We start from the raw sequence: 144179 nt of genomic DNA, 5'->3' as shown, positions 1-144179 counted from the left end.
GCTGTTATCATTATTTTTCAAAAAACAGAAAAGTAGTACATGAGGTCAATGGCCATTTCCTAGAAATTGGGGGGAGTGGGAGGAGTAGAGAAAAAAGGAAACAAACTTCTACTTTTTCTCATTCCCATGTTTTATTTTGTTATTTTATAATATTTTCCAGCAATGTATATCTCATTCCAGTTTTTGTTTTGGCGGTTGTATAATGAACTCTGCTTTCTCCTATCTGACCAGCAGAGCCCTTAATTAGTGCTTAATTATAGTTTATGTGGCCACTTTGGTCAAAAAAGAAAAGAGTAGCTTTGTTACAGTCAATGAAGTATTTAAGGCTATGCCCAGGACAGGGCTGGGTTTATTAAACACTTGGGTAAGCAATAATAAGCTTACATTGATCAGGCAACTCGATAGATCTCTTTTATGTGCTGCTTACAACAACAAAATCAGGTAGAATTAAAAATAAATGGGGGCCCTTTATGTTACAGTGCCCACTTCCCTACAACGCCAACAGAATGGGAGAAACATAATCCCTTCCTCTGAGAAAAATTAACTCCAAAAATAAGAAATTGCTGCTTCCTGCAGACTTTGACAAAAGCGGAGGATGCCTCTTGTAAGCCACAGCACTAGTTATATGCCTTAAAAGTCAGCGGCGAGCTTAGCACCTCCTTTGCATGTGTGCTCAGTTGCCCAGTCATGTCCGACTCTTTGTGATGCCATGGACTGTAGCCCGCCAGACTCCTCTGTCCATGGGAATCTCCAGGCAAGAATACTGGAGTGCTATTTCCTTCTACAGGGGATCTTCCCAACCCAGGGATTGAACCCATGTCTCATGCATTGCAGGGGGATTCTTTACCACTGAACCATCAGGGAAGCCTCACTACCCTTGCATATAAAGGTTAAATAACTTAAATAAGAGCAAGAATTCAAATCAAGGGAGTTTTTTTCACAACATGAGCACTTAAATCCCCAATTTTTACCTTCTTCAACTTAAGCAAAGAAGGATGCTGCTTGTGTGGATGTTTGCCTTTTATGATTTTTAAATGAAAAAAAATTATTCTTGATTCACCTTCCTTCCAAAATTAAACCTGTTGGGAGACAGAATTCCTCTCTTACTATAGAGGCTAAAGAGACTGGCTACTCATTGTCCTGGCTTTTTCTGCAGCAAGCACACAGCCACATGTCCCAGGGCAGCTGGCAGCATCTGGAGACTTGAGTTGGGAGCCAGTGATGCTCAGAAGATTCAGAAAGTGGGGTGGGATTGGTGGGGGGAGCGGTTCTCAGGTGACTCAGTGGTAAAGAATCTGCTTGCCAATGCAGGTGATACAAGAGATGTGGGTTCAATTCCTGGGTCAGGAACAACCCCTGGAGGAGGAAATGGCAATCCATTCCAGTATTCTTGACTGGGAGATCCCATGGACAGAGGAACCTAGTGGGTTACAGTCCATGGGATCGCAAGGAGTCAGACATGATTTAGTGACTGAGCATGCACTCAGGTAGGCTGCTCAGAAGGTGAGTGGGGTGGGAGTCCGTTCATTTTGGCTGCAGTAGGTGTAACATCTTATTTTCCTGAATGGAGGGAATCATGTCAGCAGTGGTGTCTGGGGACAGGGGATGGAGCTATGTAGGGCCTGGCCATGTGTGCTCTTGAATCCATGCTCATCAGGGCAAGAGCTGTGCAGTGACCTCCCAGGTCCTGGCTGCTTCCTGGCTTCTTTCAGTTTCTTTTTTTCTGAGCCTGCTTCTGTGTTCTTCCCATTTCCCTGGTGGCTTCAAAAGTATGTTTCCTCTTTAAACTTGTAAAAGTTGGCTGCTGCTTGCACCTGAGATCTCTGCCAAACACTTGATTATAAATTGGTGTTTTCATTTACTCAAGCATTCAGCAAAATAATTGAGCTTGTTATATTTTGCAGCACTAGGTGAATTTCACATTATTTCTTTGGAGAGTGACACTTAACGTGTTATCATTTCCGGACTTTTCCTTGCTACTGTCCATCCAGCTCCCCATATGCATGGATAAAGGTTAGTATGCTAAGCCCACTATGTCACAGCCTGCACATCTTCTGTCAAGAGGGAGCAAGAGAGGCGTGCGTTGTCATCCTTGTTAGTTTTCCTCAGGGATCATTGCTCAAGGCAGGTAAAAACAAAAATGAAGATGGATAACAAAAAAACAAACTGCCCCTGTCTGCTTTCTTTCCCCCCTAAACTCTCACCTTTTTTCATATCAGTTCAGTCAGTCAGTTCAGTTCAGTCGCTCACTCGTGTCCAACTCTTTGCACCCCCATGTACTGCTGCACTCCAGACTTCCCTGTCCTTCACCAACTCCTGGAGCTTGCTCAAACTCATGTCCATTGAGTCGGTGATGCCATCCAACCATCTCATCCTCTGTCATCCCCTTCTCCTCCCACCTTCAATCTTCCCAGCATCAGGGTCTTTTCCAATGAGTCATTTTTCACATCAGGTGGCCAAAGTATTGGAGCTTCAACTTCAGGGTCAGTCCTTCCAATAAATATTCAGGGCTGATTTCCTTTAGGATTGACTGGTTTGACCTCCTTTCTGTCCAAGGGACTCTCAAGAGTCTTCTCCAAAACCACAGTTCAAAAGCATCAATCTTCAATGCTCAGCTTTCTTTCTTCTTTTGTTAGTAACACATTCAACAAAGGCTTTTTATTTTTGTTTTTTGTCTCACCAAGACGTGTACACTCTTTTTATCAAAAATTAATTAATTTATTTTAATTGGAGGATAATTACTTTACAATATTGTGGTGGTTTTTGCCAAACATAGACATGAATCAGCCACAGGTGCACATGTGTCCCCCATCCTGTACCCTCCCCCATCTCCCTCCCCACCCCATCCCTCTGGGTTGTCCCAGAGCACCGGCTTGAGTGCCCTGCTTCAAGCATCGGACTTGCATTGATCATCTGTTTTACATATGGTAATACACATATTTCAATGCTATTCTCTCATATCATCCCACCCTTGCTTTCCACATAGTCCAAAAGTCTGTTCTTTACATCTCTTTTTTGCTTCCTTGCATACAGGATCATTGTTACTGTCTTTCTACATCCATATATATGTGTTAATATACTGTATTGGTGTTTCTCTTTCTGACTTACTTCACTCTGTATAATAGGCTCCAGCTTCATCTACCTCATTAGAACTGACTCAAATGCACTCTTTTTTTTTTTTCCATTCTTTTTTATAGCTGGTGCTTAGCTTTCTTTATGGTCCAACTCTCACATCCATACATGACTACTTGAAAAACCATAGCTTGGACTATATGGACCTTTGTTGGTAAAGTAATGTCTCTGCTTTTTAATATGCTATCTAGGTTTGTCATAGCTTTTCTTCCAAGGAAGATGTCTTTTAATTTAATTAATCAGCGGTGTTGTCTTTTAATATTTTTAATATAAAAATAATTAGCACCACTACCTCTACAATAATCACTCTTGCATTCTTTCATTAACTCATTCATTGCCTTGGATGAACCATGACCTCACCCCAGGACAGTTACATAGCCAAGGTGTTAGCAGATAGTCATCAAGTAATGACAGAAATTCATAATTTGTAAAGGTGACAGTTGCTTTGAAGGAAGGGTCCTGCCTGGGTAGTTTGAAAACATCAAGTGAGAGACAGGATCTGCCCTGATAAGAAATAGCACAAGAGGATTTCCTGAAGAAATGACATAAGAACATAGGGATTGGTTAGGTAAGGAGGTGGGACAGGGGGAAGTGTGTGCTAGTTGCTGTTGAACAAATTACTACAAAGTTTGTGACTTAACGCACAGTTCTTACATTCTGGAGGTCAGAAGTCTGAAGTTAATTTCACTGGGCTAAAATTCAAGAAGTTGGCAGAGCTGGTGGTATCTTCTTGAGACTCGTGGAGGTCATCTGCTTCCTTGGCTTTTCCACCTTCTTTTTGAGATCACTCAAACTCCTCGGTGCATGGCTCCATCCTGCAGTAGAGCATCATGTTTCTGACTTCTGCCTCTGTTCTTACTTCTTCTGCCTTTCACTCTGATCCTCCTGCTTCCCTCCCATAAGGACTCAACATTATGTTGGGTACACTTAACAATCCAGGATGATCTCCTTACTTATCGCGGAACTCTTAATCACACCAGCAAAGTGCCTTTTACCTTGTGACATATTCGCAAGTTCCAAAGATCAGGGTGTGGATGGGGGACTCTGGGTAGAGGGAATAGTCTGTACAAAGGTACCAAGGCAGTCTGGAGCATGGTGCATCTGGGGAACTGAGGGACAGCAAATGGACAAAACTGGGAAGAGTGGCATGGAAGAGGCTAAAGAGAAACAAAAAGAGCTGATTGCACAGGGAAAGACTGGAAGGTCATGTCAAGGACTTTGCTAGCACAGTGAGAGTCAAGGTTCAATTTGCAACTTATTGTGTCTTTTTTTTTTTTTTAAACATAGTTCAGTTGAATCATAGACCACTATATTTCTGGTTACTTGACTTGCATTTAAAGATGGTTGTGACTCCTGAGTGAAGAACTGATGGCCATATAGCATGAGAAGAAGAAAGAAGGGAAAGTATGCACAGTATATACCAAGAGGAATACAGGGCATAAGATCCCAGGATACATTTTAAAAATCAAAATGGGAGATGGAGTCTGATTGCTCAAAGCAAAGTGTCTCCTTCACACTCTATCCTGCCTCAAGCCTGTTAGACAACAAGCCACTCCAATTGGGGTGAGGAGCCTCTGAACAGAAATAAGTTTTTAAAAATCATGGTTAGCAACGCAGGGACATATATAACCTAGGGGACTGAAATAAAGCATTAAAATAGCATTAACAAAATATTTTAAAGCAAAGTCAGTTCTTGAAGAAATGCTAAAATAAGAATCAGCAGTGTTAAGTCTAAAAAGAAAAAAACAACACAATTCTTGCCCTGGTAGGTTATCCTTCATCTCAGTCACTCTGTCACTGATTCTCCCAAGAGTTTTAATTATGCAGACTCATCTCTTAAAGTATCTAAGCTCCTTTTTACTGACATGAAAGTTAAAGTCTTTTACAGTTGCCTCCTGTCTTATTTTATTTATATATGTCTCTGAAGAAAGAAAGAAAAAAAAAAAGACTTATTTTTCTATCCCAAATGTTAAGTTACCCTTGTTCTCAAAATATAGATAAAATTACTGAAAAACTTATTACACTTTCTTTGGAAAGCCTGCCATCTTCTACAAGACTGTTACATCCATATACTCTCTCACTAGGACGACTGTCTTTGGTTTCTTTATATGTGACATGCTTCCTTCTTCCCCAGGACCTTGGCACATGATACCCTCATCACTTGATTAATTCCTAATCCAAACCTCAGCTCTAGAATCATATCTTTATGACATTGTTGTCTTAATTAGTTCCCTTCATTATATGTATTCTTTGCTTCACCTAAGTTACTATGAAATGTTTTACTCATTTAAGAGATCATGTATTTAATATGTCTTCTCCAGCAGGCTGTAATTTACATGAGTAAATTACATAGTAAATTTACATAGAGTTCTAAAAATAGAACTCTATTTTGCTCATTCTTACACCCAGCATCTTGCATTGAATTGGACACATAATGATAAATATGTGAAAAGGAAAGTTGCTCAGTCATGTTCAACTCTGTGACCCCATGGCCTGTAGCCCTCCATGGAATTCTCCAGGCAAGAATACTGGAATGGGTAGCTGTTCCCTTCTCCATTAGATCTTCCCAATGCGGGGATCAAACCCAGGTCTCCCACATTGCAGGCGGATTCTTTATTGTCTGAGCTACCAGGGAAGCCCATGATAAATATGAACACATTTATTGAATGAATGAATAAATTTGTGCCCCAGAAAATCATAATAACTTGTAAATTTGGTCAAGAGTCAACAAACTTTTTCTATAAAGGGCAGATAATAAGTACTTTAGGCTTTGCAATCCTGTGGTCTCTGTGGCAACAAAGTATTCTACCATTGTAGTATCAAAGCATCCATGGGCATGGCTGTGTCACAATAAAATTTTATCAACAAAAACAGTTTCAGGCTGGTTTTGGCCCAGTGGTTTACTTTGCTGACCCCTGATAGGGACGCCAAGTTTTAAAGGGCCAAGTATCTTTCTTTTTGACCACTTTTCATCCTTGACAAAGGTCAATGATTTCTCCAATTCACATTACTAAATAGTACATTTAACATGCCCATCTTTGTAACATGCCCATCTTTATAACAATTGTACACCAGTTTCAGAGAATCTCACAATTTCCTCCTAGAACAAAGACTATATGTTTGCCTTTACTCACCTCACTAAATGGCCATATTTGATTTCCTAAAATAAAGGAAGTCAACATTGAGTCAACATTGAGCAAATTTTACTTTGAGGAACCTAAACTAACAGCTACTCCCAACTGACAGCTTCTCAATTATACTGAACTGATTGAAAATACTTTTTCAGTGATAGAACGGTTAATGAATGCCCACTCTGTCTCACTTCAGTGGTTGAGAATCATATTTCATGACTCCACAGCCAAATGACTTGCTTTAGCCAGTGAAATGGGTTTGAAGTGCTGGATGTCAATTCCAAGCAGAAATTTTAAGAGTCAGAGTGTGTTTCTTTCCTCAGACTCAATGGTGCCTAATGTTCTAGAAAGAAACTGGTCCACAAGCCCGAACTCAAAGACATAACTTCCCATAGCACAGTTGCAGGCTCAAAGAGCACATAATGGAAGTACATCTTTTGTTATTTTAAGCTATTGAAATCATGAGGTCAATTGTCAGTGCATCATATCCTAGGTTATCATGACAAATAAACTGGACACCTCTCACCCAAACATAGAACAGCATTGCTGGAATGTGTGTGTGCTCAGTCACATCTGACTCTGTGAGATCCTATGAATGGTAGCCCGCCAGGTTCTTCTATTCATGGGATTTTCCAAGTAAGAATACTGGAGTGGATATTCAGTTCTTCCTGCAGGGTACCTTCCCAATCCAGCCATCAAACTCGCACCTGCCTCTCCTGCATTCCATGTGGATTTTTTTTTTAACCTCTGAGTTATCGGGGAGGCCCTCATTGTTGGAAAAGCCATTGTTAATGAGGAATAAGTATATTCTACAGCAATGTGAAAAGGATCCTAATTGTACTCAGCAATAGTTCAATGAAGTTAAACTGAATTGACAGACAAGCTACAAAATAAAGGGCAAAAACACATTCTGTGAAAATGCATTTAAAAAATTCAATCAACATAAAGTTATTTTACAATTCCTCATAAGATATTTTTATGCCAGCTTTCTAAAATCTCGAAAGATCTGAGATGATTTGGACATAGCCGCGATGAACTGGAGCCGACTTCAGACTGCCCTCTCTAAACATGGTACCCTCTCTCCATTTTGCTACAAACTTTTCATCTCATGTAACAAGCACAAATGCCCTTCACCAGCTTCCTTGACCCTGACCTTTGTATCCACCATTCCAGGCTTTGTACCTGCCTGACACCCTGTCTATCCCCTTAGTCAATGAGATTCTTGAGACCAGTGACTGTGCTCCCTCATCTTTGCATTCGTGGCTCTGAGCACAGTGCTTGAGATAGAGAATGTACTCAGTATATGTGGTTGGAGAAGGAAATGGCAACCCACTCCAATATTCTTGCCTGGAGAATCCCATGGACAGAGGAGCCTGGAGGGCTAAAGTTCATGGGGTTGCAAAGAGTTGGGCACAACTGAGTGACTCAGCACACACTGGACCTGTTGGCTGAACACACAGCTGCAGCTGATTTTCTGTACTAGAAGTTTCTTCAGAGTTAAAAACTTAACGATCAGCTAGGCTTCAGATTTGCTTTAAAGCTATGAGTGTATCAATCCATCTCAATATTTATTAAATTCAAGCAAGTATTAAGGAAAGTCTGTATGCAAAGTAGGAGAAAAAGTACAGAGGCTGGAGAGGTCAAAGGAGTACATGACATTGGTAAGTTCTGAAGCCTCCAGGATGTAGTCCAAAATTCAGTTGAACTCCTAATGCTTTCTAAAAAGCAGAAAATATAACGACATGTTTGTCCCTGGTATTTAGTATCACTTAATATGAGACTCTTTCTCCAAGCCAGGTTTGGTAAAGTCCATTCACACCTCAAGAAGAGAGAGTAAAATTTGATGTCTGTGAGCCCAGAACTTTAATATTAATCACAAAGGCTATATCCTTTTCCCAAACCTGCTGTATTTCACTTCTCTGTCCTTCCCTCTTCCCACCCTCTTCCTTGCTCCATTACACTTTATTCTCTTCTTGGGGGGCGGGTGGCAGGGGGAGAGGTAATTCATGCCGCATCTTCAGACTCTGTGCAGAATGTCGTCTCCCTTCAAGGTGAACGGCAGTAAGTCAAGCTCTTCATTTAAAAGGTGAGCATGGGATCCACAGTCAGCAAAAGAACTGCACACACAGATCGGCACAATCACAGTCCATACGGATAAAGTACGAAGAATCACTTGGCTATAGCATTTAGTTACTTCTTGATATACTTAAGAGCTGACTTTCAGATGTGCACAAGATTCTGGACTTGAAGGCTCCAGTAATGAGTTTTTCATTCACAATTTTAAGTCTTCACAATGGTAAAGAAGTGATGCAGTTGCACTGATTTATTTCAATGAAAAAAATACATATAAAAGCTGTCATTTTAATTATATTTTACTTTCATGACATACTTGATTTAATTAATTTAGCACTATTAACACTTACAGCATCTTCCCTGGTGGCTCTGGTGGTAAGGAGACTGCCTGCAATGCAGGAGATATGGGTTCAATCCCTGAGTCAGAAAGATCGGCGAGAGAAGGAAACGGCAACCCAGTCCAGTATTTTTGCCTGGGAAAATCCCACAGACAGAGGATCCTGGCAGGCTATAGTCCATGGGGTGTCTTATGGGAGAGCATTTTTATAGAGAATTGCTCTAAAGAGAACTCTGCATTCAACTTTACCCTGTCTAGTGGCCTTATCATTTATCTGTATTATGCACAGTTTTGAAGCAAGAGAATCACAGTATCTTGCAAAAAAAAATAATAAACTCAGGGAAAGGAACTTGCTCACAGTGTCTGTACTTTATTCATAGGTGAATTTCTATTGTCCATTATCATTTATATCTAATATGAACCATTCTGCACTGCTTGCCTCTAATCCCCACGCTTGTTAAGAAGCTTAAGAGAAGAATCACTTGATTTCAGGGCCTTTTGGAGTTCAAGGGCAAAGTGATTATTTCCTTAAAGGAATAAAAAAAAAAGATCACGGACTCATCAGTTTCCAAAGTTCAACTCTTTTTTGCTTCACTAATTAGAAGCCAGACCACACGCATATCTGGAGGCTTTTATACAGGCGATCGGCCCTTTGCCCTGGGACCAATTACAGAATAGTGTCTTTTACACATTACTCTCTGTGAATATCTAGTGTTCACATAAGTTGTCATGTTTCACCATGAGTCATGCTAAGGCCATATAATCACATAGTTGGAGAGCTAATGATATGTTTGCTCTTCTCAGTTTAACTTGCAAATGTAACTGCACTTAAATGCCTACAGCTTATCTGCAACTTAAACATAAATGCATAAACATACATGTATACGTACATGTCAAAAACAGAGAACACTAATCGGTAAAGAAGATCACGCTCTCTGAAAACAATGTTTCTATGTCTAATTCCATCCATAACAGTATTTTGTCCTTGAAAAATAACAGCAATAGTTAAGTGCTTATTGAGAGCTTGATTTGGATGCCAACCTGAAATAGGTAGTCTTTTTTGATGTGTTTCAGAGAACTATTGACACAATGGGGTTATGTGTAGATCTATTGTTTAAAATGGTTTCACTCTTTCAACTTTATTCATCTGATAGAGAGAGAGAGAAAGGAAGAGATTGGTCCTTCCTGCCTGGTTGAGGAATTGGCTTATGAAATTATGAAGGTTAACAATTCCAAGATTTACAATTGGCAAGTTGGAGACCCAGGAGAAACAATGGTATAGCTCCAGTCCAAAGGTCATTAGGCTAAAAACCCAGGAAAATTCAATGTTTTAGGTCAAGTCAGAAGGCAGGGAGGAAAAGATGAAAGCAAAGCAATGTCCAGCTTGAAGACCATCAGGCAGGGAGAGTTCTTTCTTACCTGTAGGAGAGTCAGATTTTTATTTCATTCGTGCTTTCAACTGATTGTATGAGACCCACCCACCTTAGAGAGCACAATCTACTTTACTCAGTCTGCTGATTTAAATGTTAACTTCAACCAAAAACATCCTCACAAAGACACCTAGAATAATGTTTGACCCAAAGTCTCAACATCCCGTGGCCCAGTCAGGTTAACATGTACAACTATTCATCACACCAACCAACATTACTGGGCTTCCCTGATGGTTCAGATGGCAAAGAATCTATCTGAATTACAAGAGACCAGGGTTCGATCCCTGGGTCAGAAAGATTCCCCTGGAGAAGGAAATGGCAACCCACTCCAGTATCCTTGCCTGGGAAGTTCCATGAACACAGAAGCCTGGCAGGCTGCAGTCCATGGGGTCACAAAAAGTCAGACATGACTAAGCGTGTAAACACAGCAGTCTAAAAGGGCTGAGTTCTTGTCAGAGCTTTGAAAATTTGAAATGAGAAAGCAAGAAAGACTTACCCCTAAGAGCTAGGCAATGGTATCATCTTTTTACGGTGTAAAGTCTATGGGATGAACAGAAGAGGTCTTTTAGAGAGATAACACTTAGAAACCTCTGAAGGATTTATATTCAATATCATGTGTGTTTATAAACTACTCCACTTTCTAGAAAGGGCCACCTAGTTGTTACATTATGAGTGACTTATGTCATGGAGTGTTATTAGTGGTTGAATGGTGAGAAACAACACTCACAACACCGCTTTCTGTGTCTTCCACTGGAGAGACTACTTGATTATTGTTGATAGAAGCAATGTTTCCACTGCTTCTTCTACTAAACGCCAAGGTTGAAAAGCTAAGTTAACCTTTATTTTATTGAATATTGTACTTAAATCCAAAAAGAACTTAAAAGGTATGTTGATTTCCTATTTTTTTTTTTTTTTACCATGAGAGAAAGAGACTTAAACACAGAATTTGAAGAGTGAGGAAAGGGTCATCTTGTCAATAATTATATAACAATGTTGGGATGGTTAGTGGGGGCTTAAAGAGGATGAAAGTGAAAGTATTAGTTGCACAGTTATGTTCAACTCTTTGCAACCCCACGGACTGTAGCCTGCCAGGCTCTTTTGTCCATGAAATTCTCCAGGCAAGAATACTGGAGTGGATAGCCATTCCCTTCTCCAGGGAATTCTCAACTCAGGAATTCCCGTCTCCTGCATTGCAGGTGGATTCTTTACTGTCTGAGAACCAGGGAAGCCCTTAAAGTAGGATATCTATTCTGAAAACAGGTACTTGAAAATATTTATAAATGGATTGTGTGCGTGCATGCTTAGTCATGTCAGTCATGTCTGACTCTTTGCCACCCTATGCGCTGTATCCTGCCAGGCTCCTCTGTCCATGGGATTTCCCAGGCAAGAATCCTGGAGTGGGTGGCCATACCCTCCTCCAGGGGATCTTCCCAACCGAGGGATTGAACCTGAGTCCCCTGTGTCTCTGCATTGGCAGGTGACTTCTATACCACTAGCACCACCTGAGAAACCCATAAATGGCTTAATTTTGTGTAAATATTATATATGTGAAGGCCTCCTAGGCTCAGGGTTAGACTGACTCCCAAGGTTGATGGTGGATTTTCTTTAGCTGATAAATAAGATACCTTCTATTATTCACATCCCACCCTATATCTTGTATTGAATGTCCTTCTCAATGAGAGGGAAAAAAATAATTCTTTAGTCAGTGGCACACAAGAAAATTCATCCATTCCTAGAAGTGGCAAAAAAAGAACTCCAAGTTTATTTACTGGATAATAGTATCCTATATATCTATCACATAAATTTTAAGGCATCCACCCTAGAAAAGGCTGGCCAGTGTTGCTAAAATTTTTCTTATGACTGTACTACTATGTCCACTTTTGTAAAATTAAATATTCTGGCTTTCTTTTTAGATTGTTGTTTCTTAGTCATTAAGTCGTGTCTGACCCTTTGTGACCCCATGGGCAGTCTTCCCTGTCCTCTACTATCTCCTGGATGCTCAAATTCATATCCATTGAGTTGGTGATCCTATCCAACTATCTCATTCTCTGGGTCCCTCTTCTCCTTTTTCCTTCAATTTTTTCCAGCATCAGGGGCTTTTCCAATGAGTTGGCTCTTCTGATTTTAGATGGACAGATGAAAATTTGGATTCTGCCATAATTTCAAATAATATACTTCCTAATTTATTAGGTCATAGTTTACGGTACCTAGTGCTGGAGAAAGAAATGGCAACCCACTCCAGTGTCTTGCAGGGACAACGGAGCCTGGTGGGCTGCCGTCTATGGGGTCGCACAGAGTCGGACACGACTAAAGCGACTTAGCCACAGCAGCAACAGAACAGCAGTGCTAGGGAATGAGCTTAGATGGAAGACAGTTCCTTTACCCCTTTAAAGCATACACTCTAGGCTTTACATAGGACTCACATGCATTGAAAAACAAAAGACACCCTGTTACATTTAGTATCAAGACATTCACCTGAGTCAGAAGCTTCCTAAATCCAAGTTTTCAAGTACTGAACTTAGAATGAAATCATTTGAAGTCCAGAGAAGTGTCTAGTATAAGAAGACAGAACTTGATAAGCTGGCACAGTCAGCTCAGGAATTACAAAGTTGCCCAACATGGAAAAAATGTTTCTCACTCCAGGACTTCCTTCAAATAACCCAGCTTCCTTCAAATAAACTCAACTTTCAAAGAAACTAAATATATAAAATTGAACATAGAATCTGGTAAGGAATATCAAATCTGTAAGTTTTTTCCTGTCATTGAAATTATGACAGTCTCTGGGTTACATACAGGTGTGGAAATAAGAAATAGATTCAGGAATCAATTAATGAAGATGTTAATAAATGTTTGGATGGTGTTCTGTCAAGGACAGAAAAATATAAGCGAACAACAAACATTGTATAAAAGCTTAATTTGTTAATAATGAGAAACAATAAAAACTAAAAGATTCTAGTAGGATAATCTAATTCAATCTATTCATATTATAACCAAATATTTCTTTACTTATTCATTTGCTGCCTAAATGTAAATTAGCTTATGAACTGATTTATAACCCAAGATAAAGGCACAGATTGCCTTAATATATACAGAGCAGATACTCTGAATATCCCTATATGCAGATTCCATTTATATGTGGCAGTGTCTGAGTTGTGAATACCCAATTAAGAATACCTATTAATAATTTAGGGATAAATTCCACTTGAGACTTGTAACTCAGTATCTGTGAAATACATGAGAAGGTGGTCAACATTAGACATTGTGAAGGAGCTGCCAAGATTTAATGAAAGTGTTAACTCCTCATGATGCCATTTTTGCCAAGTTTCCGACAAGGAATAATCCTGGGAGAAGTTAATACAGAAGCCATCCCTTAAGCTGGTAAACTGGTTGTGTTTTTCCCCCCAACATAGACTTCAATGAACCACAGCAATGTCACTATGGAGGGACCATGTCCTCCAAAAATCACCACCACTGGACCTTAAAAATCGCTGCTGTGACCACCCTATGCTGCCAAATGTGTACCTTGGCTGGCCCCAAGCTACGTCTCAGGTTCCCTAGAGCTTTTCCTATGCTGATAAATGAAAAGTAGTTAAAAGCACAACTCCTCATTTCAAATGGAGTCATCAGGATAGTCAAGCTGCTGTGCAGAGGAGAGAGTAAAGTGGGGGAAAATGTTCTTTCTTTAAGAGAATCTGTAAAGATGAATGAAGTGAAACACAGTTGGACACTAGTTGTGTTGCTGCGGTTGTTGTGCTAAGACATTTCAGTCACGTTGAATTCTCTGTGACCCTATGGACTATAGTTCACAGGCTCCTCTGTCCATGGGATTCTCCAGGTAAGAATACTGGAGTGGGTTCCATGCCCTCCCCCAGGAGATCTTCCTGACCCAGAGATCAAACCCACGTCTCATGTCTCTTGTATTGGCAGGCGAGTTCTTTACCACTAGTGCCACCTGGGCACTGAGCAGCCTTGAAATGAATGTAGCTTAGATGAATCCACTGAATAGAATGGAGATGTTGGTAGTTTTGAATACAGGGTCCAGGAGAGGAAGCTTTGATTGTAAAACAGGAGTCAAATACAGATTAGTGGGTGCCTTAGGCAGACAAAAGAAAGAAGAATCATGGAATAAAAATATAAAAGCATAGTTTTGGGAAGTAATTCAAGACAAAGTTGATTTCTTCAAAAATACTGTTATTAGAAAAAATTGTAGAATCGGCAATAGTGACAGGGAAAATACATGTATGAATTTAGATCTCACATTTCATTATCTCAACTTTTATTTACCCCAAGGACCAGGTCCTTGTGTAGAATATCATCATGGCACTCTGGCCATAGATCATTGAGGAATGGATGACCAACAGGCTGTATCTAAATGAATAGAATTTTTCTCTTAGAATTATGGAAATAATATAGAGAAGAGAAACATGAATAATTTTCCATTACAGGTTGAAATGGGAAATGATGTAATATAGACATGTGGTGGTGGTACTGATTACTCATTTGTTTACCTAAACTGAGGGAGTTATTCTGCAAAGGAGAAAAAAAAATTACAAAGCAACGATAAAATTTGAGAGTCTACAGAAAGCTTGTCTTTGTTCCTGCCTATCCATCTTTGTTCCAATATGGAAATAAAATATGGTTTCATATCTAATGTTTGATTCTATGAGCTCTTCTAATAAATTGCCTTTTTCTATTGTTTGACTAGTTTTTGTTCCTTATAATCAAACAATTCTCAAAATATAAAATGAATGTTTTCAAAATTTTGGTTTACGTGTATTCTTTATATAATATTTCAGTGTATAACAAATGTGCAGTATACAGTATTTCAAATTTGTTTTGGAGTTAAAAAGGGTTTTTTTGTTTTTGGTTTTTCTGTAGTCATGTACAGATGTGCAATTTGGACCATAAGAAAGACTGAGCACTAGAAAATTGATGCTTTCAAATTTTGGTGCTCAAGAGACTCTTCAGAATCCCTTGGACAGCAAGGAGATCAAATCAGTCAATCCTAAAGGAAATCAACCCTGAATATTCATTGGAGGGACTGATACTGAAGCTTCAGCACTTTGCCACCTGATGTGAAGAGCTGACTCATTGGAAAAAGCACTGAGGCTAGGAAAGATTAAAGGCAAAAGGAGAAGAAGGTAGCAGAGAATGAGATGCTTAGATAACATCACCGACTCAATGGACGTGAACTTGAGCAAACTCTGAGAGATAGTGTAGGACATAGAAGCCTGGCATGCTACAGTCCATGGGGTCACAAAGAGTTAGATATAGAGACAATTCATGAAGACTGTTGAAAGCCATTCTTTAGAATACTTTAAAATAATTTCTAAAAGAGGATTAAACAAAATATTTCTTTTCTCTCTTTGGCATAAATATTTTCCTGACAATTAATTGAGTATATTTTCCAAACAGATTTAAAGATAGGGATAATCCCAAATGCACCTAATTTCCTGTTTACAAAAAAAAAAAAAAATCTAATATATTCACTCTTCAAAAAAAGAAAATCACTGACTTCCCTAAAGGGTAGCTCATATCTATAGGGAAAAATAAGATTCTTTTAACTGACAGCTGTTACATTGGAAATAATTCATGTTTGACTGAATTGAATGGGATAAAAATTGTTAAAGCAGTTAATTAAACTCTATCACACTACAGAGGGTTTAAGTAAGCATAAATTACTAACTTGAGTAAAGACAGTAAGTTTCCTCTTTTCAAAGAGAAGGACTTTATTTTTGTGTATGGTGTTAAAGAATGTCCAGAGGAATCGGGTGGAGAGGGAGGTGGGAGGGGGGATCGGGATTGGGAATACATGTAAATCCATGGCTGATTCATATCAATGTATGACAAAACCCACTGGAAAAAAATAAATAAATAAAAATAAAAAAATTTAAAAAAAAAAGAATGTTCTTGTGTGTATGTGTGTCTATGATGAGAAATTTTATTTTACTATATTTTATTTTATTTATTGCTACAGTAGGCCCTCGTTGGTTATCTGTTTTAAAAATAGTAGTGTATACATGTCATCCCAAACTCCCAATCTACCCCCACTCCCCCAGCCATAAGTTCATTTTGTAAATCTGTGAGTCTTTTTTCTATTTTGTAAGTAAGTTCATTTGTATCATTTATTTTGAGATTCTGCACATAAGCAATATCATCTGCCTTTCTCTAACTTATTTCACTTATTATGATAATCTCCAGGCCCGTCCGTGTTGCTGCAAGTGACATTATTTAATTCACCGTTTCCACCACACACAAAAATAAACTCCAAATAGATTAAAGACCTAAATGTAAGACCAAATACTATAAAACTCAAGAGAAAAACATGTGCAAACCACTTTTTGATGTAAATTGCAGCAATATCTTTTTCAATCCATTTCCAAGAGTAATGGAAACAAACAAAAATAAAAAAACAGAAATAAACAAATGGACCCAATTAAACTCAGAAGCTGTTGCACAGCAAAGGAAACCATAAACAAAATGAAAAGACAACTCCCAGAATAGAAGAAAAGATTTGTAAATGATGCAACTGACAAGGGGTTTGTCTCTAAAATTTGCAAATAGCTCATGCAACTCAATATTCAACAGAGCAAAAAAAAAAAAAAAAAACCAACAAAAAGTGGACAAAAGACCTAAATAGACATTTCTTCAATGAAGACATACAGATGGCCAAGAGGCATATGAAAAGACACTCAGTATGGCTAATTATTAGAAAAATACATATCAAAACTTCCATGATGTAGTACCTCACACCAGTCAGAATGGCCGTCAGCAAAAAATCTACAAACAATCAGTGCTGGAGACAGTGTGGGGGAAAAGGGACCCTCTTGCACTATTGATGGGAATGTAAACTGATACAGCCATTATGGCAAACAATATGGAGGTTCTTAAAAAGCTAAAAATAGAGCTACCATATGATCCTATAATCCTACTCCAGACGTATATCTGGATAAAGACATGTTGTGAAAGGATGCATGCACCCCAGTGTTCATTACAGCACTGTTTACAGTAGCCAAGACATGGAAGCAACCTGAATGTCCACCAGCAGATGAATGAACAAAGATATGGTACATATATATGATGAAACACTACTCAGTCATTAAAAAAAATGAAATACAGGCTTTTGCTGCAGTATGGATTGACCTGAGATTATCATACTAAGTGAAGAAAATCAGAAAGAGAAAGACAAATATCATGTAATGTCATTTAAATGTGGATTCTGAAAGAAAAATGATACAATTGCACTTACTTACAAAACAGAAATAGGCTCACAGACTTAGAAAATGAACTTACCAGGGGGGAATGTAGCAGGGAGGGATAGACTGAGAGTTTGGGATTGACGTGTACACACTGCTATATTTAAAATAAAATGCCCTTCCATGAAAAGCAAAACAAAAACAAAGAGAAGGACTAAGGGCAATAGAGTTAACTCACAATCATTAGGTAATAATATGGGAGAAATATTGTTGCCTAGACTTCTGGGTACAGTGGATTAGTTAATTGTGTTAAAATTCCATGCTGAGAATTACTAGAAAAGCTAGGTAAAATATAAAAATCTATCTATTTGAAGATTCTGCAAATCAACTTCAAATCATCTCAATTATAAGAGTATCATTAAAATTATTCCAGAGTGTAAGAAAGCCTTTACCTGTCAAAGAAAAATGTGAAATATTTTAGAGGAAGATAAAATCATGCATGCCTCAAAGTATTATTACAAATAACTTTCAAATAAAATATCAGGCAAGAAACATGACCAGTGCTATGAATAATTCAAGACTGTGTGAACAAACCCAGGAGAAATACCTTAATAGGGGTTTTAGAATTTGGATAATCAAAAATAGATTTTAAAACAGCTTTGTTCCAAAAAACAAACATTAAATATATTTGAAAATCTTGAAAGATATGTATAAAACAACAATGAAAAAATAGAAGAAAAAGGAGATGAGAGATAAAAGAAAAAAAGAATCAAGTTGAAAAGATAGAGTTGGACAAAAAATAAATAAAATTAAACACTTATTGGATGATATTAATGCCAGAAAAAGACAAAACGGAAGAGATAACTAGTGAATTGAAAAATGCGTTAGATGAAACCTTTTGAATGATGTCAAACAAAGAAAAAAATTAAAATAGAACAGAACAATAAAAGTTAATCTGTGTAAAGTTAGATTTGAAGAAGTAACACGGAGCAAGGGGAGAAAGAAGTGGAGAACAGAGCAGAGAGAATGACTGAGGAGATAACGGCTGAAAAATCAGAAAATTGGTGAATGATCTCAAATTCAAGAAACACTATAATTATAATTAGAATAAATAATACTAAATCTGCACCTAGAAATATTATATTACAATTGGCAAAAACAAGATATTAAAGAGAAAATCTTAAAAAAAATTTCAATGTGAGAAAAAGCAGATTTCCCAACTTCTCAATAGAAAAAATAGGAGGAAAATAGTAATGGAAATTTTTTCTTAAAAAATAAAATTAAGTGTTAAAGTAAAATAACATCCACCTGAAAATTTTATATCCAGCAAAAATTATTCTTTCAAGTTAAAAGAGAATTATAGCAATTTTTAGACAAAAATTGAGTTTAAGAGATTTAGTAACAGCATTCCTATACAAAAGAAGTGTTAAAAGAGATTTGCAGAGAGCAGAAACTATCACCAGATGGAAGATCAGAGATCCAGAAAGAAATAAAAGCATAAATAGATGAAAACTAATATCAACTGTAGAAAAATAATGTCTTGTGTTTATATATTTAGAATTAAATCTTAGCAGTAGCATATAAATAAGCAGAGGGAGACAAAGTGCCCTGAATGTCTTGCATTGTCTGAAAATAAGTGTCAATCAGTATGACTTTGACAATCTGAGAAATGCATATCTTTCTCTAAGGTAGAGAAAGATAAAATAACAAAAGAATATATGACTGTCAAGCAACTGGAAAGAAAATGATGCTATTTAAAAATATATATATATTTTAAAGCATTTCAAATATATTAAAAAAATAAACTTAGATCATCATAAAAAATAGAAATAATTGAATAAAATGATATATGAAACAAATATATCATAAGTATATACATATAAATGTAGTAAGTGCTCTAAGTAAAAGAAAAAAATCTGAATGTATTAAAAATCCAACTACATACCATAAGTGATATTCAAAATATAATAAAAATATAATAAATTTGTAAACATTAAAAATAAAGGATGGAGAAGGATATGACATACAAATATTGATCAAAAAGAGAAAAAAAAGTGTGTTTAGCTCTATTAATAGAAGACACAGCAAACTTGAAGGCAAGAAAAGTTCAAGTGTAATAAAAATAATTCCAATAATTTCAAATTAGAATGCAAATAAGAACATAGCCTCAAAATATATAGAAAAATGTGGACACAATTAAAAATAGAGACAGACCTCTAATTCTGGTGGGATATTTTGAAATATAACTCTCAGTAGTCAACAAAAATCAAAAAACATAAAAGAAGCAAATTGAAAAGTTAGTAAGGATATTAAAATATTCAATAACAACACTCACAAAATTGTCCTTGTAAAGATATGTAAGGTGTGGCACCCCATTGTTGCAGAATACAGTTTTTAATGCGTATATGCAATATTTTTAAAAATTGGCTTCATAATGAGCCATAAAGACAATCATCACAAATTTCAAAGGATCAAAATGATACAGAGTATGTTCTGATTGCAATACAGTTATTTTTTTTTAATTAGTAACAAAAAGCTAGAAAAATATTCTTGTGTGTAAAAGTAATCTCTTGTAACTAACCCAGATGTCAAAGAAAAGTTAGCAATAGAAAGTTAAAAATATTTTCAACTAAAAGAAAATGAAATACTGCATATCCAAACACGCAAGGAAAGCTTTTGCCCAGTGGGATAAGTTCAGTCACATATATTAGAGAATAAAGAAGGTAGAAGTCAGTCATCTAACCATTTATCTAAAAATTTGAGGAAAAGAAAAATGGTAAAGTAAGCTCAAAGAAAGAAAATGATGGAAATTATATATAAAATTATTAAATAAGGTAAAGCTAATTTAAAATGGGCCTTCCCTGGTGGCTCAGCAGTAAAGAATCTGCAGGAGACTAGGGTTCAATCCCTGAGTGAGGAAGATGCCCTGGATAAAGGAATGACTACTCATTCCATATTCTTACCTGGACAACTCCATGAACAGAGGAAGCTGTTGGGCTATAGTCCATGGGGTTGCTTAAAATGAGGAACACAGTAGTCTGTTATCTGGGTACACTTAAAAAAAAAACAAAATTAAAAGACCTGTAGTAAGACTGATTAAAATGAGAAAGACTGCAAAAATAATTAATGTTTAAAAGGAAAATATAAACATCACTGCAGAGACTACTCACATTAAACAGAACACAAAAAGTGTTATAAACATGTTTAGCAATTTAAAAATTTAATTAAAACAAAAAATTCCTTAAAATAGAAAAACTGACATAAGAAACAGAAAAATATAAATCCATAATTAAATGTCATTGCACACACACACACACAAAAAAAAAAGAAGAAGAAAGGGAAAGAGAAATTAAAAAAAGAAGGAAGGGAGGGAGGGAGCAGAAAAGGAAGTACAAAAAGCAGTCAAAGGTCCAAATGGCCTCATGGTTGAATTCCACCAGAATTTCAAGGGAAGAAATGCCAATTCTGTAACAGAAGAGTAAAAGAGAAATTTACTCTTTAAATCTTTTCTTGAGGACAGCAGAAATTCATTACCAAGATCTGATTACAATAAAGTAAAATTATTGTATCTAAATGCTAAAATTTTAACAAATGAAATACAGCAAAATGAAAACATAATAGACCATGATAACTATTTGTATTGGTTCAAAGTAGGTTTAATATTTAAAGGAATCATTGGATTTACAGCATTAATCAAATGAAAGAAAAATTTTTTGAACATTCCAGTGGAGGCATCCAGAGCATCTGGACACCATTTAAATATGTATCAACAGTAAGAACATTGTGGTTTATAAATATTAATATGTGCATGCATGCTATGTCGCTTCAGTGGTGTCTCTTTGCAACCCTACGGATTGTAGCCCACCAGGCTCCTCTGTCCATGGGTTCTCCAGGTAAGAAAGGTAGAATGAGTTGCCATGTCCCACTCCAGGGGATCACCTAGACCCAGGGATGGAACCTGCGTCTCTTGCAACTCCTGCATTGCAGGCAGATTCTTTATGCTGAACCACTTAGAAAGCCCAAATATTAATGCAATAAAATACAATTCAGCAGTAAGAATGAACAAGCTAGAAATATATACACAGAACAAGTTGCACAAAGATAATGCTGATCAAAAAAGCCAGCACGGACGAACAGATGTTGTCTGATTTCATTCATATAAAGTGAAAAACCAAAAATTAAACCAGCTTAGGTGGTACAAAGAAAGGAAAAGGTGGTTATATAAGTGCCAGAGTAATGAGCACTTTTAGAAAGAGCTACTATTGTTGTTGTTTAGTTGCTAAGTCATGTCCAAATCTTTTGTGACCCCATGCACTGTAGTCCTCCAGGTTCCTCTATCCATGCGATTTTCCAGGCAAGAATACTGGAGTGAGTTACAATTTCCTTCTCCAGAGGATCTTCTAGACCTAGGGATCAAACCCGTGTCTCCTGCATGGCAGGCAGATTCTTTACCACTGAGCCACCAGGGAAGATGGCAGAAAAAGCTATAGGAGGTGTAATTGAGAGGGAGCAGCTTCTAGGATGTTCTATTTTCTGACCTGGGTGGGATTATATGGGTATTTATTTTGTGATAAACCATTGAGCGACTTATCTTTGTTTTGTACAGTTTTTTCTTTTGCATAATTTGTGGCTGTATTTCATAAAACATCTTTATCAGCCATATACCACTCACAAGGAGAGCTGTAGATTACAGTATCAAAGGCTATATCGCAAATGTAAAAAACTGATATCTCAAGAATTAGTATTCTAGTGACTCAAGTTAGCAAATGCAAAACATCCCCTTTTCTTTTGCCTTCCTTCTTACTTATACCTCATGTAAGGACTAAATCAGCATAGAGACATACAAAATGTAAAAGCTCTACCCCATATAAAGGGTAATTCTTATTTAATATCATTTTGAAATTCTGAATACTTCATGATTAAGAGAACAGTGACCTTAGCCACAGAAAATACACCAAAAGATTTTGCTCATGCTGTCATTTTGAGAATTGTGCTTGAAACATGAAGCATAAACATAAAACCACAGCAGATAATTCACAAATTGCAAAGTGAATAAATGAGTTTACCTGTGTAGTTTTAAAAACAACATGAAAATTGCACTGAATGCATATTTTTTTAATCTGCTTTGATGTGCAAATACTTTAGGAAACACTCCATTCACTAGTTAGATTTTCACTTTAGATCTATCAAAACCAAGATGCTCCTCATGGAAAGAACCTAGGCATTATTTTCCCTTTATTACTTCTAAAAGCACCCATCAATAAGTTCTTATTAATGGTTTCTTTTAATTTTGAGCAAATCAAATCTGAGGCAAAATCTGAGATAAGAAAGCATATTTGGAGAAGAAGGACGTGAGTTAGGAAAGTTGCAGTTGAAATGGGCAGTTTAGAAGGAAAGTCTCATCCTAAAAAAACTCTAAATTTGAAAGAAAAAAGAAATGGTAGCTTTTTTTTGACATTGACATTGACCATTGACAATGGTAGTGTCAATATAGAATTCCACCAGAACTCAAACATTTCAGAAATATGGAAGTCATACTTTACCATATAATTGTTGTTGTGCATTCATTAAGTCATGTACGACTCTTTGCCACCCCATGGACTGTACGCGCCAGGCTCCCTGTTCTTCATTGTCTCCCAGAGTTTGCTCAGATTCATGTTCATTGAGTGCATGATGCTCTTTAACCTTTCCATCTTCTGCCACCCTCTTCTCCTTTTGACTTCAATCCTTCCCAACATCAGGGTCTTTTCCAGTGAGTCAGCTCTTCGCATGAGGTGACCAAAGTATTGGAGCTTCAGTTTCAGCATCAGTCCTTCCAATGAATATTCAGGATTGATTTCCTTTAGTATTAATCGGTTTGATTTCCTTGCTGTCCTAGGGACTCTCAAGGGTCTTCTCCAGCACCACAATTTGAAAGCATCAATTCTTTGGCATTCAGCATTCTTTATGGTCCAACTCTCAGATGGGTACGTGACTACTCTACGGTATAAATTCCAAAAAGGTCAAGGTGGGTGAGATTTGAAAGAAGACGAGAAAGTAAAACAGGAAAGGAGCAGAAAAGGAAAAAATTGGAGAAGTTCTGGAAAGGGACACAGTTTTTATGAGATTCTGAGCAGAGGGCTAGATACATAGAGGACTAGATACTGAGATAGAAAATTATTGTGCCCAAAGTCAAACACACTCATCCCACATACATACACAGTGATTTTAACATTTGGTGGTTTTTTCCTACTCTTTTTTAGGTTCTTTTCCCAAAGAGGTCAGTACAGAGTATTGAGAAGAATTCCCTGCACTACACAGTAGATCCTTAAAGTTAGCTCTTTAGTATATAATAGTGTGTACATGTCAACCCCACTCTCTCAATTTATCCTAGATGCTCTCCCCTGCTATAACCAGAAGATTGTTTTCTACATCTAAGACCCTATTTCTGTTTTGTAAATACATGCATTTGTACCATTTTTTTAGACTCCATGGGTAAGCCATAACTGTGTGTGTGTTACTTGCTCAGTTGTGTCTGACTCTTTGCAACCCCATGGACTGTAGCCCACCAGGCTCCTCTGTCCATGTAATTTTCCACACAAGAACACTGGAGTGGACAGCCATTCCCTTCTCCAGGGGATCTTCCTGACCCCAGGATCAAACCCGAGTCTCCTGCATTACAGGCAGTTCTTCACCATCTGATCCACCAATTTTTTTCAGAATCATAAAGATGCAGATCTGACTAACTTCTATCAGTCAAGAGAAATCCCTTCTGCTGTGATTAAGGGGAAGATGGTTTAAAATGGCTCCTGGCAGAGAAATATAAAATTATTAAAAATAGAATCCTGATGGGAACCATTTAGCAGTTCAGGTCAAGTCCTGCAAAGGGCCAGCCTCCAAGCACTCTGTTCCTCCAGCAGAGAGATTAGGGAAGCTCTTGGTCCAGGGGCAGCAGAGGGCACTCCAGGCCACATCAGGTTAAGTTGTGGTCACTTTATCTCTTGTTGTTGACGCAAAGTCCCGAGGCCAGGGCCCAGGGTTTTCCTGCAGAAATGTGTTTACAAGCAGGTCAAGGACTTGTAGACAGATAACCATTAGCAAAACAGCTTTTCTATTGACAACAGAGCAAAGAAAGGTGTGTTTGCAGATGAATTATCACTTGCTTCTTAAAGGGGAAAAAAAAAGCTCAACCAAATCACTAAATCCCAGCTTTCTTACCCCAGGACTTAATTTTTCTGAGTAAAAAGAACTGCTTCTTGTTTTTCTCACTGTTACTTTCACACCTTACCAATGCAGAGAAATCTGCAGTGACACTTTTTAGCCTTCAGCAATGTCAATAAATTATCCATATGTGTCTTATTGAGATGAAGAAATGATTTTATGCTGGAGTTAGAAAAAAATGAAATAGCAAGAAAGTATTTAAATCTCTTGAGTAAGCCTTGGGAGTACTTTATTGCCAGGGAAAGGGGATTCTCAAAAAACAGCTGAGACTTTCTGGTTTGAACTTGTGCCATGATCTTAGGGCTGCTTATATTTGGGGTGAAATTCTAAATACATAAGGACTGAAGACAGAAGAAAGGAAAGATCCCAGGAAATAGAGGCAAGTGGAGGAAAAGCAAAAGAAAACCGATCAACAAACAAACAAAACCACTTCAAACAATAAAACTGCAGGTGATCAGAACCCACAGGAATGGAAAGCTTAGCTGTTGAACATGTTTAAAGCTTTGAAGACTGTAGCTTATTTCAGCTCAGAGTGTGATGTAACTGGTGCATAGAAACTGGGGAGAAACAAGCCTATCCTGACATGGCTACTTTTATGCTAAAGAAGGGAACTGGCATTTTCACTAAAGGAGAAAAATCTGAACTTGGAAATCTGTGCATGGGTAAATATGAGCTGTCTCATTAGAAAGATACTTCTCAATTAGTTTTCTTTTCATCCCTCTTGCTTTTGGCTTTTCAGCTCTCTTATGCACAACCCCCTCACCCACCCCCCCAACACAGAGTTCTGCACTAGCCAAGGGTCAGAAAGGTTCCTGCCGATTTCTCTCCATAGAAGTCCTGACAATGTGGCATGTGCAGCATCCACAATGACATGCCACTCAAAATCCCTCCCTTCCGATTGTCCCTCCCTTTAAAGGAGACAGCCAACGTGAATGAAACACTTTTTTCCCCAGGGACGTCTGACTTGCTTTTATTAACCCAGATACAAAGTGCCACTCAGAGGCTTCGGACAGTCGAATTCTTTATTTCCTTAACTGGCAATTCGTTTGACCCTCAAGAATAGTATTAAAGCTCCACCGTGTTTCATATTATTTATTTTATGCTCCCACTGCTCCACAAAGCATGCTTCTAAAAACATTGTCATGTGCCGTAAAGTCTTATTGCAAGGACGTTTGAAACGGTTTCATCTTAACATGCTTCTGTCACTCAAATTGGAAAACTTTATGCTAGTTCCTTTCCAAGCTGTTAAAGATTAGCTTGATGTAGATAAGACTATTCCCCAAACTCATTATCTGTCTTCCAAATGCACCTTAAGGACTCCTTAATAAAGTCAAGGTTACGCGAAGAGTATCTTACTGAAAACCAGTGAATGACTATTAATAAATCTGCATTAGAGAGGAGTTATTTCGTCTCTGCCTCTCATCTTTACAATGAATGGTCCTTCTCTTTTATTAGGTTTTTCAAACAATAAGGCTATTTCTTAATTTTCCCTGGTGGTTCAGATGGTAAAGAATCCACCCGCAATGCAGAAGACCTGGGTTTGATGCCTGGGTCGGGAAGATCCCCTGGAGAAGGAAATGGCAATCCACTCCAGTATTCTTGCCTGGAGAATTCCATGGACAGAGGAGCCTGGTGGACTACAGTCCTGGGGTTGCAAAGAGTCAGACACGACTGAACGGCTTTCACTTTACTTCACTTTATATTACCAACAAATCAGTAGCAACCGATTGGAAGAAGCTAGAAAATATCTCCACGAGTTTATAAACAGATGTAGGCCACTATTCTACTGTATATGCTACACAAATATCTTTGACCTCTACGTCCCCCAAAATTAAAACTCCACCCCACTCCACATCTTTCTTACTAGCTTATAAAACACACACACACACACACATACACACACATACACACACACCTTCTTCCTAAATAAAAATAAGAATAGTTCCCATCTGACCATTATGCTTTTATTTCTGTTAGAAGAAAATTCCAGTCCATATAATTAATGTAATAGGTATCGCTCCAGTTTGTACAGATCTAAAAATACCATGGACTTGCAAACTCAGTAACTCTACTGTCACCTGTATCTCTAAGTAACTGGAATTCCACCCAGTGTTGTTCCTACTATTTCAGTTCAGTTCAGTTCAGTCGCTCAGTCATGTCTGACTCTTTGCGACCCCATGAACCGCAGCATGCCAGGCCTCCCTGTCCATCACCAACTCCTGCAGTCCACCCAAACCCATGTCCATTGAGCCGGTGATGCCATCCAAACATCTCATCCTCTGTCGTCCCCTTCTCCTCCTGCCCTCACTCTTTCCCAGCATCAGGGTCTTTTCAAATGAGTCAGCTCTTCGCATCAGGTGGCCAAAGTATTGGAGTTTCAGCTTCAACATCAGTCCTTCCAGTGAACACCCAGGACTGATCTCCTTTAGGATGGACTGGTTGGATCTCCTTGCAGTCCAAGGGAGTCTCAAGAGTCTTCTCCAAAATCACAGTTCAAAAGCATCAATTATTTGGCGCGCAGCTTTCTTCACAGTCCAACTCTCACATCCATACAGGACCCACTGGAAAAACCATAGCCTTGACTAGATGGACCTTTGTTGGCAAAGTAATGTCTCTGCTTTTCAATATGCTGTCTAGGTTGGTCATAACTTTCCTTCGAAGGAGTAAGCGTCTTTTAATTTTATGGCTGCAATCACCATCTGTGGAGATTTTGGAGCCCAGAAAAATAAAGTCAGTCACTGTTTCCACTGTTTCCCCATCTATTTGCCATGAAGTGATGGGACCGGATGCCATGATCTTAGTTTTCTGAATATTGAGCTTTAAGCCAACTTTTTCACTCTCCTCTTCTACTTTCATCAAGGGGCTATTTAGTTCCTCTTCACTTTCTGCCATAAGGGTGGTGTCCTCTGCATACCTGAGGTTATTGATATTTCGCCCGGCAATCTTGATTCCAGCTTGTGCTTCTTCCAGCCCAGTGTTTCTTTTTTTTTTTTTAATTTTTTTATTAGTTGGAGGCTAATTACTTCACAACATTTCAGTGGGTTTTGTCATACATTGATATGAATCAGCCATAGATTTACACTTATTCCCCATCCCAATCCCCCCTCCCATCTCCCTCTCCACCCGATTCCTCTGGGTCTTCCCAGTATACCAGGCCCGAGCACTTGTCTCATGCATCCCACCTGGGCTGGGGATCTGTTTCACCATAGATAGTATACATGCTGTTCTTTTGAAACGTCCCACCCTCACCTTCTCCCACAGAGTTCAAAAGTCTGTTCTGTATTTCTGTGTCTCTTTTTCTGTTTTGCATATAGGGTTATCGTTATCATCTTTCTAAATTCCATATATATGTGTTAGTATGCTGTAATGTTCTTTATCTTTCTGGCTTACTTCACTCTGTATAAGGGGCTCCAGTTTCATCCATCTCATTAGGACTGGTTCAAATGAATTCTTTTTGACGGCTGAGTAAAATTCCATGGTGTATATGTACCACAGCTTCCTTATCCATTCATCTGCTGATGGGCATCTAGGTTGCTTCCATGTCCTGGCTATTATAAACAGTGCTGCGATGAACATTGGGGTGCATGTGTCTCTTTCAGATCTGGTTTCCTCAGTGTGTATGCCCAGAAGTGGTATTGCTGGGTCATATGGCAGTTCTATTTCCAGTTTTTTAAGGAATCTCCACACTGTTTTCCATAGTGGCTGTACTAGTTTGCATTCCCACCAACAGTGTAAGAGGGTTCCCTTTTCTCCACACCCTCTCCAGCATTTATTGCTTGTAGACTTTTGGATAGCAGCCATCCTGACTGGCGTGTAATGGTACCTCATTGTGGTTTTGATTTGCATTTCTCTGATAATGAGTGATGTTGAGCATCTTTTCATGTGTTTGTTAGCCATCTGTATGTCTTCTTTGGAGAAATGTCTGTTTAGTTCTTTGGCCCATTTTTTGATTGGGTCATTTATTTTTCTGGAATTGAGCTTCAAGAGTTGCTTGTATATTTTTGAGATTAATCCTTTGTCTGTTGCTTCATTTGCTATTATTTTCTCCCAATCTGACGGCTGTCTTTTCACCTCACTTATAGTTTCTTTTGTAGTGCAAAAGCTTTTAAGTTTCATTAGGTCCCATTTGTTTATTTTTGCTTTTATTTCCAATATTCTGGTAGGTGGGTCATAGAGGATCTTGCTGTGATTTATGTCGGGGAGTGTTTTGCCTATGTTCTCCTCTAGGAGTTTTATAGTTTCTGGTCTTACATTTAGATCTTTAATCCATTTTGAGTTTATTTTTGTGTATGGTGTTAGAAAGTGTTCTAGTTTCATTCTTTTGCAAGTGGTTGACCAGTTTTCACAGCACCACTTGTTAAAGAGGTTGTCTTTTTTCCATTGTATATCCTTGCCTTCTTTGTCAAAGATAAGGTGTCCATAGGTTCGTGGATTTATCTCTGGGCTTTCTATTCTGTTCCATTGGTCTATATTTCTGTCTTTGTGCCAGTACCACACTGTCTTGATGACTGTGGCTTTGTAGTAGAGTCTGAAGTCAGGCAGGTTGATTCCTCCAGTTCCATTCTTCTTTTTCAAGATTACTTTGGCTATTCGAGGTTTTTTGTATTTCCATACAAATTGTGAAATTCTTTGGTCTAGTTCTGTGAAAAATACCGTTGGTAGCTTGATAGGGATTGCATTGAATCTATAGATTGCTTTGGGTAGAATAGCCATTTTGACAATATTGATTCTTCCAATCCATGAACACGGTATGTTTCTCCATCTGTTTGTGTCCTCTTTGATTTCTTTCATCAGTGTTTTATAGTTTTCTATGTATAGGTCTTTTGTTTCTTTAGGTAGATATACTCCTAAGTATTTTATTCTTTTTGTTGCAATGGTGAATGGTATTGTTTCCTTAATTTCTCTTTCTGTTTTTTCATTGTTAGTATATAGGAATGCAAGGGATTTCTGTGTGTTAATTTTATATCCTGCAACTTTACTATATTCATTGATTAGTTCTAGTAATTTTCTGGTAGAGTCTTTAGGGTTTTCTATGTAGAGGATCATGTCATCTGCAAACAGTGAGAGTTTCACTTCTTCTTTTCCTATCTGGATTCCTTTTACTTCTTTTTCTGCTCTGATTGCTGTGGCCAAAATTTCCAACACTATGTTGAACAGTAGTGGTGAGAGTGGGCACCCTTGTCTTGTTCCTGATTTCAGGGGAAATGCTTTCAATTTTTCACCATTGAGGGTGATGCTTGCTGTGGGTTTGTCATATATAGCTTTTATTATGTTGAGGTATGTTCCTTCTATTCCTGCTTTTTGGAGAGTTTTAATCATAAATGAGTGTTGAATTTTGTCAAAGGCTTTCTCTGCATCTATTGAGATAATCATATGGTTTTTATCTTTCAATTTGTTAATGTGGTGTATTACATTGATTGATTTGCGGATATTGAAGAATCCTTGCATTCCTGGGATAAAGCCCACTTGGTCGTGGTGTATGATTTTTTTAATATGTTGTTGGATTCTGTTTGCTAGAATTTTGTTAAGGATTTTTGCATCTATGTTCATCGGTGATATTGGCCTGTAGTTTTCTTTTTTTGTGGCATCTTTGTCAGGTTTTGGAATTAGGGTGATGGTGGCCTCATAGAATGAGTTTGGAAGTTTACCTTCTTCTGCAATTTTCTGGAAGAGTTTGAGTAAGGTAGGTGTTAGCTCTTCTCTAAATTTTTGGTAGAATTCAGCTGTGAAGCCATCTGGTCCTGGGCTTTTGTTTGCTGGAAGATTTTTGATTACGGTTTCGATTTCCTTGCCTGTGATGGGTCTGTTAAGATCTTCTATTTCTTCCTGGTTCAGTTTTGGAAAGTTATACTTTTCTAAGAATTTGTCCATTTCATCCAAGTTGTCCATTTTATTGGCATAGAGCTGCTGGTAGTAGTCTCTTATGATCCTTTGTATTTCAGTGTTGTCTGTTGTGATCTCTCCATTTTCATTTCTAATTTTGTTAATTTGGTTCTTCTCTCTTTGTTTCTTAATGAGTCTTGCTAATGGTTTGTCAATTTTGTTTATTTTTTCAAAAAACCAGCTTTTAGCTTTGTTGATTTTTGCTATGGTCTCTTTAGTTTCTATTGCATTTATTTCTGCCTTAATTTTTAAGATTTCTTTCCTTCTGCTAACCCTGGGGTTCTTCATTTCTTCCTTCTCTAATTGCTTTAGGTGTAGAGTTAGGTTATTTATTTGGCTTTTTTCTTGTTTCTTGATGTAAGCCTGTAATGCTATGAACCTTCCCCTTAGCACTGCTTTTACAGTGTCCCATAGGTTTTGGGTTGTTGTGTTTTCATTTTCATTCATTTCTATACATATTTTGATTTCTTTTTTGATTTCTTCTATGATTTGTTGGTTATTCAGAAGCGTGTTATTTAGCCTCCAGGTGTTTGAATTTTTAACAATTTTTTTCCTGTAATTGAGATCTAATCTTACTGCACTGTGGTCAGAAAAGATGACTGGAATGATTTCAATTTTTTTGAATTTTCCAGTGTTTCTTATGATGTACTCTGCATATAAGTTAAACAAGCAGGGTGATAATATACAGGCTTGACGTACTCCTTTTCCTGTTTGGAACTAGTCTGTTGTTCCATGTCCAGTTCTAACTATTGCTTCCTGACCTGCATACAGGTTTCTCAAGAAGCAGGTCAGGTCATCTGGTATTCCCATCTCTTTAAGAATTTTCCACAGTTTATTGTGATCCACACAGTCAAAGGCTTTGGCATAGTACTATTTAGTTATTCACTAAATATGCTCCTTGCCTACTACATACAGTTAATATCACATGCTGCTTATGTAAGAATCACCTCTGTAATGCTGGAGTCAGGCTTTCTAACCTTCCCACAATTCTCCTGCTTTCTACACCAGACTGAGAATCCCAGAGTTATTTGGAATGTGGCTTTATAGTGTATCCTAAGTCATCAAGTGTTTAGTCACTCAGTTGTGTCTGACTCTCTGTGACCCATGGACTGTAGCCCACCAGGCTCCTCTGTCCATGGGATTCTCCAGGCAAGATTACTGGAGTGGGTTGCTATTCCCTTCTCCAGGGGATCTTCCCAACCCCTGGATTGAACCCGCATCTCCGGCACTGCAGGCAAATTCTTTACCATCTGAGCCACCAGGGAAGCCTCCTTATGAGAATCATCGGAGGTTCTCTCATAAGGTGAGATTGTTTCATAGTGGAATTTTTACATATCTGCTTTTACCACATACACCAAAGTGTACGCACATCTTTAAAGACTTCTGCATGACAAAGAAATGTTTTTCTCAGCGGTTCCTTTCTGAAAAATGTTAGCCAGGCTCAAATCTTTCAGTTGAAAGCTTTTTACCAGGGTTCTTTCAAGCACTGGCTTTCTAAGAGTGATTTTCTCACCTTTCTGATGTAAGTCTAAAATCCAGTGTATGTGAATCATCTGTATTTATTGATCATGTCAGGGCAAGCCAAAAGCACCATCCGCAGACATATAATCATATTAATGGTAATAGTGCTGCAGCAGGGCAATGATACATGGACCCTACAAAGGCTGCTCCAACTCGACTCCTGGGAACGAGTCTGGACTCATAATAATGTTGCTTAAACTGCACCTTCACACACTTGAATATGAGTAAATGGAATCTTTGTTCCCTGGTTACGTCTTCTCAATCGAGAGACTTACCCACTGTTTAAGGCCTTCCTGGGAGCCTGAGTTCCACACCTCAGTTTAGAGCCGACAGTCAGCAGCTTTCCCAGTGGGAAAGGACAAATCTGGCTGAAATAAAGATTCCTCAATGTGTCTTCCATTTTGTTCTCTGAAAGACATTCTGGGCTGTTTTGGTTCTGCGGTTTTCCCAAAGGAAGCCAGCCTTGCCTTCTGTCTGCCTTCTCCCCACGTTTACCTCCCGTGTGATGAACGAGAGATGGAGAGGAAGGGCAAGTGCCAAGCAGGCCTATGGGGCGAGCAGTGGGGCAGCGGTGTCCCGGCACCTGCTGACGGCAGCCCCCTGCAGCAGGGGGTTTTCAAGGGTGGGGATAAGTACGGTCACTCCAGATGGTCCCCCCACGGCTAATCCCAGCGACCCCCGGGGGATCCGTCCTGACGCAGAAATGAATAACTCACAGGAAAAAAAGAGATTTAAGAGACAGAGGTTGCAAATGAGCCTATAACTGAAAGCCTTTAAAATATTTTTATGTCCTGTAAGAGAGAATCGTAAAAGCAGCACATGAGATAAAGAAAATATCAATGACATTTTATACATTTTAAATTAGTGATAATGAGTACTGTATATTTTAACTTCCATTTGCCATCTTTTGCATGCTGTAAATTTTCAGGATCTTCCTCTGGCTTCTGTTTCACTGAGACACTTGGAGATTGAAAAAAGAAAAAAAAAGTGTATCAAAATATACTTAAAAACAAATTAAATATCATGTATTTTTTCAATGCCTTCAGGAATTTATGATTCACTGGGGTCCTGAGACCAACTCTTAAATACAAGCTTTTCTTTGGCTTCAGTTCCAGCCTTGTTGATCCACTTCTGAACCATCTAACCAGAGACAGAAAAGTATAGTGGTCAAGTAACACATTTACATTTAGACCTGAATTAAAACCCCACATTCATCATTTGCTAGCCATTTAAATTTCTATAAAAGTGAATAATAAAATTAGTAATTAACTTCCCAGGTGGTATAGAATTGTATAGAATTGGTATATGAATATAATAGGTATATGAATATGAATAGAATAGGTATATGAATATGAATAGGCAATGGTATAGAATCTGCCTGCCAATGCAGTAGAGGCAAGAGACATGGGTTCAATCCCTGGGTCGATAAGATCCCCTGGAGGAGGAAATGGCAACCCGCTCCAGTTTTATTGCCTGGAGAATCCCATGGACAGAGGAGTCTGACAAGCTACAGTCCACGGGGTTGCAAAGAGTCAGACACGACTGGACTACTGAACACACCCACAGTAATTGAAATTAAGGAAAAATGACATGATATATTTTACACAGCTATTTAACAATGTACAGCTTTGTTTTCTGATCTGTAAAATTGGACAATATTACTAACTTCAAAAGCTTATTGGGATAATTAAATTATTTAAGAAACATTTGTCTTGTTTCGCCGATCATAGCCAATAACTAGTGACTGTTCTTGCCCATACACACATGCAAACATACACACATACATAGCATACATGGCTAGCTATATGTGTGTTTATAGTTAGACCAAATTCTTGATATTGCATAAATATATCACTGATTACTGTCTCACTTACTGGATCTGATGCATGATGGTACGGGGCTCCTGTGGCTTCAAGTATTGATACCTCCTAAGTACCTGGCAGTGGAAAGCTTAATTTAATCTATCAGCCAGAATTGCAGAAGGCATAGCTCATGGTAACATTCCTAATAAGGTATTTGGTATCTCTCTACTCTGGTGGCTCAGATGTAAAGAATCTGTCTGCAATGCAAGAGACCTGGGTTCCATCCCTGGGTGGAAGATTCCCCTGGAGAAGGGATGTCTATCTACTTCAGTATTCCTGGAGAATTCCATGGACTGAGAAGCCTGGCCAACTATAGTCCATGGGGTCACAAAGAGTCAGACACGACTGAGCAACTATTTTCTTTCTCTTTTTTTGATTCAGACATAGTCATTTCTCTCTGTAAATAAATTAAAATGTATATATGCTTTATATATATATTTAATACATATATATATAATTTCAAAAGATTTTACTTTTAGTCATTCTAGTGAGTATGATTGTGTGTTAAACTTCTGTTTTCCTGATGATTATACTGAGCACTTTCTCTTGTGTTTACTATTCATTTTCATATTTTCATATCTTTTTTGATGAAGTGTTTGTTAAAATTCTTTGCCTACCTAACTGGGTTCTTTGTCTTTTTACAGTCGATTTGTAGGAGTTCTGTAAAAGTTCTGGATATAATTTTTGTCAAGTATGAGATATGTCATATATTTCCAGTCTATAATGGAACCTTCTGAGGAACCAACATGATTTTGAAAAATTCCACATTTGTTAATTTCATGGTTACTGCTTTATGTGTCTGTGTGAGAAATTGACTTTCACTCCAAGGTTGTGAAAATACATCCCTTTATTTTCTTCTAGAAGCTCTGTGGTCCGGAGTTCACATTCTGGCCTTAACGCAAGTGGGTTTTGTATGTGGAATAAGATAAGGATTGAAGTTAACTTTTTTTAATGTGTATTAAGATGCTCTAGGAATATTTGTTTAAAATGTTTTCCCATCCCTCATTGAAACTGATTGAAAATCAATTGTCTGTATATATCTAAATCCAACTGGGTGTAGCTTATTCAGTTTGTTATCTACATGTCCATTTTTAAGATGAAACTACAATACCTTGATTAGTATAGTTTTATAAATCTTAAAATCAGATAGTATATTCCTCAAGCTTTATCTTCTTTTACAAAACTGTTTTGACTACCTAAGTTCTTTGAACGCACATATACACTTCTAAGTTAGCTTGTGTGTGTGTGTTTACACTAAGTCACTTCCATCGCATCTGGCTCTTTGTGACCCTATGGCTGTAGCCTGCCAGGCTCCTCTGCCCATCGGATTTTCCAGCCAAGAATACTGGAGTGGGTTGCTATTTCCTACTCTAGGAGGTGTTCCTGACTCAGAGATAGAACCCGCCCTGAGTCTCTTACATCTCCTGTTTTGGCATGTGGGTTCTTTACTACTAGGGCCACCTGGGAAGCCCAAATTAGCTTGTAAATGTGTACAAATTAGCTTTCTGGGACTTTGACTGCGATCATGTCGTACCTATAGATTAGTTTGGGGATAGCTGATACCAACTTTATTAATCTCAAAAAACTAGCATATGACCTTACTGATGTTCTATATTGAACATCAATATCATTGATGTTCTATATCACTGATTTCTGATCTTATTTTCTGATCTTATTTTGATTATTTTTTCTTTTACTTATTTTTGGTTTAATTTGCTTTTGTTTTTTCATTATCTTAATGTGGAAGTTCAAATTATTGATTTTACCTCTTTTTTAATTTGATCTACAAACTTTTAAACTGTTAGCATTACTTCCACTGCATTCAACAAATCTAATATATTCCCTGGTAGCTCAGACGGTAAAGCATCTGCCTACAATGTGGGAGACCTGGGTCCGATCCCTGGGTCGGGAAGATCCCCTGGAGAAGGAAATGGCAACCCACTCTAGTATTCCTGCCTGGAGAATCCCACTGACTGAGGATCCTGGTAGGCTACAGTCCATGGGGTCGCAAAGAGTCAGACATGACTGAGCGACTTTACTATACTATTTAACCCAAAATATTTTCTAATTTTTGCTTGTGATTTACTTTTGGATCGATATTTTATGTAGAGGTTTGCTGATGAATTTTCAAATACTTAGATAATTTTAAGAAATATCTAATAGTGATATCTTATATCTCATCCCTATTAATTTCTAAGAACTAATGGTCAGATAATATAAACTGAATGATTTCATGTTTTCAGTATGTATTAAACATGTTTTAGTATCCATCCTATATTCTGTTTTAATAAATGCTCCTTGTATATTTGTTAAATAGTGAAAAGAAGTGTTAGTCTATCAGTTGTGTCCAACTCTTTGTGACCCCAGGGACTGTAGCCCACCAGGCTCCTCTATCCATGGAGTTCTCTAGGCAATATTTGTTAGATAATATTCAATAAATGTTAACTAGATCACATTGGATAATAACACTTTTGATATCATCTGTATTTTTATTGTTTGTTTGGGTTTGGTTTTTTTTTTGGTTTGCCTGTTTTATCAGATATTGAGAAAGTTTGTTAAAATCTCAAACTATGCTTTGTGTTTAGTTTCCTCTTTATTTTTGCCAAATTTTCTCTCATATATATATAAGTTTTTTTTTTTTTAATTTTTATTTTTTTTTTATTAGTTGGAGGCTAATTACTTCACAACATTGCAGTGGGTTTTGTCATACGTTGATATGAATCATCCATAGAGTTACACGTATTCCCCATCCCGATCCCCCCTCCCACCTCCCTTTCCACCCGAGTCCTCTGGGTCTTCCCAGTGCACCAGGCCCGAGCACTTGTCTCATGCATAAAAGTTTTAAAAGGGCATACACAATCAACATTGTTATAGATCTTAATGAACCTGATCCTTTCAACATTATAAAAAAGCAAATTAGTGCTGTTTATCAAAGCCTACATCGTTTAATATTAGTATAGGCACACCATAGTACATGCTTTTTCCACACACTAAATTCAAAATAATGTTTGCTTATATTTTTTAAAAACATATGTTTCAACTTTTTTTTCTTTAATTTAGTCTAGAAATGTATGTCTTTTACTAGATTGTCTAATCGATTGACAACATAATTAATAATATGATTAAATTAAGCTCTTCTGTCTTGAATTTTTTTTATGTTTACTCCATTTCTTTCCTGCTTTTTTGTTGTCTTTTGTATTAAGCATTTAGCTATATTTCTGCACTCTATTTGATGAATCTTCCAGTGAGTGCATTATTTATCTTTAAATAATCATTGTCTACCTTCAAATAATATACAATTTTTAAAACAATATAAGAATTCTAAAACTCAGTGCAATTCAATCTATCTTCCTCTCACCCTTGTTCTTTTTTTCTTATATTTTGTTGTTATATATGCTATATATCATGCAATATAGTATTATCATTTTTGCTTTAAAAAGACATGAGTCTTTTAAAACTTTGTGTCTATATGAAATGAAAGTTCTACAAAAATAAACCTTTTATGTTTACCAAGATACCCTTTCTGGTACTCCTTAATTTTTCCTGAAGAAGATCCTCAGTTCCATCTGCTGTTATAATTTTCCTTTTGCTAAAAAAAATTCTCATTTTAGCATACATTATAGTGTTAAATTTTATATTTCAATTGCTCGAGATTTAATTCCAGCTGAAAAATATTTTTAAAATGTTTGGAGAAAACCTCTGAGTTTGAAGTACAGGAAGATAATGTGAATTTCTATTTTCTCCCCACCCTCCCATATGAACACTCAGGAATAAGAGTTCCATTTCACCATCACTCCAAACAATGAATATTAATCAATGATATTTCAGGCACCAGGAAAATATCCACCTGCCTGGCACGCAAGAGTCCCTCTGGCATTTGAGCATCTTATTTTGGGGTGACAAATAGCAAAATGCCTCCGAGGTCTCTGTTAGAAGATACGTCAAGGATGTGTCAGAGGATGTCAGGCCAGCTATTGGTCTGTGCCCAGCAGGACACATCTACAGAGGAAATTAAAGGCTTCCTGGGTAATAATTTACCTGGAAGAAAGAAGAAAGTAAGTACAAACACCACCAGCCACTAAGAGAGTCCATTCCCTCAGTCTCTCCAGGAGAAAGGATAATGACTCTGAGTCATGAATTTTCTTCACAAGAATATAAGGAAAATCTCTATGGATACATGTAAGAAATTTAGGGATATGTGCTCATAAGAATATTACTCTGAGTGTGACAGTTGTATGTGGTAGGCCAAAAGTTCATTTGGGCTTCCCATAAGTTGCTATCAGTTCAGTTTCGTTGCTGTCATGCCCGACTCTTTGAGGCCCCATGGACTGCAGCATGCCAGACTTTCCTGTCCTTTACCAACTCCCGAAGCTTACTCAAACTCATGTCCATTGAGTTGGTGATGCCATCCAACCATTTCATCCTCTGTCATCCTTTACTCCTTCGGCCTCCAATCTTTCCACGAATCAGGGTCTTCTCCAATGAGTCAGTTCTCATCAGGTGACCAAAGTATTGGAGTTTCAGCTTCAGCATCAGTCCTTCCAATGAACATTCAGGATTGATTTCCTTTAGGATTGACTGGTTTGATCTATAAGCTGTTATAGAAAAACCGAAATGAACATTTTGGCCAGCCCAATATTTATATGCACATAAGACTACAGATACTTGAATTATGTAATGATAATGACAGAAACACTGAGAAAAAGATTGTTGGATTTGACTGAACACAGATGTAAACGTCTAAGTTCTAATTAAAACTTGGAAGTTAACTAAAGCAAATGGTTAACTCAGGAAAAATCAAAACTAAAAAAAAATAATAATAATTATTACATTTAAAAAGTTTTTAGAATAGGATATCTCTTTTAGAAACAAGTGAAAGCAACTAAAAAAAAATCCTTAACAAAAGAAAAGAACATAGAAAATAAACATATCAAGGGTATTTAAAAATGCCTAGTAGTCAAAAAATGCAAAGGAATATAATAATAAGATGTTTTAATTATAAAATGGTAAAGCTGTTTTAATGATATATCCAACATTATAAAAGTCCATTCATAAAGAATTAAGAAGCTTTAAGAAATTATGTTTTTATCTATTCATGGGAATCTATACAGCCATTCAAAACTGTTTAAAAAAAAATGACAGCATAGAAGAAAACCTATATTCTAATGTCAAAGAAAAAGCAAGTTACAGAGCACAATGATCTCACTTAAAAAAGTGGTACTATATAAATCAACAAGACTGTAAGGATATATGCATGTAGCTCTTATCAATATGGAAGTTAAATTTCCGGGACTGTAATGAATGAGAAAACTGCAATTATATTAAGAGTTAATGGGAAATAACAGGCTTTACTGGAAAAACAATAAAATGCATTACACTTAAAGTAACCTGTTACAAAGTGAAAGAGATATGTAGAGATAAAAAAATATCTGCTTTTGTAATTAATCATACTACTGATTTGCCATCTTCAATCTTCAGGTGAAATGTTATTTTTAACACCATTTATGGGCAAAGACAATCTATTCCACTAATTGCATTTCACCTACACATTATTTGGATTTGAAATTTTTTAACATTTATTAGTGTTTTATTTTTGAACCTGTGTTTCCATTTTGTATTTTTTTTAACAGATATCAGAAATTTAAATACTCCCTTGGCTTTTGTACACAGTCACATTTTTCATGTCTCTTCTGAAATTTTTATATATGAAAGGGATGGAATTTAAAGAGGTCTCATCATGCTACACTTATTCAAGGAAATTGAACTGAATGCTATATATGTAAATGGGTTGTAGATTTTAAATTTTGTCATGGTAAATACAAAACAATATCAACTCAGACCTTTGGTTGGCAAAGCTGAAATTGGCAAAGGATTATGATATCTCAAAATATAAATCATGATTTTCTGAGTAGAATTATAAAGATTTTTTTCCCACTGTATTTTTATATAATTTTCCAAATTTCTAAGACAGCATGTCATAATCAGAAAAAAATAATGAATGCTATATATCTCTTTCTATATATATAGATATAGGTTTGTGGTTATTTGCGGGGAAATAGCTCTAGAAATTATTCTGGAGGTGCACTAGCTGGTAATAAGCGAGTCGGGTTCCCCTCCCCCCACCAACCAGAAGACACAGCATCTTATAGCGTCATTTGGGGGTAATGGGAAGAGATAAATTTGTGTCTTCTAGCCCTGAAAATATCTTATTTGTCTGGCCTCAAGAAGAAACGTGTAATAAAATAATTTGAGAAGTCAATAGCAATTGCCCACATAGGTATGCCCAATTTCATGATGCATTTAAAGCTTAAAAAAATTATTTAACCTGATGCTAGTGCAAATGAAGTTTGATGTATGAGTATGCCAATTCCCATTGAGATTGCCATTTTAAGAAATAGTAATAAAAATCCAAAGGAGAAAAAAAAAAGAAAAGAAAAAGAAAACATCCTTTCCTTGGAAACAAAATTGGATTTTCAGCACTTTGCAGTTTTGAATTTCACATGAAGATGACCTTAAAAGCATGACCATTAAAACAGTTGTTAGAAAAGTGTATTATTTACACGGCATGCACTTTTGAAATAGAGGTTACAGGAAGACATAATCGGACCGTACAGTGTAACCTACTTTGAAAGGTGTAGGCAGCATAGCAAAAAATGTCCTTACATCACACTTGTCAAGAAACAGAAGTTTTATTACCAAGGAATTTCACTTTTGCTGCTTATTCTTAACAGTAGCCCAGGGACTGAGCGGATTTGTTGATCTAATATAGATAGCGATGTCTTGGGTTTGTTCAGATTTATATGGACAGCATCTGGGGATCAGGAATTACATTTAAAATGTAATAAAATGTCTCCGTGCACTTTAACTTACAAATACTATACTTAAAAAAGTAAACATCAAATAATATCAGGTATCTTTCAAGAAAATGTTGACATAGCTCAAAGAGCTCATACAGATATCTTTGAATCATTTCTAAGTAAACTTAATAAACTCATTTTCGTATTCTATAGCTGTACATTAAACGATCATACCTGAGAGAAAAAGAGATACCAAAGCATATAGTCTCATTTGCTCATACTACATGCTTTCTAGTTAAAATAAAAAAGATGTTTTTCTAACACTATCAGAAAGATCCATTCAAACTAAAAGTAAGCACATATAAAGGGCAATCTATTACCAAGAGACTACAACAAAATTATCAGTAATCACACATTAAAGAGCAAGAACACTCACAGTATTCTTGAATCATTCTCCTGAAGCATTCATATCATAGTCAGAGTTACTATTAGACTCTGGTGTTCCAGAATAAGGGCACTTTCATTTAGTTTTTTAAAAAATCTTTGGACCAAGAAACCCCCTCCTTATATTTCCTTAATGGCAAAACTAGGAAATTCACTTAAACTGGATTAAAATACAACTGAACTAAAAAAAGAAAGAACAAAAAATAGTCTCCATTTTTCAAATTGCAAGCTTGACTTTTGTTTCTATGTCTAAGCTACTATTAACAAGAACCTTCCCCCCACTACTCAAATCCCAATCCACTCATCCTCCCACTGTGTTTGATTCACAGCCAGACCACTGAGGACTCACAATTCTGTTGTTTGGTTGCTAAGTCAGGTCTGACTCTTTCGCGGCTCCCCTGTCCATGGGATTTTCCAGGCAAGAACACTGGAGTGGGTTACCATTTCTTTCTCCAAGGGATCTTCCCAATCCAGGGATCGAACCCACGTTTCCTGCATTGCAGGTGGATTTTTTACCATCTGAAGTATGGGGAAGCCCATACTTCAGTTAGGAAGGTAATTAAGTGGGCTGGGAAGAAGGCTGCAGTTTTAAAGGCTTGCAGAGTTGAAAACAAGTTTCTATTGGAATAGCTAAATGTAAACAACTTTAACAAACTATACTTTGAGGAATGATATTTTTAGTCAGGATTTTTAACCTATGGAACCTCACAGCACAGTGAGTAAGTGCAAAAGCAAACAAAACCTGCTTTATAGTATTTGAAGATTTTGTTCTAAATATTTATTTTCATTTTAAGTAACATTAATAGAAGTTTGTTTACATTTAATAAACTGCTTGTGGCACAGAAAGTTACCTTCTAACACCAAGATATGGACCACCATCATCATATTTCACCCAATTCCATTTTGACTAAAATATTTTTTTTGACTAAAATATTTTTAAAAAGCCTGCCTATGAAAATTATAGATCTATATTATATATACTAAAACTTATAAGATTACTGATTTATATAATTTCCATCTTAGATTATGGATATAGAAGGAGTTTGACAAGGTTTATATATCCTTTTTGATAAGGTTTATATACCCTTAGTTCAATTTACTTTTAATGGAAGAGGGGGAAAAGCTTTTTTTTTTTTTTTTTGGTCATTTAGAGTCAGTGTTCTTTCTGAAAAGACATTGAATGGTGTGAATCTTTGTGTGTAAGTGTGTACTGGTATGTGAGAGAGAGTGAACGCAAAAATGGGAGGAAGAGAGAGAAAGAAAGAGACAAGAAGTTTTCTTAGATTTTCTTCAAAGCCAAACCTTTTGCAAAGCATTCCACAAAATGATTTTTCATTTTGCTGCATAAATTGGGAAGCCATGCATATGGTATATGCGTGAACTTTATGTGACTTAGAACACAAAAACACTTAGGGAGCATATTTTAAAAGTAGAGCCTATCACCTCTGAACTGAGGACATTTCTTCCAATATTTGGAACCAAACACAGAGTTCCTGGCAGTTAAACTATTTCTCTTTAGAATTCATCAAAATGAAATAGCTTCTGTCTCTATATTGCAAGCTTCAAGGCGTCCATCTCCTATGGGTACAATTTGCACTCAGTATCCAAGGGCTCATGCCTCCTTGGATTCAACCAACTGCATCTCTATTAGTTTATTGGATGTAACAATTCCATCTGCAGTTAGTTGCATCTATGGATGTGGAACATGGATACTGTCTATCTGCGCTGTGCCATTTTATGTAAGGACATCGAGCATCTGCGGATTTGGGTATCCATGGGGTGCTGAAACCAATTCTTGTGGATGCCCAAGGATGTCTCCACTCTAATGACATCAAAGAAACATTATTTCTGAGCACCTTTTGAAAAATTAAATGAACATAAATAGCTTTAATATGATTATTTATTTGGAAAACATGTCTTCCAAAGCCTCCTTAGGCAAGTTGCCACTCTGGGAGTGAAAAGAAACAATGAGGCCAAAGTTACCTTGTCTAGGACACTGATTTCTGCTGGGCAGAAATGAGTGTCAATGCCTTTCTTTTATTCATCTAATTCAACTAGACGACAGGCACAACGTTAGGTTCTTTTCAATATCTGACAGGAGAAGTCTGAAGAATCCACTTGAAGTTCAAGACTTCTAACAGTTTTACTTTATATGGGATAGTTATTTTGTTGATGGAAACAATGCACTGGTATTATTAACTCATAAGGTCAGAAAAATGATACTTGAGTTTATGATAAATATCAAAAGTTAAGATGAAAAACTATTCTAGAGATAGAAGATGGAAAATAAGAAACCCAACACCAATGTTTTGAAAATTTCAAGAATTTTGAGCTATCAACAAAAAATTAAACAAAAATGCAGATAATTAAGATTAGTGTTTTTGCTCAGTAAGTCCTGTCCTACTCTTCACCACCCCATGGACTGCAGCACACCAGGCCTCCCTGCCCCTCACCTTCTCCCAGAGTTTGCCCAAGTTCATGTCCATTGAATCGATGATGCCATCCAACCAGCTCATCCTCTGTCGCTCTCTTCTCCTTCCGCCTTCACTCTTTTCCAGCATCAGGGTTTTTTCCAATGAGTTGGCTTGTTTGCATCAGATAGCCAAAGTATTGGAGCTTCAGCTTCAGCGTCAGTCCTTCCAATGAGTATTCAGGGTTGACTTCATTTAAGATTGACTGGTTTCATCTCCTTTTTGTCCAAGGGTCTCTCAAGAATCTTCTGCAGCAGCACAATTTGAAAGCATCAATTCTTCAGTGCTCTGCTTTCTTTATGGTCCAGATTAACCAGGTAAGAATCCCTTTATCTATGTATCCATGTATCTCTCTATCCATCTATGTATCATCTATTTATCTATCTTACCCATCTATCTGTTCAAAGGAGCATAAAGGAAGTCAGCTTTATAAAACACAATAAAATTTTATTTTATATTCAAAATTCATGGGAATTTCATTAAATCATGATCAATGATGGGTTTGTGATATTCTCTTGTGAGCCAAGACAAGAGCAAGTACTTATTAGTCCCTGCATTAGCCACATTTAAGGAAAACATCAACTGATAGGAAACATGGTCTCTATCAAGGGAGAAATTACAAAGTCCCAACACTCTCATTTAATGAGATTCTATTACTCTTGGGTCATGTGCAGGATTTAATAGTGTGTGAGTTACAAATATCTAGAGGTGCCTCACAGCAGAACAATTCTATATTCTGTGTTTTTCTATTAGTATGTCACCATGAAAATTCCAGTCTTACTTTTTGGTCATTACCTTTTCATCTGTGAAATTAGGGTATTAGACAAAATGGTGTATAAAGGCACTGCTAGACCTAAAATTCTGAGCATACTTTTTCTATTTTCAATCTAGTTTTAAATTTTTGACTTTTTATTGTCATTCTAGGTTAAGGGATCAGGCAAGACATTCCAGAGTACAAATTATATCAATGTTTCACCCTCTATTCATTATAAGCATGAACAGCAAAAAGTAGATGATCTCTGTAAGATTTATAAAATGCATTAAAGTAGAATAGATCTGTATGAACTTTAAGTTTTTTCCTAATCTTAAACATTATTACATTATTAGGTGGTCTAAGTTTTCCTTCTTATTCTCCAGATAGTTCTTATAAAACTGTGTTTCAGCTATCACACAAAGAGTGCTGCTAAAATCAGGAAAATTAAAACTGAAAAAATGCAGAAAAGTTATGCTGCTCTAAGAAAAAATTTCCTCTTGCATGTTCTTTTTCTGTGCTTGCCCATTTGTATGCAGGCATACATTTGCATTTGTAATCATTTTATAGATAAAATTTTTGTGTTCGTTTTTTACAATTTAACTTTCATAAGAATCATTTTCTTACATTGTTCTGCATCTTTGCTTTTCTCTTTAGGGCAACTCCTACTACTTAGAACTACTTTCTGGAACTGGAAATATCCTCTCAGGTAGCAGTTAAATTTTTATTTTCCCCTTGCCCTTACCAACATTTTTGATACCTTGCCTTATGGAAATAGAGATAGTTATTCCAATAATAGATCAACAGGTATTTTAGACCTATTCTAATTTTGATAGTACTGAATCTAATTAGCAGACACATACTTTAAAAGAAATAGAAAAACATTAAAGTTGGTACAGATGGAAACAATAACAATGATTAAAGGACAGGAAAATGGGACCCCTGAGGAAAGATAAAAGGAGATGAAATTATTTGTTCTTCAGAGAAGAAAAGCAAAAACTGAGGGGTAGTTTTATAATGTTCTTTAAAGAATGTGCAGAATTATCATAAGAATGAATGTTTCTAGTTGTTTCTTCCATTTTGTAATAGCACATGGATGAATGGGTTTAAATTGTGATTAAGGTGGTCATGAAGATCCTGTGATGGCTGACATACCTCTGAGATGGGGCTCCGAGAAATGGTCGACCAGGAAATAGTTGAGTGGTAGGCAGCACTCAGGTGTTTCCCACCTTGCTAAAGGGGATGTTTCCCACCTTGCTAAATCACCATATGTTGATTATAAGTTGTTCCATTATCTCTTCCTTCAGAGCACTGCTTATTTTCCAGAGGGACCAGTATCTATTCTCAGTAATTATAGCCTCTGATTAATGTATCAGTGTTGCAGACACCTAACCGTTGCTATGAGGTATATCACAGTGGGTACCAGGCTGTGAGTGTGTGTCCTCAGTCGCTCAGTCCTGTCTGCCTTTATGCAACCCCATGGACTATAGCCTGCCAGGCTGCTCTGTCTGTGGATTTCCCAGGCAAGAATACTGGAGCAAGTTGCCATTTCCTCCTCTAGGGAATATTCCAGACCCAGGGATCAAACCTGTATCTCTTGTGTCTCCTGCATTGGCAGGCAGATTCTTTACCACAGCACCCCCTGGGGAGCCAAACTAGTTCCCAAGTGGATACCAAACTAGTTCCCAAGTGGATACCAAATTAGCTCCCAAGTGGATACCAAACTAGTTCCCACGTGGATACCAAACTAGTTCCCCACAGGAGATTTGGCCTTCAGTCCCTACTCCTTTTACATGGGTGATTGAATGCTGTTGAATACCAAGATCCCAAAACAAAGAATTTTACTTAATATTATTCTGTTTCTCCCACCATCTCTCTTCTGCTTTAGTAGTCTAATCAGCATATTCAGCCAGCTGCTCAGATGTGTATTCCACTAATGAAAAATTTTGGAGACCTTATGATAGGAAAAAATACATATCAACTAGGTATTAATTTTTCATATGTTATAATTTTTTCAGTTCAGTTCAGTCGCCCAGTCATGTCCAACTCTGCAACCCATGGACTGCAGCACACCAGGCTTCCCTGTCCTTCACCAACTCCCGGAGCTTGCTCAAACTCATGTCCATCGAGTCAGTGATGCCATTCAACCATCTCATCCTCTGTCATCCCTTTCTCCTCCCACCTTCAATCTTTCCCAGCATCAGGGTCTTTTCTAGTGAGTCAGTTCTTCACACCAGGTGACCAGCATATTGGAGTTTCAGCTTCTTCATCAGTCCTTCCAAAGAATATTCAGGGCTGATTTCCTTTAGGATAGACAGGTTGGATCTATCTATAATTTTTTTAAGTAATTATAAAATATCCTTTTAAGAAAATTACTCTCTTGGAACCATTTCTTGTTTGCCTTAATTTTTAATCCTTAGAATTATATGAAGTCTCTAATATTATCCACAGCTCCCATACCACAAGAACAGAGACCTATGACTTCTCTTCTTTAGTGGGTTAAAAATTGTTCTATTTCTGCACTATGATTCTTTAAATTCTTAAAAGCAGTAATTACCCCACCATTTCAGAAAGGCTCCATTTTATAACTATGTACCATGCAGACTCTGGGCTTCCCAGATGGCGCTAGTGGTAAAGAACCTGCCTGCCAATGCAGGAAGATGTAAGAGACCTGGCTTTGATCCCTGGGTCGGGAAGATCCCCTGGAGGAGGGCATGGCAACCCACTCCAGTAATCTTGCCCTAGAGAATCCCATGGACAGAGAAGCCTGTGGCTACAGTCCACAGGATAGCACTGTGCTCCAAGCTCAATGGTCAGGACTGCCTTTCCACTGGGAAGCAACATTGATGGTTTTCCTGTGAATGATTGTATTATCTACCTTGTAATGCTCTGGTCCTGCCATCTCCATGCCACAGCATTGCACTGGGTTTAGGGCAGCCGAGAGTGGAGTTCGAGACTTATGTGATACTGTATGATATCACTTACACGCAATTTAAGAGCAATACAAGTGAATGCACATGCAAAACTGAAACAAACTCACAGATATAGGGGCTTCACTGGTGGCTCACTGATGAAGAACACGCCTGCCGATGCAGGAGACGCAGGTTTGATCCCTGGGTCAGGAAGATCCCCTAGAGGAGGAAATGGCTACCCACTCCAGTATTCTTGCCTGGAGAATCCCATAGACAGAGGAGCCTGGCGGGTCCATGGGGTCACAAAGAGTTGAGTGACTTAGCAACTAAACAGCAACAGCTACCCCATTATAAAACTTTCTTTTCAGTGTCCACTATTAAAACAAACAAAAACAAAAAACTATATTCATGTGTTTAATAGACTATGGTGATTTATGATCAGGATATCCCTCCCATATTGTACAAGTTTTCAGATGTACTTCGTTTATTCTCGCTTCTTCCTCTCATCACTATCAACTACATCATCTGCCCTCTGATATCAAGAAGTCCTATTTCATTAAGACGTTAGCCAGGACTTCCCCGATGGCTCAGTGGTGAAGACTCCATGCCAATGTGGGAAACATCAGTTCGATCCCTGGTCCGGGAAGATTCCACATACCTTGGGGCAACTAAGCCTGTGCACCACAAGTACTGATCCTGATCTCTGGAGCTCTTGAGCCATAACTACCAAAACCTGGGCACCCTGGAGCCTGTGCTCAATAAGAATAGCCATTGCAATGAGCAACTCTCCACAAGAGTAGCCCCTACTCTACACAACTAGAGAAAGCCTGCACGCTGCAACAAAGAACCAGCACAGCCAAAAATAAATTAAAAGAAAAAAAAGACTTTAGCCAAACATAAACATTACTACTGGAGAAGGAAATGGCAATCCACTCCAGGATTCTTGTCTGGGAAATCTCATGGACAGAGGAACTTGGCGGTCTACAGTCCATGGGGTTGCAAAGAGTCAAACATGACTTAGCAACTAAACAACAATAAATCATTCCTACATTTCTCTCCCTGGGAAAATTTCAGTGTCAGATATTAAAATAATAATAAAAGCTATCTCTATCTCATCACTCTAGATTTGAGCCCTGGCTCAGCCACTCTGGTTTTGTGACTCTGGTCACGTCACTTCTTCACAGACCTTAGACATTAGTATCTTGACCTAGAAAGCAAGAATTATAAAACACAAGATTTTAAATGGGTTAATACATTTAAAGTGTCCAGCAGAATATCTGGCAATTGCAGAGCTAAAATAAAGTTTTAGCTGTCGTATCCCTGAATTCACTGAGTTAACATAATAGGAACTTGGGACTAACATACAGACATTGCTATATATAAAACAGATAACAACAAGGACCTACTATAAAGCACAGGGACCTCTACTTAATATTCTGTAAAAACCTATATGGGAAAAGAATCTGAAAAAATGAAGATAAGTATAACCAACTCACTATGCTCTATAGCTGAAACTAATTGTTGTTGTTCAGTCGCTAAGTCATGTTTGACTCTTTGGGACCCCATGGACTACAGCATGCCATGCCTCCCTGTCCTCCACTATCTTCCAGAATTTGCTCAAGTTCATGTCCATTCAGTCAGTAATGCTGTCTAACCATCTCCCTCTGCCACCCTCTTCCCCTTTTGACTTCAATCTTTCCCATCATCAGGGTCTTTTCTAATAAGTGGGCTCTTCACATTGGGTGGCCAAAGTATTGGAGATTCAGCTTTAGCATCAGTCCTTCCAATGAATATTCAGGGTTGATTTCCTTTAGGATTGACTGGCTTGATCTCCTTGATTAGCTGAAACTAATACAACATTGTAAATCTACTATATTCTAATAACATTTTAAAATAAAAATAATCATCAAATTAAATTAAATACAGAGATAATTTTATCAGCTACAAAGCTCTGATTGTTACCAATAATATCTTAACCACTGTTGGCATTTCTCTTCTTTCCTGTTTGCATCTCTGATTCTATACACTTAATGCAAGGATTTTTGTGAACTTTGTGTCAATCTTCATGCTTCAAACAGATTTGCCAAGAAGAATTTGGGACACTTCTGTTTTGCAATCTCTGGCCAGCCCTTGAAAAAGGAGCCTTGGCATACCTGCTGTTGGGATCTCTCTCAGTTTTAGATAGAGGATAAACTAGGAAATTCAAACAGACTGGAACTACCTCACAAAGTGCAAAACACACCTTCTTATTTTCTTTGTAAGTTAATTAATAACTCAGTAAATGTAACTAACCTAACTTGGACTTCTGAAAGTACAAGACTTCTATCCCTAAACTGCAAATTAGAAATGAGTTTAATAGGGTACAGGAACCAGTGAAGGGGGCCCACTGTGTTCTACTATGATATTAAAGATCAAATATTTAGGAGATGGTGAGCTATGTCCACAGGACTTAGAGGTAAATTTTAATGGTGTTACACTGGATATACAAAGTATGTTGCTAAATCTCTTTGAGAAACAAGGGGAAGAAAAATGTTGCTTGATATAGATTTATTTTAAATAAGATTGATTTTAGTTGTGATTGAGAAGAGGAAAAAATGCACTGGCAAGTGAAAAACAAACTTTGGAAGCTGTATTTTCAAAGAAAATTTCCTCTTTAAAGGCATATTTATAGTATCAGATTGAATTAACATATTTACAATGAGGTAAAAGGTTTTGTTAATGGTTTCTGGTGTAAACTTAAGAAGAAATATGTGGAATAGAAATAATTATCCTCACGTTAGAGATTAAAGACTGAAGCCCTGGTAAGGAAATCAATTAAATAAAACAAACAACAATAACAAAGTCCCATTATTCTGATATTCAGTCCAACACCATTTAACCAACCTGTCTCCTCCTCAGTTACAGTGTGTCCTTGACTGTGATTGTCAGAAGCCTGAAGAAACGATCCTACAGTAAGATCCAACAGTATGGAGCTAACTGTTCTACTCTATGACTGAGTTCTTTGTAGATACACTTCCTAATTTTTTACAGGCATCTCATTGAAATGAACTTATACCTTGAAGTATATAAGGAATTCACGTATTGCTGAAGCCTAGCTTGGAGAATTTTGAGCATTACTTTGCTAGAGTGTGAGATGAGTGCAATTGTGTGGTAGTTTGAACATTCTTTGACAGTGCCTTTCTTTGGGGTTGGAATGAAAACCGACTTGGAGAAGTGAATGTTTACCCACTCCAGTATTCTTGCCTGGAGGCCTGGAGAATCCCATGGACTGAGGAGCCTGGGATCACACAGAGTCAGACATAACTATAACTGTCAGTTTTTAATTATATTTTACATGTATGTCTTTTTAAACACTAAACTAGTTTGTACTATACTTCTCTTTTAAATGAGCTATTTTCATTTACTACATCATAAACATTTGTCCATGTCATTAAATGATTTTCTATGGGCTGATTGTTAATATCAGCAAGTTATGGTAGGCTTTCATCATAGAGGCTAATATTATAGGCTTTCCTTTTTTATTAACTGTTTTCTAATTATAAAGCATTATTATAGCTGGGAGATTTTCATTTTAAAAACTTATTCATTATCAAAGATTTTAAACTTTTGTAAAGTAACCAAATTAACAGCAGAGTTAGTATCTAGTGTGTGTGTACATGCTGAATTTGGCATCATCAGAATTATGTACATTCTGAAATAAACTGTGAATTTTTCCATCTTTTTACCTAGTTTCTTTACTTTCTTACAGACCATGATTTTCTCATTTCTCTTGATAAGTTTGAAGCAAGCTACCCTTCAAACTATCCTGACTAAGTGTACTTTTTTAGTCACTGTTACATTGTTCTAAAGTTATTGATATATTAATGTTTATAAATTTAATTTTGGTAATTTTTGCTTTCTTATAAAAATCTCTGTTACATTGAGGTTTTCAAATTTATTAATATTGATTAATAAAATTTAAAATATGTATCTTTTCTTTTCAAAAGTTTTCCCACTATATATTTATAGACCCTTTTCCATATATAATTTTGCATGTTATCACCTTTCATTTTTTAAATTATGATTTCTAGAGAGCCTTTTACAGAGAAACTCCCAAAAGCTTTGACCTCTGATGTTTCTTCATTTTAGAATTTTGAGGTATTTTATCGCCAATATTATATATATATATATTTTGGTAAGTTTTCCAAAGAACCTGATAAAAAATGGTACTCTTTGGTTTTGGGAAATAATTCTCAATATACTTTAAAAAATTAACATTAGTTTGCTAATTCTTCTGCTAGAATTGTACTTTTGTTTCATATTTATTGGAGATACTTTTTCCTAGATTTCCATGCTTTGTCATTTGGCTCTGTGATTTTTTAGTACTATAAAATTATCTGTTTAATATTGTGTCCTGAGTTCTTTTTTCCATTCTTGCTTTTCTGTGTGTGGTTCATCTTGATTTGTGTAACGTAATCTGGGGCTTCTTTTACTTTTCCTTTATGTATTTTAGTAATATCCCTTTATAATAGCGTAAAATTCAATATTGTTCTGTGACTCAAAATTTAAAGTGAATGAAAGCCACTCAATCATGTCCAACTCTTTGTGACCCAATGGACTATACAGTCCATGGAATTCTCCAGACCAGTATAATGGAGTGAAGCCTTTCTCTTCTCCAGGGTATCTCCCCAGCCCAGGGATCAAACCCAGGTCTCCCGCATTGGAGGTGGATTCTTTACCAGCTGAGCCACAAATGTATTTGTCATTTAATAGAAAAGTTTAAGGCAGTCATATTTGTCAACTTACATTTGTTCTTATCATAGTCTACTAAACTTTCTGAATTTTCTGTTTCCTTTCTCTCTACTTTTTCTTTTTTTAATGTCCCCATGATTAGCTGGTTCAGAGAATTGTCACTGTATAGTTGCCTTTATGATTACTCCAAATCTACTAGAATCTAATTTTTTTCTAATTAAGCATGTCAGGGGCTTCCCCGGTGGCTCAGATGGTTAAGAATCTGCCTGCAAAGAGAGAGATCTGAATTTCATCCCCTGGTCTTTAAGAACCCCTGGTGAAGGGAATGGCTACCCATTCCAGAATTCTTTGCCTGGGGGATTCCACGGACAGAGGAGCCTGGCAGGCTACAGTCCAGGGGGTCCCAAAGAGTTGGACATGACTGACTTTCACTTCACTTCAAGCATGTCAAGATTCATATTTAGGAATTCAGCATGCTTTTGCATCTTTTTCCCATTCCTCTCTCCAATTATTGGTTTTTATTTGCACAATATGGAATTTTTCCATACTATAATTAAGAAACCATTGCTTTTCCATGATTTATGCTGATTTTTTTCCAAATGTTTTCTAATGCATTTGTTCATTCAAGTCATTGACTATCTCAGACCTTCCATTGCAACAGTCTTTGTTTTGATTCACCTCTGAATCAGCTGAGCTACATCTCAAGTTTGCCTTCTTCTCCTCTAAATTTACTGTCTGCTGAATCCATCAAGTCAATGTCCTGCTTCCACTTTCATTATCTTTTTATAGAGGGATTTTTCTTTAGTTCACATTTCCTCTGTCACTCAGATGTCTGTTTCTCATTTCCCTCTGCCTTATAAACTCTATTCACCTGTCTGGATCAAGGAATCTTGTTTGTTTCCTTGCTTCCCACAGTGTCTTGGGTGTCCTGCTTTCTCATGGGAGAATTGTGACTCGCATGTATCATTTGCCCTTCATTTACAGAAATTCTTCAAAAGCCGTTTATGTAGCTAGCACATCCCTAATTTTGAGTATTTCTTGTTTCTTACTATATATCTTATTTATTATTTCCATGTCGGATTACTGATAAAACACAGGACACCAAGTTAATCTTTATTTCAGAGAAACAGCAAACAAATTTTTCAAATAAGTATGTCCCATGATTGTTTACTGTTGTCGTTTTGCTAAATCCAGCAATGTGATTTCCAGTGGAAATCTGAGTAGGAGATAAGGAGTTAGAAACTGTGCCATCTACCCAGAAATATACCTTTTCCCCTACCTCCCCCCTCCCCTTTGATTTATCCCCTAATTTATGTAGTGCATCTAGTACTTAATATTTAACTTATGAGAAATAACGACAGCAACCTGCCTGGATAGGCTCCTAAGAAGTCCACTGGCCCAGTCTTAAATTAAGGCTCAAACTCTACTCAGCCCAACTGAAAAGAGTTCTGTGCTAGATGTGACAGAACAGCAAACTCGATCGAACAGCATCCAGAATTGCCCATCGGTCACACAGCCCCTTCATTTTATTATAGCATGCACGGACAACCTTGCTTTGCAAGGATCTGATGTCACTGAGGAGCGTGTAGTTGAGCCTGTGAGCTGCCGCAAGCTAGGAGAATACACACTGCTCCTGCCGACTAAAAAGATGCACAGATGTGAGAGCTGCAAGTTCAGTTTTAAAATCTGGGGCAAAATGAGGACAGCAGCTCAGGAGACAGCACCTCAGGCAGCAGTTGAGCAACTGCTCCAAAGAAACAATGAGGGAAGGTCAATAGATAAGATCTTGGTGAAGGAGTTCAGCGCAATGAACCCTTACTTTAGAGAAGTCTTCCCACTAGTCATAGGAGCTGATGTCACCATGAAGAGATTTAGTGACTTTCTAGATTTGAAGAGATGCAAGGATTGGAATCATGAAATCAGTTCCTGAAAATATCTAACCATCTAAAGACCTGTTCTACCGGTTTCCCCAGAGCACGGAAGTGCCTCACTCTCCACCCTGAATTCCCCCCAGGGGGGTGTTGAAGGTCAGCAGCTTCAACAGCACAGGGTTCCATCTCTCAGAGGCAGATGGCAAAGGCCCTTGTCGTTTAGTTGCTGGCAAATGTTCTCAGCAAGTGCCAGTTTGTAGTTGACACTCCACAGATCTCATTGTGGTTTCCTCCAAATTTTTAAATTTGTGATTTGATTTTGTGCTTGTGATCTGTCTGTAGTGCATGGACATATCTTATGCATGATTTGGGAATCATCTCATTCCTAACATGATCAGACATTAATTTTTTTGCCAAACTGATGGATGTCAAAAGGTATAACATTATTTAATTTACATTTCCCAAATTATTAAGGATATTTAATATCTTTTCAAGTGTTTCTTGGTCAACCTAATTTCCTCTTTAGTTGAATTACCTATTAATTCTTTTTGTACATTTTTGGGAAGTTTATCTTATTTTTGTTATATGCATGTGTGCTCAATCATATCCGATTCCTTGGTACCTTATGGTCTGTAGCCCACCGGGCTCTTCTGTCCATGGGATTTTCCAGGTGAGAATACTTGAGTGGATTACCATTTCCTCCTCCAAGGGATCTTCCTGACCTAGGGATTGAACCTATGTCTCCTGTATTGCAGGCAGCTTCTTTCCTGCTTGAGCCATCAGGGAAGCTATTTTTGTTATGAGTTCTTTATATATTTTACGAACTAATCCCTGTGCATTATATAGAAATATATTCTCTCAGTCAAGTCCTTCTCTTTAACTTAGTTTATTGAATCTTTGGTTACTAAGACTATCAAGTAGAACTCAGACTAAAGTAGAATTTAAAATGTGAGGATTCAATAGACTTATCTACTTCTCATTTTATGGAAGAGAAAACTGATAGTGATAAAATATGTATTGGGTTGACCAAAACAGTTTGTTCTAGAATTACCCTATCAGTTAGTGGTTGGGGAAAAAAAAAAGAAAGAAAGAAATTAGATCTCTTGATTTCTGGGTTAATATATTGGAGCTATGCCAACATATTCTTCACTGGACTCTGGTTAAAGTTGTATTCTTAGAGGGAAAAAAAAAAACATATATATATATACACACACACACACACACACACACACACACACCAAAACCCACACTCACATCCACTACTAATTCATTGTGTCTTGAATTATTCATATACTAATTTTTTTTCAACAATGGCTACACTCAAGTGTAAAGTACCTTTTGAGAGGTTTCCTTTTCTTCCTCTGTCTTTCCTTCTGCTAGGCCTCATTTGATAGCCATGAACTGTGGATAAAGAATAAATATGGCTTTTCTGTACCCTAGGACTCTCCTCTGCCTTATTTATGTCTGACCTGGTACAGCACTGCTGACCTTGGAAAGTTTAATTGAGGCTGGAGTTATATGGCTCAGCTTGAGGCCACCTGAATTTAGAGGGTGTGACATACACAAAGACACACACACGTTGAGGATAGAACAGTCTGATGCGCTGATGTGTGCGTGTGTGTCTTTAGCTCTGCTGAAAATGACAGCAATGAAAAAACCATTTGTGATTGGTATTGGGCAGAATTCTTATGAAACAATACAATATGCCTACATACTTCTATAATTAAAGCAGAGTTTATTGGCTAAAGAAATGCAGAATTACTTAAATATGGAAGCTATCAAGATGAAATAAAAAGCATAGACAGTTGTAACTAATTCAAGGAACTCTGTGAAATATTTCTGAACCATTTTATTAAAAGTTCAAGTGACTAATAAATGTTGACATTTCCACTATGTTGTTAAGATAATTTAATAATATTAAAAAAAAAGTTTCACTAATTTATTTATTTTAGATAAGCATTTAAATTTTTTAAAGCTATCCTGTGATCAATTATGAAAAAAAAATGTTCTATTGTGTTTAATAAGATTATAACCAAGATTTTAGATCTGATTTGCACATGAAACTAGAGACATTGCTACTGAAAAGAAAATATTAAGTTAATGTTTTATTAATTTACTTGATTTGTAATCAGTTACACTCCTAGTCATTTATTCCCTAATTATCATTTTACTACATCGTTGGTTTTGAACTATTTTAGTACAGATGCCACTGCAGGTAAATCTGAAAATTAAAGCAGGTAATGTTATTCACAGTACTTTTATCTAATTAATTAAATAACTACCCTATTTTTCAGGGATATTATTATATATCCTCTGTAATTAGTTAAGAACATACCAACACCCAAAAATACATAGCAAAATATTTCCAAACTAAAGAAGAACAAGGTCAAATTTTTATTTCATCCAGCATAATTAAAAGTAGTTCTGAAAGTTATCTTAAAATAACAACAGAATAAAGTTAAACAGATTAATAGATGATATTTGCAAACACATAATTTATATATATTACATATAGCATAGCACACACACATACATATATGAAAAAATCTCTAGAGAACATACTTTTTAATAACTAAATAGCTAAAAAAGATTTATTCTTTTGCTTTCATATATATAAATATATTACACATATTTTTTTTTCCCTACAGATAATGTCATAAGTATGAACAGTGCTCTGAATTTGTGAAACACAAAGGAAGAAGTTTGGCCACGGGTCATTCTAAATTCACACACATAGAAACTGGACACAGAGAAGCAGATAATTACACCCATATGCACCCATATAAACTCTTCCACAAACAAGGTTTATAACTGTAAGTGAAACTCAAGATGTCACCAAATCACAGCATAGATTCATTAATCAAAACATTAAGTAAAACTATTTTAAAATTTGTTCTCAAAGGGTCAAGACCTCTTTTGGTTAGCAATTATTTCTCATATAATATAAACAATGAATATACAAACATCTCAATAATTTTTAAAATTTAAAATCAATTATCACACCAATTTATGTAAGAGAAAATTAAGAACTTATGTCCACCTTCTTGCCATGAGTTCCAGGATCTGTAGATTTCGTTTTGCTAAGAGTTTCAGATAAATTACATTCCCCTAATAATGATTATGTTCTAATTAAGAAATCTGGATTGATAAATAAGAATAATGGTAAGTATGGTTATCAGCCCTTGCCCAGCATTATGTGCCAGATACTATTCTAAACACCTTGCACATAGTAATTCATTGATTGTAGTTACTCATTAATCAAACGTTCTTGCTTGCCCTAGAAAGGAATTTTACTTGACTATACCGAGATAATATAGAAGCAGATTTTTTGCATAAATAGTAAGACACATGGAGAATAAGGTGTTCAGCCTTTATCTAGCCTCACACTGATTTCTTATTCTGGGTCAGATCCCAGAAGCCACCACAATGTATGAGAATTCTGTTTTAAAATGAATAGAAATATTTTTTGATACCACATCTTAAATTTTTTTAGTAAGAAAACTAAACAGTTTGAGAGGCAAAAGAAAAAATAAAGTGGACAGCCTTAAATGTTCTAGCCATAATGACTCGGCATCTTAATAATTAATTTGGAGAGATTTGACTTTCATTTTCCATGTTCCACATATGCCTGGATTTCTCAATACCTTCTGATTACCAACAACATCCTAGGTCCATAAAATTTTTTATCTGATAATGTTAAATAGCAGGATACTCAAAATTTGAAATTTTCTTTAAAAATAGGTATTAGGTTATTACATTGTAACTGTCACAATTGTCTATATGACCTATTCCTGATGGATTTCTCGTTTTGTTTGTGATGGCTAAATTCACTAATGATTTGATACCCAGAGCTATATGTGTAATTTGTAATATGTGACCCATTTATTGCACTGAATTTACTATGCTTAGGAAGGATCATTGCCACAATCAATAGAAACTGTTACTGAAATTTGATAATACCGGTTCCCCCCTCAGTGTGGCAGGAACTGCAGTTATAAAGAATTATGTAAGGTTTGCTCTATTTCTCAATATTGAGTTATATACATACACATATTTTTCTACCCAAATTGGTTTCTTTATTAATAGTAAAGACTTTTCACACATATTGCTTGCAAAACACAAAATTATAAAAATAAACTAGCAGATATTTAAGGGCAAATGCCAAGATTCACATTAGATCATTAAAGATTTTGTATACCTTTATATACTGTAAGTTATCATTAAATAAGGTAGAAATCAGCAAGTTTCATATGCCACCATTTGTGTTTTTAAAATGAGAAATATAGACAAATACCCTCTCCTATCATCTGTAAATAAATGCTTTAAAACAGAAATTTAACTAGATAAATGTTTATATATATACACATACATATATATAAGCATATCATATAAGAACAAAAGATAAAATCAAATAAAATGGCTTGAATATCTACTATCCAAATAGGGTGCACTTTCCCTTCCATGAGCCATCCCAAGACAGATATAAACTGAGTGTGTGGGACGCTGACAGACGTGCTGCATTATGCAGGGAGACATTTTATGACTGAAGGCTATTGCCCTCTAGAGATGCAGCAGACACCATGGACCACTTCACCTGAGACCACAGATCACACTCAAGTTGCTGGCCCCAGAGGCCCACCATGGACCACTTCACCTGAGACCACAGATCACACTCAAGTTGCCGGCCCCAGAGGCCTTATCATCCCAGGGAACCACTAAAGTCCGTTTTTGTCAAGATCTCAATTCTTTTCCTTTCCTTGAGGTCAATAAAGTCAAAGGCACTGAGGTGGCCCACCCAGACCTATGCACATTCACTTTTGGGGGGATTCACCTTAGTAAAACCTATCTACCTTAGGTCAATTTAAATTCCACCATGAACATGAAATATCAATAAGTATCCATTACTTACAGAACCTTTGAATCCTTAGAGAATTCTATACCTTTAAAATAATAATAAAAATGATTAAAAAAAAAATGATAAGATAAAAACACTGTGAATTTTCCCTAAAGAGCATCTTAAGCAGAGTTCCTGCCACTGCTTTTTTTTTTTTTTTAAATCTGTGTTTTGATTCCTGGTGATTTCTATTCAGTCACTCCTGCTTTTATCACTAGGCTTCCATGCGGGTTTATGGGATTACTTTCTTAAGTGTGTAAATAAGGTCTATTTATTCAAATGACAAACTTTACTGAAAGATCCACAAGGCTTCAATCTGAAGCTGTCACATCTTTAACATGGCTCCAGCAAAGTTTATTTTTGCAACTGTGAATAGAATTCCAGCACTGATGAAGATCCTATACATTTATGATGAGTAATATAGGAACAAAAGTACTGGGCCTGGAAAGAAATATTTTTGGATTTCTTATTTATTACATTTTTAATAGAAACTCAGGGAAAGCCTTATCAGCTGTCATTTGGTTTAAATTCCACAGCACTTTTTGTATTTGACCAAATTCCCTTATCTCTTATTTCCTTGTATTCTGCTGTGCCAGCCTCCTAGCAGTTGATATACTTATCTGTGGTTTTATAATAAAGTTTTAGCTTCTACTGAGGGAAAAAAGGAAAAAAAATAGAAAAGGAAAAGCTGCTCCTCAGATACTAAATATACAGGCAGCTTGCGTCCATTATATGGCTTTGAAATGGTTGCCTGTTCTTGGGTTTATTTCTGAAGCTTTGGGGGTTAGTACCATGCATCTAATTAAGAGGAGGTCACTGTGCCCAGTGTCATAGTCTCTGCTTTATTTATAGAACAAGAGATGATCCAGTGTACAAGGTGTAAAAAGGGGAGGAAAAATATGTACACACACATACAAACACATATCAAATGGCAAAACAGAAATAAAAAGAGAGGACAGAAAGAATGGAGATATATATATAACTGATTCTATATATGTGTGTGTGTGTGTATATATATATAAAACTGATTCACTTTGCTGTACTCCTGAAATTAATGCAATGTTATAAGTCAACTACACCCCAATAAAATTTTTGAAACAAAACAGATTAAAGTTGAAAAAAAGGAGTTGGGGGTGGTCAGTCCAAAACAAACTATTATCTCTGTTTCAGAACTGAAGGGAAACTGGATAATTTTTGGCACACCAACCTGCTTTGATATTAAGTACTGTTTTTTAATCCCCATTTAAAAGGTAAAATTTAAAATAAACAATTTACAATTGCTTTTTTACAATCTCATTTACAAATATGAAAAAGTTAGATAGCTTTGGGAATCCAAACTATCTAACACTGTGATAGGGTATGGATTCCAAAAGTCTCATAGTCCTCATGCAAGGAGATGAGATATAAACTCATGAACAAATGAACACACTACTCGAAGTAATTGTAGACAGTGATATTCTTTCTCAGACGGTTTGGAAAGGTGAGTCTTCATGCTGCTGACTGGTCTAGAGAGATCCAGTCCAACAAGCAGTTTGCTAAGTATTTACAATGTGCTAGACTCTCTCCTCGGAGAAGGCAATGGCAACTCACTCCAGTACTCTTGCCTAGAAAATCCCATAGACGGAGGAGCCTGGTAGGCTGCAGTCCATGGGGTCGCTAAGAGTCGGACACAACTGAGTGGCTTCGCTTTCATTTTTCACTTGCATGCATTGGAAAAGGAAATGGCAACCCACTCCAGTGTTCTTGCCTGGAGAATCCCAGGGACGGGGAGCCTGGTGGGCTGCTGTCTATGGGGTCGCACAGAGTCGGACACGACTGAAGTGACTTAGCAGCAGACTCTCTCTTGAGGACTACTGGCTCTTGCTTAGATTAGCAAGGTATAATTCTGACCTACAATTTAGAACTGTTGTGCCATACATATATATGCACACATCTCTATACATATGGGCTTCCCCAGTGGCTCAGCAGTAAAGAATTTGCCTTCAATGCAGGAGACATGGGCTTGATCCCTGGGTTGGGGAGATCTCCTGGAGGAGTGTATGGTAACCCACTCTAGTATTCTTGCCTACAAAATCACAGGGACAGAGGAGCCCAGGAGGGCATAGTCCATAGGGCAGAAAAGACAAGACTGAAGCGACTACATATTTATACATACATATAAACTCATATGACCTACGAACCTCACTTAATTCACCTGTAAAATGGAGACCCTACCACCTGCTTGAAGAAAGTAAGCAGAATTCATTTGGAGTCCTTGCTGAAATGCATATGATTGAATGATTTTACTGGCTCTGTAGATGCATATAATCTTCTAAGAAAAATGGACTCCCATTGAATTTCCTTGAGAAAACAGCTCTGCTTTCCAAAAAGCAAACTTGGATTCCATGATTGTTCTGAATTATGAGGACTCAAAATACTCAAAATGGAAATTTTTAAGTGCCCTCTAAAACATCCCTTCTGAGTTCACTTGGCCCAGTTTGCCATGAAGGTGCAGTTGCACAGTGCAGAAAACACATACTTTGCTCCCAGTCAGGAACTATTGGGTGCTGCCCCGGAGCCTGTGATCTTGGAAACAGACAAGCTGCCACTTTTCACTGGCAGTAAATTCACCAAACCTTTTCTATGAATGTGCACAAGAAAGATGGAGGGTCTCCTCCTCCTTGTCTTCCCCAACAGATGTTTTGCCTCCGTGACACAGTACAATAAAACTGCAAAATAAGAAAGGCGGGACTCGCACTGAAACCTCTGGATGCTTCTGCAGGGAACAAACCGATTAGATTATTTCCACGATCTTCTGCTGTGTCAGAATGTGACAACTATACCTTTTCATTTCCCAGCCAGCCTTCAGGAGATGGAAGATTTAGTATCCTTTCGCACACTTTAAGTCTGAGAAACTTCTCCTTATGGCTTCTGATGAGTCCTGGAGGCTGGGAAAGAAATCAAGTTGCTTGAGATTGGCAGCAAAGATTCATATTAAGCTGCTCCCATTTGCAGCAGAGACGCTGGTGGCACTTTGCAAATATTGTCACCATTGACCCGCAGAGGTGGTACATCTCCACCTCTGAGCACCGCTTTCATGTCAGCAAATGAGCTGTTTTCAATCCCTGTTCCACATTTTTTTTTCCTGCTATTTTGTCAGGTTCCAAGCTGAGACTGTCAACATTACTATAACTTGTGATCTCGCACAGCCATCAGTTGAAAACGATTTCCATGCACATTTATTCAGGCCAAGCCACAAGCAGGAGGTCCCAAGGTGGCAGGTTCTTGCATTACTCTAATCCAGTTACCACTGAGTTAAAATGCTTTCATTACAGTTTCAAACCCCCGGGAGAAAGTAGGTATGACAAGCTGGGCTCTGCTTATTATGTTTTAAACCAAGATTGACTCCAGGAAAATAGTAGCAAGACTGAGCTAGTATATTTTTACCTACTTCCCTTCTTCTGTCTTTCTTGGTTCGTGTTTTGAATGCTTCTTAATTTGAACTCTCTTCAAGATCATTGGGCCCACCTTGCTGGAGATTTGGAGAGCAGAAATACAAGCAATAATTATAAATACATTACTTATTTCTGAAAAGTCCTTTGGAAACCATAGATGTCTTGGGGAAGCTTTAACCTGCCCCTCGGCCCCTCTGCTCAACTCAAATATTTTGAAACTGTCTAAACTTATTCACCGAAGCAGTGGTGAATTATTAAAAATTAACTACTTTCTTAACTACTTCCTTAATCATTACAGATGAACACTCTAAATCAAATATTTAAGGTATAATTTGATGTAAAGCAACTTATTTATTCAATTAATATTTATGAAACAGCTACTTAAATGTAAGTACTGTGCTAAATCTGCTACCTCAAAGGAGGAGATGTGACCGTCATGCCAAACTTTTCTGGGCTTACAATCTTCATGGGCAAACTGGGCAAATAAGCATTTAATACTTATAATTTAAGATATGTGCTATAACAGGAGAAGGAAAGAAGCTGGGAAGTAAAATCTCAAGGTGCCTTTAGAGACCCATCTCAGAGAAAAGCTATGAAAGCTTCCTGCAGGAAATAACGCCTACGATATCCCTAAAGGGATACAATATGTTTTAGAGGAAGAACAGACCACTTTGATGTGGCAGGATCAGCAATGCTTAATAGAGAAAGACTAGGAAGGATTTTGAAAGAGAAAACAAGCTAAAGTAAACTTCAGCTTATCAAATGCACATTCCTGCAACTTCATATGCATCAGCTACTAATGACGTCCATTTCCAAGTATCTGAAGCTTATGTCTTTTAAGGGTCCAAACTTTACTACTCTATTTTTGCTTCAGCCAAAGACCTCTCTCTTAAAGGCATCACCTCATTCTTTGCCTTTCCAATCAGGAAAGCCCCAATAACTTCTGCACTTGTCTAGTGAAAGAAATGAGAAATTATTATGAAAGTGACTTCTCTTCCCATCCAGTTTTTAAGCTCTTTGAAATTCTGGATCTTATTTTTTATGTTTTCTGTACTCTTAGGTCATATTATGTACTGAATTTTTATTTTTAGGATGAGTAAGCTTGAAGGAATGCACATGTGCATATGTGAGTTTATGTCATGAGTTGGAGGGACAGAAAGGAGACCGCATGGCTAAGTTGGAATTAGTGCAAGACAGGGGAAGAGGGAATGATATCAGTTAGAGAGTTGGGTGTAGACAGAAGAGGTGAATTCTGCAGAGCTGTTGGAGAGACTCAGTTTTCTATTATGAGGGAGATGGGTGGGCCCTCAATTCCAGGGTGGTAAGTGATATGATCTGACTGCCTTTTGATAATTGTCTATCAGTGTACAAGAGTGACAGGTGGAGTTGGAGGGGGGCGGGTGTTAGGGAGGAGGGATATTGCAACAACCTAGTGAGAACTGGAGGTGGGGGAGCAGAGTGCCAACAGTCGAGGTGATGAGAGGTGGTGAGATTCTGGACAGACTTTGAAAGATGACGAGGCTTGCTGATGGACCAGAATTTGGAAATCAACAGAAGAAAAGACACAAAGAAAACACGGGGATTTTCATTTCAGCAAACTATCAAAAGACTTCATTTTTCTTGGGGGAAAAAATGAGGCATAAGAAACCAAACCCAATGAAAACAAAACTTCTGTTTTCTCATCTTGGAGAGTAAGGGAGAAAATAGATTTCTTTACAGAAGAACAATGAAATGGAACTTCTGGGTTTCAGAGTTGAGAATAGACTTTCCACAGACTCATGGCCTGCGTAATCATGGAAGAGTCACTGAACTGTGTTTAATGTTCTTATGCATAAAAAAGAAGTGATAATAGCACGTACTTCACAGAAGAGTTGTGAGTCCAAAATAAGAAAATCTGTGTAAAATGACATCAGAGTGACTGACATAGTCATCGCTCAACACTTATCAGAAAAACAAACTGCTTTTGTGAAATGAGAGAAAAACTAACCATTTCAAAGGTGATGAAATTTCCCATAAACCATGAGAAATTGTCCTCATATTAGCAGGTAGATAATTTCCTTTTTTGCAAAACAGATTCTTAGAAACATTAAGTTGGGCACCTAAAATTGAGAGGTGTTGATAGAATATAAACAGTGTGGTCCCCATTTTTCAAAGAACATATAGCTTAGTGGAGGGGACAGATGTGTGTACAATATTATGTGATAGTCAATGAAAATTGAATGAGAATAGTGATTTTTTTCTACCGAGAGTGGAATTAGCTTGATTACAGTTTCTAAATGGGAATAAAAGCTTTAGACTATAGTGATGGTACTTGCTAAACAAAAAATCAATACATGTGACCTGAGAAACAGTCATGGGGAAGAACAGAGTCAAACATTTGAAATCTGGGCTATCCTACAAAGTTCAACATTGATAACAATTTTAATGTGCATCACATCATAACAATGATTACACAAAGTACTATAAAATATGTCGGCTTTCCAACATTCAAATAGCTAAGCTCCCCTGTCGGAATAGGCCACCTTTTCCCTAAGAGAAACCCAGAGATACAGTAAGCCAAGTTCTGAATCTGGAGTGCTTATCTGAACTAAAATCAAAACCTTCAAGTTTGTTGCCTTGCCATTATTAATGGATGCTTAACACCCTGCTAAGCTGGGCTAGCACTCAGCTGTTTTCTTAAAGTTGGTTGAATAACTGGTATTCTTCCTGCTCACAAAGTCTTTGTTAATGTGCATATTGCAAAATCATCCTGAGTAAACAGTCTGTGTCATCTGTATTGAAGGGAAGTAATGTATGGATTAGTGCATAATAGCCTGGGTTAGGGAGAAAAGTGAGTCACTAAAGTAACTGGTCCAAAAGAATAAATAACTAAATCATTATCTTGATGCCTGACTTAAAACGCTTTAGCTCTCAAAAGCATAATGTCTAAAATATAAAGGCCATTGTGTAAAGCCCCATTATGGACTGCAGTTTGGTAGTTTATGATGGAAAACTATGGGCTAAGCATACACTTAAAACACAGGATTTAGAAGAAAAAAATGGAAAGGAACTATTATGATTTTCAGCTAAATTTCTTTTTCCCTAATGGTGAAAATTAGAAGCCATTGCCATGAAAGAGATATGGTATGTAGAAATAAATTGCTTTTCATTCAGATATTGATCTATCTGGAAGCATCTTCTTCAAAAGGATTTTAATGCATTTATTGTATCTATTCTCTGTTTCTGGTACATGGGACCCATAGAAATTTTACATGCCTGTCATCAAGGACATCATAATTAAAGCAGGTATGGCAAATAGATTTCAGGGATGTATCAGTGACAGTGGTCAGTAAAAGCTGCCTCTGGCACTGTTTTGAGTGGAATGCTGATTCAGCAGGAGAGATTGTGATCCACTAGTCAGATCTGGCAGGGATATTGTAACAGAAGTGAAGACTCAAACATTAAATGTTTGACAACAGTGATCTAGTGGAAGGAGTAGACAAAGATGTGCAATAAAATGCTAAAGGAAGTGCTCTGGGGGGATACAAGAAGTGAGGTGGTCAAGGAAGATACTTTAAAGGGGAGATTACATTTGGTTTGAGTCTTAAAGGATGATCAAGTATATAACAGCGTTATAGACTAAATGTGTGTGTTCCCCCAAAATTTGTATTTTGGAACCCTAATCTTTAATATTTTGGTAGGAGGAGATGGGGCTTTGGGGATAAAATTAGTTATAGGTGAGGTCAAGATTGTGGAGCTGCCATAGTGAGATTGGGACATTAGAAGAGGAGGCCTGAGGGCCCGCTTCCTCTCTCTCTTAGCCATGTAAGAAAGGAGCAAGAAACCAACTATCTGCAATGAGAAGGAGAATCCTCACTTCATACTGAATACGCCAGCTCCTTGGTCTTGGACTCCCATCCTCCAGTACCGTGAGAAATAAATATTTGTTTAAGTCACCTGATGTACAGCGATTTCTTATGGCAGCCCAATCTAGGATAAGTCGGTAGATGATGTTGCGAAGTGCACTCCTGAGGAAGCCAGGACTATTAAGCACACTTAAAGATAAGAAGGGGCATGGATTGTTCAAGTAGTTACAAGAAGTTTGATATTTCTACAGGACAGAATATAAGCTGAACTTGCCATGCCCAATCTTCCCCAAGTTCTCTTGATTGTAAGTCCTATTATTTCTCAAACCTATTTCACTCTCCTAATGTCAGCCATCACTCTAGTCTCAAACATTATCAGTTTTTACCTAAGCCATCACAATGACAACTGGTTTTGCATATCCACAATTTATTCATTCATTCAACAACTTTATTGAGGCATCATTGACATACCATGAAACTCATTTGTTTTGAGTGCACAATTCAGTGATTTTTAGCAAATTCAAAATGTTGCATAACCATCATCACATTCTAATTTTAAGGCATTTTCATCACCCCAAAGATCTTTTGTGACTATTTGCAATCACTTCCTACTCCCCTCTGCCACTTCATGCATGCTCAGTTACAAAGTAGTGTCTGACTCTTTGTGACCCCGTGGACTGTAGCCCACCAAGCCCCTCTGTCCATAGAATTTCCTAGGCAAGAATACTGGAGTGGGTTACCATTTCCTCCCCCAGAGGATATTCCTGACCCAGGGAGTAAACCTAACCCTAACACCATCTCTAACCCTAACTCCCCCCACTGAATCCCCAGTCAGATACTAATCCACTTCTGTCTCCACAGATTTGTTTTTCTGAGGAATTTCATGTATATGACATCATTCTATAGGTAATAGTTTGTGTCTGGTTTCTTTCACCTAGCATAGTGTTTTTTAATCTCATCCATGTTGGGGCATATATAAGTACTTTGGTTTTTTTTTTGTGTGTGTGTGTGTGTGTTTTATTGCAGAATAGTATTCCATTGTATGGATATGTCATATTTTATTTACCCCTTCACCAGTTGATAGACATTTGGACTGTTCCTACTTTTGGTTATTGTGAATAATGGTACCATGGACATACACGTACATATTTTGGTGTGGACATATGTTTTCATTTCTCTTGTTTAGATAACTAGAAATGGAATTTCTGGGTCATATGGTAAATTTAAGACACTGCCAAGCTCTTCAACAGTGACTGTACTATTTTATATTCCCATCAGCAATGGGAAAAAAATATTCCCATCTCCAGTTTTCTTCTCCATACTGCTATCAGAGGTTCTTCTCAAAATTTTTATGCCATGAAATTTTACAACTGTGTGTGAAGAATTTCAGTGGCTTCTAGCTGTTCTCAGAGTAAAGAACCAAATTCTTAACAGAGCCTATGAGGTCAAGGAAGAGGTCTGGTCCTTGGTCACCACTTTAGGTCACCTCTTCATTTCTTCACATCCCCTTCCTCTCTACTCCAGCCATAGTAGCCTCCTTTCAGTCCTTTAAACATAGTGAATTCCCACAAGAGAGTCTTTGAAAATGCGATGTCCAAGGCTTGACTGTTTCCCCCATATTTGCTGGTTCTTTGTTTTCTTAACAATGTCTACCCATCAGTTGTGTATCAGATCAGGTACCATTTGCTCAGCAAAATCTTCCTTAACTCCCCAGGCTAGATCAGATTTCTACATGCTATATTTTGCATTTTATTGATCTCAGTTTATAATTGTGCATTCATTTATTTAATGGCCTTTCTCCACCAATAGAATCTAAGCTTCCTGGAGGAGGGATCATGTTAGCCTGCTCACAATACTATATAGGAAGCATCAGTAAATATTTATTGAATGAATGAAGAATGAAGAAAATGGAAAGAGGGGATTGGAGAGGTAGAGATGGATCAGATCACAAAAAGACCTTGGACATCTTTTGTGGGGATGTGTACTTTATCCAACAAGTTGGAGAGCAGTTAGTACTTTCAAATGGATAGAAACAGATTGATATTTGAATTAGCTCACTTCAGTTTCTTTATGAAGAAAGTATTTAAAGAAGTAAAAGAAACAAAGCCTACGTTAGAGGTGGACACTGAGAAATGGTTTCGATTCAAGAAAAACTAAGATGTCTTCAGTTTTCTAGCTTGATAAGACAGATATAAGCTACTTATCAATACAAGAAAATGATTATTGTACAATTGAGCATTTGAGTCTGTGAGTCTGGACTGGGTAAAGAAATAGCTAGCACAAGTAGCCTATAGATTATCATAAAAGTCTTAAAAGAGAGTATAGGTGAATAGACCAAAGATGACAAAACCCTGGGTAATCCCAATATGTAACATACCAAGAGTTGAAAGAAAGAAGAAATCAGCAAGCCAAGAGGAGTCTAAGAAGAACCATGAGAGAGTAACATAGGAGAAAAGTGCTATGACATAAATCTAGGCAATGATTTTTTGGATATGATACCAAAAGTATAAGCAAAAAAAATTTTAAAAATAATCAAATAGGACTACATCAACTAAGAAGCTTCTGCACAGTGAAAGAAACAGTCAACAAAATGAAAAGGCAAGCAACAGAATGAGAGGAAATATTTGCAAGTCACACATCCAGTAAGCTTTTAAAATCCAAAATATGTGAAGAACTCATACATCAATAGCAAAAAAAAAAAAAAATGAACAGTACAATTAAAAAGAAGGCAAAGGACCTAAATAGACATGTTTCCAAACAAGATATCAAGTGACCAAAAGGTAAATGAAAAGGTGCTCAACATCACGAATCATTAGAGAAATGCAAATTAAAGTGCCATGAAATGTCACCTCGAACCTTCTATAATAGCTATCATCAAAAAGACAAGAGTAACAAACTAAATGTCCATCAACAAATGAATGGATAAAGAAGATGTGGTATGTATAAAAAATGGAATATTACTCAGCCATAAAAGAGTGAAATACTGTCATTTGCAGCAACATGGTGGGACCTAGAAATTATCATATTAAGTGAGGTAAATCAGAGAAAGACAAATATCATATGACAATCACTCACAAATGTAGTATAAAAAATGGTACAAATTAACTTACAAACCGAAATAGAGCCACAGATGTAGAAAACACACTTATGGTTACCAAAGGGGATAGTGGGGATGGGAAGATAAATTAAGAATTTGGGATTAACATATACACAGTGTTATAGATATGGAATAGATAAACCATGAGGCCCTACTGTATAGCACAGGGAGCTATGCTCAATACCTTGCAATAAACCATAATGGAAAAGAATATGAAAAAGTATATATGCATATGAATAACTGAATCACTTTGTTGTACCCCTGAAACTAACACAACATTGTAAGTCAGCTGCAATTCAATTTTTAAAAAAAGACACAAGATAATGAGTGTCAGTGAGGATGTGGGGAACAGGTGTGCACTGTTGGTGAGAAGGCTAATTGGCATAGCCACTGTGGAAGACAATTTGGATGTTCTAGAAGAACTTTAAAATAGAACTACCATTTTATCCAACAATCTCGCTTTTGGGTATACATCGTAAAGAAATGAAATCTCTACCCTCAAGAGATATTTGCACCCTTATAGTTATTGCAGCATTATTTATAATAGTCAAGACGTAGAAACAACCTGTGTCTATCAATAAATAAATAAATAAAATGCATAAAGGGAACTTCCCTGGTGGATTGTGGCTAAGACTCTGCAACCCGAATGCATTGGTCCTGGGTTCGTTCCATGCCTGGTTGGTGAATAGGATCCCACATGCCGCAAGTAAAAATCCCCACCATGACAAAGATCAAAAGTTCTGCATGGCACAACTAAGACCCACCACAGCCAAACAAATATTTTTAAATACACACTTTTAAATATATGCATACATATGCTTACTCTTTATATATATATGTATATGTATATTCACTGTATATATACATACTTACTATATATATATATTTACTGCATATATACATACTTACTGAATATATATATATTTAGTAAAATATCAGTACTATTCAGCCATAAAAATAAGGAAATTCTGCCACTTGTGAGAGAATGGCTGAAGCTTGAGGGGTTATGCACAGTGAAATAAGTTAGGTAGAGAAAGACAAATACTGCATAATCTCAGAAGCAGAATCTGAAACAACAAAAGTCATCAAAACAAAGATCAAATTTGTGGTTGGCAGAGGCAGAGGTAATAGCTGGGGGAACTGGATGAAGGCGGTCAAACTCCGAGTTAGAAGGTAAATTAAGTCCTGCAGGCATAATTAATAGCATGGTGATCATGTACATCAATTGTTGCTTAGTCACCAAGTCATGTCCGACTCTTTTGTGACCCCATGGACTGTAGCCTACCAGGCTCTTCTGTCCATGGGATTTCCCATGTAAAAATACTGGAGCAGTTTGTCATTTCCTTCTCCAGGGGATCTTCTCAACCTAGGAGTCTAGCTCACACCTCCTGCACTGCAGGTGGATTCTTTACCATTGAGCCACCATTGTTTTGTATATTTGAAAGTTGCTAAGAGAGTATATATTAAAAGTTCTCATCACAAGGAAAAAACATTTTGTAACTATATTGGGTATTGGATGTTAACTAAATTTATTGTGGTAGCCATTTCATAATTATACAAATATGAAATTACTGTTATACATCTGAAACTTGTACTATGTTATATGTCAATTATAGCTTCATAAAACTGGGAGAAAACAAAACAAACCCAAGAAGAGTCTAAGGAGGACCAGGAAGGAGTAACATGCTGAGAATCATTACAAGAGAGCTTCAGTAAGGAGGGATAAAGAGGTCACCATTGCCATGCACAATTAGTTCTCTCTCAAATAAGGGCTATGAAGGTCCATGGTTTTACCTGGGGGGAGAGTTGATCAATAGAATTTTATCTGCCACATTGTTGTATCTAGCAGTGCAGAATGCTTTCTGATAAATTTTCTGTGGTTTAGTAAATGCTTTATTTTGGGTTCACATAAGAGTTTGTTTAGGAGATAATTTAGAATTAAAAAAAAGAAAAAAAGAAACTTGAAATGGAAAAGCAAGACTTCTTAACTCTGCCCAAGTTTCTGTCTTGCTTTCTTCCTTCCCAATCTGTTTTGACATCAAGACTACCTTGTTTTGTCAACTGTGCTGGAGACGGATAAGGATGGCAGGTATGCAGCTTAGGAATCATTAAGTCTCAAGTTGTCTTGACATCTGCCAGTAGCTAAAACATTTTGTTTTTAAGTCTGAATTATCTGCTCATTCACGTTTCTTGCTATTCAAGTTTAGTGACACAGTCAAAAAATACCATCATCACCCATAAGAAAACTACTGTAGCAAACAGATGCATTTTAAAAAGTCCAACTACCTTCTATTTTTAAAAAAAAAATTTTTGTAAAAAAAAACTTATTAGTCTAAGTCAATCAAATTCACATTTAAGGCTATTCTCTTATGAACTGTCAAAAATTAAAAATCTTATACTCAAAAAAAGCAATCATAAATTTAGAGTGGTACTCCATAGACATTTTCATAACTCAATTTGAAAGTTTAGCAATTGGTTATGTGGTAAATCTATGTACCAAAAATATCCTCATAATTTGGACAATCTCTTTAAAATAAAAAAAAACCACATTTAATATTTAAGTAGAAAGGCTATTTTAAAATAGTAGCACTAATAATTCCATAGATGTGTTATGAAATTGCAAAACTAATACCTACTTATTTTCCAGCTTAATAGAGTATTTAAGTTAATCATCAGGTACACTATAAATCAGACAATTATTTCTAAAAATAGATTATTTTTCAAACATTTAAGAAATTCTCCTTGCTAATATTTCTCACTTTGGGAATTAGATTTTTGAAAGAAATAGTTTTAAAGTGTTCCTTTGGGGCAAAATTTAAAAATTATCAGTAGACCTCAAAAATTAGAATAGCTATATATCAACTTGGTTGGATATGAAATGAAATTAAAGCTTAGATTTTTTAACTGAGGTCCAAAGGAAAATATAGAACTCCCATATAAGAGAAGAGGAATGCCCATATACCAAGTCAAAGATTTCTTTAACTTTAGGTGAAGAATTTGTGTTCAAAAACTGAACAACTTGAATGTGAATCACCTCTCCTCACTCATATGGTAAAGAACACTGGGAAAGTTACTCTACCTATCTTTTCCTGTGCAATGCATCTTATAATTCTATTATAGTGTTTAAATGATATAAGGTTGAATTGAATGTGTAAAGTACTTAGAAAACTGTTGATGCATACTTAATATTAATACTTACTGCTCATTAATATTATCACTGGAAGTAAAATTTCCCAGAATTTTGTTGAAGTGTCCTATAACAAGGGATATAACATCTGAACATTATTACCTTTCAGAGTCATGATCTACAAATTTAAAATAGAAATTAAGTTTAAATATTAGAGTGCCAACAAATCATGTAATATAATTTCTGAGTGTACTACATTATCATATCCTATCTGTTCATTTATTTTAGATAAAACCAAGTTTTTATTTTAAAATTGTCAATGAAAATATGGTATCAATGGTGTTGATTAGAAAGATCCAGAATATGCTCCTGGATATAAGGAAAAATGGTATAGCAGGCTAACTCTTGGTGAAAACAATTCAAAAATCTGGAAGATGTATAGATATAGATATAGATACACACATGGCATCATATATAAATATGTGTAACAATTATATGAACCACAGACACACACATATCACACATCCAATCTAAGTATCCAAGTGCTACTTAAGCAACAAAGATAAGGAAGCCAAGATTCCAGAGATAAGGGAAGCACAGAGAAATTAACCTCTCATTTGACATCATTTTTCTCCTTGAAGCAATTTTTTATTCCCAAGACCAATTGATATGCACTGCAGAAAGTGCCCACGGACAGACTGAGGATCTGAGAGACCTAGCAGCACTTCCGGCGGTCCTTCATAGCCAGTTTGACAGTACTGGAGTTCAGAGCCCAGAAAGTCTAGGGGCTCTCCTAAACAGCCAGGGTTCTGAATTGGGAACTCAGAATACACAATTTCTAGTGTTAAAGAGAAAGTGGAAATAAACTAGTTCTGAAAAAGGCCTAAGCTCAGCATTCAGTTCAGTTCAGTTCAGTCGCTCAGTCATGTCCAATTCTTTGCGACCCCATTAATCGCAGCATGCCAGGCCTGCCTGTCCATCACAAACTCCCAGAGTTTACCCAAATTCATGTCCATCGAGTCGGTGATGCCATCCAGCCATCTCATCCTCTGTCGTCCCCTTCTCCTCCTGCCCCCAATCCCTCCCAGCATCAGGGTCTTTTCCAATGAGTCAACTCTTCGCATGAGGTGGCCAAAGTATTGGAGTTTCAGCTTCAGTGTCAGTCCTTCCAATGAACACCCAGGACTGAACTCCTTTAGGATGGACTGGTTGGATCTCCTTGCAGTCCAAGGGAGTCTCAAGAGTCTTCTCCAACACCATAGTTCAAAAACATCAATTGTTCAGCACCCAGCTTTCTTCACAGTCCAACTCTCACATCCATACATGACCACTGGAAAAACCATAGCCTTGACTAGTCGGACCTTTGTTGGCAAAGTAATGTCTCTGCTTTTTAATATGCTATCTGGGTTGGTCATAACTTTCCTTCCAAGGAGCAAGTGTCTTTTAATTTCATTGCTGCAATCACCATCTGCAGTGATTTTGGAGCCCAAAAAATAAAGTCTGACACTGCCTCCACTGTTTCCCCATCTACTTCCCATGAAGTGATGGGACCAGATGCCATGATCTTAGTTTTCCGAATGTTGAGCTTTAAGCCAACTTTTTCACTCCCCTCTTTCACTTTCATCAAGAGGCTCTTTAGTTCTTCTTCACTTTCTGCCATAAGGGTGGTGTCATCTGCATATCTGAGGTTATTGATATTTCTCCTGGCAATCTTGACTCCAGCTTGTGCCCAGTGTTTCTCATGATGTACTCTGCATATAACTTAAATAAGCAGGGTGACAATATACAGTCTTGATGTACTGCTTTTCCTATTTGGAACCAGTCTTTTGTCCCATGTCCAGTTCTAACTGTTGCTTCCTGACCTACATACAGGTTTCTCAAGAGGCAGGTCAGATGGTCTGGTATTCCCATCTCTTTCAGAATTTTCCAGAGTTTATTGTGATCCACAGAGTCAAAGGCTTTGGAAGAGTCAATAAAGCAGAAATAGATGTTTTTCTGGAACTCTCTGCTTTTTCGATGATCCAGCAGATGTTGGCAATTTGATCTCTGGTTCCTCTGCCTTTTCTAAAACCAGCTTGAACATCTGGAATTTCACGGTTCACATATTGCTGAAGCCGGGCTTGGAGAATTTTGAGCATTACTTTACTAGCGTGTGAGATGAGTGCAATTGTGCAGTAGTTTGAGCATTCTTTAGGATTGCCTTTCTTAGGGATTGGAATGAAAACTGACCTTTTCTAGTCCTGTGGCCAATGCTGAGTTTTCCAAATTTGCTGGCATATTTAGTGTAGTACTTTCACAGCATCATCTTTCAGGATTTGAAATAGCTCAAATGGAATTCCATCCCCTCCACTAGCTTTGCCCATAGAGATGCTTTCTAAGGCCCACTTAACTTCACATTCCAGGATGTCTGGCTCTAGGTGAATGATCACACCATCGTGATTATCTGGGTTGTGAGATCTTTTTTGTACAGTTCTTCTGTGTATTCTTGCCACCTCTTCTTAATATCTTCTGCTTCTCTTAGGTCCATACCATTTCTGTCCTTTATCGAACCCATCTTTGCATGAAATGTTCCCTTGGTATCTCTAATTTTCTTGAAGAGATCTCTTGTCTTTCCCATTCTGTTGTTTTCCTCTATTTCTTTGCATTGATTGCTGAAGAAGGCTTTCTTATCTCTCCTTGCTATTCTTTGGAACTCTGCATTCAAATGGGAATATCCTTCCTTTTCCCCTTTGCTTTTCACTTCTCTTCTTTTCACAGCTATTTGTAAGTCCTCCTCAGACAACCATTTTGCCTTTTTGCATTTCTTTTCCATGGGGATGGTCTTGATCCCTGTTTCCTGTACAATGTCATGAACCTCCATCCATAGTTCATCAGGCACTCTGTCTATCAGATCTAGTCCCTTAAATCTATTTGTCACTTCCACTGTATAGTCATAAGGGATTTGATTTAGGTCATACCTGAAAGGTCTAGTGGTTTTCCCTACTTTCTTCAGTGTAAGTCTGAATTTGGCAATAAGGAGTTCATGATCTGAGCCACAGTCAGCTCCTGATCCTGTTTTTGCTGACTGTATAGAGCTTCTCCATCTTTGGATGCAAAGAATATAATCAACCTGATTTCGGTGTTGACCATCTGGTGATGTCCATATGTCGAGTCTTCTCTTGTGTTGTTGGAAGAGGGTGTTTGCTATGACCAGTGTGTTCTCTTGGCAAAACTCTATTAGCCTTTGCCCTGCTTCATTCCATACTCCAAGGCCAAATTTGCCTGTTACTCCAGGTGTTTCTTGACTTCCTACTTTTGCATTCCAGTCCCCTATAATGAAAAGGACATCTTTTTTGGGTGTTAGTTCTAAAAGGTCTTGTAGGTCTTCATAGAATAATTCAACTTCAGCTTCTTCAGCATTACTGTTTGGGACATAGGCTTGGATTAGTGTGATATTGAATGGTTTGCCTTGGAAACGAACAGAGATCAGTCTGTCCTTTTTGAGATTGCATCCAAGTACTGCATTTCGGACTCTTTTGTTGACTGTGATGGCTACTCCATTTCTTCTAAGGGATTCCTGCCCACAGTAGTAGATATAATGGTCATCTGAGTTAAATTCACCCATTCCAGTCCATTTTAGTTTGCTGATTCCTAGAATGTCAACATTCACTTTTGCCATCTCCTGTTTGACCACTTCTAATTTGCCTTGATTCATGGACCTAACGTTCCAGGTTCGTATGCAATATTGCTGTTTACAGCATCGGACCTTGCTTCTAGCACCAGTCACATCCACAACTGGGTATTGTTTTTGCTTTGGCTCCATCCCTTCATTCATTCTGGAGTCATTTCTCCACTGATCTCCAGTACATGTTGGGCACCTACCGACCTGGGGAGTTCCTCTTTCAGTATCCTATCATTTTGCCTTTTCATACTGTTCGTGGGGTTCTCAAGGCAAGAATACTGAAGTGGTTTGCCATTCCCTTCTCCAGTGGACCACATTCTGTCAGACCTCTCCACCATGACCGGTCAGTCTGTGATGGCCCCACAGGGCATGGCTTAGTTTCACTGAGTTAGACAAGGCTGTGGTCCTGTGATCAGATTGGCTAGTTGTCTGTGATTGTGGTTTCAGTCTGTCTGCCCTCTGATGCCCTCTCGCAACACCTACCGTCTTACTTGGGTTTCTCTTACCTTGGACGTGGATTATCTCTTCATGGCTGCTCCAGCAAAGCACAGCCGCTGCTCCTTACCTTGGATGAGGGGTATCTTCTCACGGCCGCCCCTGCTGACCTTGAACGAGGAGTAGCTCCTCTCGCCCTCCTCCGCCCGCGCAGCCGCCGCTCCTCGGACGTGGGGTAGTTCCTCTCGGCTGCCGCCCCTGACCTCAGGCGAGGGGTAGCTCCTCACCGCCAGGCTTCTGCGCGCCTGGTCCGTCGCAGCCGGCGCTTAAATCAACTTAATTGATGATTGGATTAAAAGAAAGTAATTTACTACTACTCAGACAGTTAGCTAAAGCAAAAGTAAATTCTCACTGAAAGAAAATGGCATCTTCCAAAGCCTCAAAGTGTTTCTAAATTTTTATTTTTTCATATATAAGATCAAGAACTCAGTAAAAGAATTTATTAGATTTACAAGAAAACCAACTTACCAAAAGTCAACAGAAAAAATACACAACGAAAATAAACCATAGGAGTTCCAGATATTGGAATTATCAGTCCTGAATTTTAAACTAATAGTATGTAGCAACCAAGAGGATAATATCCAAAATTACAAGCAGTTAGTAGAATTTAATATTGAAAAACTGTTACTGAGTCCCAGCACGTACTTCTCACCACATAACAGGCCAAAAAATTTGAGAGCTGAGTTGTTGGGGCAAGAAATAGTGATTTTACTCAAAAACTGAGAAAGTGGTGGACTTGTGCTCTTAAGAACCATCTTGCCTGAATTAGAATTCAGGCTTCTTTTATAGTAAAATGGGAGGGAGTCAAGTCAAACATTTCATGGAGTATGAGATTAACAGATGCAAACTGCTACATATAGAGTAGATAAGCAACAAGGATTTACTGTACAGCACCGGGAATTACATCCAATATCTTATAATAAACAATAATGGAATATAATCAGAAAAAGAAAACTGAATCCCCATGCTGTATGCCTGAAATCAACACAATACTGTAAATCAACTATAATTAAAAAAAAAATAGTTATGTTCAAGGTTAATATGTACAAAATTTTGAAATTAAATGAAATTGAGATGAAGAAAGAATAATTAGAAATTCTTTAAGAGTAAGATAACTGAAATTAAGAACCCAAATGATGCACTTATCAACAAATTAAACAACTTAAAAGAAGATTAGTGACTCAGAAGGTAGTTTAGAAGAAAATATCCAAACTGGATAACCCAAAGAGGGAGAAACATGGGTAGTACAAAAGCAAAAAATAGTGTAAGAAAGCTATGGAGTATAATAAAAAATCTAACACATTTATACTTGAAACCCAGAATTTGAGAAGAGAGAATGGGACAAAAACATAAATGAAGAGTTTAGCTTAAGAGCTTTTCAAATATGTTTACTAGATCAATCCCCAAACAAAATAAATACAAAGAATGTGATATTTGTGTTTATCAGATCAAAATTTCTGAAAATCAAGAACAAATAAATCATCTTAAAAGAATCTAGACAAAGGATATACATCTTTAAAAAGTGAAAATAAACTTGAGAATAAGCTTCTCAACAGAAACACATGTCCAGAAAAAAGTGGACTATGATCCTTAGAGTGCTGCAACAAAATTTCTAGCACCAACATAGAATGTTATACCCAGTGAACATGTACTTCAAGATTGAAAAAAAATATAGAAACTCTCAGATGAAAACAAAAAATTTATTGCCGGCAGTTCTGCATTAAGAAACATAAAAGAGTGCTCTTCAGACAGAAGACAGATGATTACAGATGGAAGCATCAAGAACCAGAAAGGAAAGGAGTGAAAAAAGGATAATATGTAGGTAAACAGATACAATTATAAATAAATAATTAAAATAATATATTTTTGGATTTTAAATATAGATTTAAGTAAAATACATGTCACTTATAACACAAATAACATGTACAAGTTGAAAAATCCTGAGGTTCTTGAGTGGTCCAAATATTGTTAAAAATACTACTTTTAATAAGAATATGTGTTGGTAGGTCTAGGTAGTAATAAAATAATATAAAGGAAATAAACTAAAAGAAGAACAGGGAATTCTTTGTAGTGGGGAGCGGGGATGGGAAACATAGAGAAGGGCCAAAAATAAAAATAGAGACAAAGGAGAGTGAAACTAGATTAATAGAAAGCAAATAATAAAATGAAAAATGAAAGCCATTGAATATTAACAGCTAAGTAATTGTAAGTACAATAAATGTTCTAATTAAAAGATGATTTTCTCAAACTGTATAAAGTTTATATGCTGTTTATCAAAATACATTAGACATAAGAAAACAAGAAACCAAAAAAACAGTGCAAATTATGTTAGAGATCTTTAAGTCATGAAATACATCTATAGATAAATAAAATTATTTCATAATATTAAGAGGGCAATTCTATCAAAAAGATTAAAATATTTAAAAACACGAGTGTAACAAACAGCATGACTGTAAGTACAAAAATCTAAAATTGACAGCACTAAAAGGAAAAGTAGATTTTAATGTCTCTCTCTCAATATCTAATAGAGCAATATAGCAAAAATTCAGTTAAAATATAGGATATCTGAACGTAATTGGCCATTTTGACCTAATCAAGATATTCAGATAACACTGTATATAACAATAGTATTACCTTTAACATCCTTTTCAAGTTTATGCTGCCAAGTTTAGCTAAAATTACTCATATCATTAACAAATCTAAAAAATTTTGAAGTTTTTTGAAATAATGTATAATTATTTACAATGTTATAATTAAACTAGAAATTGATTTTGTAAAATGATACTCTAAATAATGTCATTTATTTGTAAATAAAGCATTGCACTTCCGGGATTGGGAATAAAGACCTGCCCTCTGTAGTTGAAATTAAAAAAAAAAAAAAAAAAATAAAGCATTGCACTTCTTAATAACACCTGAGGCAAAATTTCACAATATAATTAAAAAATATTTTATCATGCTGAGGAGAAAAAATTTAGCCTTGTATATAGACTTGAGAAAGGAAGAAAGACTGAAAATCTTAAATATCTTTATACACACATCATGAAAAGTTAAACTATTGAACCTAAAGACAGTACAGCACAAGGAATAATAATGAATATTAATTGAAGACATAAAAAAATAAACATACAATAGGATCAAATCAGCCAGTTGTTATATATCTGAAAACAATATTTAAACTGTTAAAATTCTTACAAGATTGATCAAGAATAAAAGAGAAAAGGAACAAGAATCAATATAAGAAATAATAATGGGAAATGCAACACAAATATGTACAAAAAGGCATGTTTCAGAAGGTCATCAAGACATTTTCCATAAAAGTCCCAAACTCTGAAACTGTCCAAAAGTCCATCAATGGGAAAAATAAATAAGCTACAGCATATTTCTACAATGGACTAGTATACAGTAATGAGACTGAAAAACTACTACACAGTTTGTTATGTGGATAAATTCAATCTTGTCCAGTTTATACTCATCACCTGAATAGCCCTTGGGTGTTTGGATTGTGGTGTGTGTGTGTAAATATATATTTCTATTTATAGATGGTATGTGTATATTTATATTTGCATATATCACAGATTATTGTGTTTCTTTAAAGACAGCTTAAACAAACTATCCCCTTAGATCCAGACACATACTCAAAATCATTTATTATTATTTATTTATTCTTGGATGCATTGGGTCTTCCTTGCTGCCTGGGGGCCTTCTCTAGTTGCGGAGTTGTGGTGAGCAAGGTGGGGGCAGGTATTGGGATGTGGGGAAGGGGGGGCTACTCCCTAGTTGTCCCTAGTTGTGATGCCTGGGCTTCTCTTGTTGTAGACAACAGGCTCTGGGCACACACAGGCTTCAGTAGTTGTGGCATACAGACTTAGTTGCTCAAGGCATGTGGAATCTTCCAGGACCAGGGATTGAACCTGTGTCCCTTGCATTGGCAGGCATATTTTTAATCCCTGGACCACCAAGGAATTCTGATACTCAGAATCTTTTTAATCAATACCATGTATACATATATTTTTATTAAGAATTTTTAAATAAAATTTTATCTTAATCTAAAATAAAAATTCCCTTTACTTGTGCAATTTTAAATATATGGAATATGACAAATAATGTAGTCATAACATAATGGGTAAAAAAAAGCAGAAATCAGAGAATACCTACTGTATGATTCAGTTATATACATTTTATACAAAAGGAAAACTAATACACAGCTTTAAGGTTTGATAATTTTTGTAATAGGGACAGGGAGAACACTTCTGTGATGATGGGGAAATTCTATTTCTCAATCTTGGTGACAGTTACTTGTGAAAATCTTGTACAAATTTATTGATGTTATCACTTATGAGTGGAGGACTTTCCTGAATTTATGGTATACTTATATAAAAATCCTTTAAAAAAAAAATGTCCAAAGTATCATATTTCCTTTAGCACTGTGAAATTATAAATTTAGTTATAAAAATAAGGAAAAGCATGTAAAACTTATTTGACAAAATTCCACTTCTAATTCACATTCAAGCTATCATTCACATTATCTCTAAAGAGCATTATAAATAAGTATGATTTTAAAATCAGCAAAAAATAACATCACAAAGACTATTATTGAAAGCAATACTCTCTAAATATGAAGAACTCTCATATTTGCCACTTTATTATTTTTTTTATTTATTTATTTTTTTATTTATTTTTTTTTTTTTGTCATACATTGATATGAATCAGCCATAGATTTACACGTATTCCCCATCCCGATCCCCCCATAGTATAGAGTCCCCTGGAGAAGGAAATGGCAACCCACTCCAGTATTCTTGCCTGGACAATCCCATGGACAGAGGAGCCTGGCAGGCCATGGTTCATAGAGTCACAGAGAGTCGGATATGACTGAAGCAACTAAGCATTGTGTGCAATATAGAGTCATGCCAAATAATTTACATTATCCAAAAGTTTAGATAGATGTAATAAATGTATATGTGTATATTTGTATACATACACATTATATATTTGTGTACTTGTATATGTGTATCTATGATAGATGTATATATGAACAGATATATATGTGTATGTATGTGCGTATGTATGAACACACATAAAATACTCACAAATGGTTATACATATGGTACAGAAACATGTCTTACTTTTTTGAAAACTTGTAAGTTTCATTAAAAATCTCTTAAACCTTCTTTATGTCAGCTGAGTTCCCCTTCATTTTCACTCATACTGATTATCTCATTTATCTATGGCAATGGTACTTTTAACTTCTTAAGGACCTGGCATACTACTACCAGTGATCAAATTCAGTTTAATAGCACTGTATGACAACTGTACAATGGTATAATACTATTGTTACACTATTCAATTGCTTACTTTTTCTTCCTCAGTACTTGTTTTGAATCTGTATTTCTGCATGTTATCTCTTCTGGTTTTGTCTCCCTGCCACATGGCACTTCATGGTATACCCCCACCAATTCTAGCCACTGACTCCCAATGATAAGCATTTTGATATGGCTCAGATGGTAAAGAATCTGCCTGCAATATAGGAGACCTGGGTTCAATCCCTGGGTTGGGAAGATCCCCTGGAGAAGGGAGTGGCAACCCACTCCAGTATTCTTGCCTGGACAATCCCATGGGCAGAAGAGCCCGGCAGGCTACAGATCGTGGGGTTACAAAGAGTCAAACACAACTGAGTGACTAATATTTTATACTTTCCAATTTCTCACACCACAAATATCGCTGGGGGAAAAAAACAAAAAAAACATAAAAAGTTCATGCATGCCCACATATGAACATGAATGAGAATTTTCTTAGTATTTTTTCCTAAAAGCAGAAGTGCTGATCTATCTGGAATGCACATATTTACTTTTTCTAAATACCACCAAGTAGCTCTCTAGAGCTGCTATGTCTAGCTGTACTCTCACCAGCAGAGCAGAGGGCTACCACACCCACACGTTACCTGCTACCACTGAGTTTCCCAGATTTGTGGTGGTTTATAGATAAATTGGTATTTAATTGTTGTTTTAATTTGAATTTCATTAACTTGTAAATAGTTCTATATCCACTTAAGTACACTGCCTATTTACATCTTTGCCTATTTTCTTCTTGGGGTTGAAGTAGCTTTGCTGTTGATTTAAAAAGAGTTCCTTATACCGTATTTCCAAGATACTGATTTCTTGAGAATTTTTGACATTTCAAATATCTTCATCCATACTCTCTTATCTGTCCCTTAACTTTATGCATGTTATTGTTTCTTAGTATTAATTTCTGATTCTAAGTAAAATCAAAGCCATTGTTTCTTATAGATTTGTCATTTGATTAGTGTTTCCATGTTAAGTCACAAAGATTATCTCGTATATTCTTTCATTAATTATAATTTTACCTTTCACATGTTTTCCACATGGTTTTGCCTTTTCTTAACAACTTACGTGATGTAAAAATATAATAATTTTCAGTTGATCATTCTTTCTTCTTCTCAATGGCTACATAATATCACATTATATGACTACCCTTCAGTGTATTTAAGCAGTATGCAGTTAACAACTATTCAGATGATTTTTTTAGGCTTTACTAGTATACTCATATAAAGAGTATCTGTGGAGTTGCTAGGCTAATATGTATATATGTTTTTGGTGTTGTTTGTTTTGATTTATTGTCAAACTGTCCTCTAAACTACTGTTCTATCTGTGATGTTCAATGAAAGTACCCTTCATATTTCATGCATATAAATTTATAGATAATCAAAAGTTATCTACAATTGGAGATCAATCAAGATAGCAGAGTGAATGGACCTGAAGCTCATTTCCCCCATAAACACTTCAAAAATATACCTACATGTGGAACAATTCTCACTGAAAACTAACTGGAAACGGCAGGACTCCTGTACGTCCAAGTTCAGCTCAGTTCAGTCGCTCAGTCGTGTGCGACTCTTTGCAACCCCATGGACAGCGGCACGCCAGGCTTCCCTGTTCATCACTAACTCCCGGAGCTTGCTCAAACTCATGTCCATTGAGTTGGTGATGCCATCCACACTTCTCATCCTCTTTCATCCCCTTCTCCTCCTGCCTTCATTCTTTCCCAGCATCAGGGTCTGTTCCAAGCAGTCAGTTCTTCACATCAGGTGGCCAAAGTATGGAGTTTCAACTTCAGCATCAGTCCTTCCAATGAACATTCAGGACTGATTTCCTTCAAGATGGACTGGTTTGATCTCCTTGCAGTCCAAGGGACTCTCAAGAGTCTTCTGCAACACCACAGTTCAAAAGCTTCAATTCTTCATTGTTCAGCTTTCTTTATAGTCCAACTCTCACACCCATATATGACCACTGGAAAAAGCATAGCTTTGACTAGATGGACCTTTGTGGTCTGCTTTTTATTATGCTGTCTAGGTTGGTCATAGCTTTTCTTCCAAGGAGCAAGTGTTTTTAATTTCATGGCTGCAGTCACCATCTGTAGTGATTTTGGAGCCCCAAAAAATAAAGTCTGCCACTGTTTCCACTGTTTCCCCATCTATTTGCCATGAAGTGATGGGGCCGGATACCATGATCTTAGTTTTCTGAATGTTGAGTTTTAAGCCAACTTTTTCACTCTCCTGTTTCACTTTTGTCGAAAGGTTCTTTAGTTCCTCTTCACTTTCTACCATTAGGGTGGTGTCATCTGCATATTTGAGATCATTGATATTTCTCCCAACAATCTTGATTCCAACTTCTGCTTCATCCAGACAGGCATTTCACATGATATACTCTGCATATGTTAAATAAGCAGGGCGACTATATACAACATTGGCATACTCGTTTCCCTCTTTGGAACCAGTCTGTTGTTCCGTGTCCAGTTCTAACTATTGCTTTTTGACCTGCATACAGATTTCTCAGGAGGCAGGTAAGGTGGTCTGGTATTTCCATCTCTTTAAGAGTTTTCCACAGTTTGCTGTACATCGAAAGCTGTAAGAAAGATAAACATGTAATCTGGTAGGAAGGGAAGAAGGCAACCAGGGCAGGATCTGTGCCCCTGGGAGGGGACCCGGAGGAAAAGGGAGACGACACGGGCAGACACTTGCCCTGAGGAGTAAGCAGTGAAAGCCACAGGCTGGCGCCCAGTCCTGGGGTCCTACACCAAGGAGACGAGCTCCCCTGGAGGGGTAGAGGATGACTGGGACTAACAGGAGAGCTGTGTGAAGCCTGGACTCCACTCGTGAGGAGCTTGTCCTGGCTTGCTCTCAAGAAGGCGTCAACCCCAGGACACAGAGGTCACCCAGTCCTGGGGCTGAGCCTGAGTGGTAGGTGCTTGTCGTTCTTGGCACTTCACTCAAGCACCGCAGCCCAGATTTCTGAGAGCAGCCATAGCTCGCCTCCTGATACATGCCAAGGGGCCGTTCGAGCCCACCCACCCTGCAGTGGGGTCCACAGCATGGGGTGCGTGTGGAGCCTGGGGACAGGGAGAGGGCTCGGAGGGACAAAGGGGACCTGCCCCGGAGGCTGCATGTGAGTGGAGTGAGGGAAACAAAGGCCAGTGCCTGCATAGGCGGTGCAGTGGGGACAGGTCAGACCCTCGTGGTCAGCATAAGCCGAGAGCTCACGTGGACCCCACTTGCTTCAGCACTCACCTCTGGCTCTGGCCTCAGCCTCTCCACCACCAGCCCTACCCCCCTACCACACAGACAACTGCCAGAATCAAATCCAGCTCTCTCACCAGAGGCACTGGGAATACACAGTCTATATAGGAAAGCATCCACTTAAGGACACCCTTTCAAGACCACAATAGGTAAGTGTTTGACCTAAATTCATGGAGGAAGAGAAAGTTAGGCAAAATGAAAGAGCAAGAGAAAACTCCTGGAAAAAATTAGGAAACTATCAGATAAGGAATTCAAAGTGTTGATTGTAAAAATGTTAACTGGATTAGGAGAAAGAATAGATCTACACATTGATAATTTTAACAAGGAATTAGGAAATATACAAAGACTCAATCCAAAATGAAAAAGTCAATAGCTAGCATAAAAAGACATCAGAAGGATTAACAAGATTGTAAATGGAATTATTTTATTTTACAGAACTAATTTCTGAAAAAAAAAAGTACATCAGAAGAAATGAATAACAGACTAAGTGATACAGAAGAATGCAAAAGTGATCCGGAAGATAGAATAAAATGGAAATTGCTCAATCAGAATGGCAAAAAGCAAAGCAAATTTCAAAAAGTGAAAACAGTCTAAGAGATTTCTGGGTGGGGTAGCATTAAGTGCACCAACATTCACATAGTAGGAGCCCCAGAGAGAGGAGAGAGAGAGAAGGGGATCGAAATGTATTTGAAGAAACTATGGTTGAAAACTTTCCAAACCTGAAAAAGGAAACAGATAGAAAACACAGAGGATTCCAAACAGAATGAATCCAAACAAACGCACGCCAAGACACATCATAATTAAAACAGCAAAAGTTAAAGAGAATACTAAAGTTGGCAAGAGAGAAACAGAGTCATATATAAGGGAATCGCCATAAGTCTATCAGCTGAGTTCTTTGCAGAAACTTTGCAGACCAGAAGGGAGTGTCATGATATATTCAAAGTGCTGAAAGGGAAAAACCTGAAACGATATATCCTGCCTAGAAAGATTCCTATTAAGAATAGAAAGATAAAGGACTTCTCAGACAAGCAAAAACTAAAAAAAATTCATACTCTACCTTCTCCAAAAGAAATGCTAAAGGGTCTTCTTTAAGTGGAAAAGAAATAAGAATTTAACAGCAAAGGGAAAACCTCACTAGCAAAGGCAAATATATAGCAAACACTGGGGATTAACCGCTTAAATAAGCTGCTATGAAAATTAACAGACAATTATAAAAGCAACAGTAACTACAATCAACAACTAAGGGATAAACATGCAAAATATGATTTCAAAACCACAAAGGGGAGAAAAGGGGAGTACAAAGTATAGATCTTTTAGAATTTGTCTGAATTTAAATGGCAATCTGTTTGAAAGAAATTCAGTTCATTTCTCAGTCGTGTCCAGCTTTTTGTGACCACATGGACAGCAACTCGCCAGGCTTCCCTGTCCATCACCAACTCCCAGAGTTTACTCAAACTCATGTCCATTAAGTCGGTGATACCATCCAACCATTTAATCCTCTGTCTTCCACTTCTCCTCCCACCTTCAATCTTTCCCAGCATCAGGGTCTTTTCCAATGAGCCAGTTCATCGCATCAGGTGACCAAAGTATTGGTGCTTCAGCTTCAGCATCAGCCCTTCTAATGAATATTCAGGGTTAATTTCCTTTAGGATTGACGCAGTCCAAGGGACTCTCAAGAGTCTTCTTCAAGATCACAGTTCAAAAACATCAATTCTTCGGCACTTAGCTTTCTTGATAGTCCAACTCTCACATCTATACATGACTACTGGGAAAACCATAGCTGTGACTAGACATACCTTTGTCATCAAAATAATGTCTCTGCTTTTATTTTTAATTAATTAATTTATCTATTTTAATTGGAGGATAATTACTTTACAATATCATGATGGTTTTGGCCATACATCGATGTGTCTCTGCTTTTTAATATGTCATCTAGATTGGTCATAGCTTTTTTTCCAAGGAGCAAGCATCTTTTAATTGAAACAAGTAGATGTAGTTACAGGTCAGTGTCAACTTTGTAACCACAAACTAAAAACCTACAATAGATACACAAAAAGAAAGGAACTAAAAGGAAGAAACACAGACATACTACTAAAGAACATATTTGCAAATGATGGGGCCTACAAAGGGTTAATATCCAAAACCCTTTGGATAGTTGGATATATAAATGACTAATACAACTCAGTATTAAAACAAGGAAACAAACAAATAGGCCAATCAGAAAACAAACAGAAGACCTAAACAGAAATTTTCCAAAGATGATATGCAAATGCTAATGGGAACATGCAAACATGGTCAACATCACTAATTATTAGAGAAATGCAAATCAAAACCACAATAAGATATCACCTCACACCTCTCAGAATGGCCATCATCAAAAAACCTACAAATAATAAATGCTAGAGGGATGTACAGAAAAGGGAACACTGCTACACTGTTGGTGGGAATGTAAATTTATGCAGCGACTGTGGAGAACAATATGGAGGTTTCCCAAAAGTTAAAACTAGAACTTACATATGATCCAGCAATTGTACTCCTGAATATATATATAAATATATGTATAAGAAAACACTAAAAAAGACACATGCACCCCAATGTTCATAGCAGCACTATTCACAATAGCCAAGATATGGAAATAACCCAAGTGCCCATCAACAGATGATTGGCTTAAGAAGATGTGGTGTATATATATATATACATATATATGTATATATATATAATGGAATGTTACTCAGCTATAAAAAAGAATGAAATAATGACATTTATAGCATGAATGCACCTATAGAATATTATTCTCTGTGAAGTAAGTAAGACAGAAAGCAACTACTATAGGATATCACTTATATGTAGAATCTAAAAAAATAAAGCATGTATAAAGTAAGATATAAACAGACTCCCAGGTATAGGAAAAAAAAAAAAAAAAAACCTAGAGGATATAACCGGAAAAAAGAAGGGGGAGATGCAAGATAAGGGTATGAGGTTAAGAGATGCAAACTACTGTACATAAAATAGATATGCAACAAAAATACATTGTATAGCTCAGGGAATTGCAGACCTTATCTTGCAATAACTTTTAATGGAATATAATCTATAAAAATATTGAATTGCTATGCTGTGTACTTGAAACTAATGTAATATTATTCCACTACCCATAGTATTGCTTGATTTTATTTTTACTTGAGAGCCTTAATTTTTTCTTTACATTCTTTGCGGTGTCATACCATCTTCTTGTTTTTCAGTCGCTCAGTTGCTAAGTCATGTCCTAGTCTTTGCGACCCCATGGACCGCAGCACGTCAGGCCTCCCTGTCCTCACCATCTCCCAGAGCTTGCTCAAACTCATGTCCACTAAGTCGGTGACGCCAGCCAACCATCCCATTTTCTGTCACGCCTTGTCTTCTGTCCTCAATGTTTCCAGAGTCAGCGTCTTTTCCAATGAGTTGGCTTTTCACATCAGGTGGCCAAAGTATTGGAACTTCAGCATCAGTCCTTCCAATGAATATTTGGGGTTGATTTCCTTTAGAATGGACTGGTTGGATCTCCTTGCTGTCCAAGGGACTCTCAAGAGTTTTCTCCAGCACCACAGTTCGAAAGCATCCGTTCTTCGGCACTCAGCCTTCTTTATGCGTTTTTATACATTTTCCCTGAAAAAGAAAAGACTGTGGTAGAATGATAACAGACACATTAAAAGAAAAAAAGATCTCTAGGAAACATAGTAATTCCTGATTTTATTCCTCCCTCCAAGGAGGTACAAATAAAAACAGACTACTGAAAAGCTTGCAGCCTAATATATTCTACTTATACTTCATATTAATAGACCACACTAAAATCAAAAGTATCACTTGCAAAGTGATTATCTACCCTAACCACATTCACAATTATTTTTGTAAGTATTTTCACCAAAGGGCTCTTGTCTTATCAAACAAAATTATATTAATTATTACCAAATATTTTGAAGGTACTTGACAGTAGTTTTGACCAGAAACCACATTTGCTAAAATGAGAAAATGTTTAGCATTTGGTCTACTTTGAAAGACAGATTTTAAATTATTTGTGGGGAAAAATGCACTCAGCATATAAATATATCGCTAACTCATTTTTAAGCAAAATTAAACTTTTTATTTCAAGTCAGGAAAAATCTCCTATATGAATGAAATATTTAGTGGCTGAGCTAAAATGCGACAGTATTGGTACATTTTTCTTGTAACAGCATGTTAGCAAGCATATAGGTGACAGGCCTTTTTAGTCATTGTTAGTGGGACTGTAAAATGATATAAACTGGTTGGAATAAAGTTTGACAACACATTCAGTACATTAAATATAGGATGTAAGTTAAAATATTATGAGAGTATTAAATAGAGTGTTCTGTGGTGTTATCAAAGAAAATATTTAAACTCAGAAAAATTCCTAAAATTTATTAATGAAAAATAAATTTTTTAATAAACACTTTACACATTTACTCTTTCCTTTATTTTCCAGTGATTAGAAAGTTATATATTCTGTCTACTCTTCCATTAATATTAATCATGAAATGGAATTTATTTAAACTCCAAAGTATGTTGACTCAACTCTCTTACTCCCAATTTCCTATTTCCTTTATATTTCACAATAGCTTCAAATATGAAATTTAGATTATTATTGACAAACTATTTTTACTTTATTAATCTCCTTTTTCAAGAATAATTTTAACATGTATATTATATTCCTTGACTATATTTTGTGGTCAATATTTGAAAAAAAAAGCCATAAGATTTAGGAATTTCATTTTTCACCACCCATTTTATTTACATCATATTCTTTCAGTTCTTTCATCTGTTATTTTGATTCATTTCTCATTTGGTTAGAATATGTCCTCAATTTTTTCACAAAAATTTAAATGGTCTATTTTCTGGGATCCTTTGGGTCTGAGAACATTTTTTCTATCTCATTTGTGAATGAATCATAGCTTCTCTTTATTTAGAAACCTTGAATGACAATTTTTCATTCTCAAAGCATATGCAGATGTGGGAAGCATTTATGAAAAGAAGAAATGTTTAACAAAGGCTTCTCCTCCCTTTCTCTGTTGCCTTGTGGTTTCTGTGCTATAGTTCATAACACTATTTTCAAATGCTGATTTTCCATTACAATAAGACTGGATGTAATTCTCTTGCCTTTGATATCTTTTGTAGGCATTTGGTGAGTCTTCATTCGAAGACTCACTTTTTCTTCGTGTCAGGAAAATTTTCTTCTATTGCTTCCTATTATTATTTTTCCATTTGCTCTATTATTTTTCTGTCTGTAGTTCCCTGCCATTTTTGCTTGTACTCACATACTGAAATGACCTATTTGTAGACCATTTTGGCTCTTTTTTCTTCCCCCTTTAACTGGAAGAAAAAAACAGGGAATATAGGGGTATAGTAGTGTTTACAGTCAGTGATCTCTTAGTGGTAGGATTAAAGGTAATGTAAAATTTTTAAACATTTTAAATTTCATGTGTCCAAGTTTTAAAGACATCTACAAATAATATATATATATACATATATATATTACTTTTGCAATAATAAAAAATATTTTCAGAAATAAAGAAATAACTTGAAGAGGACACATAAAAATTACAGGGATGGCATTTCATTGCAATGATTAGTGACCAATTCTGGCCATACTATTATAGATTCTTGTGTTTTAAAATCTGAGGGAGATGTAAGATTCAATAAGTGATTTAGTGACGCTAATAATTATCATTATAATATCAGATAACAGGGGCTTCCCTGGTGGTTCAGTTGATAAAGCATCCACCTACAATGCAGGAGGCACAGGTTTAATCCCTGGGTTGGGAAGATGTCCTGGAGAAGGGCATGGCAACCCACTCCCATATTTGCCTGGAGAATCCCATGGAAGATGCCCTGGAGAAGGGCATGGCAACCCACTCCCGTATTTGCCTGGAGAATCCCATGGACAGGGAACCTGTTGGGCTACTGTCCATAGAGTCACAAAGAGGTGGACGTGACTGAAGTGACTGAGCATGCACATGTGCATCAGACAACAAACATACAGGTAAAATCAGAGAAGAGAGATTACATTGCCCGAAAAGGTAACAGTAAGATGAGCTTAAAATTATTTTTCCAGAGTGTGACCGGCTTTGGTAATACAGTCATATATTTTGAACCCATGATATGAACCCCAGTGGAAAGTTTAAGACACTGTAGCTTTTCCCCAACAATAAGGAGATGATTTTAGGAAACTTCCACAGTGGAAAACTTGGCAATTAAGGAATTTATGACTCAGTGTGAGAAATAAAACTAGAATAAATTCCTGAAATCCCTCAAAAATCTATTTAGTTACAATAAAATAATAATGAATGGTGCAGAAATAATAACAGTTGATGTCTAAGCCTTAAATGTATAAGGATATATGTTGAGCTCTTAATTTCCATTTATTCTTCCAAACAGTCCAGAAATATTTTAGAATCTCCTCTAATGCTGCAAATACTTTTAAAGTGTTTTTGATCTGTTTTGCACTAATAGACAAATTAGTGATATAGTGTTTATAGTGATGAATTGCTTTGTATTTATGTTCTTGCCTATGTCTGGGTCTTCTTCAAACAATGATGACTTTTGGATTCTAGTATCTGGAATTTTTGACCCCCACCTACCCCACTCTGGGTCCTGTCTTCATCAACATTTACTGGGTTAGTTTCACCCTTTACCTTCTTATAGATGATTCCAGAGTGTGGCTCTAAGTGCCTCCTTGGCATTCCTTCTGTTTTTCTTCCTCTTTTTCTCTGATCTTTCAGTATTTTTCTCACCTGCACTGAGCCAGGAAATTTGACACTGCCCACAATTCTATACATGTTCTCAGCTCAGGCCACTTTTCCTGCCACAAAAAAAGGGGCTGACTAGGTAAATCACTCAAAGCTCTGCTCACTGGGAAGAGCTTATCTTACTAATGGTTTTCAAGCCACCCTTGACTATGGCTATGATGCAGCCCATCATCCTTTCATGGCTTTTCCCTTGGAAGATGATCCCTGATCATTATCTTTGAGATCTGGTTCCTCTATCAGCTTGTCTTACAGGAGATCCCATAAACTCATTGATGAGAGTTGAGATGGGGCCACTGAGCTCTCTTGCAGCATATTTTGTCCCTAGGAAAACCATCCCTATTTCATGCAATTAATCCCCACATTTCTCAGTGAGTCAAAGCACCATCTGATTCTACTTAGGCTCTATCTTACATGTTCCTTTTCCATGTAATGTTAAATCCCTGTGCTGCTTGCTTGATCAATATATAACTAAAAGAAGCCAGTTCATGATGAAAGTTCTAGATCCATGGTCACTTGTTCTTAAACATTCTATCTCTTTCAGCACATAGAAGGATGCTGATATTTAATTCTTCATTGCAAATGTCATTCCCTTGTTTCAGAATCCTGGGGTCTTGCACCGTGACCCTCCCATTGAAATTTGTCAGGCACTCCTCTCAGCATCACTTGTCACCACTGACATGATTGTGTGATCCAAGTAGCTGGAATGCAAGCCCTGTAGTCTGCTCCCGAGGTAGATCCTTTTCCTACTCCAGGTTCCACTCAAAAATGATGGAATTTGGGTCAAAGTAAAGTTCCTAGTTGTGTGGACTTCATTAAATTGATTATACGCATTAGGTAGCACCCTCAAAGACTGCCCGTTTATTTTGTCCCGAGGAAAAATGGGCCCTATTTCATCCAATTAATAACCTCTTCAATTCTCTGTGAGGCAAGGCCCCTTGGGTACCACCCCGATCTCACTCATGGCACAGCTGTCCCCGAATACCGGTGGTTAGTGCCAGCACCTGGGATCTGTTGCTCTGGGACTCCGACATCCCACTGCTCTCAGTGAATGAGCTCCGGGTCAGCCTGCAGAGCAGAGTTGATGACGCAGGCGCCTTTCTCACTGGCATTTTCACAGCAGCCTCGTGAGTACCGAGTCCTCCGGGCCCTGACTTAGAACATAATCTTCCACCCTCTCCAGCATGGGCTGCTTTGCTGAGCTTTTTAGTTCCTTCCTCAACCACCTGCCGTAGACATTCAGCTTTTCAACTTCAGTGGGGCCATATTGCTTTCCAGGCTTCCAGAGCCAGCCTCCCAACAAGTTTGCATCATCCCCTGGTGTCGAATCCTACATCCTGACAGACGGACCCATTCTCTTCACTCTTTCCTATATTCTAATCACCTTGATCAAGCACCCTCCAAATCCAGTCTGCAGGTGCCCCCCTGGTTTTTGCCTGTATATACTGGTTTTCTTATTGCCCCTTTGGCACAAAGTTCTCACCAGGCTCAGGACATCTTCAGTAAGCTATGACTTAACCTCGGTTTTTGGTTTGGCAGCCAGCAAAGGAGGTAGTGGACCCAGTGGATTTAGCGGTGAGAACTCCTGGCCTCTTCCCATACAGGGAGAATACAAACTCTTAATAGCGAGAGATCAGCCAATTCTCCAGGCTCTGAGAGCTTGGGGGGAGGGGGTCAACTATCTAGGGTGCATGAGATCAACAAGGGGTTAGTGCACATGAAAAATTAAAAGGAAAAAGGCAAAATTTGACAGGAGAGCCTCTGACTGCGATAAAAATCTGACTAAGAACAATCACGCCAACAAAGAACTCCAGTGCAAAAAGACTGCCTTATTGAAGGACCCTGGTACTTTCTGCCACACTTGGGCATTGACTGGGGCTGCCTGGGAGGACAGTGGTCTCAGCTGGAAAGCTGAAGTGGTCCCTGGAGTCACAATAACTGCAGGTTGTCAGCTGATTGTGGTCCTTGCCTCTTAATGGCAAGGTCTTCTATGAAAGAAAGATCTCCAAGGCAGAGTCCATGGCTGCCAGAGCCAGCAAGGTCCTCCCATGATGAGAACTTAGGGAGGAGGTATCAGTTTTGTAGGTTTCATCTCCCATTTTTCTCCAGGGCACAAGCTCATGGAGAGACACAGAGACCAAAATAGCCCAACACCACACATTGTTCTTTCTCAGGGATCCATCATCCAGTTTTTTGCAAGTTAAAAATATGCTCATAAGATTCAACTGCAAAATAAATACAAGAACTAAAATTATTTTCTTCAATATTATCCACTCACTGTCTATTGTTTTTTACGACAGGCATAGCTTGTTTTATTGCGCTTGCTTTAGTGCAATTTGCAGATATTGCACCTTTTGCAAATTGAAGTTGGTAGTAATGTTGCACTGAACAGGTCTGTTGATGCCATGTTTCCGTCAGCATTTGCCCACTTCATGTCTCTGTCACATTTCGGGAGCTGTCTCAAAGTTCAATCTCAAACTTTTTCATTATTATTATGTTTTTCTGTTGATTTGTGGTCAGTGAACTTTGGTGTTACTACCAGGACTCACTGAAGGCTCAGATGATGACTAACATTCTTTAGCAATAAAGTATCAGGGGTCTCCATGGTGGCTCAGACAGTAGAGAATCTGCCTGCAATGCAGGATCCCAGGTTCCATCCCTGGATCAGGAAGATCTCCTGGAGAAGGGAAGGGCAACCCACTCCAATAGTCTTGCCTGGAGAATCCCGTGGACAGAGGAGTCTGGAGGGCTACAGTCCATGGGATCACAAAGAGTTGAACAAAACTGAATGACTAACATTTTCACTTTTCAGAGTTCCATGTGCTATAACAGTAAATTCTAAAAAAACTAGGTTATTGGAAAGAAAAAGAAAAACACACACTGGGACTTCCCCGGTAGTCCAGTGGCAAAAACTCCATGCTCCCAAAACAGGGGTCCTTGGTTTTATTGCTGGCCAAGGAAATAGATCCCACATGCTGCAACTCAGAGTTAGCATCCTGCAACCAAAGAACTCATTTGCCACAACTAAGACCCAGTGTAGTCAAATAAATATATACATGGTTAAAAGTAATAATAATAACATAAAATAATTAAAAACATGCAAGATGTGCCTTGCTAGGTGCCAGGCCTGTGCTTCTCCTACTCCGGGTCATAATTTACCAGTGGACTGAGAAATAAACCCAGTGGGTTGTGACCCACTTTATTATTTTTAATGGAATGAGATAGGCTGGAACAGAAAATGCCATTCTGTCTTTTGCACAGTAAGGGTAAGTATCTTGTGAGAGTTTTGTTTCCAGTAGCTCTGTGTGTGTGTGTGTGTGTGTGTGTGTGTGTGTGTGTGTGTGTGTGTGTGTGCGCGCGCGCTCACTGGGCCACACTGCTAGGCCCACTGAGCGCCGGCAACAGGAAGTGCATCTGAAACCAGCCACAGGACCTGATCCTTGCTCCTTCTTCAAATTAATTTCCACATGATTTCTAAGCCTAGGGTCAGACTAACTGATACAGCAACATACTACATTCTATCGTCTCTCCCCATCAGAGAGGGAAAAGAGCTCTACGTAAAGGCACAAAGAGGTTTATGACAAGTAGGTATAACCATGAGATTTTTAAAACACTCTTAAGTAACAGGCAATTTACCCCCAAGCATCATAGTTAAGAGTCATTCGACTATGAAGATCAGAGAAAGTCAGGGTGGAACTTGGCCACTATTACAATGACATCACGTGTGCACCAAACTTCCATGTTAACTACAAGCACTTCTACTGTGAGCACATTATCAGTTCCTCTGGGCTACAGTTTTTAAACATGCAGTCTTCGCAAAAGCTCCTTTGGAATTCTGTGTTTTTATATAGTGAAAGCTGTTTAAGTTTCAAAATGAGTTGTATTTCCCTTCTAAGAGATAGCAAAATATGACTTCTTGCTAATGACATATTAAAAGAGTATGCTGATTATAAATAGTGGATTTATTTTCCTTAAGACAGTAACATTTTCAGGAGGAATATGGTTATTTATAAAATGGAAACCATATCAGGGAATGGAAAATGTTTGCAATTATGATTTAGCTGGCACGACCTTCCTTAGAAGCTTGACTTGTGAGTACCCTTGACCTGTGAGTAAGATTGCCTTTTCTAGCTCACGTGGTTACCCGGCAGGATAAGAAGAGCTGATACTTATTTTTCTGTTATGTTTTCTCCTCAACTATGTTGAGATTTTTCTGTTGTAAAAAGTGATCGAGGGGCTTCCCTGGTGGCTCAGTGGTAAAGAATCTACCTCTCAATGCAGGAGACACAAGTTCAATCCCTGGTCCAGGAAGATCCCACAGGCTGTGGAGCAACAAAGCCTATGTACCACCACTACCGAGCCAGTGTTCTGGAGGCTGGGACCTCAGCTACTACTGAGCCGACACGTGCCCTAGAGACTGTTCCGCAGCGAGAGGAGCCACGGCCACAAGAGGCCCAGGCAAACTAGAGTGTAGACCCTGCTCGGCACAGCTAGAGGAAGGCCCAGGTATCAACAAGGACCTAGGTCAGCCATAAATGAATAAGTAATTTTAAGTGATCAAATCACAACTTAAGCTTTTACCCCAAATCTACATCTGCTTTAATGAAAACCAAACCTACCACATCTAATTTAATGGTAAATTTAATAAAGTTTAAAGAAAGTTTAGTCGCTCAGTCGAATCGTATCTGACTCTTTGCGACCCCATGGACTATAGCCTACCAGGCTCCTCGGTCCATGGGATTTTCCAGGCGAGAGTACTGGGGCGGGTTGCCATTTCCTTCTCCAGAGGACCTTTCCAACCCAGGGATGGAACCCAGGTCTCCCACACTGTACGCAGACGCTTTACCGTCTGAGCCACCAGGGAAGTCCTAATTTACCAGATGGCATCTGGACACAGCACCTTATATTCTTTTATTATTGATGTCACTTTTTTGTTTGCATTTGCTGTTTCTAATCCCAGAGCTGCAGCTGCCTCAGAGAAAAATAACTTCATTCCATGTGGGTGTCCTATCCAATCCAAAAAAAATAAATTTAAAAGCATCTCTGAATTAGGTATTATATCAACTAACTTGAAACATATATATCCGTTTTATTTAAAGCACTAGGAAACTGAAATATTATAAAGGAGCATAATGCTCTATATTAATGGGATATAAAACATTAGACTCTGCTGTCTATATCTGTAAACATTATATACAATAGAATAAAAGGGTCAAAAGAGTGGTACTTGGGAATAGCCCTTAATCTATAATGTCTTTGGGACACATCTTGACCTTTAAAAATGGCTCTTCTTCTTTTTAAGGGTGCAGAGTTAGCATCCGCAGTTGAACCAGGAAAAAGAAGAGCTCCACTCTACAATCTTTAAACTCACCTTTAGAACTGAGCATTTTTACAGAGGGCAACTTCCCATTTGCTGAGGAAATAACATCCTGGAAAATGAGTCAGAAATAAATACCCTCAGTTTAATGCTATATAAATACATTTGCCATAGGTTTCATTAAATATTCATGGTACACACATGTACAGGTCAAATTACCTTTAAATATTACATTTCTTTGCAGTGGTAGAAAATTTCAGATTTATTCCATGTTTGGAAGGAGCAGCGATGGGACACATGCGTTATTATCTGCCAGCAAACTCAGCTGCTGGTTTCACTTAACTCACCAAAACGTGAAATAGCCTCAAGTGTCTTGACTCTGTCCTAGAAATCACAAATGGAACTTAAAGCCATTCTAAAAACCTAAGTATTTTACGCATACTTTAAAGAAGAAATGGATTTTTTGGTGCCTCCTGCATAATATGCCTCGGGCATGTTATACAAATCTCAGTTAAAACAACCACACCTGTGAAGTAGGACTGATCATCCTTCCACATAATGCAATTGATGGAAAAAAAAAAAAGATGTTCAGACCAACATGTTGCACGTGATGGGAGGAAATGCCGGGATCTACATGGAAACAGATCCTGTTCCTGACAAACTCCAACAGTTCAAGGGCATCTCTTGTAAGATCAGTCGTCACGTGGGGCCCTGTAGATGACAGCGTTGGCGGAGCATTAACAACTTGAACTAATCAAGCCTCAGCTAATGTTCCCTTCCCACACAGCAGCACGGAAACGCTCTGGATTCAAGTCTGGAGGATTTTTCGCTCTGGACCCTGTTCTTCTTCTGACTGATGTGCTATGTTTAGTCGCTCAGTCATGTCCGACTCTATGTGACCCCGTGAACTGCAGCCCGCCAGGCTCCTCTGTCCATGGGGATTCTCCAGGAAATAATACTGGAGTGGGTTGTCATGCCCTCCTCCAGGGATCTTCCCAACCCAGGGATTGAACCCAGGTGTCCCACATTGCAGACAGATTCTTTGCCATCTGAATCACCTTGAGTTACTTGTATATTTCACATTCTTCTGACTTTTTTTTTTTTTTATCAAGGGTAAACCAGGAATAATATTGCAAGTACTGCCAATATCATAGTAGAATCAGAGGATTGGCTGAGTTGATACATGGGGTCACTGTATGGAAAATGCCAAGTCCAAAACTGATGTAGGGCTTCTGTAGGTCTCATCACGCACCCATCTCTGGTAGCAGACTGGTCCAGCATCTGGCCACAGAAAGTTCATATGAAATCAGCCACAAGAACTGACTCTCTCCTTTCCTCACAAATCCATTCCCATAGGGTCTCAAATCCTAGGGTCAGTCTACGTGATAGAGCAAGACATGACATCCCTCTGTCCTGCTGCTCAGAAAAAGAAAAAAGGGTTCCATGTAAAGGCACAAAGAGGTTTATCACAAGGCATAACCATGACATTTTAGCACTGTCTTTGAAAAAGACCTCAACTTCACCACCTCAACTTATGGCGTCACCTCTATGGAGATGACTCCCATATTCATTTCCAAAGCCTATTATTCTCAAAGTGCCTCCAACTGAGAATGTTGATGTTTCTATAAATAGGCTTTACAGAGAGTTACTGAGCAATGTGGGGACCGTGGAAAGAAGGCATTCAGCATAGGGGTTTAAACATATTGCTAAGTTGATTAAACAATTTATCATCCAAACTGGGAGACTCTTTGAATGCTATTAATAATTATACTGAGACAAAGGGTTTACACCAGGACTATCCCAGGCACAGCAAGAGGAAGAATCACCCCATATATACCTCAATAAAAAACCATCCTATTTAGAGAAACATTAGTGTGTGTTAACCGTCTCCCATCCTGTATTTATGGGTTCAACTGCTCTGCTAGTTAGAGTCGTATTATCAGAGAAAACTGCATGGGAACTGAAAAGTAGGAATAAAATCATTTCTTATATAAAAATAAAACCATTTTACTTAATCCTCCAAGCTTATATATATTTTAGGAACTCCATCTTAATTTTCTTTAAAAAGGCAGCTGGATTATATCTAATGAAAGTGTTATTTTGATAAATGTAAAAAATGTTAAATATGCCACAAAGTTTCTATTTCTTCTCTCTCTCTTTTTTTTTCTTAACATGTCAGTTATGTTAAAAAAAAAAAAAAATCAGAAGTGGTTCAAAGGTCTTTGAACCTCAGAGAGGCTCTAGATAGTTCTAGGCCTGACCTTTCCTCTGGTTCTGTCAGTGTAGTTTAATCTAGCTGGACATTCACAATTCCGTGTCTTCTCAAACCCAGGATGTGTGTGTGTGTTCAGTCACTCCAGTAGTGTCCAGCTCTTTGTGACCCCATGGACTGTGGCCCACCAGGCTCCTCTTTCCATGGAATTCTCCAGGCAAGAATACTGGAGTGGGTTGCCACGCCCCCCTCCAGGATATCCTCTCAACCCAGGGGTCAAACCCACATCTCCTGTGTCTCCTGCATTTCACGTGGATTATTTACCTGCTAAGCCACCTGTGAAGCCTAAATTCAATATAGGTGAAACCAAACTCCTCTAAGGCAGGTTCATCTATCATGTGACTATGACAGGGACTATAAGATCGACTGTGTCTGGGTCCACTGTCTTTGGCGCCAACACCGGCCCCAAATGTCATAGAGTAACACTGCAGATCTGAGCTACAAGGGGACAGAAAAGAGGGGAGATGTAAAGGAGAGCCAAGGCCAGAATCCCTGTTTGGTGTCACTTCCAGTGGCTTCTGTTGCCTGTGATTTCTCAGCCTCCAAGGGGCAGGGCACACAAGCTGCATTGTCAAGGCGAACTCCAGGAGCAGGGCAGGGAGCCAGACACCTGAGCCTTGGCTGACAGTGTAGAGCGGCTCAGGCAAGTGGCTTCTGGGGAAGGCAAGGTGACAAGGACGCATGCTGCTTCCCCATCTGACACTTACCTGCGGCACCATCTGCGGCACCTTCTCAGAGCCGGGAAGTCTTCTGGCCTCTGGGGGAAAAGACAGCTCTCAACTGCAACCCCGTAGACCCTGAGTCTGTGGATGCCTGCTCTGAAATAGCAGTGGCAATTTCTAGTTCGTAAAAATCCCACCGGGATTCTAGCAACACACTTTGAGGATCGCCCAGCAGGCTCCCGTCATGGTGTAACAGGCCTCCCGTACACAACTGCCCCGTTCTGCCTGGTTGAATGAATCACTTTACACACCCATCTCAACACTTACACCTGCCTCATTTCATGCCCCACATGTGCTGTCTTTACATCTTCAAGGCTGAGTTTCATAATATTGTAAGGTGACCGTTAGCATAGAAAGTGCCATCATGGAAGGAAAATCACTAATAATCAGCCAAATTATAATTAGACCTGTAAGGACAATGCAGTAAGTACCCTGAAGGATGCTGGATGAGGGGGCCCACAGGGCAACAACACAGTGCCCATTTCTCGGAGGTGATCATTTCCCTAAGGATTCTCCAGCCATGGGGCAGAGGAGGTCCCTGGGTGCACTGGTTCTCTGGACCAGATCAAGTCAGTAAGCAGTGTCTCTCGTCTGTCTAGTTTATCTGTCCTGCTGATCTCCATGATGGAAGTGGAATTATTACAACCCACGAGGAAGGCATGATCAGTCACCCGGGTGGCTACGTGAGAAAGAAAGAAAGAAACTTCTATTCCTTCAAACTATTATCTTTCAGGTCACCAAAACCTGAGCTGCATCTAATTACTACAAGTGCTCTATGCATATTTTTATGTTTCAGCTTTAAAATGGGACATTTTTCTCCCACTTACTTGTCAGAACACTAAATTTCCAAAAATTCAGTTCTTAACTCACATAACCAATAAATAGAATGCTTCCCAGGTGGCTCAGTGGTAAAGAATCCACCTGCCAATGCAGGAGATACAAGAGATGGGGATTTGATCCTTGGGTCCACCGGCTCCAGTATTCTTGCCTGGAAAATTCCATGGATAGAGGAAGGAGCCTGGCAGTTACATTCCATGTGTTTACAAAGAGTCAGACACAACAGACTGAGCACACACACACTCGTTCAATAAAATATCCAATCAATATTTAAGCAAACTTTTTTTGATAAGCCTACATGTGAAAGTTTTGCCTTAATATTTGAATATTTGCTGTTAATAATAAAAATATTCTCAATTATTATTTGAAAATCTTTTTGGTTTCTAGAAAACTACAGAGATGAGTTGCCTGGATTCAGTGTCAGTCATTAAATTTCCAAAATGCTGTGAAAGTAGGAAATTATTTAACAAGCAGAATTTTGCTTTTTTTAAAAAAATGAATAATTTATTATGTTTGGAGGAAGCTTATCTTAAAATAAGAGCTATTGTCAGTTACATAGGTTATTGCAAAATCAGACCAAGATGCACAGAGAATCACAATGTTAGTGGCCTTGCCTGGCAAATAGATTACTTTATAGAAAATTTTCAGACAACTTAATTGCTAAATTTGTGTCTTTTCCATGACTAAATTATTTTCTTCTCATAGACTCAAACTTTCTTGAGTATAGAATCTCTGCCAGTTTAGTCCTTTTATCTACAAAACACCTCACATATTTCTGAGCATACAATAGATGCTTATATTTAACTTATATAATATTACAGTCCTAACTTCTGAGAATCAAAAGTATTTGCATCGTACTTTACAGTTTACAAATCACTTTTTTAAATGATAGTTTTAGGTCAAATTAGGAGGATTATCTTCAATATAAATAAGCCATAGAAGCTAGAACTGAGAAAAATGTAGAGTTTTCCAAGATGACATGGTTTTTAAAATCTGTGTGTTGACGAACTCAACTTATATCATCTGACTTCAGCTCCTACAATCTTGGTTTGTATGCAACTGAAGACTTTGCTGAATTAATGGATACTTCAATCAATCATTGAAATCATTGAAAAGTAAGCAGTGAAATCAGATTGTGAAGCAACAAGCTAGTTGATGATAAGTACCAAGGTTATTACTTATGTGTTCTTCATTATTTTTTCTAAACAAGAGTGAGGTGGATGAAACACAGGACAAACAAAATGATACCTCCCAAAACAGTAGTCCCACCGTCATCAAGGGGCATGTATGTTTCTTTACACTCAGAGAAGTTCAGAAGAGCTTGCTTAATGGAAAAGACTCACAAAGAACCGAATAGTTTGGCATCACAGACCAAGTGGTTCGTCGCTGGCGATGACCACTGTCACAAGACTGGATTTAGCTTCAGACGTATTGCGTGCCATCTGGCTCCAAAGAGCAAGCCTATTTTTATAATATCATATTTGCAATAAGAGAAAATGACACACATGTTCAGAGTTGGATGGGCTTCCATTTTTAACACGACTGACTTTCGTCTTCCTGGGGGCCCCAAAGTGGGTGGGCTCTTTTTCTCTGCTCTGAGTCTTATCTCTGTTAAGTTGCATGATTAGGATCCCAAAGTCACTGAACAAATAGGGTAGGATTCTCCATAACAGACCTCTGGTTCATATACATTTCCCTGGCTTTTGTTCGAGAAGTCCGAAAATAGCTATCATCTCCACACTAATAATATCCTTCAGTAAATGATAAAGCCAAGTCCAAAGTAAACCAATAAGCTTTATCGGCATGTCAAAGTGATCCCCTTACAGCTCTGTACTTGCCAACTGCGCATCCTTTTCCTAGACACAGCCTCGATGCACATTAAAAGGCACTTACTGGAGCGGGTGTTTGTTTGCCAAAGGAGAGCAGGCTACACTCTGCTTCCAGTCACCCCGGTCGTCACTCTCATCACAGGAAGATAGGTGTACTTTACAGCCAGACTCCTTCCTGGATGACCTCTTGACTCAGAGTCTGGGGGAAATTCAGAGCTTCCTGCCAAGTGGTTCTTGCTCTTTCTGCTTGTTAATATTAACTGATGGACTTCTCGGAGGGAGGGTGAATTTCTTACCACGAATCCAGAGAATGCCGCGGTCCACCAACCACTCTTCCATCCCTGTTGTCAGAGGAGATGAGTCAAGAGGGATTTGCTCACCCCGTTCATCCTAACAGATGGCCCTTCCCCTGCATTCTGAGAGAAGCTGAAAAATCAATCCACATTCTCTCTAATTCCAAATTAGGCAAATGAGTGTGCTGGCCTTGATTGCTGGGAGCGGATTTAGCAAAATGGACACAGTGAAAAAGGTGAAAGATGTAAAATGTTTAGAAAGGCCTGTATCTCACCTCATTTAGAATTCTGTGCCCCTCCTCTCACTTCTTTTATTGTAATTAATTTTGATAGGAGTATAATTGTTTTACAATGTTGTGCTGGTTTCCATCATCCACCTCCCCAACTTTTGGCATAAAAATGATGCTTATTTATGAAGGAGTGAAAACAATAATATTCTTTTCTTTCCTTTTGTTTTCTGTGTGTGTATGTGTGTGGACTTTGCCACGCTATGTCCAGGAAAGGTGGCTGTATACAGCATATGCTTGTATAAGTGAATGTGTAACTATAAAAACGTGTCCGTTGTATATACATCCCACGCTGATATAGCATGTGGGTCTGTGTAGCTAATAACAGGAACAATGGAGGCTGCTTACATTGGGTAATAGCAATATGTTTCAGGTTTTCTTGGAATTTTTTTTTTTTTATGATTGTAGATAAATATTCCCCCAGGAATGAATGGCTCAGGGAAGGTGTGATGGGATATGAAGCCTTTCGTCATAAAATCCCCATATAAAAATCCTGTCAAGATTGATAGGGACTGAAGTGTATATAACACTGTTGCTGCGTTGGTTTCATTCCAAACACAGCATGCTCCTGAATGATCTGTCATTACCATCAGACCTGAAGGAAAGAAGAGCTGGAGACAGAAACCTCTCATTGCCACCTATAGGCTGCAAAAGGAAGGTCCAGGGGACAGCCACATTGCTCTGGGGAGCCACAGAGAAGGAGAGATGTTCTAGAGTCCTCCAGTTTGTATTCACATTGACTTCGTCTCACTCCTGTTTTCAAAGATCACTTCTTGTGCCAACATCTGGCCCAGATGCAGTAGAGGATACTAAGGTACAAAAGAAATATAGTCCTCATCTTTGGCTACAAACATGAAAAATAAATCTATCTCTCATGTTCTAGGCACTGGAGAGAAGCCACAGTGAACTGAGGACTTGATTGATGGTGGTGACAGAGAGGTCTTCCTGGAAGAGGTGATATTCAAACCCTGCTAAATTTTCTACAAGGCCAACACCCAGGTAGAGGGGAGGGGTCGTATTCTAGGTCACGGAGCATGCATAAGCAAGGGGGCAGCAGTACAGATGATATCTTACATGTTTAGGGAACTACAGTAAGTTCTACATCTGACTTTGTCCTATGTGTGAATTTTTTACAGTATGTGGGAGGGGAATAGTGTGGCCTGAGATGGGGCGAAAAAAAACTGAAGAAAGATGGACTATGAAAGGCTCAAGGACTCTGCTATGGTTGTTGTTGTTTAGTCACTAAGTCATGCCCAACTCTTTGCGACTCCATGGACCGTAGCCCTCAAGGCTCCTCTGTCCATGTGATTTCCCAGGCAAGAATACTGGAGTGGGCTGCCATTTCCTTCTCCAGGGAATTTTCCTGACACAGGGACTGAACCTGCATCTCCTGCATTGGCAAGCAGGTACTTTTACCACTGAGCCACCAGGGAAACCCCATGCTATGGTACTTGCAGTTTATTCTAGACTCAGAGTTGCTGTCCCTAAAATGAGATCAGTATTTGCTGAAAGCAAGACCTTTACCATTTTAATTGACATGTTTGGTGGTGTCTATCCAACTCACACTTTCCCTTTCTTTTGACTCTCCTCCTACTCCACAGAAAGGCCCCTTAGTGGTAGGTCATGTGTGAGTTTTACAATGCTGCTCCTCCGACTACCATATGCAGACACCTGGCCCAAGCTGGGCCAATCAGCTTCTTTCTCACATGAGTTTCTTTATTATAACAGAAAATTCCTGGGAGCTGAATTTACTAATGACAGATCTCAATAAGGAAGATCCGGACCTCAATATCGATGTTTCCATGCTTTCTGATGCCACTTAATTCAGCCCCTTCATGACAACTTCAGTATCCTTCATATGAATACCCTTTTTTGAATAAGCTAGCTCAAGTTACTTTCTGCTGATTTGCAAAGCAAAGACTACTGATACAGTTGATTTCATTTTTAGTGTTTTATTATTTATCTCAGTGATTTTCCCTTGACAGACAGCAATCTATTCCCAAGGGGGGAAAAAAATTGTTCCAGGTATTGCACTCACACAATTCCCCAGAGTGGTAACTAACTAGCTATGCCCATCAATCAACAACCCACTGAATCAAAGGCTGATTTTTTTCATTAAAATTATATCACTCAGTAACCTACTAGAAGGAAGATCTAAATACCAAATCCTACTTAAGAATTAGAGAGATATATCCATTTCTGTGTTTAAGTCCATTTATATGGAGCTGGTTTTATCTGCTCATTCATGTGTTTAAGAATTCATGTGTTTGAAATGCATTTTGCATCTACTTAACAGCTAAAAGGAAATTCTGAGCAGCCATATTTACCATTGTCAGGATCTCTGTAAATTAGCCTAGTTATGAGAGATCACTTGTACCCAGGGAAGACACTCAGTAGCTCTCACTGTGGCTCAGCATTTCAAATGAAAAGCTTTTTCCATCAATATGATTCCTTCTGCCCTCTCACCTTCCCTCTTCCTGAGCTACCATCTGGGTAGAGACGCATGAAGGCATTGCCAAAAATTGCTGTATCAAACAATAGGTGTCACTATGTGACAGCATGCGAAAATTAAGCTGTTACCTTGGTGACCAGGCCAGAATAAAAGCGTCCCGTAGACTTAGATTTAGTATAGAGAGGCCTGGCGGCTGGGTTGGGTGGGGCTTGTACTCCAGCCAAACTGACTCACACATATCATAACGTCTGCTGTCCAGTGGGCCCCCGTGATTGGAAAGAGTCAACAGGGAACATCTTGCTAGTGTCCGGGAGCCTGAGATAATGAACTTGGAAAGCCTTTGTCTATTAGGCAATTCTAAAATCCTTCAAATCAAAATGCAAGTTTCAATTCTATATTCTCTTCAAGGAAAAAACATAACTAGCTTTCATCTATAACACCATCATCTCATTTTAAAAAGGTTTCGGTTCTGAACCGCCTTTCTGTCTATGAGATAGAGTCCGAGATATGTTGAAATGAGATTGTTAAGAGCCCAGACTGTAGAATTTTCTCTGGCCATCCAAGTCACTCAGAAAGCCCCAAGCACTCTCTTTTTCCATGTATTATAATAAAACAAATTATTCTGGTGTCACAGACCTTGAATACCTACTAACCTTGATAAGCACTTACATCTAAACAAAAAAGGAATCAATTTGCATTTTCCTTTCTACTGGCTAACATAATGCTTCATTTTACAGTCGCCATTAAGGGTTATTGCTATCTTTACATACCACATTAGGCAGTGTGTGTCCATTGTTCATGCATAGTTCCATCAGAATGTTTCAGGTTGAAGGCATTTTTACAATGATGCAGCTTTTGTCCTGTCCCAACGCTATTATCTTCAATGTATTTATCCCAACAGGTCTCTTCGAAACTGGAAAACTGTCCCCTGTGAGAACATGTCAGGGATCACCTTCCTTCACAATCAGAATTAACAAAGCTCACACTACTGTATATAAAATAGATAACGAAAAAGGACCTACTGTATAGCACAGGGAACTCTATTCATTAGTCTTTAATAACCTATATGGGAAAAGAATCTGAAAAACAATGAATATATGTATATGTACAACTGATCTACTTTGCCATACACCTGAAATTAAAGCAACTTTGTAAATCAACTATACTCCAATAAAAATTAAAAAAAAAAGAATTAACCATATTTAAAGTCTCACCAAGCCTCAGTGAGCATGCATACACACACACACACACACAGCTTACCTGGATGAGCAGATAGATCAAGCTGCAAATATTCTTGGACTGACCTTAATGAATTGAAAACTGCACAGACTCAAGAAATTCTTTGAAGGAATCATAGCATCTGAAGCTTTCAACCATGCCATGCCTGGCCTTTGAATTAGCATTTTCTCCTCTGATCTATGGCCTCTTAATTTTCTAGAGAAGAGGAAAGAAACCACAGGCATTCATGAAACAAGCATCCATGTATGGGAAGAAATGGGAAGCATACTCCTGCTGGCAACCACAAATAGTTGAGTTAGAATAATTGAGAAATGGCCACTGGCAGGTTGGGTAACACAATTATTATAGATGTAACCTTTGGGGAAGTAAAAGCCGAAAATCTTAACTGAGAAAGATAGATGCACTCCATGAAAAAGAATGATCACCAAAGACCCATTTCACAATGAAAAAGCGTATAAGTAGTGGTTGTAGAACACTATTCCAACAATGACAAATAGCTTGGTCAGAGATCAAAAATTAAAGCATAAAATATTGATATTTTAAAATTGAGCTTTCATAATAAAAAACACCAAAGAACCATTTTATCTTGGTATGTTTGGCAATCATATTTTAATGTATATTCAGCTATTCCTTATTTTATATTAGTCCTGTAACTTTTCCCTGCCCTGATTCCATTTTAAATCAAGAAAGTATAGGTCTGGAATATTTTGCCATTGTGAGAAGTCTGAATGAATCTTGAATGTCCAATTCTTAATATCTTTATTAATGAATAATCATATTGTGCAATGAAGAAACTAGATTCTAAGATTCTAACGGACAGGTAAAGTATCTTTAAATTTTTTTCAGGGCCTTGTGTGAAGTAGTTAATGATGATGGAAGAGATACTGACAAATAAAACTAACAGAAGCTCTGGCAGAACTATTGATCCTTGGAATATATGGGCATCTTCCAAGGAGTTTAAAATACAATAACATTCCACTCAGAAACTACTCTTTTATGTGTAGGTCCAGTGAAAGGAAAAAAAAATACACATATTTATAAAACAAGGACTCTGTGACAGGGTCTAGAGTAAGCTCCAGGGAAGCAGAAGGGAAGGAGACTTTGCACCTGCTCTGTAGAATTTTCCAGCCCAGAATAGAGTCTGACAAGAAAGCAATCAAAACGCATATAATGTGGTAAGTGCTTGATTTCCCCATGCAAGACTGAAAATCATTTCCACATCACCCTTGCCTTAATCTTCTTGATTATCCTATGAACCAGGTGCTAACTATCATCTCAGTTCACACTGGGACATGCTGAGACATTGGGAGATGACCTAGAGTTAGGTAGGAGGTCTAAGCGTGGACCTCAGTTTCCCCACTCCTAGCAGCAGGGAGTGGTGGTGATTTTCCACAGTGTTTCTATGGGAGTGTTGAGCCTGCGGCTATGTCTAAGTTTCTCCCAGAAGGATGCAAAGTCCTGGTGAAGCTGCTTAATTTCACTTACACTGGCTACTTCACCTCTCAGCTCCACACCGGATTGGGAATGCCCATCAAAAGGTTGGCAGATTCCATGAAAGCAAATTCAAAGAATCTGAAGACCAGGGACTGTCATTCAGAAGCTCTCCACATCCTCAGCCTATCCTCTTATTATAGTGCCAAATCCAAGTTTACTAAAAAAGTTAGGGAAACAAGAACTCTGATGAAAAGAGAGTGATTGTTTTGTTTCATTTTTCCGAAATAAAAATACTCTTAAGATGACTGGAAGCTCCACCTAAAGGATTTTAAAATAAATTTTAAAACCAATAAAAATTATTTAGGAGTAAATATTTGTGTTAGTCAAAGACTTTCCCTCTATGAAAGGATTCCCTGAAGATTTCCTCTTAATGGTGTACTCCCTTGGTGCTTCTTAAATGATATTTACAGACCATTAACTACTCGCAAAAAAGCAGGTAGAAAAAAACTGCCAAAGTATGAGAATCTCTTATTGATTAGCCAAAATTAAGAAGAGGCTCCCTGAGAGATAGAATTCAGTCTGCCAGAAGTGAATTTTCACAATGAATTTTGGAATAAATCCCTGATGGCAAGATTTCTTCCTTGAATGCAAACAGAACTCAGATTTTAAGAACATTATTTTTAATGCTAAAGAATTTGGGGATGAAAATATTAAAATTTTTCAAACTATTACCAGGGTATTGATAATTAGGAGATTTTTACATTTTTAAAAAATTCAATAAATTACATTATAATTAAAATCCAAATGCATAAAGTTTTGCCACATTCCTGCTTGATCCCTTAGCATTGACTTGTAGAAGTAATAGATAAAATGCACACTTTTTTTTTTTTAATATTCCTGACCTAAATTATTCAAACACTTTTCAAAAATATCTTTCTGACCCAAGTTAGCATCACCACAAAGACCTTCTCACAGAAACTTCCCAAGAAGTGGGCATGAACATTTTAAAAGGCTTCCTAATACTAGTTGAAAACGGTACTTCTTGTGATTTATTTTAAAAGAGTTTGATTGCAAATTAAGTTGAACATATTTTTTATTTTAATTAGCAATTCATATTTTCTGCTGTAAACTATCTGTAAACTATTTGTATTTTCTGTTGTAAACAGATAGTTTACTTTGTAGTATGTTCCTGTTGAGTCTCAGTAATTCCTTATCGATTTGTGTGAGTTCTTCACTTATCAAGAATGACAGTTCCTTTCATATTGGTTACAAACAATTTCTTCAGTTAGATGTGTGCACTTTTATTTCATTTGTGAAATTTGTAACATGTACTTTTGACTTTTTTCACCAATTTTTACCTAGAAAGTGTTTTCTCCATGAATTACATAAAGAAGTTATTTATGTTTTCATCTGTTGTTTTCAATATTTTTTCCTATTGTCTTCAAAATTTTTCTTTTTAAATGTTTTTACCAGTGGATGAGTCAGGCTGCTCTCCTAATCTCTTTGAAACTGTTTTTTGCTTCATAATGCAGAAATTATAGTAACTATTTTGTAAAATTTGGGGAATTTTGTGAAGTGGTATTTGAAAGCTCTTTTTTGTCCTCAGAAGCTGACAAAACTGAAATTTCAATAGTATTTGTTATTATGGCTGACCAGAATCTGATATGCCAAAAAGTTCCAACAATCTTGATCAAGCAAAGCAAAACAAAGTGCATCTTTCATAGCTTTGAACAACACAGAAGTCAGTATGCTTTGGCCAGATGTAAAATAATTAAACTTCATACGAGCGTCTTTGAACCAAATCTTATGATGACTTTTTTACCCTTTTTTTTCCCTTGTTTAATTTTTTTTTTCTCTTTAAAAAATCACCTCCAAGTAATGCACAGAAGAGACTGCTCCACCCCCTCGCCTCACTGCCCGGTTTAATATGGCTTGGACTGTCTTCTCATATCCCCAGCTCCTATATGAATCATTTTCAGCACTGAGTTCTGATCATTATATACAAGGTCACTTTTTAATTAGAACAATATAGTAAAACATATGCTCGCAAGATAAATGAGGTACAAAACTAGCTGTGCTACAGTGAACCCTTTTATTGGAAAGCCCTTAAAAATAATAAGCGTCATGTATAGTCCAGGGGCCTTTGCAACATATTTCAGTACAGCAAAGTGCCTGCCATAGTGAATGAATACCCTGTTATAGTGAACAATCATTTGGCAGCATAGGTTATTTTAATGGACACATCACTTTAAACGAAGCCTTCACCATCTGTTCTGCCCTCTAATTACAGATGCAAAAGGAACATAATTCACAATTGCATCATAAAAAAGTAAGATATAAGTGATTTAAATGCATGTGGATCTTCCTTATTCAATGCAGTATGCAGCTGTTATGTTGTTTTCATGTTTCAAACACAAATGAGGATAGGAATCGTTCTTCTCTGATGGAGTGAATTCCCTGATACAGGACATTTTGGGGTGTGAATAAATGCAAAAGCGCCTCCTCTTCCAGCACCTTCCTATCACATGAGAGACAAGGCTCTTCTATAATGCATTCTGTGTTCTCTTACCATGTGTGATGGAGGGCATGTTTGTGCTAAAATCTAATTTTCGGTTGATTCTTTATTAGGCTTTCTCATCTCAATGACTGCTCAAGTACTTGTACTTGTGATAACCAAATGGTTGGCTGTAGGTTGATGTGTTATAACACAGAAATCCTCCTGCAGAGTAAGATGAGGACTTGGTTACCCCAATAAGCATGTTGGTAAATCTTACACAAACCCTTTTTGATTTTTCAAGACCAACTGTTTGGAGTTACAAGCAGAAAGATGGAGCTCCTTCCCTTTTCCCTAATTTTTTAAAAATACTTCAAAACTCTGTCATGAATTCATAAGTTAAGGATTACTTATTTGGGGAAGGATATTTTAATATACAAGCTTGAAGGTGAATTTAATTCGTTACTGTAAAACTTCCAGTGTAATTTAGTACTGACACAATCACTATGAATCCAGAATATAATTCTGTTTTCTAAAGACAAAATTTGTTAAATTCATCCTAGAGATGCTCAATTTGTTTTCAAACAATGAAGCTGGATAGTCAAATGAAATGTTAATAAGGTAAAATATTTTATTCTTAGAACTAATTGCTGGGGGATTGGTGCTAAAAAAAAATGGAATTAATTGGTGAAGAGTGCAAACAGCTTAAAAAGCTAAGAACATTATTTAAAATCCATGCTATAACCCTGCAAATTATGAGAAAAATACCCCCTGCAAAAGTTTATACTTCAGATTCTCTGTGGTTCTACAATGAATGAGATGCAGTTCCATAGTCATTGCTAATAAACAGGTGCTTTGAAGGTGCTAAGTAATTTTAAAAATCCATGTTCCCCCCAAAATAAAGTTTGTATTTCTAATTTATTTAACAACTTTATTTTACAGATTAATCAAACAATATTTAGATAATCTAAATATCAACATTTCAATTATTGTGTTCAAATTCATGTCCTTTGCGTTGGTGATGCTATCCAATCATCTCATCTTCTGTTGTCCCCATCTCCTTCTGCCTCCAATCTTTCCCAGCATCAGGGTCTTTCCGAATGAGTCGGCTCTTCACATCAGGTGACCAAAGTATTGGAGCTTCAGCTTCAGCATCAGCCCTTCCAATGAATATTCAGGACTGATTTCTTTTAGGATGGACTGGTTGTATCTCCTTGCAATCCAAGGGACTCTCAAGAGTCTTCTCCAACACCATAATTCAAAAGCATCAATTCTTCAGTACTCAGCTTTCTTAATGGTCCAACACTCACATCACAATGCTCACATGACTATTGGAAAAACCATAGCTTTGACTAGGCCCACCTTTCTGTTGGAAAAGTAATGTCTCTGTTTTTTAATATGCTGTCTAGGTTGGTCATAGCTTTCCTTCCAAGGAGCAAGCATCTTTTAATTTTGTGGCTGAAGTGACCATCTGCAGTGATTTTGAAGCCCAAAACAATAAAGTCTCTCACTGTTTCCATTGTTTCCCCATCTATTTGCCATGAAGTGATGGGACCAGATCACATGAGCTTCATTTTCTGAATGTTGAGCTTTAAGCCAACTTTTTCACTCCCCTCTTTCATCAAGAGGCTCTTTAGCTCCTCTTTGCTTTCTGCCATAAAGGTGGTGTCATCTGCATATCTGAAGTTATTGATATTTCTCCCAACAATCTTGATCCCATCTGTGTTCCATCCAGTCTGACATTTCATATAGTGTACTCTTCATAGAAGTTAAATAAGCAGGGTGACAATATACAGCCTTGACGTATTTGTTCCCAATTTGGAGCCAGTCTGTTGTTCCGTGTTTGGCTCTATGTTTTGGCTCTGTGTTCCATGTTTGGCTCTCAGTTCATTGTTCCATGTTTTGTTGCTTCTTGACCAGCATACAGATTTCTCAGGAGGCAGGTAAGGTGGTCTGTTAGTCCCGTCTCTTTAAGAATTTTCCATAGTTTGTGGTGATCCACACCGTCAAAGGCTTTTAGCATAGTCAATGAAGCAAAAGTGGATGTTTTTCTGAAATTCTCTTGCTTTTTCGATGACCAAACAGATGTTGGCCAATTGATCTCTGGTTCCTCTGCCTTTTCTAAAGCCAGCTTGAACATCTGGAACTATTCAGTTTACATACTCTTGAAGCCTAGCTTGGAGAATTTTGAGCATTACTTTGCTAATATGTGACATGCATGCAATTATGCAGTAGTTTGAGCATTCTTTGGCATTACCTTTCTTTGGGATTGGAATGAAAACTGACCTTTTCCAGTCCTGAGGCCACTCATTGCTGAGTTTCCAAATTTGCTGGCATCTTGAGTGCAGCACTTTCACAGCATCATCTTTTAGGATTTGAAATAGCTCAACTGGAATTCCATCACCTCTGCTAGCTTTATTCACAGTAATGCTTCCTAAGGCCTGCTTGACTTGACATGCCAGGATGTCTGGCTCTAGGTGAGTGATCACACCATCGTGATTATCTGGGTCATGAAGATCTTTTTTGTATAGTTCTTCTGTGTATTCTTGCCACTTCTTCTTAATATCTTCTGCTTCTGTTAGGTACATAGCATTTCTGTCTTTTATTGTGCCCATCTTTGCATGAAATATTTCCTTGGTATCTCTAATTCTCTTGCAGAGATCTCTAATCTTTCCCATTCTATTGTTTTCCTCTATTTTTCTGCATCGATTACTTTGGAAGGTTTTCTTATATCTCCTTACTATTCTTTGGAACTCTGTACTCAGATGGATATATCTTTCCTTTTCCCCTTTCCCTTTTGCTTCTCTTCTTTTCTAAGCTATTTGTAAGGCCTCCTCAGACAACCATTTTGCCTTTTGCATTTCTTTTTCTTGGGGATGGTTTTGATCACCATCTCCTGTACAATGTTATGAACCACTGTAGTCTGTATATTTTAATCCCAAATTCCTAATTTAATTAAATTTTTATGATAAATGATGGACTAGGAGAACTTCTGTTACCTGTCACACTGATTTTTAATTCTTTGTAAACTTCAAAGTCTTTTTAGGATTTTTTAAACTATAGCTTGAGAGGAGGTGAGTGGGGGAAATTTAGAAGGTGAAAAATATCTGTTAAACATTTTTACTTTTCTCTGTTAACCAGCTATGTGGACATATCTTATAATTGTAGGTTATATACTAAGTAACTCTGTAACTGTAGAGCATTAGAATGGATCAAATATAAAAAACAACAAATTTGGTGTTAGCAACCCATATGTTCAGACATACATTTAAATTTTCTCTTTATTTTTTACATTATTTTTATGATAGCCAAAAATTTAATTAGTAATAAATGTGAATTTCAGGGAAGTCAAGCTGAAAGGAATTGTGTCCTTGATAATAGTGTCTACATCTAAAACCCTTTACATTATTTTTACTTCAGAAGATTTCAGAAAAGAAAGTCAAATTAATGTTTCTGAACATGCAACTTTCTGGACAAGACTGTTTTCAATAGATATCATTCAACGGATCACTTCTTTTATTTAAACATGTATTAGTTGGGAAAGGACAAATGAATCACCAGGAAAATAGATCTTACCTTACCTCTCTATTTTTCAGTTAAATTACAAATAATTTCTTTTTTTGCATAGTTTTCAGTTGCATTCAGTTTAAAGGATGTGTGATTTGTTTAACAAAAAAAAAAAAATTGCTGGCTAAACATAAATTCAGCTTCATTTTAGAAATTTCAAAGCTATCAATTGCTAGTAAAGTTTAAAACGAACTTAAACATAAATGTATTTATTTGTTGAATGGCCTGTAAGTGAATCCATTCGGGGATGAAGGACACTAATAAGGGTCAACTTGGAGATAAGAGAGTGTAGGGAGTCACAGATAATTTCATCAAGCAGAAGACACTGTAGCTCACCCTCCCACAGAAGACAGCCATATGTGATACATGAGAAGCAATGATTTCTAGTTGTATATTAATAAAGTACAACAAAGTCTTTGCTCTGGGAAAATTACCTGAATCTAGTATTATAAGTCCTTTACTAAGACCACTCAGCCCAACACGCTGCTGCTAAGTCGCTTCAGTCGTGTCCAGCTCTGTGGGACCCCGTAGACAGCAGCCCACCAGGCTCCCCCATCCCTGGGATTTTCCAGGCAAGAACATTGGAGTTGGTTGCCATTTCCTTCCCCAATGCATGAAAGTGAAAAGAGAAAGTGAAGTCGCTCAGTCGTGTCCGACTCTTCGCGACCCCATGGACTGCAGCCTACCGGGCTCCTCTGTCCATGGGATTCTCCAGGCAAGGGTACTGGAGTGGGGTGCCATTGCCTTCTCCGCAGCCCAACATACTATCACATTAATGCTAGAACCATGGTTGTAATTTTGGTCACTGAGAGCCAATGACATTTACAGACCCTGTGTATGAGTGGTGATGATGGATGATGCTGATGATGGTGACACTGATGATGATGATGCTGATGAAGACGATGAAGTTGATAACAGCACTGAAGATAATACTGTTGACGATGATGATGACATTTAACAAATACGAAATGACTATATGTTTAAACTCTTTTCTTTTCTAATTAACTTTTTGTTGCATTTAATTCTCTCAACAACCCTGTGAGAAAGTCACTGGAACATTAGAAAGGGCATACTACCCAGAATGAGAAGCTCTAGGGATCATCACTGGTTCTGTTAAAAGTCTTTACTAACTTTTATTGGCCCATGGGAAGGAGCGATGCTGAAACTAAAGCTACAGTACTTTGGCCGCCTGATGCGAAGAGCCAACCCATTGGGAAAAACCCTGATGCTGGGAAAGATTGAGGACAGGAGGAGAAGGGGGCAACAGAGGATGAGATGGTTCGATGGCATAACTGACTCAATGAACATGGGTTTGAGCAAACTCTGGGAGATGGTGAAAGACAGGGAAGGCTGGCGTGCTGCAGTCCATGGGGTCACAAAGGGTTGGACACAACTCAGCAGCTGAACAACAACATTTGCCTTAATTCCTTATGTTGTAAATCCATTCTTACTTGGCAAAAATTTGATTAGGGTAATTGAAGGAAAACTGATTCAAAAGTATTGTATCTTGAAATTAATCAAAAATTTAAATGTCATTGCTATTTAATCTATATAGGCATATACACAGTATACACACTAAGTAACTTATTTCCCCAAAATCAAAATAAATGACTAAATCAGTATATATATCTAGAAATGATGAGAAAACAAAACAACAAAAAAAGACCCTGAAATGCAGCATCTCTGCACTCAAGACAACAAAAGGTAATTAAGCATCTATCAACATACAGCTGCTATATGAAAAACACTGGGTTAGATGCTGTGGAGAAAACAAAGAGAATTAATATCTGTCCTAAGGAGTGACCCATCCAATTAGGAGTGCAAAGATGAACTCATAGAACTACAACAATATAAGACTGAAAGACAGAGCATTTCTAATTAGTTACAGGGAAAAATACCAAAATCACTTTCCTCTTCCTTTAAACCTCCTTCATAACATTTATTTCAACTGGGCAGGAGTCATCTCTCCCACCAGGCTTTCATAATCCTTTGTCATTCTTTTAAAACCTGTTCTTCATTGGACTGAGCCTGTTTGCACCTCTGTTTCCACATATATGGAATGGAATACCGAGTAACAGCCTCATAGGGTTATTGTCAGCATTCAATGCATCAATGACAATAAATGATTAGAATATTTCCTAGCACATGAGAGTGTCTTATTGTTACCACCTACCTCTCTACTGAATTTCCTGACCTGATTTGTAAACTTCATACCATCTTGTTCACAATTCAAACAGCTTCTAGAAAATGACAATAGGTATTTTATGTGTTTTCTCAAATGAGAATAATGAAGTATATGATAAAGACTAATGGCGCAATTGGTATCCAGAGGGTGTATGTTCACTCATCTCTAGAGAAATCAAGGCAGACTTGCTGAGGAATGTGAATTGAAAGGTACAAGGGAACAAAAACTACCTCCTTCTGGATAGGAAACTAGATTGAGGCACAAGACACTGGAACATACATAGAAGAGAGGTGGCTGGAATGGAGGAGTGTGTTAGGTAAGTGGTGAAAAAGAAACTCACCTAGGGTGTTACTGCAGTAATCTAGCAATGAATATTTGAGAGCCTCAACTAAACAGGGCCATCGTAATAGGATAGAATCAGGATGTAGAAGCAAGACTCAGTAGGAGCAGATCACTGCTGGCACACAGGGAACAAGACGAAAAGAGAAGAAAAAAAAAATCAGAGATGCAACTACATTTCTGAGTTTGGATAACAAAAGAAATGATAATTATAGAAGTGGGAAAATGAAAGAGAAAGTGGAGCCTGCTTTTCTAAGAGGAGACTGGAAGTGAGTTTAACATAGGTGGAGTTTGAGGTTCACAGGTCATCAAATTGGACATGTTTACTAAGTCTGTCATATGAGGTTGAATCACTGAGGGGAAAGCAAAATGAGAGAGTTGGAAACAACAATTAGCCCTTTAATGCAAGTGATCCATGTCCTTGTAAGTTCAGTATCAAGATTCATAGGTATTCACAGGCTCTTAACAGAAGTCCCTTGGGGCCAACATCAAGGAGAAGAGGGACAAAACCAAGGCAGCCATTCTTTTCAAAAAATTTTTATTGGCATATGATTGCTTTACAGGGTCGTGTAAGTTACTGCAGTACAACAAAGTGAATCAGCTCTATGAGAACATATATCCCCTCTTTTTTGTGTTTCCTCCCCTTCTAGGTCACCAGAGAGCACTGAATAGCATTCCCAGTGCCATGCAGTCACTTATTTGTTATCTATCTTATGCATAGTAGTGTATATATGTCAGTCCCAAACACCCAACCCATCCCATCCTTCCTTTCCCCGTGTGGTGTCCATATCTTTGTTCTCTACATCTGTGTATCTACTTCTGCTTTGCAAATAAGATCATCTGTGCTATTTTTCTAGATTCCACACACATGAGTTAGTATATATAATACTTGCTTTTCTCTTTATGACTTACTTCACTCTCTTCATACCCCCTTGGCCTTTGTTCTACAAGGATACAATGTTTGGGACCTGCACTGTGCTTGCACAGACAGAGTTCTCTTCCTTTTCCTTGAGGCCACAGTCTAGCTGGAGGAGACAAAGTTAGTGAGAGACAAGATAAGGCCTCCTGGCTCAACTCAACTCCCAGTACACACACCAGAGGGACAAGGTGGCCCACAGCCTGCATCAGCATAAATACAAATGGGCTGAAATAGATCTTTTACCTAAAATAAATGTCAAATAGTATGCAAATAAAAGGATATTTTTGTCAGAAAGACCTTGGGCAAGGCAGAACACAAATGTTTATTTAAAAGAATTTTTAAACTCTGACTCAGGCTAGGAAAGTCAGGCCAGTCACTGAATCCCATGGGACAAGCACATGCGAGGGTCTCCACCCAGCAAGTCAGCTTTTAATGGTGTGTTTACAAAACCACGTGTCCTCAACTAGAACTAAGAAAAACTCCCAAAACATATCAATTCCAAGTGCATGACCCAGGTCTAAATAAAGAAGAGAGGAAATGCTTGGTCATGTATATACATCAATTTCATAGACCTTTCCAGTTGCAATACCAACAATACCTAAAATTGAGATTGTATTTTTCAGTGTTCACTTATTTGTTTAAACATTCTTACTTCCCATAATTATAATGGGAAAAAATGCAATCCACTGTTAGAATATAAGGGACAAGAAAGAAAGAAAGAAAGCAATCATACAGATATGTGTAGTTTGTTCATCTTACAGATAAGAAAACTGAGGGAGATGAAATGAGTGTCCAAGTTCAATGAAGAGAGCCCAAGACTGGACTGGATTAGACTAGAACTGAAGCCTTCCCAGAACCCAACTCATGAGCTTTCCCCCACAAAATAGTTGCCTCTCAGGAAGAAGAGACTCAGAAGAAAACATTAAGAGGTATTCCCTACCCTAGGGTTTGACAGATAACTTCTGATGGAAAGTTCCTTCTGTGTTTTGAGTTAAGAGATAGAAATAAGATGGATAGCATAAGGAAAGAGGAGAGTCAAGGCTAATCACTTTGCTGCTTTTGAGAAGATCTGCTTAGAATGTTCAATCTCTATTTCAGAATTTTGGCAGTGAAAACCTGTGAAACAAGGTACTCTCTGAAAAAGAATGGACTAGAAGAGGCAAAAAACAGACACAGAAAAGTGAAACAAATTTCCCAGTAGTTCACATCTTATCATCCCATGAAAATATCCTAGACATAACCTACACTTTTCTTTCCTATAACTACACAATAGGTTTCTGTTTGCTTCTGTTCAGCTTTTTTTTTTTTTTCCTGCTATAAGGAGGCTTAGCACTTCTTATCTGAGAGTTGCCAAATGATGTTCTACGCAGAATGTCAGTTTGAGAGTCTGGAGGGTGAAGGATGAAGAGACCCCAAAGGAATATCCAAGAGCCCAGAGAAATGAAGACCCAATGGCTCTGGGAAGAGGAAGGGGTCATTAGGCAGAGGCAGAGGGACAAAGTTACACTCACCTTGCAGTTTGCCCCATAAACCATCTCTGATATATGAAAATAGAAGTGTCACTCTGAGATAACTTGTAGGTTTCTGGAAACAATCAAGGCTCTATTGAAGTGTAAGTGAATATGACTAGATCCTGGAAATAATGAATTTAGGAACTCCAGAAGTGAAAACAAAAAGCAAAGAATGAAATCCACCTCCTTCAAGACATAATGCTTTTATCAATAAATCAAAATTATTCCCGACTTCCCAGGTGCCTCAGTGCTAAAGAATCTGCCTGCCAATGCAGGAGACTCAGATTTGATCCCTAGGTCAGGAATATCCCCTGGAAGAGGAAATGGCAACCTACTCCAGTATTCTGGCTGGGAAATCCCATGACAGAGAAGTCTGGTGTGCTATGGCCTGTGGGATCACAAAAGAGTCGGACACAACTGAACACACATGCAGAAAATTATTGCCACATAATTGTTCAAAGGCAAATCAAGTTCAAAACAGATATTCTATGTTCATGACATGTATCAGCGACAGGACTCCCTTAAAGAGGAGGTTAAATGAATGTGAATGGAAGCTAGTCAATATGTTCTCTATTTTCTTTATTTTATTTTATTTTATTTTATTTATTTATTTATTTATTTTTTATTTTTATTTTTTTTTATTAGTTGGAGGCTAATTACTTCACAACATTTCAGTGGGTTTTGTCATACATTGATATGAATCAGCCATAGATTTATACGTATTCCCCATCCCGATCCCCCCTCCCACCTCCCTCTCCACCCGATTCCTCTGGGTCTTCCCAGTGTACCAGGCCGGAGCACTTGTCTCATGCATCCCACCTGGGCTGGTGATCTGTTTCACCATAGATAATATACATGCTGTTCTTTCGAAACATCCCACCCTCACCTTCTCCCACAGAGTTCAAAAGTCTGTTCTGTATTTCTGTGTCTCTTTTTCTGTTTTGCATATAGGGTTATCATTACCATCTTTCTTTTTTTTTTTTTTTAGGAATCTTTTATTTATTTATTTTTTTTCAATAAAAAATTTTTTTAATTTTATTTTTTTTATTCTATTTATTTATTTTTTCAGTGGGTTTTGTCATACATTGATATGAATCAGACATAGATTTACACTTATTCCCCATCCCGATCCCCCCTCCCACCTCCCTCTCCACCTGATTCCTCTGGGTCTTCCCAGTGCACCAGGCCCGAGCACTTGTCTCATGCATCCCACCTGGGCTGGTGATCTGTTTCACCATAGATAGTATACATGCTGTTCTTTCAAAACATCCCACCCTCACTTTCTCCCACAGAGTTCAAAAGTCTGTTCTGTATTTCTGTGTCTCTTTTTCTGTTTTGCATATAGGGTTGTCGTTACCATCTTTCTAAATTCCATATATATGTGTTAGTATGCTGTAATGTTCTTTATCTTTCTGGCTTACTTCACTCTGTATAATGGGCTCCAGTTTCATCCATCTCATTAGGACTGATTCAAATGAATTCTTTTTAATGGCTGAGTAATATTCCATGGTGTATATGTACCACAGCTTCCTTATCCATTCATCTGCTGATGGGCATCTAGGTTGCTTCCATGTCCTGGCTATTATAAACAGTGCTGCGATGAACATTGGGGTGCATGTGTCTCTTTCAGATCTGGTTTCCTCAGTGTGTATGCCCAGCAGTGGGATTGCTGGGTCATATGGCAGTTCTATTTCCAGTTTTTTAAGAAATCTCCACACTGTTTTCCATAGAGGCTATACTAGTTTGCATTCCCACCAACAGTGTAAGAGGGTTCCCTTTTCTCCACACCCTCTCCAGCATATATTGCTTGTAGACTTTTGGATAGCAGCCATCCTGACTGGCGTGTAATGGTACCTCATTGTGGTTTTGATTTGCATTTCTCTAATAATGAGTGATGTTGAGCATCTTTTCATGTGTTTGTTAGCCATCTGTATGTCTTCTTTGGAGAAATGTCTGTTTAGTTCTTTGGCCCATTTTTTGACTGGGTCATTTATTTTTCTGGAATTGAGCTTCAGGAGTTGCTTGTATATTTTTGAGATTAACCCTTTGTCTGTTGCTTCATTTGCTATTATTTTCTCCCAATCTGAGGGCTGTCTTTTCACCTTACTTATAGTTTCCTTTGTAGTGCAAAAGCTTTTAAGTTTCATTAAGTCCCATTTGTTTAGTTTTGCTTTTATTTCCAATATTCTGGGAGGTGAGTCATAGAGGATCTTGCTGTGATTTATGTCGGAGAGTGTTTTGCCTATGTTCTCCTCTAGGAGCTTTATAGTTTCTGGTCTTACATTTAAGAAACTTGTTTCTCGACTTGCAACTATTAGTTTTTAGAGTAAATATGTTTACTTTAAAAAGTCATAGAAAAGAGCTAATCTCAAACAGTTTCCCATCAATGTGATCTCTTCATATCTTAGCCTCAAGCAGTGTTCTCTAAAATGAGATTATAGCACAGTTTTAGAGAATAGAGTTCTTGAAATAACTTGAATAAAGCATATATTCTCAAATGATGCAAAGAGGCGTTGTCAATAGAAGGAGGCTCTAAACTGAGAAAGCTACATTTTATAAACCAGCTAATGTGTGATTGATCTGAGTTCCACTGTTAGGGTTTAAATGGAACTCCCCTCTGGCATTCACATCCTAACTGTAACCTTTCTTCAGCTTGAACATGGGACCTGTAGGGATTTGAGCTAGCACACCCTTCTCTCTGTGTACATAAAATACTTTTGGAGAGCTCTTTAGAACCTGTCTACTCTGAGACCCTTAAGTCCACTCTGAAGACAAGAGGTTTAACTTGAGATGGATGTTTGTCATTGAGAATGGCTCATAAATCATCGTCCGTTGAGCTTCTTTAGAGGGTGAAAAGACATCTGAAATAGCATCCTGCATTCAGAAGGTCTAGAAAGACACCCAGGAACAGTGATTCTCTCTAAGCAGTTGAACTTGGTCATAAGCCAGCAAGAGTGTCCTTGGTGGCTCAGTAAGTAAAAAATCTGCCTGCAATGTGAGAGACCTGGGTTTGATCCCTGGGTTGGGAAGATCCCTTGGAGAAGGGCTTGGCAACCCACTCCAGTATTCTTGCCTGGAGAATCTCCATGGACAGAGGAGCCTGGCAGGCTGCAGTCAATGGAGTCACAAACAGCCAGACACGACTGAACGACTAAGCACAGCACATAAGCCTTCAAATCCAAATGGGTTCGGTGTTCTGGATTTCAAATTTTCTCTTCTAACACAGATAGAAATAATACAAAAAAGTTTACCTATCCTGCTGCAAATAAAATAAATAAAATGCATCAAGTAAAAACTAATGATGAAGAAAATAATAATAAAAAAAACTAGCTATTACAACAATCAAACCCCAACATACCACACAGCTGTGCCCCTGCCTTTAGCACATACAATCCTTAAATGATTGCATTCAACTTACGTGCGTGTTTTAAAGTTTTATTGGCAAAATGTTCCCAGAAAGGTATTGTGCTGTCTGGCCTTGTGATAATCAGAGATACCAATGTGAGTTGCTGCCTTTTTTTTTTTTTTTTTAAATCATTTGGATCGTATCAGTGTACATGGTTTTCAGTCTGGCTTCCTGCATTTGTTTTTTCCCCTCTAGGACCATTTCTGGGGATCTCAAGAGAATGAAAGAAACCACTGTGACCAAGCTGGAATGCATGAAAACCATACCACCTCCTCACAGAGGATGAGGAACGGGTCCCACGACTCTGTACTTGCCCCGGTCTTCTCCCCTTCCCTCCAGCTACACGTCCACTCTGCACCCTCATTGCTACCCAGGCCAACTCTACCCTAGCTCCCTGGCCAAAGGGAAGATGGCTATATCTCCTGGGGCCATGATGTGAGGCCTGAGAGGAAGTGTTGTCTTGGGGAAATAGCAAGATTGGGTGACTACCTTAAAGTCAATACTATTTATCTTCACCTCTTGTCCTGTGGGCCGACAAAGGCGCACCACTGTTAGGCCCAACCCCCCTGCACAGCTGCAATAGAAAGAAGGCAGGGACTTATACTTTCAAGTGTCAGACCCTTTGTGCCTGACTACTAGTTTATGAGGCTGATGTCAAGCATGGCAGTCAATGAAGTCTTTGTCCTAGGTGTACAGGGCAGGACAGTGGAAAAACTGCCCCCTCTTATATCCCAGGCTCATCCATCTTCCCCTCACCCTGGTTCTCAACTTCTCTGTCTCTTGAGCCGACAGAGAGAGGATCCCTCCTGGGTTAATGTACTGGAAAATTGCTCTGCATGTTTATGAGGGGGTCCCTTCCAAATGAAAGAAAAAAGGAAAGGGAAAAAAAACGGGGAAGAAGAGTCGTTTTTTCCCACTGAACTCATTGGCCTTATGCATGTGGGTCTGACCCTGATTAAGAAAATCTCAATGCCCTGCTAGGAGCTTTATTGTCCAGTTTGGCAGAACGCACTTCCGATTGAATTTTTTTTTTTATTATTTATAATCACAAAGTGGTTTTGAACAGCGACTCCCATCACCCATCCCACCACCACTACACACACACACACACACACACACACATACACACACACACATCTAAGCCCTTACCTTTAAAGAGGCCCCATCCACTCACATCCAGTTTTCCTCAGAGCAATCTATCCTCCTCTTTAAAGCTGGTTTCCCCAAGGCAATTCCTTATAAATAGCAAACATGTTGTTTTCATACAGTTACATGGAAGTTGGATTGTGTGAACTTTGCCATGGACTTGGACCCCAGAGGTGGCTGCCTTCCATGAAATCACATTTGCTTATTTTAACTTTCTTTTTTTTTTAGCTAAAAATAGTATTCTGTATCTCCAACCTCTTCCTTCACTCCAAATATTATTCCTCCATGCAAGGTTTGAGGCTAAAACTAAATGTCATGTAAGTGGTTAAGGCATCTACTATGTATCAATTATGTATGCTCCATCTACAGCGGGCCAAGAGATTTTTATAAAACTAACCTGAGACCTTCCAGAAACTTCTGAACAAAAATCATGGAAATTGGAAACACAAGATTATAGATAATTGTTTCCTCTAGAAGCCAGCAGGCACACAGCAAGTGTTTTCTTTTTTTTTTTCTTGCTTGTTTGTTTCAGAAAATGAAGAAAAAAGAACTTAGCAGCTCAAGTGCATCTTCTTTCTTCAGCCTGATTTTCAGAAATTGCTTTATGTTTCCATGGATTATTAGTTTGGCCAGAGAAATTGGAGATGGGGAAATATTTGCACGTAAAAGCTGTAATTCATTGGTGACAGAAGGAAATTTTTTTTTAGGGAAATTTTTGGAAAAGTCACAAAAGTGACTCAAATTAAAAAAGTTAATCAAAGAGAAGAATTACTATTCCACCCTCAACCCCCACTCCAAAGGTGGGTTCTGTCCTAGTTTTGAGTTGATGACACCAACCTTGAGGCAATCCTACATTAAAGTTAGAATTCCCTGGCAACTGAATGACCAAACAACCTTTCCTGTTAGGAAGTTTTTTACAGGAGGTGACAGAACACAATTACAACCGATTTTTTTATTCTATGTATGATGTCCAAAACCGAGAAGTTTCTCTGAAACAATTCGATTCCAGCATGTGAGGAATTTCCTGGGTTGTTGATTTTTTTTTTCTCTCTTTCTCACTGTATATTTTTTACCAAGTTTCCCGCTGATTGAAACCTAACTTTCTTTTCTGCAATTTCCAAAGCTCTATCACTGACAACAACAGGGCTTATTTAAATATTTTGCAAGATGACAAAAAGAAAAGGGGGAAAGCTGACAAATCAGGCTCAGGAGAGGGGGTAGGCATTAAGTCTAACACAAACATTAATAGGCACCCCTAATCTCTTCTCCCGCCTCCTGTGATAGAAGGAGGTCAGAGCGCCTGGTCCCCACGCCTGCTCCCTCAAGACCGATAACAAGCAGATGTTACTGTAACACGCTCAGGGAATCAAGCATAAATATGACCCCTGACCCTGGCTGTCAGCTGATCCACTGGGTCTCTTAGAAATAGACTCTTCACTTTGCTGAGTTCCCCCTCTTTCCCACCAGACCCCTCCCCGGGCCTGGCGCCCCCACCTCGGGCTTCTATGCCCGTGGCTGCCGCCCTGCCCTTGCACAGTTGCGCTCGGCGTAACCTTTCTCTTCACGGAGGTCAAAGGCCCAAGACCTCAGGCCAGCCTCTTTTCTTGCTAAAGGCCAGCTGATGAATCATTCCCAACTTGAAGGGAACAGAGGAGCGGGGAGGACTCTGAAGGCCTTTTCAGAGAAACAACTGTGGCCTATACATCAGCATTTACACTGCCTTGACACTTGCAAAACTCACGTCCCTCTCTGGGAACCACAGAAAGAAGGGGGGACAGAGAGGTCTCACTATCAGGATGGAAGAAAAAAGAAGGAAAGAAGGGGAACATGATACCAGGCTTCAAGACTGTGTAATTGGAGGCTGTCCAGAAAAAGAGAGAAATGTAGGCATGCACATGTGCGCACACACACACACACACACACACACACACACAATCTTTGCCCAGATTTCAGCTGGATCAGAGTTATTTTTTACAAAGTGAGAGAAAAAGAGAGCATGAACGTGCTTTTCCCCTCAGCCAAGAGAGATTGGTCACCAGCACTTTGTTGAATAACTCAGAATTCTCTTGCCTATTATTTAGAAAAGTAGCAATCATCTAACTTTGAAAAAAGCAACTCTCTATATGCCTCCTTTAAGACAACCCCCCAGGAGTAGAATCAGCAGGGAGGGATGGGGTTGGAAGCTAGGAGTGATGGCTAAAACACCTGGAAAGCATTTTGTTTTTCACTGCTTTATTCACCCTACAAAGTTCTAGTTCCAGTTTATACTTTGAATCTGTGAGAAGTGAACCTTTACCCTGAAGTCATTCGGGTGTCTTCAGTAGCCTTACAGTAAGGCTAAGGTTTGGAAATACTTGGGGAGAGCTCAGAAAGGAGTTAATACAGGCCCAGTTGTCTGTTCAAGGCCCCCAAAATGAAAGGAAGTATAAGGTGCAGGCCAGGAATGGAGACGCAGATGTAGAGAATGGGTGTGCAGACACAATGGGGGAAGGGGGGTGGGATGAATTATGAGATTAGAATTCACATTTATCTGCTCCTATGTGTAAAACAGACAGCTAGCGGGAAGCTTCCGTACAGTGTGGGGAGCTCAGCTCAGGACTCTGTTTTGACCCAAAGGGGAGGGATGGGGGCTGGCTTGGAGGGAGACTTAAGAGAGAGGGAATCTGTGTATGCTGATAGCGGATTCACATTGTTGTGAGGCAGAAACCAACACAACATTGTAAAGCAATTATCCTCCAGTTAAAAATGTTTTACAAATCAACGGTAAATCAAAAAATTAATTAATTAAAAAAGATGGAGGGGATGTATGTATATATATATTTTGTTCACTTTGGTGTGCAACAGAAAAAACACAACAGTGTAAAGCAATTACACTTCAATTTGAAAAAAAATAAAGAAAATGCTCCTAAGAGGAGCTCTACAGGAACTGCACTGCTTGAACTAGAACTTGATGTTATCAGTTTTTTCTCTTGTCTTTTCTGGCTTATGTTTTCTCTAAAATCTCTTAATTTAGACAAAACACTGACCCCGCTATTACTGACTCCATATGGCAGATAGAGAACTATCACACTTTCAACTCTGTACTCCACTGCATTATATAGTTGTTCGTTTATTTTTTCATTCAATAGAAAAGGCACCCAATGTCTTTTAGTCGCTCTAGGGGGCACAGAGATAGATAAAACATAAACTTACCTGACAAGAGTTTGCATCCTACTGGAGGAGATCAAGCAGGAAACAGATAAACAGAAAAAGATAACAATGCAGGGTGTCATAACCGAGGTGCTTACCAACTTCTATGACAACTTGAAAGATGATATCATTTGAATGATGTCTTAAATAAGAGTTAAGAATGGAACCCACAAAGATATCTCTATAATGTTCCCATAGAACATAGAAAACAAAAGCGTGAAGGAACAAAATGCGTCCAATGAATGCCAGCATGTTTGATCTGACAATTACAAGAAGGGACACGGAGGAGAATGGCCAGGGAGAAAAGCCAAAAAAATGTGACGATCCCCTGGAATTGGGGAAATACGAAGCCAAAATATCTCAGTGGACTGCATGTCTTTGGGCCTGTCAGAGGTTGGGTGTCCTCCAGTTCCTACTAGCATCCTAGTATTACTGAGATGTTTTTCCTGAAGGTGAAGAGCATTCCAGACTCATAGACTGAGAAGCAATTCACTCTTTATAGATCAAAAACTTAAATCAAGTCCTTAAGCAGGATTTTTGATTAGCTAAACCTGTGAGATTTCCCACTCATAAATGAAAAGAAAAATGAAGATCCAATCATGGCATCCCTCCTCTTGATGTCAAAGCATCAGCTCAGAGAGTATGCCCTGTCATATCTCTGGGCTCCGACTTCAACACCAGGCCAGTGACTTTGGCTTCCTATAATGCTTCCCACAGCAAATGCTAGCATAATGATCTGCTTGTCTATTACGGCTCTTATTAACATCATTCATGGGCATCATGTTTAACGTACCATTTTTAAAAATATGGTAAGTTATTCAAATCTGAGAAGTTGAAACTAAATATACCAAAGAAGTAGAAATTCTAGCTTAAAAAAAACCTGAAGACCTGTATCAACAAATTAAAAAAAATAGAAATCATACAAAATACATCCTCAGGCAACCATGGAATTAAAGTAAAATTAAAATAACAGAAACCAGTGTTTAGAAATTAAACAGTAAAAATTAAACTAAATCCATGGATGTGTAAAAACCCATAATGGGTCAAAAAGAACTCATCAGAAAAACTGAAAAAATGTTTTGAACTGTATGAAAATAAAATATATCTTACCAAAACTTGTAGATTATAGTGAAAGCAGAGCAGAAAGGAAGATTTATAACATTAAATAGGTATATTTGAAGAGGAGAAATATCTAAAATCTACATGTAGAGAATGACAAAACACAGTGGGAAAAAAAACAGAGATCTAAATAAGTGGAGAGATATTTTGTATGTATGAATTGAAAGATTCAGTGATGTTAGTATGTCAGGTATACTCAATTTGATCTAGAGATGCTGGACAATCTCAATCAAGAATCCAAGTCCAAGCAAACTATTTTGTACAAATTGACAAACTGTGTCTGAAGTTTATACGGAAAGGCAAAAGATTTATAATAGTTTATATAATTCTGAAGAAGAAAAGCAAAGTTAGAGGACTCACATTATCTGACTTGAAGTTTAATACAATGCTGTAATGTTCCTGAAAGCATGATATTTGTGAGTTAGAGAGCCCAGAAACAAGCCCATACAAATATAGACAACTGACCGTTTTTTACAAAGATGCAAAGGAAATCCAATGGTTAAAATATAATGATTTCAACAGGTGATGTAAGAATAATTGGCTATCAGTATGCAAAAAGTAAATAAGTCAATAAGTAAATAAAAAAGAACAGACCAGTCTCCCAAGTAGAAGAATTCCAAATAATTCATGTGATACTCCAGTCTCAGTGAAGTGGATCATAACTCTCCGTTCCTTTTGTGTGTACCATGCATAGTGATTTTCTCTCAAAGAGAGTAATATGAAAAGAGGGGGAAAATATTAACTTTACAGTAGAGATATCTGATGAGTCACGCTGACAGCAGATACCTTTGATAAGAGGTGATGAGAAGGGCACTTTTTCTGGATTATCTTCTTACCCAAAACCTGTAATTCTAGTTTAACCACAAGAAAAACATCAGACAAATCCCAGTTGAGCAGCATTCCATAAAATATATGACCAGAAGAGAAGATATGTTCAGTCACTCAGTCCTGTAGGACACTGCAGCCCCATGAACTGCATCCTGCCGGGCTCCTCTGCCCACGGGCTTTTTCAGACAAGAATGTGGGATTGGGTTGCCATTTCCTGCTCCAGGGGAACTTTCTGACCCAGGGATCAAACTTGAGTCTCCATCTCCTGCATTAGCAGGTTGATTCTTTACCACTGAGCCACCCAAGAGGCCACCCAAAATACATGGTCAGTACTCCTCAAACCTGAAAGGTCATTAAACGGGGGAAAATCTGCTTTATAAGAGAAAAATGTCACAGCTTGGTATAAAAAGGACATTGGGTAAAAACCTTAAAAAATCTGATAAAGCATAATTTTAATTAATTACAATGTATAAATATTGATTCATTAATTGTGATAAGTTTATCATACTAAGGTCAGATGTGAATCATAGGGAGAACTGGGTATAAGATTCATAGGAAAAAAAAAAGAAAAAAAAAAAGATTCATAGGAACTCTGCCTCATTTTTTCAGTTTTCTATAAATTTTTAAATTTCTATTCTAATATTAACATAAAATTTTGATGAGGACTCATTTTCTTCAAGCAAATAATTAAATTATTTTTGCTTTTCCCTTCACCAATCTTATGAAGCACTACATTTATTTTTTCTATGCTGAATGAATGAAAAAGTGAATAGTTGAATGAATAAATACTTTAAAAGAAAATTTGAATTTTGAAAAACTTAACTGATGATTTTAACCTTTATCATGGTGACTCAACCAAGATATTGTTCACAACGAATGCTTTCTGAACAGTCAGATAGTTCTCTAGATGATAGATGTAACACACAAATGAAAAAAGTAAGTTGTAGCTTATTTCCACCCAGAAAATCTGGCATAAAACCTTTTTAATAGATTCCATTTTCTATTATAATAAAAAATTGTTACCAAATGCACTATCTTAACAAAAAAACAAATTACTATATTAAGAATATGAAAAGAAAAATTCTATAGACAAGAAAGCATAATTGCAAAGGAGCTAGTCTTTTTTGTCCCACTATCCCTTTTCAGGTTGCTGGGAGAAATATCAATAGCCCCAGATATGCAGACAATACCACCTTAATGGCAGAAAGCAAAGAGAAACGAAGAGCCTCTTGATGAAGGTGAATAGGAGAGTGAAAAAGCTGGCTTGAAACAACATTAAAAAAAACTAAGATCATGGCATCTAGTCCCATTACTCCATGGAAAATGATGGGAAACAATGGAAACAGACTTTATTTTCTTGGGCTCCAAAATCACTGCAGATGGTGACTGTAGCCATGAAATTAAAAGATGCTTGCTCCTTGGAAGGAAAGCTATGACAAAACTAGACAGCATATTAAAAAGCAGAGACATTACTTCTCTGACAAAGCTCTGTATAGTCAAAGCTATGGTTTTTCCAGTAGTCATGTACCAATGTGAGAGTTAAACTTAGGAAGGCTATGTGCCGAAGAATTGATGCTTTCAAATTATGGTGAAAGAGAAGACTCTTGAGAGTCCCTTGGAGAACAAGGAGATCCAACCAGTCAATCCTAGAGGAAATTAAGCCTGAATATTCACTGGAAGAACTGATCCTGAAGCTAAAGCTCCCATACTTTGGCCACCTGATGTAAAAAGCTAACTCATTGGAGAACATCCTCATACTGGGAAAGACTGAGGGTAGGAGGAGAAGGAGGCGACAGAGGATGAGATGGTTGGATCACATCACCGACTCAATGAATATGAGTTTGAGCAAACTCTGGGAAACAGTGAAAGACAGGGGATCCTAGGATGCTGCAGTTCATGGAGTCACAAAGAGATAGCCGCAACTTAGCGACTAAACGGCAACAATCCCTTTTCAGGGATAACTTGAAATAGAATCAGGAACTCTAGAAGAGGTGAGAAATTTTCATCAACTTGCTCTGGTCATTGAAAATTCTTCAGTGGCTAATAACTCAGAAAATGCATTCATTCATTCAACACAGTTTTCCGAATATGCATGATAATGCAGATATATAGTTTAATCTTGCTATTAAAGAATTTAGCCCAACAAACATATTGATCTCAATGAGTTCCTGAGTGTAATGTACTGATAATGCTACAATATGTAACAATAAAGGAGACCAAACCTGGGTCCAAAGGAAGCAAAGAGCTTGAGTGATGAGAGACTCTTTGGTCATCTGGGAGCCAAGAAAGAGGTAAAAATAGAAGAGAGGCCTTAAATTGTATTACGTCACTCCTAATTCACCTGGTGCTCAGTTACTCCTTATAACTCATGTGCCCACTAGTCCCCTGGGGAGGTTTTCTGGCTTTGCCACTCCTGGCCTTTTCCTCTAGGTTATAATGATCATGTGCAGAGTTCCCTGAAGAAGTTCCTGGTTCTCACACAGCAGTGATGATCAAATATATATATACATATATTTTTAATGTGTTATATTTTTTTCTACATGTTTATCTTGTGAATAAAAAATGTTAACCTGTTCAAAACACTATCTGATGAGATTGTTGGCCAATTGTGAACTTATTAAATAAAAATGTTCTTAGATGCAAAAGTTTAACTGTAAAACACTAGCCTCTGGAGTTGAACAGAAATGTTTAAAATAAGTGAAAGACATGATAATAGTAAAAAAAAAAATTTTTTTAAACTGAATTTGCAACATGAAGAGACCAATTAATTGTATTATGTTAAATAATGAAATCATCAAGCATCTTGTTTTCAAAGAATACTTAAGATACAATGATATTTCAAGACATATTGTTAAATGGAAACAGAGGAACCGTGGATGCTTTGATTTTATACACACACATGCACATATACACGCACACTATATATCAGAAGGAATGCAACAATTGAACAAAATGAAAAGAGAAAATTTTAGTTCATATTTTCATAGTGATCTTATATTTTCTGAAAATTTTTCACTTGAACAGAAACAGTCTTAAATTTCACCTATAATAAGAACTTTATGTATACCTAAAAAAATATATTTTTTGTGCTTTGAAAAATCACATTTACTCAAAAGACAATGTGATGTTCCTATGTACTTGCTATTGGAAAGAACTGTTTAGCCAAATCACAATAAAGAGATCAATGTTTGGGGGAAATACCATTTTCTTTTTTAATGATCCCTATTCCATTTCATGGGTAGGGTGGATCATGAGGGCCAAATGTAATGAACAAAGCACATTTACTTTGGAAAAGCAAAACAGACATGTCACTATTATTATACATGCTCTATAAGTGGAGGTTCCAATTCATTTCTCCACGTGTTTTTAACCAATCAGACTTACATATTTGTCATACATTTTAGCTAAAGTACTCAACTCACTTTGATTCCAGTAGATATCCCTGACTTTTTGAAAGTTTGCTTTACCATACTCCTGTTTTTAAAAAAAGGCTTTTATTAGTTCCTGTTTTGGATAACCAAAAGAACTCAAAATGGAATTTACCTTTACCCCCCACCCCCAACCCCAACAAAGACAAAAAGCAAAAATAGAGTTCAATATGTATTTCTCAGTGAACCATTACAGACTTCACACATCTCAAGTATGAGAGGAGCACTGCCAAGCTCCTTCCCCAGGAGCAGCACTGAGCATCTCAGTGTCAAGATGCCATAGCTCTGAACTGCATCTCTGAACATCTGTGCTTTGTCTTGATTTATTTTATGCATCCATTAACAAGTTTGTCCTAAGGTAATTGCTTCTCGGCTTTACACCATTTCTGCTTACTACAGGTTTCATAGGAACAGTCTACTTTGGCAATCTGTATTTACAGGAGGGAGTAAAATAAAAGTTATCCTGTTTCTATTTTTGACAAGAATTTTCTTTCTTTTTTTTTTTTTCGGGTAGCAGCAGACTTTAATGAATGGAAGGGAAATAAAAGGATGGGCACGATCTTTCTTCACAAGTCTTCAGCCCTGACAAAATCGGTTTGGAAAATGCATTTCACTTTGTCACCACTCTTCCTTCTTTTGCCTACTGCCCTGGCCAAAGTTCACACACTTTCTTTGATCTGCAGTTCTGACCAAATCTGAAGTGAGATGTTATTTAGAAGAAAAAAAACTAATGAGATGTTATTTGGCAGTGAAAACAATTTCCAGGGCATGGAAATCTCACCCAAAAGTCAAGACTCTTGCTAATCAGGAGCTCTTAGGGCAGCAGGCTGGAGCTTAGACCTCTCTGAACCACTGGCTTTACCGGCTACCAGACCCAGCCCACTGAAGACTGTTGGCCAGACATCACCGCAGAGTCAGTAAGAACTCATAATGTTTCTTTTTCTTTTCTTCAACTTGATCATTACACAAAGGATACTCACTAATTAATGTTTCCATTCTTCCAGAATATACTTTCACATGGACATTCATTTCATCTCTCAAGGGCTGGATTATCTCTATTTTCCAGTTAAAATGTTTGAACTGACATAACTTGGAAATGATGGGGAGCGGGACTCACCCCCAGGTTTGTCTGACCCCAAAGCCTTTCATCTTTCCTATGTACTTAAGCTTCTTACTGAAGCCATCTTCTATGTAGGGAGGACAGTAATGGATGATCATTTCCAGTTCTCAACCTTTTAACAGGCTCTATCCACACGGAACGAGAAGAAACAATTTGGGGGCTGGGTGAAAGACAGGAGAGGTGTGTGGTACAGTGGAGATACCCATAGAATCAAACTGCATTGGGAAGCCAAGAGGTAAGATGTTGCTTTCATGTATGTTGTGGAATCCAAAAGATTTATCAAATCATGTCTGGAACAATGAGAGTTTCTGAGCTGTATTTTAGGTAGCTGTGTGGAGAATTGCTTAGAGAAGGTAGAAATCTGCAGACTCAATTAAGAGATTAGTCTAAACAGTAGAGCAATCTTGAAGATCCAAACCCACGTCATCTAGTTGAAAAGGGAAAACACATGACAAATGAAAACAAGTTACCAAGGTGTTATTGATAGGAGTTAATGACAAATAAATATCAGTAGAATAGAATATATGTGGGCAACAAAAAGGATCTCTGAGACCACAAACACATGAAGTTAAAGTGAGGATGAAAATATTAGGAGACAAGAAAACTGTAATTTTTCAGTGAAGAAGTCATAATTCTGTTTGAGACTGGAATTGAATGCTTTAAAAAATTACAGCTAAGAGGTGACCTTCTAAAGATCAGTGAGCTATAGATTCCTTTGATATAATCTTAGTCATATTCTATAATGTTGCTGATTAATGTGGGGGGGTTGGCATAAAGCCAGTCATTAGAAGAAAATCTGACTATGGCTAAGAATAGTTCTAGACACATGGTGGGATTAAGCAAGAATGGGACACTGTGTACTAAAAAGTTGGATATAGCTTCATGGGAAATGGCAAATACTTGGGAAAGGACATTGAGAAATCCTTGGGGATATAAAATAGGATCAATGAAATTCCTTGGTACTACATTTTTAAAACCCCATGAGGAAAGAGAATAGACAGATGGTTCTTTAAAGCTAGGATAAATTTTTTTTTCATCTAAGAAAGAAAATCCACAATTGCCCTTAATTTGCCCTCAATAAATCCATAAATAGACTCATCCTTTACTAAAATAACATAGTAATGTTTAAATTTTGAATATCATTCTAGTACAGCAAATATGCCAATCTCTTTGATGTTGCTCTAATTGATTTGAATAAAAAATATAAAAAATAGCTTGGATTGCAATTTTTTTTCCATAACAATGAAGCATATTCACCCAACAAGTCTATGTGCCTGTGCATATCTTTCTCTTAAGCAGAAATACATACAAATGTTGCAATCTGTCAATATGGTATATTGAGAAGCATCTTTGTATAGATTATGGTGGCTGATGGAATATATAGCATTGCCTCCCTTTCAAGAGCATTAACTCCTCAGGTTGCTGTTGAGTTCATAAGAATTCAACTCAAAAAGAAGCTCCTAAAACAAATGAAAACTTGAAACCTTATCTTCCTAATCCTTGGGGATGCCTAATCCTTAGACAAAGATCTTAGGAGCACTGCATATACCTCAAAAATGTTGGTGGATTTTATTTCTATATTTTATTGATATCTGCATTCATGTATTGTGAAATTGATATGTGCATTTGTTCAGCATACGACCATTTATCCCAAGCTTAAGCGTAGATATTGTTCTCTGAAGACAACTCATTTGAAAATATCCAGTTGACAACCCAGTCACTCTTCCTCATGGAATTTCTGATATTCAGAGACTTACTAGTTTACTCAAATTCATTAACTCAGTAAAAACACTAACTCGACAAATATTTATTAGGCACACATTACGTAAAGCACATCAGACAAATTAATCTCTTAGATGACTTATCTGGTTGTTTGACCAAACTCACTGGAGAGATTTGTAAAAATGGTGAAACTAATTATGTGTGTAGAAACAGCAATGCAATCAATATCTGAAAAGACCTAGATGTTTAATGTCAGTAGGCATAACGATCTGGGAGTTTTATCCAGGTGATCAAACAAGTTTCAGATTATTAGATTATTTGTTGTCCCGAAGACAACTGATGCCATGTGTCAATAAATCACCAGTAGAATGAGGACTTGGAAGGGAAGCATTTGCTCTTAGGTTGCCATGGGGTACTGGGTGTGTATTCATTAGTTCTCTGTTTCGATATGTCCTTCAACAATTCATGCAGCATACTCTAACAGAGCTACGTGGCCATATGACCGGTGAAAGCTGCCTTCAGTAACAAATGCCACCAAAGCACAAGATTTCTATTATAGAATAAAGTATGGAAAACACATAATACATCTTTTTAGGTAAGATTATAATCACTGCCAGACTCATACTCTTTCTCTTTCCACTGCTCCTTTCCCTTCTAGTTGTTCCTTTCAGTTATTTATTCAAATATTTATTGACTCATACAACATTCTTGGCATCGTGTTAGGAGCTAGGGATACAGAGGTGAGAAGAAGATGGGAGAGAATGACACCTAAACAAATATCTGAGCAGTGTGCTCCATGTGATGCTGGAGGCTCACAAAAGGTAAGGCGGGAATGCAAGGAAGAGCATGCTAGTGCTGGGGAGTGCCTGGATACCTTTGCTTTTCCAGGGCTCCTTTAAGACTTTATGGACACAGAGTTAATGACTGAAGAGGAGGGTGAAAAGTGAAGAGACCCATCCTAGGCATTTCATAGGAGAGTTAGTACAAACTGGGAAAGCCATAGGCCTAAAGCCCAGGTATCACTACTTTAGGTCTGGTGTCATTAACACTATACTATATAGATCCACAGCTACTTAGAGGGCCTAATTTTTTAATCTATCTGACTTCATATTTCACCAAGGTCTTCAGTGCTTTAGGGCGTCCCTGGTGGCTCAGATGGTAAAGAACCTGCCTGCAATGCAGAAGACCCGGGTTTAATTTCTGGGTCAGGAAGATCCCCTGGAGAAGGGAATGGCTAACCACTCCAGTATTCTTGCCTGGACAGAGGAGCTTAGCGGGCTATATAGTCCACGGAGTCACAAAGACAGAGTGACCAACACTTCGTGCTTTAATCCGGAGCTCTTTGAGATTTGTCTTCTGTCTTCGTGTCCAGTGCTTTGCATAGCACTGGTCATAAGGTACATGCTCCGTACGTTTTTCTGGATAAGTAAGTAAATGAAGGGACTGAGTACTGTAGATACAAACAAGGGTATAAGCTTCCCTGGGGCTCAGTGGTGAAGAATCTGCCTGCCGATGCAGGAGACACAGGTCTGATCCTTGACCGGAGCAGCTAAGCACATGCCCGGCAACTACAGAGCATGTGCTCTAGAGTTTGGGAGTCGCAACCAATGAGCCCAGGCACCCTGGAGCCTTGCTCTGCCACCCGAGAAACCACTGCAGGGAGAAGGCTGGGCACCCCCTCCCCGCAACCAGAGAAAGCCCGAGCAGTAACGGTGACCGATCACGGCCAAAAATGAAAAAATAAAATTCTTTAAAAAGAGAATATAGGTCGATGATAGACAGACAGACAGACAGATACACAGATAATAGAGATCAGAAGCACTTTTGCATCCCTCAAATTATTCCAGACAAAAACAGTTCTAAAGCTGACACTACTAGAGGTATTGCAAGATATTTTGTTTTGTTACTTTCACACAAAATTTTAACAGACCAGTTTTGACCATTGTCAATCCTCATTGCCTGACCAAAAAATTAGAAGCTCCTCTCTTGTCAATGAGATATTAAGTGTCAAATTATTAAGAGTAATCCAGAAAAGTCTTAGCACTAAAACTCCGGCAGCAGAAAGGTCACAGATACATGGAGCTAAAAATGTGAATGAAAGGGTAGTATTCTCAATGTTCATAATTATTGCAAAGAAAAATTTACTGACATTGACTCTCAAGTTTTGCACTTTTTAATCATGATATTTTGGGGTATTAAACATGTACATTTAATATAATTATATTACAACATTATTAAATTGAACACAAAGTCTCACATACAGTTAATATTATTTCAAAAGAATCATAATATAAGGGTCTAAATTTTATCTACATATATATTTGAAGGAAGAACGAAACAAATTCATCAAACTAAGCACAGAGAAGAAAGAGAAACTTCTGTGAGAGTCTTGTGCATTTAGTAATATTGCAGATCAGAAATTATGGTCACATGAATATTAAAGTATATTTTCCAGGCTGAGGATTATTGGCAGTATATCTAACTTCAATTAAAATTTTGACTGGCCTGTTAAATTTTTACTTTTATAATTTTTTAAAAATTAGATGCTAAAAGAGATCATTACTTCTCTTCACTCTTCACACATACATATCATCAATAACATTCTTTCTTTTTATTAAAAAAGAAAAGAAAACTTTGATAATGTTTCCAAAGACCCACAAAATTTTTCTTTTCCCTCACTCCAATGAGGACAAAAAAAAAGTCTAAATCTACCAGATAGAATTTCTGCAGCTCACTTAAAGAATTCCACCTTCTCAACACCCTTGCATTTAACTTAATGTTTTTCAGATTTCCAAACTCTATTACCACAATGCTAAACAAATAACTATGGTTCAAAGGTCACAGAAAGAAACCTATTGGGTGAAAGGTTGAATAACTTGAAAGAAAAGTGTTACAGCTCTAAGAAAGAGGTTTAACAGGTTTGGGACCTTTTGCCTGCTGGCAACAGCCCATTCTTTCTTATTTTGGCTATTCACCACTAAGGTGTTAACTTTTTAGCCGCTGTGATTTGAGCTTTATTACGTTTTCTCCTTCCATTTACTTATTAAGTTAGAGGAAAGATTACTTCATGGCCAAAACAATATTTCAGATTTTATGAATTAGCTTGCCTTAGGGAAAAACCAAGTGAAATTTGTAGTCTAAATTTGTTCTCATATTTATAACCAAATTAATTCTGTAAACATGGCTCTTCAGGAACACATTGAACCATTCAGGTTAAAACAGATGTTACTCATCCATGTAAAAACCTCAAATGGAATTCTTTCTATGTCTATCCACTCAGAAGGGGAAAGGAGGCAACCAAGCATATCCCAGGGAGACCAAGGGCATACACAAAAGTTTTACTCTCATATTTAACTTCTTCTTTTCCTCTTGCTTCCTTCTTTGAGATTTTGGCAAAGAAGAGAAAGAAAATTTTGTAAAAATTGTTTTCAAGGACTAGATGGCTTACCCATGACTTTGAATGGAAGATAACTAACTAGTAATAATACTAACTCCTCATAGGGAGCCACAGACTAATGGGGATAAGAGGAAGCCGATGGGTTCTTGGAGAGATGATAACACGGAAATTCAGTGCTGGTGAATCCGTTCACCCTTTCACTCATCTTTCCTTCATCCTGTGCTAAGTGAGGTCCCCAAACTTGTAAGACACACAGCCAGGTACAAAACATGACATCCACTCATAGAAGAGTCCTTGGAGACTGAATGAATAAAAGAGAATTTGTTTCAGATGGTTGAATGGAAATAGACACTCAAGTTCAAAGAATGTTTCCCTTTTTAAGTTGGCTAAAATTGAACTGCAAGAAGTATTACACTGTTTCAGATAAGAAAGATGTAGAAAAAGACTTCCCAGGTTCAACTGTGGCTTAGGTATGTACATATACGGGTTTGAATACCACATATTCATCAGTTGTGTTAACTTCTGCTTGTGGCCAAACAAAGAATAGCCCATGGCCACTCCACAGCCTCATAGTAATTCATGGAATTAAAGCTAAATTACACACCTAGGTCATTTCCACCGACTCGATATATTTTCAAAATCCAATGTAACAGTGATGTGTGTGCTAAGTTGCTTTGGTCATGTCCAACTCTTTGCGACCCTATGGACCATAGCCCACCAGGCTCCTCTGTCCATGGTTTATCCAGGCAAGAATATTGGAGTGGGTTGCCCTGCCCTCCTCCAGGGGAACTTCCCGACCCAGGGATCGAACCCACATCTCTTACATCTCCTGCGTTGTCAGGCAGGTTCTTTACACTAGAGCCACCTGGGAAGCCCCTAATAGAGGGGGAAGTTTCTTTCTACCCTGCAGGTTGAATTTCCCCTTGAGTAATCTACAGATGCAAGATACGGAAGGTGAGGTCTGTTTTGTCCATCCTGGATATGTCTCTAGGGTACCCAGACTTTTAAAGAACTTTCTAAGTTATACTTTACACTTTTCTTCTTATTTCATTATCTTATTTTATTATAAATATGTTTGCTTATATCTTTCACCCCTAAATAAGTCCCATTTAGGTATATGAGCTGGTTGAAAGTGGCAACGGTCTCATTGGCTTTTAGGTGCTTGAATGTTAGTGCATGTTAGTGTGAACAGTTCAATATTTTTACCTGAATATGCCCCGGAGGAAGTGGACCATGATTTTATAACTGACATGGCCATTTATGATAACTTCAGCCTGGAGTTGGCCTTTTGAATGTTTTTAGAAGAGAAATTGAGCATGGTCCATGCCTTTCAAACCGAATCAAGCCAAAAGTCAACATTCACAAAGTTATTTTAGAAGTTATCAGTCCCCAGAAGGTTCATGGTCAGCTTGTGCTCTGCTGACACTTGCAGCTTATGACTTCAGCCAAGACACGTGTACATGGTGTCAGTAAAAGACTTTTCAGATGGGCCAATCCAGGATCAGACCACAAAGAAGCAGGACAAGAAGAATGCAGTTTTTCCAGCAATATCTCTTCAAAGGGGCCAGAGACCCGCCCAGCAGGACCTTCCAACAGTTCCTCCTTCCAACAGGAGGCATTTAGGAGTTATTCCCTAAAAACCATGCCCACTGTTTTAACCCTCACTGCTGAAAAGGAAGGAGCAGCTCACTAAGTTTACAAGCAGTCCCTGTATTTACCAAGAGTTATGTTCCTGGAAAAGGCATTGAAATTCACAATGATGTAAGGAGAATCTGATTTTCCCATTGAAGCGATGTTGTAACAGGGGACTCTGTGTCTAAGAGCCTGTTGCTTGATGACTTACAGAAATGACAGCAAACACCACCTTTAATTAAATGCACAACATATTTAAGTGCTATAAGGTGTAAAGCTTTTCAAGGTGTGGGAAAAGCATTTAAACTGGGAGCGTGATGACAAGTTCATTTACTTTTATAAAATTGTATTTCTTTAAGGCAATTTCTGAAGAGGGTAAGAGACAACGTGGAAATTAAAAGGTTCAAAGCTGACACTGAGAGAGATGATACGCAAGACAGGCAAAGAGGAATATGTATCGTCATGCAGAAAAACCCAACATGACGGGCACAGGCCTGCAGAACGAACCACAAGGGATGACATGATGTGATTGGACACGGAGCACCACACAGGAAAATCTCAGTCTTAAGCTTAAATAAGACATAAATAAAAAATTAAACAGCCCATGAGCAAGACACCTAGCTTCCAAAGGTCGCAAGTTCAATTGCAAAAGCGACTGAGACAAGGAAGGAAGGAGAGAGGGAGAAACAGAAGGAAAAAGAAAATGAGAAAGAAACAAAGGAAGGAAGGAAGAACAAAAGAAACAGAATGGAGGGAGGGAAGGAAGGAAGACTGACTGATTAAAGGCCGTCTGGCTAAATGTGCGAGATTTACTATTTTTCTAGTGAAGATTCCTTTGCTAGTATTTCAAAAGGAAGGTGTAAATGAAGTGTAGGCAGAACAGAGATTGCAGATAAGTTTCTGTAATACTGTATTTTCAGAGTATTAGATTGAATGTGGTGGGAAGGATGAGACAGAAGACTTAGTTACTTGTCAATCAAACTAACTCAAAAGGTAAAAGAAATTCTTTGCAAATATGGAGAAGACAATTGAGAGGTATCTCACATGTTCCTTTATCCTCAGTGTTGTATTATAAGAATGACAGAGGATCCAGTGTATATTCTCCGTACACTTCAACAGGATTAGGAATCAGAAAACCCAGGAAAATAGGATGTTTTCTTACAGTCTGATAGAAAAACAAGTTGGTGTTTGTCAAAATTCTTTGAAATAAATGATCTATTTTTCCATTAAAGAATCACAAAATCTAAGCAAATTATATAGAGACACATCTAGCTTTTAACTTAGTTAAGCTTAACTCAAATACAGATACAAATACCATGATTTTCAATAGTTTGTTTTAAGAAAGCAGCTCCCCTTTACATTTAAACTGTGTGCACATGCATGTGTGTGTATGAGCCTGTGTATTGGAGCTCATCCCTTCTTTCTACTTCTTTTCTAGTCATTTAAGAAGCAAAGATTCCTGTGGGAATGCAGTTTGGTTTCTGAATCCAGAAGACCCAATCTGTGGAGGACACGTTGACTAGTATAAAAAGATGAAATCCAGGTGCTTCTGGTGAAACCATGAAAGAGACTGATTTTGTTTCTTCCTTCTGGACACACAGGCCATCTATGTCTCACTGTCTCCCTTGAAAGTGCCTCTGGACATATGGCTGGGATGACACCAAGGGAATGTCAGTCAGCGCAGGGATGCAGACCACTGTCAGATTGGCCAAGGAGAAGCCACCAGCAACAGTCCTTCTGTTTTTTTCCCTCATTCCACCCTTCTGGAGCAATCGTGGTAGCTGCAGTTTTGATGAAGAGTCACAAGATGGAAAAGACTTGGGCCTCTGACTTTCTTCTTGGTGGATACCACCTTGGAATTTATGTGATCTAGAAATAAATTATACTGTATTAAGCCACTGAATGTGGGGGAGAATCATTGTTTGCAGCAGCCATCGTCACCTTGACCAAGAAATTTATTCCACCATTTTCCTTACCCTTTCCCACTTTTGTGCCATCTGAGGGTTTGAGTCCAGGAACATCTGGATCTAAAGAACTCTGAGCAGCCTCACCTATGTCATCAGCACTTCCAGATACTCACTTTGATGTCTGATACCTGTCACAGAGGTATTGCATGAAGGCAAATAAAGTCTTAAATTCTCTACTCTGTTACTCTGTTTTAGGCACTTTCATAGGCCTCCTACTATCCTCATGATTATCATTTTCAGGTCAGTGAGATACAATGAAGAAAGGTTAAGGGTTATGCACTGTGTGGCTCAGACGGTGAAGAATCTGCCTGTAATACAGGAGACCCAGGTTCAATCCCTGAGCCAAGAAGATTCCCTGGAGAAGCGAATGTCTACCTATTCCAATACTCTTGCCTGGAGAATTCCATGGACAGAGGAGCCTGGTGGGCCACAGTCCATGGGGTCGCAGCATCAGACACCACCGAGCAACTAAATCTCTGGGAGACACGATTCACATGGGTTCATGGATGCATACATGCTTAGTCGTTCAGTCACGTCTGACTGTTTGTGACCCCATGGACTGCAGCCCGCCAGGCTCCTCTGTTCATGGGATTCTCCAGACAAGAAAATTGGAGTGGTTGCCATTCCCTTTTCCAGGGGATGCATAATGCCCTCTAAATTTGCTCAGTGAACAACACGCACAAATCAAACTTAATAGGTTGCATCAAGAGAAAGAATATTCTTTCCTCATGACATCTTTGCAATCTTCAGTTCCTGGCACTATTTCTCTGCTTTATCTTTCCTGAAATTTTTCTCTCCTTGGGAAGGCTTAATCCCTTTAATGAGCTTTAGAGTACAGTCCTCTTTCTGCAATGGAGACTGTTTACCCCTGGATTGCTAGATCAGTTCTTCCTTGCCACTAAAAAAGTATGTAATTCACTGGGAAATGGGAAACTTCCAGCCATTAAAAACTATTTTCTGTTTCTCAAAAGCAAAGATTTCGTTAGGAGTGTTAATAACAGATACAACCTATGATGATCTGTCAGATTAAAAAAAAGAACTGTAGAACAAGCACAAAATTTGTTTTTATTTTAGTTTATTTTTTTATTTATTTTTATTGAGTGAAATTTCAAGCTATTTATTTTTTAAGTTTTATTGGAATATAGTTGATAGGCAGTTTGGTGTTAGTTTCAGATATACAGCAAAGTGATTCAGTTACAGGTATATATACATGTGTGTATATATTATGTATACATACATATATACATAACTATATAAAATATATATAAATTCTTTTTTAGGTTCTTTTTCATTACAAGTTATTACAAAATATTGAGTTAAATTTCTGTGCTATAGAGTGGGTCCTTGTTGGTTATCTATTTTATATAGTGTAGTCTATATATATTAATCCCAAAGAATTTTTTAGAAGAAAACATGTCTCCATTAAATTATCAAAGAATGAAAAAAATATGCGGAGGCACAATGTATCTTTGTAACCTCACCTTAAGTTCTCAGGCAGCTGACTTTTCAGTTGTCTTGTGCAGACCTGGCCCATTACAAAATTCCTGGAAAACTTCTCATTGGTCATAATTATCCTCAGGACATGATGGCCATGCCCCTTTGCAGGTTTCTCCTACATGAACTGAAAATTAAGTGGGGGAAAAAATCTACTCACAAAGAAAAAGTAAAATCTGTCAGCTTAGCATTTTGTTTTAGGCATTACACATGCAATAATTTTACATATTCCAACATAAGTTGAAAGGTTCTAATGATTTTTTTTTTAATTGCGACAATTAAGATGGTGTAGTTAAACAGAACCCTGCTAAGTGAGGGTATGAACCATAAAAATCTCAAAAGGAGTCATCAGACAGAG

Source organism: Cervus elaphus, chromosome 13 (genome assembly GCF_910594005.1).
Source record: "Cervus elaphus chromosome 13, mCerEla1.1, whole genome shotgun sequence".
In the NCBI taxonomy this organism is placed as follows: Eukaryota; Metazoa; Chordata; class Mammalia; order Artiodactyla; family Cervidae; genus Cervus; species Cervus elaphus.
The sequence above is the reverse complement of the archived record's forward strand: the minus strand, read 5'-3'. Positions refer to the sequence as shown.